Source organism: Condylura cristata, unplaced genomic scaffold (genome assembly GCF_000260355.1).
Source record: "Condylura cristata isolate star-nosed mole 26May11 unplaced genomic scaffold, ConCri1.0 scaffold00011, whole genome shotgun sequence".
NCBI classification, from domain to species: domain Eukaryota; kingdom Metazoa; phylum Chordata; class Mammalia; order Eulipotyphla; family Talpidae; genus Condylura; species Condylura cristata.
Genome location: NW_004567112.1, coordinates 40,273,236 through 40,417,414, shown reverse-complemented (window position 1 = coordinate 40,417,414; position 144,179 = coordinate 40,273,236). Strand labels below are relative to the sequence as shown.

The 144,179-nt window shown below is 38.4% G+C and overlaps 4 protein-coding genes and 1 pseudogene across 9 annotated transcripts in view; 1 reads left to right on the top strand and 4 right to left on the bottom strand.

Moving 5' to 3' along the window:
- The window catches only part of HERC4 (HECT and RLD domain containing E3 ubiquitin protein ligase 4), a 105,923-nt gene extending 99,688 nt beyond the window's left edge, over nt 1-6,235 (bottom strand). For 2 of the 3 annotated variants that reach the window (XM_004680846.2, XM_004680845.2), the window contains exons 1-3: nt 5,901-6,235; nt 4,627-4,739; nt 3,876-4,180 (exon numbers count right to left, since the gene is read on the bottom strand). In XM_004680846.2, the coding sequence (XP_004680903.1) occupies nt 3,876-4,101 (226 nt within the window). In that variant the 5' untranslated portion in view covers nt 4,102-4,180; nt 4,627-4,739; nt 5,901-6,235. Of the gene's footprint in view, nt 1-3,875; nt 4,181-4,626; nt 4,740-5,884 lie in introns of all 3 variants that reach the window. The other variant, XM_012723664.1, reaches the window with a different exon arrangement.
- Nucleotides 6,236-32,282: 26,047 nt separating this feature from the next.
- On the top strand, nt 32,283-107,383 carry MYPN (myopalladin). 3 transcript variants are annotated; one of them, XM_004680843.1, is made up of 21 exons: nt 32,283-32,347; nt 35,338-35,457; nt 45,235-46,134; nt 58,879-59,054; nt 60,696-60,747; nt 64,057-64,171; nt 65,308-65,379; nt 71,398-71,539; nt 73,564-73,587; nt 75,863-75,979; nt 77,864-78,236; nt 81,129-81,728; nt 82,068-82,206; nt 94,015-94,236; nt 95,383-95,532; nt 97,273-97,355; nt 98,593-98,719; nt 100,034-100,241; nt 102,062-102,227; nt 103,423-103,556; nt 106,687-107,383. In XM_004680843.1, the coding sequence occupies exons 3-21, from the start codon at nt 45,236-45,238 to the stop codon at nt 106,854-106,856; spliced, it is 3,969 nt and encodes a 1,322-aa protein (XP_004680900.1). In that variant the 5' UTR covers nt 32,283-32,347; nt 35,338-35,457; nt 45,235; the 3' UTR covers nt 106,857-107,383. The 3 variants fall into 3 exon arrangements, with proteins under 3 accessions (XP_004680900.1, XP_004680899.1, XP_004680901.1); XM_004680842.1 differs by lacking the exon at nt 32,283-32,347 and having other exon boundaries at nt 34,972-35,457; XM_004680844.1 differs by lacking the exons at nt 32,283-32,347; nt 35,338-35,457; nt 45,235-46,134 and adding an exon at nt 53,725-53,744 and having other exon boundaries at nt 106,687-106,856.
- Nucleotides 96,575-96,966, bottom strand: LOC105853493 (annotated as a pseudogene).
- An 11,410-nt stretch (nt 107,384-118,793) lies between the features above and the next one.
- On the bottom strand, nt 118,794-119,274 carry ATOH7 (atonal homolog 7 (Drosophila)). Its single transcript, XM_004680841.1, has one exon. It carries the CDS (start codon nt 119,250-119,252, stop codon nt 118,794-118,796), a length of 459 nt encoding a protein of 152 aa, XP_004680898.1. The 5' UTR covers nt 119,253-119,274.
- Nucleotides 119,275-139,048: 19,774 nt separating this feature from the next.
- The window catches only part of PBLD (phenazine biosynthesis-like protein domain containing), a 26,650-nt gene continuing 21,519 nt past the window's right edge, over nt 139,049-144,179 (bottom strand). For both annotated transcript variants that reach the window (XM_012723629.1, XM_012723628.1), the window contains exons 7-10: nt 142,576-142,664; nt 142,129-142,307; nt 140,301-140,363; nt 139,049-139,274 (exon numbers count right to left, since the gene is read on the bottom strand). In XM_012723629.1, coding sequence (XP_012579083.1) covers nt 139,162-139,274; nt 140,301-140,363; nt 142,129-142,307; nt 142,576-142,664 — 444 coding nt within the window. In that variant the 3' untranslated portion in view covers nt 139,049-139,161. The remainder of the gene's footprint in view (nt 139,275-140,300; nt 140,364-142,128; nt 142,308-142,575; nt 142,665-144,179) is intronic.

Here is a 144,179-nt window from a genome sequence, read left to right as displayed (position 1 = left end):
ATAAACACATGCTTTTTGCAGCAACATGGATGGAGCTGGAAAGGATCATGCTTAGTGAAATAGGCCAGAAAGAAAAAGAAAAATACCAGATGGTTTCACTCATTGAAGGAGTATAAAGGATTAGGGGGAAAATAAATAATAATAATAATGAACAACTATATACCAAAAACATTTTACGGGGGAGCAGTGGGGAATGGGATCAAAAATGGGGTGAGGGGAAGAGTGCACTGGACTATGGTGATGGCACACAGGTGAGTTGGTGATGGGAAGCCCACAGGGATTACAAATGAGATGAAAAAATGATATAAAAATAAGCTATTATGTTATTTTTTCTTAAAAAGGGTGTCTTCATTAAATAGTGTTTCACTATACTATTTTATACTATAAAATAATTTTAAGAGATTTTTTTATAACCCTCAAAATTATATTAAAATACTCCTAGGTGAACAGATATTTTTCTATGTTTTAAATATAGCAGGAGAAAACTTTCATGGGGCAAAGGTAAAATCACAGCATTCCATGTTCTCTTTTAATATAATACTAGCCTAGTAATTGTTGTCTCTTAATGTCTCTTAACTTTTAATTTGTTGATCTGTAAATTGAGACCACAAAACCTGCCCTAGCTATCACACAAGACTGCTTTAAGGATTAAATGAAATAATCTACTTGAAAGACATTTTAAACCACAAAAAGTTATCAAAGCAGTCATTTTTACAGAATCGTATTTATAAACTATGGTCATAAAATAATTTACTATTGATTCTAAAATGAAACAAATGGAAATAGGTGTTCAAAATACATGCGTAGGGCCATGGTCACTAATTTAGGCCTTTGATTGAATATATAGTCAGTAAATGATCTTGTTAAGAAAGGAATACTTCCTATGAATTATCTTAAAACCTTCAAAAGTGAATTTGGAAGGGAATATAAAAATAAAATAACTCATTTATGTGGACTGTCCTAGAATATTTGAAAATATATTTACCTGTTAGCTACGAGGTAAGAAATTAAAAGTCACTAGGTTTAAAAAAAGTGTTAAAAATTGTTATGAAGGAAAAATATACACATGAAACTTTTGAAACAGCTGTTCACCTCTCTGGAAGTAATTCAGAAAGACCACGTAGTGATAGCAAGGAGTATACACATACAAGAGAACAGACATGAAAATGGACATAAGCTGCATTCTAGGTAGTATGAAGAAAATCAGTTAAACCTTCCTAAGTAGCTCACATATTATCCAGATCAGGAATCTCTCCAATAGGTCACAAGTAAAATCTATTAACTACACTGTTATGATTGGTACTCCAGTAGATTGTATTATGACTTTCAAGAATAAGTTATCCTTTAAGAATGAGGTCACCCCTTTCTCTTTCACTCCTTATTATACAATATTTAATATGCTTATAAAACCAATGTCTATTAGAAAATAATTCATATTGCCCTCCTTACTGTTTGTTTTCTTGCTGATACAAGTTTAAAGCTCTGATGAAGTAAATTAGGTTTATTACATGAACCTAAAAAACCAGACTCAATTATCAGAAGACTTTCAAATCAATTAAAGAACTGCTCATCTGCTTATTCAGATCTCAAACTTACAAAGTTAAAAAGGACTAGGAAAGGAATGCATTTAAACCATTAAGGAATTATTCCAAAGAGAAATAATTTTAGTTAAAAACATTAGTAAAATTTCCCAGGCAAGCATTGTATCAAAACTAGGGCTAAAAGACAAAGTCCCTATCAGAACCACACTGCCTCCCTTCAATTTGTCTTAGGCTTTATTTCTGTAAGCTAGGTATCTCTCAATATATCATTGAGCCTGGACCTTGGGTAATAGAAAATTTTTCTCAGGGTCTGGATTCCCTCCTACAAAACTAAACTCTAGATTTATCTTTCTAGCTCCAGATTTATCTTCTGGCTATTATTTGGTCAATGATTTACTTAAAACTTAAAACTTCATTTTCTCCCACAAATCTCTTTAATGCTAGCCCACAATGACATTTTCTTATCATTTAAATTTCCTAGTTTTAAATACATATCACATATCCAGTTATTTCAGTTAGGTATGCCTCCTTAACTCCCAACCCAGGCTCTAAATTTTTCACAGGCAAAATTCACACCTTTCATTTTTCTATTCCGTAGACTGTGATATAAACTGAACAAAAAGGTAAACCTTAAAAGGTATCATAAATTAGGTACACCCACCCTTCTACCAAATAATGCTTCCAGGGTGAGTCAAAATGGTGATATAAATGTCACAATGCAATCATCACAATGTCAGCATGATCGAAAAGAAGATTCATCTGGCTACTTAAGTTTCTTAGATTCTCACCAACAGAATTAAAAGCTGTTTCAGGCAAAATAATCATTTTATATTGGCATATAGTGTCTACCCTTGTCCTGGACACAGAACAGACATTATATTTACAAATTGTAAGCCTTAGTAAATTTAAGTAACTACACTGGCAATATCTATGTGCTTGCTTTGTACATTCTACTTGCCTTGTAGATTTTCAGAAATTACTAAAGCAATACAAAAAAAATTCAGTTATTTCAGTGGGGCATTTTAAGTATAACAGCCTCAATACCATGAAAATCTCAACCTGAGGGAGTGCTCTAAACTAAAAAAGGTAGGAATCCATCTGCATCTGAAGCAGTGATAAGTATCAGTAAATTAACATTCATTTCTCCCAACATGACAATCTAAATGATGAAGATTATGAAAATCTGGTAAGATTCCTTAAAATATTTTTGCTTGGTAGTATACAAGAAAGATGCCATTTACCTTGAGTTCTGCAGTAATTAGAGCTATTGTAAGCAAGCATCACTACCATTCATCCAAAAAAACTAAATACAAATTAAGGCAGAAAAAGGGGATTAAGACCCTAACAACAAAGAAAAGATGCAGAATATTCACAATTAGAAAAAAGAGATTTAGCATGGTAGTGAGAAGGTATGAAAGATGAGCAAAATCTTAGAATTTTAACCCTACACTAACCTCAAAAGTACACTAACAACAAAACCACAGAAATAATGAACTAGTAAAGAAAAGTAAATGTCATAGAAAATAGTTAAGGGACATTAGTGTTAAAGTTAAAACAATAAAACTGTAAATCAGTACAGGTGCCATTTTACTTATCACCTAAGTAATTAACATGTACTTGTAGTAACTGAAAGCAAAATTCATGTAATATAATTTGAAATATGTATATCCAGGAAAACAGAAGATAAAACAATACACAAACTCCTTAAAATTCTCATTACCTTATAAATTGTTTTAAATTTGGCTTATAGGACTATTACATAATAAGGACATCTTATATTTGAAAACTTCTAATAGCTGGTATTACTACTTGAGAGTAAGAAGTTAGGAGATTAAAAGATATTTTCAACCAAGCTAAATAAAATTCTACCTTTAAAATGCTACTACATTAGGGAGGAAAATAGAAGAGTAAGGATTTATTTTACCAAGTAAGTGAAAGTAAAAAACTCGTCTTAATTTTTTTTTCTAAAGCATGGAATCAACACAGTATAAGTTACGTGTTTAAAGGTAAGTGAACAAACCAATTAATAACCTACTCTATGTCAAGAAGATATATACAACACAGGCTAGTTTTCTATGTCGTTTTACATCACCATAATTATGTTGACACTAGAGTTTTATACCACAAGGGTTTATAGAGTTTGCAAGCAAACATAAAACAAAATATTTAGAAGCATGCAAAAGTAAAGGATATATTTAGCTCCTACTTTGGTTTTAAAGCTTGTTTTTTTTTAAAAAAAAAGGGGGGGCTTAAAACTAGAGAAATTATTTAACATTTCAAACTTAAATTATATAATTAAAAATATTAAACAAAAAAAAAAATTCCTCAGCTTACCTGGTTTCTTTCTGGATTTTTCATGACCTAGCTGTCCCAGATCATTACATCCACATGTATACACTGTTCCATCATCCAGAACAAATACAGTATGCCTGAGTCCACATCCTACATCTCGGACCTTTTTATTTATAAAAAAGTCACTTTTTCTGGGCTCTAAAACAATTTCTTCATCAATTCCACCCAAACCTAGCTGTCCAAAAGATGCATTTCCCCAGCACAACATATTTGTAATTCTTTTGGTCTTCCAGTTTCAACAAAAAACTCCCTTCTGAACCACTGGGAAGTTGGAGGTATCCCTATATCTGAAGAGACAGAAAAAAAGTTAAGATGACTTCAAAGGAAACATGATACATAATTGCTCTTCGAGTGCTACACTACAACAGTCATTATATAGCCAACAAGAAACCTATTTTAAAATATGCTACACAAGTATTTAGCTTCAAAAACCAATCAGTAGGGTAAATACAGCATCCAGAAACATTTTTTTTAAATGTATCACTTTCCATGACTGTAAAACATATTAACCACTTTTGACTTTTTGTTATCTTGTGATAATCTAACAAACACTAAGTAACTTAATGAAATGAATCCTTTTCCCTTTAAATAATTTCAATGGGAGCAAGAAATAAGCATTAAGCAAAAATAATAATCAAAAAAAATATATGGTGAAAAATTTAGACACATAAAACAATATAAAACCTTGCAATCTCCCTCAAACAACAGCAAAATTAAACTTTCTAATACCTACCTCCACATTAACAGAAACTGGAGTCCTATATGTAATGGAAATAAAACCAATAATGGAAACTTCAAACTTCCCACAATTTAAATGACTCTTCCAATTATTCATACCAATCGGACCTAGAGAAAATGTCCACATGTCAAAACTTAATATTAAGACGATCACCTCCAAAGCTCTTTTCTTGCAAATCAAAATAGCAACACTCCAACCTACTAATTTTAAAACTAAATCTGTATTCATAACTAACATACAGGGGGGAAACTTTCAGTTTAAATATCAAAGTTCTCCCCCAAATTAAACATTTCCTATTAGAAAAGTGACTGGAAAAAAAAAAGCCCTTTAAGCTCTTTATACCTCCGAGACAATTATTTGAAGATGGAAAACAACTACAGAAAAACCCCAGCACTGCCAGTTTTTCGAGAATAGAGATGGGGGTTGGGACACTGATAGTTTGATCGCGAAATCTGTAGAACTTTCCAGTACACTGATTATTTCTTCACTTGTAAAGATTCAGATAACAAAGAGTCCACTTCATCTAAACCTACACAAATTTTTTTTTTTTACCACATCACGTTACAAAATACCACAATTACAGGAAGTCAACCTTATACCCGCTGTAGTCACCCACATTCTTTATACAGAACCTGGGAAGTTTCAACACCCAACTTTCCTACATTCGGGCTAGCAAGCACCGAAAACTGTCTCACTGCGTGACCTAGCCATTAAATAAGTTTTATTTCATTCTCTTGGGGCATCAGAACTTGATAAGTGCCGAGAGTTCAGCATTGTCTTCACCTCCCCCCCAACTCTTTAAAAAAAAAATTAGAGAGGACTGGAAAAATACCCCAGATTTCAGCGCATGAGGACGGAACGAGTATAGGAAAGACGTCCTCTCGCCAGCAACAGGTAGGGGAACGAGAGCAGTTTGCTCCCATCATTCCCCGAACAAGCTCTCAAATCAGCTCAGGGGGCCGAGGGACAGCAATCTTCTGCACACACCCAACCTCGCGGGCAGACGAGCCAACTACGGCAGCCGCTCGCTCGCAGCAGCTGCAGAAACCCGCGGACGAAGCTCCGCACCTCGGCGGCCTTCCCCAGGGAGGTGCGACATTCCGGGCACCCGGCCGGGGAGCCCCGACACTGCCCTGGGCCCCCACCCCCCACCCCAAGAAAGCGCTGAGAAAGCACCCTGCGCCAGGCGGGCCTGTATCCGCCCAACCCGGCCTGCCTCCTCCCTAACACCGTCACACACCCCCGAACCCACCGGGGCAACGTCTCACCCGGTCCCTCAAAGGCAAGGGAAACCCAGGCGATAGGGGGCGGCGCCTCCCCAGAGAGCGAGGCAACGCCGCAGCTGAGGCAGGTCTCCAGTTCCTGGACCCTTCTCCTTCAGCCAGTGGCGGCGATCACCAGGGGTTCTCCGGCGTCGGTGCTGCTGCTCCGCTGCTCCCCTCCCCGGCTCCTGTGAAACTTTACTAGGTTCCTTAGAGAAAAGCAGCCGCCACCGCTGTCCAGTCCACAGACAGCCGTCAGCGACCCGGATGGAGCGGGAGGGAAGGACGGGAGGAGAGAGCCCCGCGGAGAGCGCAAGGGGTGGGGAGAGTTGTGGGGCGAGACCGGGGAGGAGTAGGGAGAGAGAGGGGGAGGTGGCTACGCGGGGGAGAGGGGGAGGGGCCTACCGGAAGTGAACCGCGGGCACGCACGCGAGCCCGCCCACGTACCCGCTCGGGCGCCTGCGCCGGAATCTTCCCAGGGCACGCCGACCCTGGCGCCTGCGCAGTGTTCTGCTTGCGAAGAGGAAGCCGCCTGGTAATGCAAAAGTTGGAGTTTTGTAAACCTTCTATCAACGTTTTATCGCGCACAAAGGGCTTTTGCTCAAGAAAATTTCTTCGCTCTTTTGGTTTGGTTAACTTTCTGTTCTTACCTCCCAGTCTACTTGATACTTTATTTTTGCAAGGGGAATTTGCAGATGAAACACAAATTGTGGATAATAAAGGCGGGTAAATTGTTTTATCCCCAGTTTCAACCGGAGCGCTCAGTAAAGAGATATATTCACAGCAATGGCAGAAGCTACTGACATTAAATGTCAATATTACCAGTTTGTTCGAGGTGGTTGCCTTAACTTTCAGTACTCTCCCTGGGAGATAAACTTACATTGCAGGGCATCTTTTATTCAGAGAAGATTAAGTAAAGCTAGAGTCTCTGCTTCATGAAAAAGAAGTCTAGAATTCCTTGGCTAGGCTTCTTGACATAATCCCTCAAAAAAAAGAGGACTTGAAGCAAGGCACTTCTGAAATTTTATGTTAGACTTTGCTGGAACCTTCTTCAGAGTGGATGACAAGATCCGGAAAAAATTCCATAATAGGCCATATTATCTCATTGAAAAAAATGTAGAAAGTGCCTATGGTACGGTATGTATACGTATTTATATATATATAAGTTTACTGGGGCTGCCATAACAAAATGTCACAGATTGTATAGTTTAAGACAACAAAAATGTATTGTCTCAGAGAAGGAAGCCATAAGTCTGAAGTAAGGGTGACAGGAGGATTGGTTCCCTCTTGGGGTCTGAGAGGGAATATCTTTTCCATTCTCTGCTAGCTTCTGCTCATTGTTTATTCCCTGGCACTACTTGGTTTGTAGATTCATTCATTCTAATCTCTGCCTCCATCTCTGTGTGTTTTTCATCCCTGTGTTTCTGGGTCCAAATGTTCCTCCCTTAAGGGCTCTAGTTATTGAAAGAAAGACCACCTTAGTCCAGTATGACTCCTTTTAACTGAGTTGCATCTGCAAAGACTATTCCCAAATAAGGTCACGTTCTCAGGTACTGAACATTAGGACTTCCACATCTCACTTAGGAGAACCCATTTCAACCTACAACAATATGTTACAGAAATAAGTTAAAATAATGTGATGTTGAAGCAAAAAAAAAAGCACAATTTTAATATTAGGAATGGTGAAAATATCCACAAAACATTATTAATATTTTGATGGCTTCGTTGTCCTTGGAGGACTTTTAATGACATGTAACTTTAAGGATTTGATGCCTCGTTAGATCATTAAAGAGGAAGTTACAGGGTTTAGAATCTCTAATACAATATACTTAATGCTTAAAAAAATAAAACTTGAGTTACTTTACACACTGAAAATATACTTTTGATCTTTTTTTAATGGAATTTTTTTAATGAAGATTTATTTATGCTTACAAGAACTGGAGTACAGGCCAGAGGTGCAGGAGGTGAGAGAATTCACCAGAGACAGTGGGGAGCAGAACAGGTGGATTTACTGAAATGCACTGCTGAGAGGAGCAGCTGGCAAGACAGGAGAGGTCTGCTGCACAATATGGGTCACCTCCCTGGCCAGGAATCAAGCCCAGGCTCGCAGTGGCTTCAGACAGCTTCATAGTGCATTACTCTAACCTATTGCACCACGAGGGAGGGCCCACTTTTGATCTTTTTAACAGTCCAAATGGGCATTCTGAATGAGTGAGGCTGAGTTCTGGGAACCTGAGGGGATGTGGGCATAGGAGTTTCTAAAACCCTTGTCTGTGAGGTGCCACATATCACTTCTTCATGTAACATTACAAAAACTACACACCTACATGCAAGGAAGTGGGAAACATAATCCCTGCCTGAGTTCCCAAGTACTATATTATACTATAGAATAGAGAGTATAAAAATATAAGTCTTCCTTGTAAAAGTGCAATGGACATTTCTATGTGTTGTCTTTAGCCTATGACTCTGTGACACAAGACATTAGAAAATAGCTTGTGATTATTTCTATGGTAAAACAAGTACAATAAGTTCTCACTTAACATTGTGGATAGAGTCTGCAAAACTGACTAAGCAGGCAAAATTATAATTAGATATAAAGACAGCAGAGTAGGTCCTTGAGTAACATTTTATTCAACAGCCTATTTCTTTTTTCTCATCAATATTAAGGTAAAATGACATAATTTGAGGTTGTTAGAAAATATAAATGTGTTGTATAACAGAAGCATGAGATAGTGAGTTATGGTGGATTCAGAGCCAGAGCCTACAGGCAGACTCCAATCCTATCCTGCCAAACACAGACATTTACAGAAAATTACTTCTTAGCCCTGATTTCTATAGCCAGGAATGTTAATTGTGTATATCTGACCAGGTTATTGTGAGTCAAAACATATACAGTGACTTACATAAGGAAAGGGTTTTATAATAGTTAGCTTTCATTATAACTAGTATCTCTCCCAAGCAAGTGGTAAAAAGATTTAAGAGCATATGCCATTTCACCCAACTCTATAACTTAGAATAAAGTAAAATATTTTAGCTATTATTTTCAATAAAAAATGTAATGTTCAGATTGTTGAGAAATTGCTAAAATATGTGTTCACTCTATTATTCCCTTCCACTTGCACTTCCATCCAGCTGTGCTACTTGTGCTGTGCCTTACCTCACTTCCTTCATTCAAGCTGCTACTCATTGTCACCTCTCTGGACTTCACTGACCATCCTATGCAAAAATTCACCCCCTAACCTTTCTTTAACCTTACCCTTTGTTCTCTTTCATATCCATTATCACTACCTGATATTTTGTCATATAATACATAAATGGATAGTATATATTGTCGTGTATGTATATGTATGTCATGTAGATACCTAAAAATAGTCAATTATAAGTGATCTACAAATATATAATGTAGATGACTATTTGTTCCCTCCACCAAGATGAAGAAGCCATAAGTAGGGGATTTGTCCCTTTTTGCTTAGTGCCCTATTTCCCAATGTTTTGAATAGTTTTTGGCCAGCAGCATTTGCTCAGAAATTGTTTATTAAATTAATCCCTGATTCTGGCAGCACAGTAAACTATTATAACCATTTTATAAATAAATTTGACACTGTATCAAGAATCTGTAAATCATAATAATAGCAATATTTATTACTAAACATTGCTCTAGACTATTTACCTGTATTAAATCACTTCTACTTATCTGTATCAAACTATTTCTTATATTAGGACTATAAAATGTAAGGAACTACATGAAGAAGTCAATATACTTATTGATCACCTACTATGTGTTGTGTGCTACTCTACCATTTCTAGTAGAAGTGAGAGACAAAAAGGCAGGAAACTAAAAGTATGAACAAGGTTTTCATTGTTAAGTTGTTACAGAGATTTTACTGTGATGCAAACCTGCTTTTCTAATAGCAAAAATTTAAAACAACCTAAGTCCCAACAATGAGAAAATGGGATGTGTGACAAGGTTAATCCTTTTATTGTTAACAATGAAAGGACAAACTGACTATCCATAAGTTTGTCATCAATTGCTACCCAATCAAAAAATGACCCACTTTGAGTTGAACAACTGGAAAAACTGCCTTTAATATTCTTGTCCTCCAAGATTTTTTTCCACTCAATCAAAACAATTTCATGACTACATGTTTTTCTGTCTCTCAGTGAGTTCCTCCATCTAGAGCTCTCATCTGCTTTTTTCATCCCCAGTCTTATAGATTCCCTGGTCATCTCTTCTCCTTGGCATTTGACCTGTCATTATGATTCCAGTCTGAAACTTTTTCAAAGCAGTCAGATCCTTTATAAGACTTAACAAGCCTTTACCGAGAACCTACTCTGTGCTGTCCTCCCAATTCTAGTAGTAGATTTTTTTTTAATTAAACAGGCAAATAAAAGCATTTGAAATTGTAATAAATACTATGGAAACAAAGGGTAGAGATAGACAACATTAAAGTTCTTGAAATAAAATGGGTAGGGAAGGCCTTAATGGAGAAGTAGCCTTTAAAACTGAAAACAAAAAGAAGGATTAATCCCTGTGAAGAGAGCATGAGAAGACATTATAGGTGGAGGGAGAAAAGCAAAGCAGGAAAGTATATTTTTTAGGAATTGAAAGAAAATTAGTGCAGATGGAGTAGAGGAGACACTAGATACATTTGCTAATAGGCAGTCAAAATATAGATCAAACAGAGTACACTAAAGAGTTCTAAGTACAGACAATCCCTGATTTGTGATAGTTCAAAAATGATGTTTCTATAGTGGGATGTAAATGATACACATTTAATAGGCACCATATTTAATTATTTTATTAGGGTTTTATTTTTTTTTGCTTTTGATCTTCAATGAGTTACATGTACTATTTAACACTTTATCAAAAAATAGCTTTAAATGATTTGCCCAACTATACTAAAGTAAGTGTTCTGAGCATACCAAAGGTAGTCTAGGCTAGGTAATGACATCAGTAGGTAAAGTATATTAAAGGCATATGTTGAAAGACCCATCATAAATTGAGAGAGATTGGTACTCCTCAAGGGTTATATGCCAACAGAAGAAGCAAGTATTACATATGATAAGAAAGATATTGCTTTTGCTTTTCATTTGGACAGGAATACTGAATTAGAGGATGAAAACTGAGCAAATTAGATTATGTAGGAGGTATTTTTTGCAATAGTCCAAATGGAGAAAATAATGGTGAGTTCTACAGTGGTAGTGATGGAGATAAAGTGAAGTAGCTATATCCAAGACATTTTGGGGATAGGATCAACAGGGTTATGATGAATCAACAGGGTTTGAGGGGACCAGAGAATGTGAGGAATGCTGGGCCACTGGTAGTGTTCTGACTTCAAGACATTTACAAGGAGGAGGCTGACTATTGGGAGAAGTGGGAGGACAAGCTTTGAGTAGGATAATTCAAGAGCTTGGATTTGTTCTTATATTTAAAAAAAGTGTGTTCCTATATTAGTTTGCTAGGACTGACATAAAATACCACAGACTTGATGTCTTAAACAACATAAATTAATGTTTCCATAATTTTGGAACCTAGAAGTCAGACATCAAGGCTGGATTAGTTCCTTCCAGCCTGTCTCCTTGACTTTGTAGCAGATGGCCACCTTCTCCCTGAATATTCACCTGGCCTTTCTCAGTCTCTTTTTGTATGACCTAGTACTTCTTAAAAAGACAACAGTCATATTGGGTTGAGTCCTACCCATTAACCTCTTTTTAACTTAATTGCCTCTTTAAAGTCCTCTTTACAAATACAGGCATACTCTGAGTTGAGGGCTGGCAGGGTAGGACTTTAACATATGAATTTGGGTGGTAATAGGAACACTCCTTATCTTGGCAGTTTTTTTCCTGCCTTTTGAATTTCATTTTTAAATTTTCTTTCTGTCATCCAAGTGGATATGGGCCTAGCCCAGAAAAGATGGGAAAAAGAACTCTCTTCTGTCACAGAAATTAGTAAGCCCAGAAAAAAATTGACATGTCTTCTTAATAGATTCAAGCTACTTAATTTTATTGGTATTATCATGTATGATGGATGTCATTTAATCTACAACACAAAAAACAGAAGTTCTGGATTACATATTATAGAAGATACCTTTCTCAATTTTCATTCTCACAATTATACTAACTTACTTTCCTTCTCCAAATTTATATACAAGCTTAATTTTCTTCTCAATACTGACTCTGAAATCATAATGTCCATATTTTGAAAATATGAAATTTTTTTTAAAGATTTATTTATTTGTACATACAGAACTGGGGTACAGGCCAGAGGCTCAGGGGCGGTGAGAGGCTTCACCAGAGAGAGAGAGTGGGGAGCAGAACAGTCAGATCAACGAAGTACACTGCTGAGGGGAGCAGCGGGCGGCCAGGAGAGGTCTGCCACACCATGTGGTCACCTCCGGGGCAGGTGGGAATCGAACTCATGCGGAAGTGGCTTTAGCTTCTCAGTGCAGTGCTTTAACCCACTGCGCCACCAGGGAGGGCCATATGAAACATTTTTAAATGCTTTTTATTATTTTCCATAATTTCTTCCATCATTACTTGTACTCAATGATTGCAATGTTTTTTAAAAATATTTTATTCAGCTGATAGTCAAGCAGGCATAAGCATGGGAAATCACATGTAATGTGGCCCTTGACCAGTATGTGGGGATGTGTTCATGCTTTTGAAATTATTGTGATTATTCTAGTTACTATACTTTCTGAAAAAAATGCTCAAAATGCCCTGTGATTTCTGTTTGCTTGGTTTTGGCAATAAAGAATATTTTTTGAAAGACTTAACTATCGCATAAACTATACTTTAAAATGTATCCCATAGAACTCATGAGGATTCTGGGAGTTCTCTTTATAATGAGCAACTCCAAGTAATGCAGTTGAAGTGTGCCATCTATACTTAGATGAATCCTTTAACTTAACATGTTTTTCTTTTAAAAGAAACAAATAACAATAAAGAGGAGGAATCTCAGCTATGAGAACTTGTCAAACTAAATATATAACATTGACAATATAATGTCCATCCATAGAAAAATGTGCATCCATACAAAAATATATACACAAAAAATGCATGTACATGTACTTATGTATGTAGACATATACATACACATATGTAATATGTGTGTAGATACACATACATAATAATATTTTTAAGTGATATGCCTCAACTGTCATCATACCTTTCTTAAATTTTAATTGTAAACTAATTATAAATATAGACCTTTCTTAAGTACACAGTATATTCCCCTTTTTTAAAATAGAATTAGCCACAGCGTGATTATCTATATCTACTAAATCCCTTATTAATAACTTTCAAAATACTAATGTAAAAGCAACAGGCTTTCTGATTTATTATATTGTCACTTTTTATAAGCAGAACTAACAACACACTTCAGATCTTAATTACCATTAAAAATCTTATGAAAGCGGCACAGAGTACCATGAAAGTAAGACCTATAAATTTTTATAAATTCCCCTCCCCAGCACAAAACCCCTCATATAGCCTAGAAACAACTATTGGTCACTTCCAACTTCTACACAATGATTGCAATGTTTTTAAAAATATGTACTGCGGGCCCTCCCTGGTGATGCAGCTGGTTAAAGCACAGCACTAAGAAGCTAAAGCCACTTCAGCATGAGCTCGATCCCCGCCCAGTTCGATCCACATGGCGCAGCAGACCTCTCCTGGCCCGCCCGCTGCTCCCCTTACCACTGTACATCGTCCATCTGCCTGTTCTGCTCCCCACTCTGGCTCTGGTGAATCCTCTCACCACCCCTGCACCTCTGGCCTGTACCCAAGCTCAGTATATATAATTAAATAAATCTTTAAAAATATATATGTACTGCTATTCATGCTTCTTTTGGAAAATTTAATATGGAAAAATGATCTAATACCTGGCATCCAGAAATAAATAAAATGTGTTTGTTTATGCCAGTAACACAGGAAGACAACATTTCTTTTGCTTTTTGGGCATAATTATTTTCAACTTTCATCCCTCCTAAGACAACCTCAGGCCCTACTATCATCAGCTGCAGCCAGGACAGCTGCCATACTGTTCCTTGTAGACTGTCTGTGGTCTTGACTCTGGTTATCCACACAGCCAGTGGAATGATCTTTCTGAAATGGAGATTTTGTCATATCTTCTCAAAATCTTAATCATTAAAGCATTCAACATCCAAAATACATTGAGTCTTTATGCTCCTGCACAGCCTTACCCTTGCCACATCCTCCAAATCATAGGCCTGTGTTTTACAAACTATGAAATAGGCTCCTTTATACTTCCTACATTTTCATGTTGCTTCTTCAGTCTACTGAGATTATTGTTTTTCTAAACTAGGCTCAGGCAGTTCTTTATAAAGACTTATCTTCCCTGTGACCACTGGAAGACCACTACCCTCAAACCCCATGACAGGCATACTCTGGTGTCATCTGTTGTAGAATTTACCCCTATTACAACATAATCAATTGACTGTCTCCCCCCTCACAGTATTGCTTGCTGGAGGTCAGGAATGTGGATCTTTCCTGCCCTCAAAACAAATACAATTATTTGATACTAGTCAGAAAGTGTAGTTGGCAGTTTTTTTTTAATAATATAATAGTTTATTTTTACATCATTTTGCGCCTTTTTCATCTCACTTGTAATCCCCGTGGGCTTCCCATCACCAAATCACCCGTGTGCCATCAGCATAGTCCAGTGCACTCCCCTCCCCCCACCATTTAGTCGGCAAAATTTTTTCTTTGCATACTAAATATGAGAAACAAATTGTGAGTGCTATTTATTGTGTAAGATATTTTGAAACAATGTCTCTAGGGGGAAAAGATAATTAGGCCCCTCCCTGGTGGCGAGTTAGGATGCAGCACTGCAAGCTGGCTGCAGCAGATTCAGTAAGAGTTCCATCCCTGTCCCCCTCCCCCAGGTGATTCACATGGCACAGGAGACCTCTGCAGACCTCTACAGACTCACCTGCTGCTCCCCTCAGCAGAGTTCTTCCTTGATCTGCTTGTTCTGCTCCCCCACTCTCTCTGGTGAATCCTCTCACCGCCCCTGCACCTCTGGCTTGTACCCCAGTTCTGTATGAATAAATAAATGAATTAAAACAAATTAAAAAAAAGAAACTTTTAGTAAGGAAGATTGTGAACAGATAAGTAGTAAACTCCATTAAATATTTATCAGTTAGACAATTGTTACTAATTTAAATTGTAATCTTTCTCAGGGAAGGAATTGTATTATACTTTTTAAAATTCCCTTGAATGGTTACCAGACTGTCATGCTCATAAAATAACCTCAAATCCATTTTTACTGATTAATTGAACGAGTTCATTCACCATATCAAAATTAAAGATCAACAGGCATTTATAAGCTCTACTCTTTGAATCCCTCGGTATATAGAAATATCTTGTGAGTTCTTTGAGAACAAAATCTTTACCTTATTTGTTTTTATATTTTCATATTTTAACAGAGCACAGAACACTGTGGAAGTTTGCTAAATCTCTGTTATCAAAATTTCACCAGTGAAATACACACCTGCTTTGTTCATCATCAGATTCCTGTGACCTACCTCAACATCTTACTCATAGTAGAAACCTAGTAAAAATAATTGTTGGATGAACATGATTTGGAAATCTGGCTACTGGAAAGGATGACTAAAGTCAAATATAAAGTTTTCCTTGATTCCTTAGGTTCTGGAATAAATTTAGATTAGAATGAGCATAATTTATTTATTACTGTGAAATAACTAAAGGGAGACTGGAGAGAAGTTGGAAATAAGTGAGGCTCATAGGAGAAAATAGCTCCTCTGAGGGGAGCCACATGTTCTGATACCCATGGCAGCCGCATGAGGAAGCAGCCTAAAATTAGAAGGATGGGCAAGCCCATTCCGAAGGGAAAGCGGCGGCAACTCTCCCTGCCCTTAACAAGTAAGGTGAGGGGCTGAGAGTATCCGTGGGACCCTCATTCTCTGGAGCTCCACTACAGTTTATTCCAGGTAAGATCTGCCCTCTGAACTTAGGTTGGGAGGTAAAACAAGAGATTTCTTAAGGGGATGTCCTGACAATCAATTGAAAATTTAATATTGCCTCCTGAAGAAGTATCTCCAGGAATCTAATGATTTAGAACAATGAAAGTACTCTTATATCCATTCTTACACCCAAAGTATTCATCTGAACCATCTCTTTCCCACTGTTAAATTGAGGGGCTTTGGGTTGTTTTTGTAAAAGTGTTGGTGTAAAGAGAGGAGGCAGTCCTAGAAAACTTGTAAAGCCATATGGAAGAAGAATGAGAAATGGATGCCTACTAGTGATATGAAAAATGGATGAGCCACTTCAGAGGCAAAAAGGAGAGACTAGTGTTAACACAAATAAGATTGTGGGCAAGAGTAAGCTTTTTTCAGGGATAAGGCATAGAGAGGATGAGTTGGTTGAGGACAGACAACCAGAATTCTGGAGGTGACCAAGATTTTTTCTGTGTTAATGTTGCATAAAGAACTCCATCAGTGATTTATTTTATGTTACACAGGAGTTAATCCTAATTGGGGTATTTATTTATCTCTCTATATACTTCTATAATTTCATGTCTTCTGTACTAGAATTAATTTCTATTACCTTTGTTTTTTTTAAGCTAACCTCATTAATGGCAACCTCACTATCGCCTGTTGTTTAAAGAGTATCTCAAAGGGTCAGCCAAAAGGAATTCTGTAATAAGACAACAGAAATTCAGAATGACAGTGTTACTGAGATGTAATTCACATACCATACAATTCACCTATTTAAAGTGTAGTGGTTTTTAATATATTTAGTGAGTTTTGCAGCTACTGTCACAAGTTTAGAACAGCTTATCATTCTTTCCAAAAAATTCATACCCTAAAGCAGTCACTCTTCTTTTTCTCCTTTCACTCAAAGCACTAGACAACTACTAATCTACTTTTGGTTTTGATAGATTTGCCTATTCCAGAAATTTCATATAAAGAAATTCATATAATATGTTCTATTTTCTGAGTTGTTTTTTTCCCAGAGGAATGCTTAAGGGTTTAGCAAGAAAGAAGAGAAAACTCTATTGGTAGTATTAACTGTTGATTCACCCTAAAAAGAACTGTCATTGTTTCCGACCTCCATTTTGACTAAGCATTTATAATCCATTATTCTAAGATTGAATTATTGTGGCACTTCAGAGCTATACATAATTATATTATTAAGAAATTTTTTTTCAGTAGGGATAATTTTAATGAATGATCATCTTGGATATAACCTCATGGAATTAAATGAACAGATTGATAATATCATTAGAGAATTTCTATGATCCATATCTTACAGTCTGAATAAAAAATAATTGACATAATGTAGCCTGGTTAGAACAATGTCTGGCAGGTGTTAGATTTTTAGTAAAAAGCCATTTTTTTTCATGCACTCTACTTTCAGTGTTAAACATTTACTCATATTATAAAATAAACAGCATGTTTGAAGAAAATCTTAATCTAGCAGGATACTTGGAGTATACAACTGCTCAATAATGCTTATAAAACAGAGAAGAGATTTACTATAATGAATATGCATGCTATACAGCTGTGACCTTATTTTTAAAAATTATGTAGAAAACAACTTCATATGCTGGGCTAGGAGGCACCAGTTATAACTTGACGTTTGCGCTAACATCAACTGGCACTTTGGGTAACTGACACTCCTTCTCTTTACTTTGGTTTGGAGAACTCCAGACTAGGAATGATGTGCTAGCTAAAATGCCATCCCCATTGTTCATACTGTGGAAATATCTTGTGGCTAAGTCTCCAACACATACCTACCTTGTATTCATTTCATACTAAAGGTCACACATTGAATTATAGGGTTGTGTTGTAGGGAAGTCCAATTGGTTGACTGTCATAAGATCTCATGGCTTGTAATTACCTTGATGAAATCACCAGTTTCTATCATCTGGTTTTCAGCTCTCCCAGCTCAGAATCCAAATTTGATTTTTTTTTAAATTCTTCCAGAAATTCAGTACTTAGCAGTCCCTGGTAAAGTACTTAATTTTAGCAAACTCCCAAGGGTAATGCAGCAGCCAGAATCCCAAATGTTAGTTAACAATGAGAAAGACAGGTTCAGAGTAGACCAAATGGCATGTTCCCCCAGCAACTGATATTTTCTTTATAAGAAAATCTATTTAGGGCCTCCCTGGTGGTACAGGGGTGAAGTCAGTGCTATCAAGTTGTCGCCAGTCCACTGCAGCATGAGTTCGATCCCCAGCCAGGGAGCTGACCCACATGGCGCAGCAGACCTCTCCTGATTCACCCGCTGCTCCCCTCAGCAGTGTATTTCAGAAGATCTGCCTGTTCTGCTCCTCACTTTGTCCCTGGTGAATCCTCTCACCCTTCCCCAGCCCCCGCCCCCTGCATCTCAGGCTTATACCCCAGTTCTTGTATGCATAAATAATTTTTAAAAATCTATTTAAAATTAATTAAATTGGGGCCTCCCTGGTGGCCTAGATGTAATTCTCAACACTAGCACCATAATGGCCTGAGTTCAATCACTCCCCAGCCAGGCTGCTAAACTACTTATAGCACAGCAGACTTCTCCTGTCTCATGCACTGCTCCCCTTAATGTATTTCAGTAGACCTGCCTAAATTAAAGGTGGAATACTACTACACAAGTGTGACGGGAACAAGGCAGGTACTTGGCCATGGCATCTGGAAGAGCTGCACTGGAGCTCCCAGTTCTACCATCTCTCCACGTACAGCTCTCTTGGATGAACACTTTCGATTCTTTCCTCTTTGATTCCTCTTTCTCACTTCTCATTCAGGATACCTACTCAAATATACACATGATGTAGCAAAGTTGCAGACAGAAATATAGACACATCTTTATATACACATACATACTTGACAGGTAAATGGGTGATTGATAGGTAGGTAGGCAGATATATAGTAACACCAATTAATTTCAGCCAAATTATGCTTTTTTTTCCTTTTGGTTCCCTTGAGACTTTCTATTCTTTTTTGGCTTAGGGGAATACTTGCTACTTTTTTCATTTCATAAATATAGTATATCTTTATTTTACATATATATATACATATGTATGTGTGTATATATATATATATATCAATAATAGCTAAGAGGTTTAAGAATAGCACCCTGATGGTACAACAGGTTAAAGCACAGCACTGGGAAGCTGACCTCAGCGGCTTCTGTGTGAATTCCATTCCCAGCAGGGCAGTAACTCACCTGGCTAGGCAGATCTCTCCCACCCTCCCGCTGCTCCCCTCAGCAGTGTACTTTGTCAGTCTGCCTGTTCTGCTCCCCACTCTGATCCTAGTGAATCCTCTCATCATCCCTATACCTCTGGTCTGTACCCCAGAAGTGCATAATTAATCTTAAAAAAAAGGGGGACCCTCTTTGGTGGTGCTGGGGGTCAAAGCACAGCACTAAGAAGCTAAAGCCACTTCAGCGTGAGTTCAATCCTCACCTATTCTGGAGGTGACCCACATGGCGCAGAAGACCTCTCCACTGCTGCTCCCCTCAGCAGTGTACTTCATCAATCTGCCTATTCTGTTTTCCACTCTGACTGTGGTGAAGCCTCTCGCCACCCCTGCACTCTGGCCTGTACCCCAGTAATGTAGGCATAAATAAATAAATCTTTAAAATTAAGAAAAAGAATAGCTAAGGACTATGAGAGAAAAATATTCTGTAATTCCACTATATAGGTATACCCATTTAACATTTTGGAACATTATAATTCAGAATTAAGAAAAATACAAAGTCAAAGTCATGAATACGTTTTTAAAAATCTATATATTATCTTTTCATGTTAAACATATCAATGTTATTTAAAATTTTTTACTATTGCACAGTTGTTTATGAATATCCTTATATATATATATATAAACTGAAATAATAGATACTCTTTGAGTACCTAAACTTACATTAGTTAATCAATATATATTGATTTTTACTTTAGTTTTAAGAGTGTAGAAGTGCTCTGCTGATGTTTCATGTGTTTCTTATAATAGGAAATTCTCTCATATTTGTACATAGCTTTAAAAAACTTTTATTCATCAATTAATATTTTAATATTTATTCTTATACTCCTGAAGTAAGTAAAACATTCTCGCCACTTTTTAGTAACTGAAAAGATAACAAGCATATAGAATTATTTGTTTTAAGTTATAGAGCTAGTAAGAGAGAAAAAAAGAGTGGTCTTTCACAAAAATAAAAAGCTACAAACTGCTTTTTTCCCCCAAATTGGTCGTTTCTTGTTTATGAGTAAGATTCCTGGATAGTCATGTAAAGAACTCGCAAATCTATGTTGTATTATGCATTATCTAAAAACAGAATAAACATACACTTACTGTTTAAATGATGTTACAATTAATAAATCATAAATTTGTTGGAAATACATAAATTATTAATGCATAATTTTTGTGTATTTGCTAAATCAATAGTGTAAAAAAATCACATTTATCATCACTTGGGAGAGCCACACATTTGTGTAATATTGGGTAGGCATTTTATTTTTTATGGAATTATGAGCCCATGATCTCTATCGTGCCAATGTTCATTCTCTTTGCTCTCAAGTATTATAAACTCTCTTAGAATGCTTGACAAAGCAATGCTATAAAAATGTAGCCAGCAGTAGTTTATCACAAGCAAATTTCCCTTGTAATATGTAAATATACTTCCCTGAAATAATCTTACTAGGTCTTATTCTGTAGCACTTTTGAAGAAAACAAAATTAATTGGTGGTTGTAACTAAAGATGTAAGACATAAAAGGTTGTAAGACATGAAAGGCAGTACATAGCCACTACTCTTTCATGCCATAGTTTGCAGAAGCCTGGGCACTGACAAAGTAAAAGAGCCAATCTCATAAATCACACTGCAAACTGGAAGCTCTTGCCTCCCATCTGAAGTACAAATCATTTCACAATTCAACAAGCACAGAGTAACCTCAAACTAGCTTTATGTGTACCCTCAAGGCAAAACCTTTACAGGATCTTACTTCAGAGGTTTATCAGAAATATATAATTCCTGTGTTTTTTTTATAACATTTTAAAGGTATACTTTATTTTATTTTTTAAGATTTATTTTATTTGTGCATACAGAACTGGGGTACAGGCCAAAGATGCAGGGCAGGTGAGAGGATTCACCAGAAACAGAGTGGGGAGCAGAACAGGCAGACTGACGAAGCACAATTCTGAGGAGAGCAGGGGGCAGATCAAGAGAGATCTGCTGCTCCATGTGGGTCACCTCCGGGACTGGGGATCAAACTCGAACTAAAGCAGCAATGACTAGCTTGTAGGGCTGCGCCCTAACCCGTTGCACCACCAGGGAGGGTCCATAATCCTGGTGAGCTTTTTATAAAAGCACAAAGCACTTTTTTTTTTTTAAAGATTTATTTGTACATACAGAACTGGGGTACAGGCTAGAGGCTCAGGGGCAGTGAGAGGCTTCACCAGAGGCAGAGTGGGGAGCAGAACAGGCAGATCGACGAAGTACACTGCTGAGGGGAGCAGCGGGCGGGTCAGGAGAGGTCTGCCGCGCCATGTAGTCTCCTCCGGGGAAGGCGGGATTCGAACTCATGCAGAAGTGGCTTTAGCTTCTCAGTGCAGTGCACAAAGCACTTTTTTAAGTTCATAAAAGTAAATTCATAGGACTGGAAAGAAAATGGTGGTTGCTAGAAACTGGGGTTAAAGGGGGATGGGGAGTTATTCTTTTAGAGGTACAACATTTCAGTTTTACAAGATGAAAAAGTTCTGGAGCTTGAAGGTGGTGCTGTCTGAACATGATTGTACTTAATGCCACAAAACTGTACACTTAAAAATGGTTAAAATGGTAAATTTTATGTTACAACTATGTTATGTTATAGCCACAATTTAAAATAAATTTTTGAAGAATAAGATAACTGGACAAAAGTTCAAAATTAGCTTTTGATTAGGTCCTTTACTCACAACATCAAACCAGAATATAATTAAGCAAAGTTTTTTTTTATAGTATGAATTCGAATAAGAGGTAGGTAAAAAATATTGAATCATATTATCTTATGTGTGTGGACACTCTTCAGCAAAACTTCAGAGATAAATAAAATAAATACTGATCTTTATAAGTAGTTACTCTTTAATACTTGAGTTTTTTTTTTTTCAATATTGAGTTGCTGTGTAATTCTAACAAGTTAATTATGTTTTCTGTTTGTCAATTTCCTCACATATTAAACATGAGTATTAAAGCTGATCTGTTGACAGGACTCTGATGAGATATAGCTAGTAAAAAACCCAATAAAATGTGTTTCAAATACAGTGTTGGTACTTAAGAGCTTTTAAATATGGGTTTTAAGGCATGACTGTTCTTGTAATTGACATCTGCCCCCAATTCATCTCATTATCATCAGCAGCATTTATTTAATAGATTCAAATCTGCTTGATCTTATTCCATGCAGTGTTTATATCCCATCGACATTAGTCTATTAAACAATTTGAGACCATAAGAATAAGATATCCCTTAATTTCCTAGATTTTTTCATCTCTAAATCACTTAACCTTAACAATAGTTTTGTTAAGTTGAATAGCAGTCTTATGCTGACATCCTTTTATAGATCAGGTGAGAAAATATTTACCAATACACTCCAATTATTATTTTCTTGTTGTAAAATACATAGCATAGTGTGAGTATATTGCTCTGATATTAGTCACCGCTCTACTTATTTGGCTAAAGAAAGCTTGTTTGATACCTGGGTTGTTAGATCAAATTATAATTTAAATCCTTTAGCTATGTTTAGCCCCTTGGCAATGGATGAGTTGGGAATTTAGAATTCAGAAGGAGATGGTTTAGAAGCATGGTAACTAGATATCATGCTTTTAACTCTGTGTCATTGGTTTGAATTTGAACTTGGTCAATCATTATTGGTGTTTTAAACAAGATGTAAATGATCTAATTTGAATTTCTAATGAACAGGGCCCATGTTACAAAAACTCATCCCTCTTGGCACTAATTGGCATTCTTGTTGTCGGCATCAGGATAGAAGCCAGGAGCTGAATCAGTCTGGAAACCTGAACTGCTGCTGCGTCTGAGTCATCAGTCTCGGTGGCCCATTCAGCCTTTGGCCTTTCCTTAGAGTTTACAGCTCAGCACAACTGTGGGTACTTCACTCCTATGGCTTTACAAAGCCAGGTGAAAAGCTGTTTACTTAAAATACATATTGTAACAACAATAATGGTCATAATGGTGACGAACATTTATTTGCCACTTGCTAGAAACCAATTAAGAGTATTGGTCCCATGATGTAGGAACTACTTTTCCCTTACTTTTTAGAGATGAGGAAACTGAGGCATAAAGAGATTAACAAATGACCAAAGACTTCTCAGATAATAAGCAGTACAGTTGGAATGCAGTGCTAAATATAACTACTTTCTGCCAAATTATAGTATTTTTTATCTCATTTTTTACCATCTCATTATACCAAGATATCTTTTTTTAATCCTGCATTTACACCAACAAGACAAATATCAATGTCTAAACCTTAAAATTGCTCATGTATGGGCCTTACCTGGTGGCACAACAGGTTTAAGTGCAGCACTATGAAGCTAGCTGCAGCTATTTCAGCAGAGTTCAATTCCTGGCCAGGGAGGAGACCCACATGGTGTAGCAGACCTCTCACTAACCTCCCCTTAGCATTGTACTTCATCAATCTGCCTGTTCTGCTCCCCACTCTGTCTCTGGTGAATCCTCTCACTGCCCCTGCACCTCTGGCCTGTACCCCCGCTCTGTATGCATGAAAATAATTTTTTTAAGATTTATTTATGCATACAGAATTAGGGTACAGGCCAGAGGTACAGGGGCAGTGAGAGGATTCACCAGAGACAGAGTGGATGCAGAATAGGCAGAAAAATGAAGTACACTGCTCAGGGGAGCAGCGGGTGGGTCCGGAGAGGTCTGCTGCACTGTGTGGATCACTTCTGGGGCAGGGTTGGAATTCATGCTGAAGTGGCCTTAGCTTCTGAGTACTGTGCTTTAACCCACTGCGCCACCATGAAGGGTCTGAAAATAAATCTTCAAAAAGAAAATTGCTCATCTTCCTATACTAACTTTTATTATTATTTATTTCTCAGAAATGAAATGTATCTCTGTTATATATAACACATGGGCACTGTTGTAGATACTTCAAGCCTTAATTTTACAATGACTTTTAGGTTCATCTATTTTTTTGTGTGTGTGCTTGGTTTTATATATTTATTTGTAATGTATTGGTTGAACAGATAGAATTTATCATTGAGGACCAACCTGCTGAGGTTAATATTTTTTTTAATTTTACAACAGTTTATTTTTACATCATTTTGTACATTTTTTTTTCCATCTCAATTGTAATCCCCGCGAGTTTCCCATCACCAAGTCACCCGTGTGCCATCACCATAATCCCGTGCACTTCCCTCCCCAACACCCCGTTTTTGATCCCATTCCCCACTCCAGCCCCGCATAATGTCTCTGGTACATGGTTGTTCATTATTTTTGTTATTTTCTTGCCTGGTCCATTATACTCCTGCTATGAGTGAATAGGTTCATCTATTTTTAATGTTATTGTTGTTTGAACTAAGCAATCTCACTGTGGAAAGTTCTTTGGACTTTTCTTTCTAAATTAAAAAAAAAAGAGGTAATCAAATAAAACTGCCAAGCAGTCCATCCCAGCACAAGCACAGTGAATGATAACCAACAGCAGTCCATCTGTCCCTTTTTATTAACATAGTAATTGGATTCTTTCCACCTACTATTTAGCGAAATTCAAAAGCAGGTAATTTTTTAAAAATCTGGGTATCTATGATAAGTCCCATTAGCTAGTGACAAAGTTTTTAGCATTTTGAGATAGACAGTTTAAGATAAAGTTCGTGTGCAATTTGGTCATTTTAATGAATAAAATAAATTAATCTGGTTCTTATAATCTCCTAAAACAATATTATTTGTAATAACTGCCAGCCAGAAATAGAAAATAGAATGTGGTCACTTTTTAATGTTTCTTTTATATCAAAAGCAGGTAATGAGCCTCATATCTAGTTTTGCAAATAGATAAATTTGGGGTATCCCCCCCAAATAGTTCTTTCTACCTTGAATTGGTATTATGAACTTGGTAGTATGAATATTACCAGTGTCAACCACTGATTGACAGTGACATGTAGGAAGGCCATCATTATAGTGTTTAATTTTCCTATGTATCAAATAGACATAAGACCAACTTCAAGAGCAGTACTGTTACATTGTGGTTGTTATTCAGACCATAATAGTCAATATGTGATTGCAAATAACTTTGAAAAGATGAAATGCTAAGGAAATGTTTACTTAAAATATAGCAACTCAAAACTTTTTAATAAAAAAAAAATATAGCAACTCTTTGGAGAACCTAATTTTGCTGTGTCTAATAATTTGCAGATTTAGATGCATATAGAGTTGCTTATTACTTATTGTTACTTCAGTTCTTTAAGTTGCTTCTCAGTCAGAGATAGTGAATCAGGCAGATTTCCAAGGACTTTGGGGGCCATTAAGTCAGCATAACCCACACAATCACTGGGAATCTCCTTCTTGTTACTCTTCACCTTCTAATTTTTTCCCAAATTCACTACTAGGTGCAATATTAACAAGCATGAATGTCTTTGAAAAGAGGCATGATGCAGTAGAGAAGAGTTTGGGCTTAAAGTCATGGAGAACTGAATGTGAATCACAGCTCTAAGTGGCCTTGTGCATATTTTTTTCCTGATCTTTAGTTTCCTCTTTTATAAAAAGATAATAATATAGTATACCTTGGACAATCTCAAGGCATACTTCCTGAGACTTTTGCAGATCAATTTGCAAAAATGCAGTAGTATATAATTTTCTCAGTTTCACCCTCCATAAAATGGGAATAAAAGCCTTTACTTCCTGGGATTTTGTATTAAATTAAGTTGGGTATTAAATATGAACAACAACACTTGGTTGATGTGAATACTGGGCTGGTTCAGCTAAGGTCACTCAGATAACTAAACAATTTATTCTGGCTTCTCTTCCTTCAGGAAGTCCCAATTTGGAGTTAGTCACAAACAGTTGAAATATTTATTGAAATTAGATCTATCCCTCATGTTTAATTAAGTGTGTTCATTATTTGTAGGGAAACAGGGAATTAACAGTAAATTGAGCTAGAATCTCAAAACCTAGGCTCAGTTATGCTCAGCAAAGTCCTAATATCCAACACTCAAAAGAAGTAAACTATGCATTGTATCAGTGACTGGAGCACAGTAAGCTTTCAATCAATAATTTTTTGCTTCCTTCCTCATTTGAGTTGATTAATAGTATTTCTGTATTAAATTGAGCCCTTCCTGGATGCAGGAATGGGCATCGTGTTAGGACACAGCACTGCAAGCCAGCGGCAGCCGCTTCATTGTAAGTTGGAGCTCCAGCGCCGGAGGTGATCCACATGGTATGGCAGACCACTCCTGACCCGCCCGCTGCTCCCTTCAGCAGTGAATTTCGTCAATCTGCCTATTCTGCTCCCCATTCTGTCTCTGGTGAATCCTCTCACTGCCCCTGCACCTCTGGCCTGTACCCCAGTTCTGTATGCATAAATAAATAAATCTTTTTTTTTAAATAAGTAATAAAATACCCTCTAATGACCATGAGATCAGTTAATGTTGATTAGAATTTAGGTCATTTGCCTTTCCTGGCACACAGTAAGTGTTCATTAAATATTTGTTGAATTGAATGACTAACTTGGTACAACTCAATTGGCCATAGTTTTATGGCACTCCATGGACAAATATTCATTAAGTGGCTAAACTGAGCCATGCACAATTAATTAAGATTAGAACTGTGGGGGTCTCCCTGGTGGTGCAAGGGATTAAAGAGCAGCACTATGAAGCTCTCTATAGCATCCACAGCTCCAGTTGAATCCCCAGCCAGGGGGGTGAACCACATGGCACAGCAGACTTCTGTTGTCTCCTGGCTGCTCCCCTCAGCAGTGTATCAGTGTATTTCAGTAGATCTGCCCATTCTGCATCCTACTCTGTCTCTGATGAATGCTCTCACTATCCTCCTCCTCCCACCCAGGTACTTCTGACCTACACCCCAGAATAAATTAATTAATTAAAAAAAAAAAAAAACAGGCCCACCCTGGTGGTGCAACGGGTTAGAACCCAGCACTGCAAGCTAGCCACAGCCACTTCAGTGGGAGTTCGATCCCCAACCCCAGAGATGATTGATCCACAAGGCACAGCAAACCTCTGCTGTCTCGCTTGCTGCTCCCCTCAGCAGTATACTTCATCAATCTGCCTGTTCCACTCCCCACTCTGTCTCTGGTGAATCCTCTCACCGCCCCTGCTCCTCTGGTTTGTACTCCAGTTCTGTATGAATAAATAAATATTTAAAAAGAAAGAAAAGATCAGAACTGCGTGGCCCATAGATAATTTTTTTTCTATTGCTCTGACTTGTAAACAATTGATCTAATTAAGTAGATAAATGAAAAATTAGCTTAAATTCAGCAATATAAAATGTTAACTATTTGTTTATTAGATTTAAGAAAAACAAGAAAAAAGAAACTGAACCAAAGCAAAGAGGATAAAAAAGGCAAAGAAAGACTGAGGGAGTCAGGGATGTGTGTAGAAAAGCGACAGGTAAGACCAGAAAGGTTGTTTATATTTTACAGGACTGAAATGATCATATTCCTGATTTTTAATGGTTTTTGTATTTTTTTAAATATTTATTTATTTATATGTTCAGATCTGGGGTACAGGCCAGAGGTGCAGGGGCAGTGAAAGGATTCACCAGAGACAGAGTGGGGAGCGAAACAGGCAGATCGATGAAATAAACTGCTGAGGGGAGACGCGGGTGGGTCAGGAGAGGTCTGAAGCACCCTGTGGTCACCTTCCGGGCAGGCGGGGATCGAACTCATGCTGAGGTGGATTTAGCTTCTTAGTGCTGTGCTTTAACCCGCTGCGCCACCAAGGAGGGCCCGGGTTTTGTATTCTTGACTGAAATTTGCAAAATATTTTTAGACCAGTAGTCTATGTACAAATAGATTTATCTCTATCAGTATATATGGTAGTAAATATTTGTGTTTAACTTCTCTGACATTGTCTACTTGCATAACCCTTTTATAAGCCTACATGTTGAATTTAAAAATACTGTCTAGGCTAGAAAATGAAAGAAAAAGAGCTCTAAGAAGTACTAACAAGAGACTGTATTCAAGGAAGATTTAACTAGACCATCCTCAGTTTGGAACAAAGGGCATTTGAGAATGAGCAGAATGAATGAAAAGGCAAAATAAAAAACAATTTTCCAGATCTTCTTGCATTAAGGTGTGCTGTTTTTATTTGATAGATAGTTTGCTAAAGCAAGAAAACAACAAATGGGTAGATTTATATGTAAATAAAAATGTGAATTTGGATAGGGATATAAAATACAAATTCATTTTGAATTTTCCATAGTTTGTATTCTCCTTGCTCTTGCTCACATTCAACATTTACTAATTTCATGAAGGATTTAATGTAAGATGACAACTTCCAAGAAATATGTGTTCGTCCTTCTTATTTCTGGCAAACAATTCTTTTGTGTCTTCTTTGTGAAGAAGCATTTAGTCATATGCTATTTTCTGTTGTCTTTTTAGTTCTATTAAATAAATACCAAGTCCCTAAGTCATGTTATTCTCTTAGTAACCCTTTGCCTACTGATAACAAAAAAATGGTGAATTTCCTCTTTGGGAGAGATTTCAGGCTTTTGGATTTACCCGCATAATTACTCTTCATGTGCCAGCAGGTGGGCATTGAGAAGAGATTTGATTTTTTTAAATATTTATTTTCTAAAAATATTTTTGTTGAGGTACTACATAAGTTTGGGGATTATAGCTTTATAGCTCTATGAGAATTAGTTTTAAATTAAGTGACCTAAATTTGAAACACCCACCTATGCAGTTCACAGATTAGGTAACTTTGGGAAAGTGGAACTTCTTAAAACTTTAGTTTCCTCCTTGTAACATACAGATAAAGATATCTCACTGGAGTGCTGTGAGAATAAATGAGAGTAACTTAGGCCACTGTTATGTGGGGTACAGCTGTTAGGAAAGTGAATTCCCATTTCCTTCCATCACAATCATTGGATTTAGTGTCATTATTTGGGTCATGCATAAGAACACTGAACTTTGTTTTCAGTTTCTGAGAAGTCCATGTTGCCCCAAAATAGAAGTTGTATGGAATCACCCAGAGCCTGACATACTGGTATTACAAGATAGGATCAATGTTATAAAGAAAGAGGATTTCAAGTATTTTCCTACTCCTAACTTGCAAAAAAAAAATATATATATATATTAACTGTTCTTGATGTGCTGAGAAATAACACTGGAGCATTTAAATTAAGTTTACTTTTGATAGAACAAAGGTCGTAAATTGTCTCAGCATAATGACTATCATAAATAGAAACAAACACTAGATCTGTTAAAGCATTCAGATTGCCTTCCAATGCCCTACCTTTTAGCTTTAATCCCTAATGCCTCTGTCTCCATATCAATTCAGCTGAAATACTGCAGATAGAACCTGCTAGTTAACTCTGGGAGCACTTTCTCCCACCTACCTTTCCTCAGCTTCCTTAGACAGGCAATAAGTTGAGTGAAAGGCAAAAGTGCCAGATGAATGTAGCAAGAGTTCCCTCACCAGGCTCCAAGATAGCATCACAATTTTCAATTAACTGTTATTCTTATATTCATTTGCGACTCTGTCTAACTCTCCTTTACACAATGTTCCCAAGAATCTTGTCTATGAGATAAAATCTTCTCAATTTTATCCCTAACTACTGAATATGTTTTTGTTGGAGAAAGATCTTATTACCCTGAAAAGATCTCACTCTATCATTTAAAAAAAAAAAAAAACCTTTTCATTTTAACAAAAGCATTTTTTGAAGACATACTCTATTGGGAGGCAGATGACTTATATTCTAGAGTTGATTCAGCCAGATAAGTGACTTGTGCAAGGCCAAACAATTGATAAATGGTAAATTTAGACTTTGGACCCATGAGTGCCTGGTTCCAATTTTCTGCTCATTGGAAACTAAAGAATTGTGTGGTGGAGTTTCAGAAAGCAAGGACAGATTTTTTTTTTAGATTTATTTATTCATGCATACAAGAACTGAGGTACAGGCCAGAGGGACAGGGATGAGAGGATTCACCAGAGACAGAGCAGGGAGCAGAACATACAGATTGACGAAGTACACTGCAGAGGAGAGCAGTGGGTGGGTCAGGAGAGGTCTGCTGCACCATTTGGGTCACCCTCCTGGCCAGGAATTGAACTTGTGCTGCAGTGGCTACTAATCACTTCAGAGTTGCACAACAAGGGAGGGCCCAAGCAAGGACAGACTTCTCCCCTAAAGCCCTGCAGTTTATAGCTACCTACTTTACAACCTAGTCCTGGAAGTAAAAACCACTTTGGGGTAAAAGACTCTACAACCAGTTCTCAGTAGTTGCATAAGAACTGTTTCAGCCTTCATTATCTCTAGGTAGTTTCCCTGCTTTATGTGCAAAAAAATACATGATTGTAAGAAAATATAAATTCTGTACCATATATGAGAGGAAACCTTTCAAATTACTATTAAATCACTAATAAACTCTTCTTTAGCACTTTATTCTAGGTTAGTAACCTAGAATAGGTTATTTCTAAAAATATTGTAGAGTGTATTTGAAAGCATCTAATGTTTTTTCCCTTTTATATTTTTTTCTTATTTTTATTTGTTTAGTTGTATAAAAGACTTTTAGGCTTGGTTTACATCAGAAAAATTACAAACTTAAAACCCTACCTAGTGTACCTTTAAAACGTTTACCTAAAAAAGGGACCACCCAGGTGGTGCAGGGGGTTAAGTCCCATCATTATGAAGCTATTGCACTACAGCATAAGGCCCTCCCTCCCCAACTCCCAGAGAGATGACCCACTGGCATGCCAGACCTCTCATATACCCCGCTCTGCCTCCCTCAGGAGTGTATTTCAGTCAGTCTGCCTATTCTGCTCTCTACTCTGTCTTTGGTAGTACTACCCCCCACAATTCCCCCACCTCTGGCCTATATCCCAGCTCTTGTATGCATAAATAAATAAAATCTTTAAAAATATATATATTTATTAAAAAGAAAGTATATTTTGGGCCCTCCCTGGTGGCGCAGCGGGTTAAAGCCCAGCACTAAGATGCTAAAGCCACTTCTGCATGAGTTCAATCCTTGCCCTGGAGGTGATCCACATGGCACGGCAGACCTCTCCTGACCTGCCTGCTGCTCCCCTCAGCAGTGTATTTCGTGGGTTTGCTCATTCTGCTCCCCACTCTGTTACTGGTGAATCCTCTCACTGACCCTGCACCTCTGTCCTGTACCCCAGTTCTGTATGCATAAATAAATAAATCTTTTAAAAAAAAGTATATTTTACATTCACTTTTAACCTTAATTTTTTTCATACATACCTAAAACGTGACCATTTCAGTATTTACAACAAAGATATAAACTAACCTCAGATTTAAACCTGGCTCAGTTACTTACTCGTATTACCTTGGACAACTTTTAAACTTCTTTCTAAGCTCCAAATTCTCAGCTATAAAATCAAAATTATGATAGTACCTACTTCATCGATTGTTAAAGTAATATATAAAATAAAAAGCACAGTGTTCTTAAGGAGCTTAGAAGAGTATCTAGCACACAGCTAAGAAATGTTGACTTATTTCTACAGAAATGATATATATGTGCTAATGTAATCATTCTATTAACATAGTGAGAAGTGAAAATCACCATACACATTTAGGAGTTCATGAAGGCTGCTAATTCCTTTGAATTTTTTCAATGACTTAACATTAGACATAGGATGTTCTTTTTAGAAATTCTAGGAACAAATGTTCTTCTTGCAAATTCTACTTTCTAAAAAGTATAAACTTTGCTAAGCCCTACATATGAAAAGCACAAATAAAAGAAGCCTTGTTTATTGTGTTTTCCTGGAAGCCATAAAATCTTATTCTCATTAATCTAAAATTAGAAGAGCTGATATTAAGTATTATAATAACTGATTGTTCCCATATTTAATTTAATAAATATATTGCACATATTGTAAGTTTTGTATCAATAAGAGTATTTACACATCTCATACACATCCACTGTATGGATATTATGTGCATTCCTAATAGTCTGTTCTTTAAAATATCATCATGATAATCCTTTTCAGCTAGTCTCAGCAGAGATTAAAAAGTTTATATCCTTAGTCACTATCCACCCCCACCAGCCCTCCAGGCTAAGGACATCGTGCAGACTGAGTTATTAAAGTTGATCTGAAAGAGCAATCTGTTCTAAATGACTGTCCCTGGATCTGCCTCGGAACCCTGTAAATACCCTTCATTACTCTGGTAGGGTGGTGTCACATTTCTTTCATGATACTTTTGTGGCCGACACAAGTTAGGCAGTGAGATTTGGACTTTAGATAATCCTGGTTGATTGATATAGGAGTGGTGCTTCTTCTGACAGGTAACCACAAATTTACTTTTCAGGATTATAACTATATTTTTAAATATTCATAGTTATTCTATTTACAGGTATTTGTTGTTGTTCTTCCAACTAAACTAGTTTTGAACTTGTAGTTTAAAAAATGTTTTAGTTTTCCCATGCTAGTATTTTCAAAACCACTTCAAGAAAAAGAAAATTCTTTTAAGGATTCAATTGTATTTCTTAATTACATTGTATTATGAGTTTGTATAAGACCTCTGTAATCCACCATATCTATATTGTTTCTGATGGTCAAGAACTTGTCTCAGTGATTGTTTTTCTCATTGAAAAAGTTTGGAAAATGCATGACTTTGTTCTTTAAAAATAAGGTGGAGAGGATTTTTATCTTAATCTCATTCTGGAGGAGGTACCTCAAGATAAATCTATGAACTTAAAGAAAAACTTATTGAAATTTTGTTACATGGGAGCAATTTCTTTTTAGGAATTAAAATCTCTAACTCTAGGGGGGATATAGCAAAAATCAACATTTTATATGAATCCGCTAGCACAGAAACTCTCGCGTGCTTTATCCACCCAAGTGAAGACTTCCTCTGTCATAGATCTTCCAGATTCCTTGGCATTCCTATGGATCATCCCAATGTGAGTAAATTGTTTCTGTGGCTGAGTGACTGAATTAAGATAACAGCTGAAGGCAAACACAGGATCATGTTCAAACCATAATGAATACATGTTGGAACGGCCACTCCACTTTAAGGGGAAAGCTTAAGACATGTAACTTAGTGTTTGCTGTCACTTATTAAATTTGTTTATAAAATTTTTTTTGTTTTAAAAATTATTCTTGATACTAGTAACCTCAAAAAAATTCAAGCTAAATTTTTGGTAAATCATTTATACAGTTTCTATTGATAATAAGCTGGGTAGGGGCTGCATTACTTGGAAGCAAAAATTAATTTAAAAGTAACCTAGAATCTATAAAGTTTTATATATTGTAAGCAAGATAGCTACAGTCGTTGAATATTATTTATTTTAAATATTTGTATACAGATTTTTCCCAAAAAGTGCAAAACATTTTGTACACCATCTGTATTTTGGAAATATTACAGTAAAAATGTTCAATTGTTTTTTTTCTTTTTGCATTTAGATTTATTTTGATTCTTTCTATTAATTTCTAATTCCACTGCTCTATTTTTGTCTCTCAGTATGTGTTTTTTTCACACCTCAATATTCTATACCTAGGTGAAAGATACCAGGCTTATGATGCAGCATTTAAAGGGAGCTAAAATTGTGATCATTTAGAGTATGCACAAGCATTTTCCTTTAGAAAACCAAATGTTAGCCACCTATTTGCTACCAAAAATAGAGGTCTCACTTTCCCATGCCCCACCCCAAGGCCTAGCAGCATTTACATTGATTATAAAAGAAAATCTCTTTAAATAAAACAGAATTGCTGGATCATTTGCACAAATAGAAAATACAGACAGACAGTAGTGTTAAGGTCAATATTGGCACAGGAATAGTTAGGCGAAAGAGCAAATGAACCTCTATACTGATAATTGAATTTTTGCAGTCATGAGAATAGCTATATAATTCAGCTTTCTTTGTACTCTTCCCTCCTCAGGAATAGTTCTTTTGACCCATATTATTTAACATGCTCTTCAATTCTCTTTTTCATTTTAATTGTGTAAACACAATGGCTCATAGCAAATGGTATAGTGAAATCTTTGATGTGCTCATAATAAATATATTTTATATTGATTCAATCTACTACAGGAATTCTGACAATGATGAAAAAGATAAAATTATCTTTCACTAAATTCTATAAGTTCAAGAATTTTGGTATATTTTATACACTACTTTATATTCAGTACCTGGTAAATGGCAGTTATTAGAAAAATGTTCACTGAATATATGGATGAGAAGAAATCCTAATAAATGGACGAATGGTTTAAGAAATGCATAGAAACCATTGTATTTTGCTATCAGAATTGAAGGATGATCTTAAAAAAAAAAGATAAGCAATGGTATTATCTGAATTTTTAAAACCAGGTCTTCTACCAAGATTGATGATGTTATAGAAAATAATGTATACTAAACATTGGGGTTCAGTTTTTCTTTTTGCAATATCAAATTCTTAAAATTAATGAAGTTGATGTCAAAGAACCTATACTTTGACAAAGTTGATATTTGAGCAGGTGTTGGTTTGGTTAAGGTTGTACTCTTTTTAATGATTTGTATTGCTTGAGAAGAAAGATACCTCGCATCAATACTTTTCAAAAAGTTATCCTGGTTACTAATACACAAACAGGATTTGTAGCATGTTAATTTTGACTTTTAAGTAGTATCTGATAAGTTTTTTTCTGAAGCAGTTTGCTGAAGCTAATTTGTTACTGGGTTTATTCTCAGGCTGATGTTTTTTTCCTCTTCATTTGCTCAGTTATTTCTAACTATTAATGCTAATTATCTTCCCACTTTTGCTTAGCCTTTGGACAAACGATTCAAAAAACTCTCTGCTTTAAAATCTTAGACTTCAGCTTCCTATTGGCTTTCCATAGCTAGATTTTCTGAAATGTATCAGTGATTAAATGAGAGTGAATTTCCAATTCATTGAAATTAAAGTTCTTGAAAATTAAAAATTTTTATGTTTTAAAAATAATGCCATTTTCTTTGATAGATAGAATGTAGTATAACAAAGTTAGTATTAATCCCAAATGTAAATAAACAACTTGGGCCTCTAGATATAAAGGAAATTCTATAGTTAGAAAAACTTATTGACACCTACCACCCAGAGGTGCTGTCCTGCTATGGAATCCCTTTACTTAGTTTTCTCCTGTCCAATCAGGTGGAATGTTTCTCAGGCACATGGTTTATAAAGCTCAAAATAACTTGGGACCTGTGAGCTGACAAATGCTCTGGCTCCAGTGGTGACAGGTTGTCCAGCTTCTTACAGCCATCTTCACTGAAACTAAGGTTAACTCCTCACTCTCTATGGACGGCCACTCTCTAGTTCCAAGGGCGTGAAGAATTTCCTTTTTCTCCTGAGCTTTCATCTAAAAAACTCTCCTTGGACAATTATCATCACAGTGGACTGCCGGGGTTGGACATCCTCATCTGGGTCAACTAAAAAAAGAAAGGTAATATCCAGCTTTACATTCTCAAGTGTGTTTTGATAACAGGGCACTGACAATGGGGAAAGAGATATTTCAGAGATCTAATTACTGTTGTTTAGAGAGAAACCTAGGATAAATTTCTAATTATGTGTAATGAAACACAAAATTATGAGAGAGTAAAGTTTTCAACATGTAAATATGTTGGAGGGGATTGATGAGACTTTCCGAGATCACAGCCTACTTGCATCTTAAGGAAAATTCTCAATAGAGAAAGTTGTGAAATGTTGTGTATATTATTGACATTTTTCCATATCTTCATTTACTAAAGTAATGATGTTCCTATAGAGAATTTGTGTACAATTCCTATTTCCTTTTTAAAGGAAATTAAATCTAAAATAATAAGACTCCACAGTCTTTCATTTTAAATTTTTTTATCATGTAAAAGGATATGCTTGCTATATTTAGTGTTGGGAGATCTGCTGCCTGGATTAATGTACACAACAGCTGCAGAAAGTCTTACTCAAAGGACATTGGTTTTTCTTTCTCCTTTCTCTCTCCCTCTCTCTTTTCTCCCTTTCTCCCTTCCTTTTCAACAAAAAGACACTTGTGAGCTAGTGGCAAGTGTTTGGCTGTCACTTTATACTGTTAGCACTTGATGCATATCTTGAACTCTATTTCTAAAACCACGTAAGCAAAGAAAAAGAGAAAGTGGGTTAATCTGAATTTCCATTTCCCAAAAGTGAACATGACAGTAATAGTACTGGGAAATTTTATTATCAATGGAGCTTTACTCATTGCTAAAGACATTAGCATCTATCAGCTTGAAAGAAAAAAAAAAACAGGTATTGCGTTTTCTTTCTCAAAAAATTATGACTTCATTGCTTCCATGTTATTAATGATAAAATTAATTCCATGAGTTCTAAATGAAGATTTTATCACCTTTTAGTCTTTCCTTAATGCTTAATAATAAATTGATATAAATCCATATTTACTTTCTAATAATTAAGAATATCTATATTGATGTCTATAATAAATGATTTTATAACTAACATGCAGTCCAACACATGATTTGATAACAAGCAAAATGTTTGCAATGAAGACCATCTAAGAAATCTAAAATATATGGACACCACTTATTTTGTCAAGAGACATGATAGACATTACAGAACCTGACAATAATGGACATGAAACAAACTGTTGGACAATATCCAAATTCTGGAAACTTGTCTCTATCTCCACTTATAGAATATGGCTAACACTGTTGGAACTCATACTGTGTCAAAACCCCAGCATTCCATGTGTGTATCATTTGAATGTTTCTATTGCAAACTGCTTACAAAGGCACATATTCAGTTGAATGGACTCAGAGCCATCCTTCAGAGACCCAAGAAACTGAATGAATTTTTATAATGGCTAGGTATTGAAATTCAGATAGATGGTTTTTCAAATTTACTTTGAAGAAATGGAACAGCAAATAAATCAGATTTTCCTGTGAAAGTTCTCTAATGAACTAAGGTTAATATAGGCAAACGTGACAGCTAAACTTTTCAACAGTTAATCTCTATACGTAATAAGAGTAATGAACTCATCTCACCAACTTGAAAATATAAGGTGAAAAATATGACTAAGCTTAGAATAATTTCTTTCATCGACATTGCAATTTGCCAAAGGTGTCACTTATAATATGGTATTGCTTATAACAAGACCAAAAAAAAATAAAAGATTTTCTTAACTTTTTCCCTCTACTAAGAGAGACTGAACACTGAAGCACCACAGAGATATTTTCCTAAATGTCTTTGGTGCTTCATAGAAATGTCATTCCTTTATTTAAAGGATGACAAAGCTTTTAAAACTCCTAGGGTGTTGCATGTTTACTCAAGCCAACTACAGACAGAATCGTCTGCTTAGAAATTTAAGAACCTATGTTCAGAAGACACACTTTCAGTGGGCACAAATTAATTTGGTGTGATTAATTACCTGCTGTCACTAAAAAGTTCTTCGAGTTCATATAAAACCAGAGTCACCTTGACAAACTCTGTACAGACTGCTTGTTACAGAGGCCACATGGTGTCATAATGCCCCAGTGTTCTGGGAAGAGCCCAGACAACCTCTCCACTGCTGTTTGATCAAGATCTTGAGATCTCGAGCCTATGTGGGGCAGTTGTTCTTTTTGCAATCTAGCTTATTGTGTTATGTCATTTAACTAGCAAAGTCATCTTTTTTCCAAATTACCTTAAAAAATGACAAATACGTTCCCTCCCTGGTGGTGCAGCGGGGTAAAGCACTGCACTAAGAAGGTGAAGCCACTTCCGCATGAGTTCGATTCCCTCCTGCCCCGGAGGTGACCACATGGCGTGGCAGACCTCTCCTGACCCACTCGCTGTTCCCTTCAGCAGTGTACTTAGTCGATCTCCCTGTTCTGCTCCCCACTCTGTCTCTGGTGAACCCTCTCACCCTCCGCATCTCTGGCCTGTACCCCAGTTCTGTATGCACAAATAAATAAATCTTTAAAAAAAATGACAAATACTTATTAGAGACTAGAAAAAGAAAAAAAATATTAATTTTTTCCTTATTTTTCTTCTTTAAAATGAACCTTTGAGTAAGTGGGGATTGACAGCATCTTCTCATTTGGGATTTCATCTGTAAGATTAAAGTGCATCATGAATGGTGTGGCCTTAAGAGTGCTACAACCTCTCAGACTGATCATTTTTGTGACTACCAGACACTTTTGGTCTTAGACTCCTGAAATATTCTTGTTTGCTTTCATTAGTGTTTCTATGAGTCATAAAACTGCCTTTTACTATTTCTTTGCTGTCTTTAAGACTAAATACTATGTTGGAATCAGTATCTTTTACTAGTGTTGCCAAACTCCTGTTGTCCTCCTCCAGCTAAATCTTTACTTTCTTTCCCACCTTTCTTCCTTTACCAATTTGATTTTAAAAAAAAATAATAAGGGAATGGATTGCTCACCTTTGGCCTTTTATCTAAACACTCTTTTAGAGTGTTTCAACCTACTTCCTTTAGACAATGTCGCTCATTAAAACAATTCTCCTGTTTGTCACCTCTATGCTGTCTATTTCAACATTCAACCTTCTCTTCTAAGGCATTCATTTGCTTTTTTTATTTGCTTCTTTTCCTCTTTCGAAGTGAAAGAAGAATTAAAAGACTAGGGCATGGTATTTTTGTATTGACATTGATATATTTCCATATGTCTCAAGTTCTTATTCTGGTAATGTAATAGATACTTATGAAACTATTAATGTCATTCACACTGAAAATAAAACCAAAATTGGGGGGGTGATCACTTTACTAATGAGATGAATATTGTAACAATGAAGAAGGATTAACCTCAAAATGCCTCCATCTGTAGACAACTCTTTAAAAGGTGACTATACCCAACCCTCCAAAACTACTTCCTATATACTGGATTTGATTCTTGTCCCATAAAGAGTTTCTTCAAAAGAAATGACTTAAAGACTTTTTGTGTGACATCATGGTATATAAAAGGCAAAACAAGCAGGTCAATACTAGCATTAAAGAGAGGGAGCAAAGTCTAATTTTGAAAGTTATGCCCCTAAAGAATATGGTAAGTTTGATGAGTACAAATCAGCAGAAAAGGATTGCCTTAAATTTGTAGAGGATATTTTTAAGTGCTTCACAAACAAATTGTGAATTAAGCAGACAAGTTCTGCTCACTCTCAACTGAGTAACTCTCAGTTACTTAAAGATGTCTTTACTTTCCCATTCCAGGACTCCTCACAAACGATTATTAAGAATTAGGCTCTTTTTAACCTAGAAAGCATATTTGTTTTCTCATTTAAATACCTAGTATTTATGTTTGTGTCCAAGTTACCTCATTTTAGGCATTACCAATTCTCCAATTAATGCCCCAGTTTAAATAGTCATATAATAAACAAAAGATGATTTTCACCACATGATATTTCTGTAGATCTTCTTACAGAGCCTAAAGAAGAAAAGTACTGAGTTAACCTGAACTGAAATATATGTCCTTAGGTATTAGCATTGAGTTTTATTTTTATGAACTAGGCTCATATTTTCAGCAAGTTCTTACTCTTTTCAGGAAAGCCTATAAGGAACAAAATAGATAAACTTCCTATGTGGTCAAATTAGGTTGTATTATTTATTAAAATATCTATCTTGATATTGGTGCAACACTATTTCATTTCCATCTAAGTCTATTCAGTCAATCCCATGATCTGTTTTTAAGGATAATCACTCATGCTTTAATACCTATTTTCAAAGTGACATAAAATCCAAGTTTCAATTTTGTAAGGAGGAGAAGAGAAAAAACAAAGTCCAGTGTCACTCTAAGCACTTCGATGAAATGTCTATGAAAATTTTTAATTTACTTTCCTTAAAACTTGCTACTGCTTCATCCCAATAAACAAGTCTGCCAGTCACCTAGTTACTCAGGCCATAAATGATGTAGTTACCCTGACTGTTCTCTCTCATTTCCCACTTTCAGTCCATCAGTAAACCCCTATTCTACTTTTAAAACATTATTTTGGGCCCTCCCTGCTGATGCAGCAGGCTTAAGCTCAGCACTACGAAGTTAAAGCCACTGCAGCATGAGTTCAATTCCTGACCAGGGAGGTGACCCACATGGCGTGGCAGACCTCTCCTGATCCTCCCACTGCTCCCCTCAGCAGTGTGCTTCATCAGTCAGTCTGTTCTGCTCCCTGTTCTGTCGCTGGTGAACCCTCTCACCACCCCTGCACCTCTGGCCTGTACTCCAGTTTGGTACACATAAGTAAATAAATCTTTAAAAAAAATTATCTCAAGTTGACCTCTTTGCACCATCTCCCCCTGTTACCACTCACTGATCCAAGTCACTATTACCTTTCATAGCATATTACAATTATCTCCTGACTAATCTCACTTCCACCCTGGCTTCCTTCAACTGGATTCTTTGCATAGCAGTCATGATTGAACTCTTTCAAAATTATGCCATCTGCTTCTCAAACTTTAAAATGGTTTCCCACGGCTCTCCCTGGTGGCGCAGTGGGTTAAGGCACAGCACTGAGAATCTAAAGCCACTTCCGCATGAGTTCGATTCCCGCCTGCCCCGGAGGTGACCACATGGTGTGGTAGACCTCTCCTGACCCGCCAGCTGCTCCCCTCAGCAGTGTACTTCATCCATCTGCCTGTTCTGCTTCCCGCTCTGTCTCTAGTGAAGCCTCTCACCACCCCTGAGTCTCTGGCCTGTACCCCATTTCTGTATGCACAAATAAATAAATCTTAAAAAAAAAAAAAGGTTTCCCACAACATATTTAATAAAATTTTAATTCCTTAACATGGTCTGCAAGGCTTTACATGACATGGCCTTGTGCCATGCTGACTTCCTTTCCATGTGCTCATCTTACTCACCTCCTGGCCCACTAAACTTGACTCAAGTATACCAAACATTTACCTTCTCAGGCCCGGATACTTAATTCCTCCTCATCAGGGATATTTTTCAATGAGCCCTAGGTGACGTTCTCTTCTGCATATGAAACTTTGCCTGAACTTCCTCGCTAAAACAGCACACCCCCTTCAACCCTCATCATTCTCTATTCCCTTTGTTTTCTTCTTGGTATTTATATCTCTTTAATAGGATATCAACTCTACCAGCTCAGGGACTTTGCTGTTATTCATTGCTGAATCCACAGTGCTTAGAACATATGAGACATTCTTTTTTACTGGATAAATAAATGAAAACTAGGTAATCCATAATAATATTCTTACTTTTTAAACTTGCAAATTTTATAGCATAGCTTTTAAATTAATGATTGAAGATTTTCCTATTCTGTGTGTATTTATAAGTTTATCAGTTTACATATGTTTTTTCTCTGAGAACCTTCTGAAATAGAATGACTATTCCATCTGATCACTGAAGATAATTGAGATTCAGATGCATTAAGTGATGTGCTCAAAAGAACTAAAAATTCAAACCCAGGTTTTCTGACTTATATCAGCTGTCCTTTGGGACTTCTGTTATGGGGGGTTGAGGGGGGAGCATAGATACAGTTATTTTATCTTCCCTAAATTTTCATTTGAAAGTCAACTTGAAATCATTTCTGTCTTTATCAGTTTATATTTTCTTTGCATCTGTAAGCTTTTGTAAATATGATTATCATTCATCTGTCCTACTTTACCCTAAAATTAAAAGCAAAAGATAAACAACAAAATATTTATCAGGAAATTTTATTGAAAAAAGAATTCAACAGATACTCACCTTCTATGTACTGTGTGTCTGTGTGCTGAGAAGATGGTATGCAAAACAAAGTGGATAGACAGAGAAGCAAATTGGAAAATTTAATAATATATTGTAATAGTGCTTTGTTTAGGGGTAAGGACAGTGAGCTTTGGGAGAAACTTGTAGAAGTACCCAGGGAAAAGAAGAAACCCTAGGGCAATATCTTAGCTAAGAACTTGAAGAACATGTGGGACTTGGTCTGGTAAGGAAGTAAAGGGAGGTGAAACAAGGAATAGCCTAGCAAAGATAATGCACAAAGATCCAAAAGTAGCAGAACCTGTCCATGAGATTACTTGATAGATATGCCAAATTAATTACAAAACTAGAGGACAGTTCCCTTCAAATTTTCCTTGAATCAAATCACTTCATTAGTTCTAGTTCTAGCTATAGTATGTGGTTATAGTTATTATATAGTAACAACAAACATACTAGTAACTATCACTTATTAAATGTTTACTAAACACCAAACACATTTAATCATCCCATCAGTCTCTGACAGCGACTGTTATTAGCCCAGTTTTATTGATGAGTAAACTGAATCTTGTACATTTTTTCAAGTTTATACACAGGTGATGTGTCAGACATTTGAAACAGATCTATCTCAGGTGAACACATTAGGAAATAAATGACACATTAAAACAAAGAAATCCTTTATTTTGAATAACTGAAAATTGTGTTATCATGAAAGTTTCTCATAACCTTACACGTCAGAAAACTTGTGGACTTACGCATCAATTTTTTACTTCTTAAAAAGAAAGCACTGGGCCCTCCCTGGTGGTGCAGCAGGTTAAAGCACAGCACTGAGAAGCTAAAGCCACTTCAGCATGAGTTCAATCCCTACCCCAGAGGTGACCCACATGGTGTGGCAGACCTCTCCTGACCTGCCCACTGCTCCCCTCAGCAGTGTACTTCATCAGTCTGCCTGTTCTGCTCCCCACGCTATCTGGTGAACCCTCTCACCACCTCTGCACCTCTGGTCTGTATCCCAGTTCTGGATACATAAATAAAGAAATCTTTTTTAAAAATAAAGTACTAAGACCTTCCCAGTGGCACAAGGGGTTTAATCTTAGTATAAGAAGCTATTGGCAGCCACTGCAGCATGAGTTCAATACCTGGCCAGGGAGGTGACCCACATGGCTCAGCAGAACTCTCCTGTCTCACCTGCTGCTCTCTTCAGCAGTGTATTTCAGTAGATCCACTTTTTCTGATCCCCACTCTGTCTCTCATGAATCCTCTCATCTCCTGTACTTCTGGCCTACAGCCCACCTCTTATATGCACAAATAAATAAAATAAATCTTTAAAAAAAATAGAAAAGTACTAACAGAGAACAGTGATTATGTAGATGAGTATTTTGTTTTCTATTTGGATCATAAATATAAACTTTTTGAAAATTCTTCGATATGAACATCACCTTTACCTACATTTTGTATTTTACTAGTACTAGTTCAGCGGCCATTTCTATTGGCTGACCCTGTTTTAAGGATTTTACATTTATGATATTATTAAATCCTCACTTTCCTGAGAAATAAATATTAACCATGTTTTACAGATGAGAAACTTAAAACTCAGAGAACTTAAATAATTTTCTCAAAATCACACAACTACTAAAAGGTCAAACCAGAACTTGAAAACAGAACTGTCCTATTCCAAGGCCAGTGCTCTTTCCATGTTGCCTCAAGATAAAACTATCTTATATAAAGAATAAATTTAAAATACAATAAATAACTATGTTCAAGTAAAAAGAGAAGATCACCTTGATTATAAAGCAATCAATTTTCCCCCTCGCAATTTAGACATATTGAAACCAAATAAACTAATGAAATCGTTGGTTTATAAATCAGATTTCAAAAAATTTCTTTGATTGAATTTTAAGTCACATTTTGCACCTTATTTCATATTTATTTAATTGTTCTTTAAAGTATTCTTAGTAGACAAATTAGACAAATTTTTAATTCCACATATTATTTTGTGTACAATTTTTTGTCTCAACAAAATTTAAAATAGCCATATATTCTATGTAATAAAGTTATTAGTACTTCAATTAATGAGGTTTTTCTTGGATACGGCTGTAAAATTTTAATATTTTCTTCTATAGTATCATGAACACCTTTGTGTTCATTGCATACATTCAACATCTTTGCATTTCAGTTACTTTTTTTTTTTTTTTTAAGGAAAAGTAGACTTCAGCCAAGTAAGTGGCCTCAAAAATGGAAAACTCAGACTGTGGCAAAATGTGGGAAAATTATTTGCTGCTGGTGGTCCTTTTAGCTGCTTCTAATTGCTCTCTCAAAGATATTCTCTCTTTTGCCAATTTGAAGGCTACCTTTGGATAACTCTCTAAGATTCTGAATACTAGGGCAATACGTAGGAAGCCTTATTTGTGATATGTGAGGCTAAAGGAAATGAAGGAATGAGTTGAAATAAGTTTGCCATAGAATCTCAAAAGCCAGAAAAGATTTAGGACATTACTTTTCTATCATCCCACACAAGGCCCAGCATGTAGTAACCAAGAATGATAAATAGTGTTCATCTCCATGACCATTTGTTATTGGTTGGTGGTAACTGGAGTGAAGTGTTGAAATCAATGGGAAGGTGCTACAATCAAGTAACTGCATTTTTTTTTTTAAGCAGAGAGGGAAGTAACAGCCAATGAGTTGTAAGCTAGTTATCCTTCCATTACATGTGTGAATAAGATATGTAAAAGTGTTACTAAGATAAAATCAGTTTGCATTACAAAATCTAATTCAGAGGACTTTGAACTAACATTATCTGTACTCCTTTAAAACTTCAAAAATAATTCCTTTTTTTGAATTTGTGATCTATACACATAGTTAAAATTCAAAAGTCAGGAAATTTTATACAATTGGAAATATCCTACCTTTCACTTGTTTCCCTATCTCCCATATTCTCTCTTAATCAATATTAATTTAAGAGAATTTTACATAAGTCTCTAACTCATAATTTTGGTGAGAAATTAGTTGTACCATATTTGAAGAGGCTAAGTCAAGTCTTCAGAGCATATTGAGTCTATAAAAAGCATCGGATTTAGACACAAGTCACCAGTCAAATGACAAAAGCATTATTTATTTTTATGAGCTAGAACAAGTTTATATTTTCAGTAACTAGATGAGACAATATCAATCAGTGTCTTTTAATTTCCATTATTTTGCTATATACAAGGTAAATGGAGATCAAATCTCTGTATGAAATTCCTTTAAAACTAAAATTTCTGTACAGATATTATCAAAATTATGTTTAGAAATGATAAAATCAGTATAGTCATTTAATAACTTTTGCAAATTAAACTTGCACTTAAAGAATATAACTCATGTTTTTATTTTCAACTTCAGGGAAATCTCAGTCAATTCCTCTTTATTTTACAATTTGAGAATAATCTTTAAGTTCAAAGTGTGTGAAAGCATCAAAACACAGCAATATTTTATTTCAAATTTTAAGTTCTTAACAATCCATCATGTTCTAATAAATATAGAATATCATTCACTAAAAATGATCCAAACTTTTTGTTATTGTTATTTTGTGACAGCATGCAAGAAGACAGCCTAGAGGCATCTACTTCCATATCTCAGCTTCTACGAGAGAGCTATTTAGCTGAAACTAGACATCCAGGAAGTAATGAGAGAAGTCGAGCAGAGCCTTCCTCCAACCCTATTCATTTTGGCAGTTCTGGAGCTGCTGAAGGAGGAGGAGGCCAAGATGACCTTCCAGATCTTTCAGCCTTTCTGAGTCAAGAAGAATTAGATGAAAGTGTCAATCTGGCAAGATTGGCAATCAATCATGACCCTTTGGAGAAAACAGATGAAGCTCAAGCTAGAAAGCGTCTTTCTTCTGATCAAATGAAACACTCACCTAAGCCAAGTTTTGACCCCAACTTTTGCAATGATAACTCTCGAAGTCTTGCCAGTTCCAAAGAGAGTCCCCAGGAGACAAAGAGACCACAGTATAGTTCTGAAACCCAATCCAAAAAAGTATTCTTAAATAAAGCTGCTGATTTCATCGAGGAACTATCATCCCTTTTCAAAGCCCATAGCTCCAAAAGGATTAGACCTCGTGCCTGTAAAAACCACAAGAGTAAATTGGAATCTCAAAACAAAGTTATGCAGGAAAATAGCTCCAGTTTCTCCAGTCTATCAGAAAGAAGAGAAAGATCTTCTGTTCCCATCCCTATCCCTGCAGACACCAGGGATAATGAAGTGAATCATGCTCTTGAACAGCAGGAAGCAAAGAGACGGGAAGCTGAGCAGGCTGCCAGTGAGGCTGCTGGTGGAGACACCACCCCAGGGTCTTCACCTTCATCATTGTATTATGAAGAACCCCTGGGGCAACCTCCCAGGTTCACTCAAAAGTTAAGGAGCAGAGAAGTTCCAGAAGGAACCAGAGTACAGTTGGATTGCATAGTGGTAGGAATTCCACCACCTCAAGTAAGGTAAAAATGTCCCATTAGTAATGTTTGGTAATTGTTTTCCTCCTACTATAATTCTCCTGAATTTATCTTTTAGTATGTTTCAATAATTGCATACTCCCTTTGAGAAAATAGAGCCTAAAACAGCACAGTTCAACACAACAGTGAATTGCCTGTCCTATATTATGTTGTCTCCCTAGCCACCTAATTGCTACTAGAATATTTTTTACTATTTACTATTAAAAGGGTTGTTTTTTTTTTGTTTTGTTTTGTTTTGTTTTTTTTTACTATTTAAAGTACTTTTGGGGTATATAAATGGGGCCACCTTTTTTGTATGGAATATTCTTTCTATAGGATAGTAAAAGTACTAGTTTCAATATTTTTAGTTTTATATGTGTGTGTGTGTGTGTGTGTGTGTGTATGGAGAGAGATTCAAGAAATTCTAGTCTAAAGGCATGTTCATATTCAGTTTCGCTTTTCAAAGCCAATATCAAGCAGTATTAAATATTATTTCTACAATGATAAATTTTATTACCAGGTTATCCAAGTGACCATTCACCAGAGGCAGAGTGGGGAAGCATAACAGGCAGATCGATGAAGTACACTGCTGAGGGGAACAGTGGGCGGGTCAGGAGAGGTCTGCCAAGCCAGGTGGATCACCTCCAGGGTGGGGATCGAACTCATGCAGAAGTGGCTTTAGCTTCTTAGTGCTGTGCTTTAACCTGTTACGCCACCAGGGAGGGCTAGATATGTTTTTTAACTTAAAAAAGGGAAACCCAGGCTCTCCCTGGTGGCGCAGTGGGTTAAAGCCCTTGAGCAAGCCACAGGCAGTTTCAGTGCCAGTTCGTCCCAACCGTGGAGGTGATCCACATGCGTGGCGGACTTCTGCCTAGCCCCACTACTCCCCTCAGCCGGATGCTTCCTGTTCTGCCTATTCGGTTCCCCACTCTGTCTCTGGTGAATCCTCTCATTGTCCTTGAGCCTCTGGCCTGTACCCCAGTTCTGTATGAATAATAAAAATCTTTAAAGAAATAAATAATAAGGGGGGAGCCCCATAATCCTTCAGGATCCAGCTTCAAACTCATAAATTTTTCAGGCATCTTTGCAATCACCAAATCAGTCACCAAGTTCAGCTTGATTTTTTTCCTAAATATTATTGCTCACTCACATCTTTTTTCTGCTTTCCACACTCCCCACCCCACTGACCAAATCAGCTGATGGTCTTTTACTATGTGCTCAGCACTATGATCAATGCAATGACAGAAACACTATAAATATGTGTCTTTACAAGCCACAAGAACTATCAGGATTCAGAGAAGGAATGAAACTCTAGAAAGGTCAAAGAAGGCTTTGGAGACAAAGGGGGTTTTAGTTGAAACTTGAAGACTGAAAAGGATTTAAGTAGATATTTACTTATTGTCATTCATCCATTCAACAAATACTTATTTTGTTACTGAAATAACTCACTGAAAATACAAAATGATTGTGTTCTGTTAGAAGCAAGATCTTATTTTGAAACCAAGTCTAAAACTATTCTGAAACTGTAGGTCATAATCTAAAGAGCCATCAGGCAGGCATGTAATTGAAACATTGCAGTACTATACAGTGAGTTCTAACAACAACTTGTATAGGATGAAATGACAAAGGAAGAGGTGGTTATTTTTGCCTAGAGTACAGGAAAAAGGAAAAATTGACATAGGAGAATCCACTTTAGCTTGAGGAAACCAAAGGTGCATGAAAAAAAAAACAAACAAATGGATAAAAACAAAAAATACAAAGCCCCAGAAACAAGTTTTTCAAGCAACTCTAAGTACTTAGCTGTGTGAACATGGGGTAACAGATATGAACCTACAAGTAAAGAGAAAAATTGAAGAAACAGTCAAAAGAATGTTTTGGTTTTTTTTTAGGTCAGGTCAATTCAACATATTTCTTACTCATCCTTCCTATTACCAAGTCAGTCACCAGAGACTGTAACAGTAACAATATTTTTATATGCTGGGGAAGATACTGATGTAACTGGAAAGGAGAGAAGGAACCAGATGGTTTTGAAGAGCTTTGAAGGCAGGTTTCAAAAGCATCAGAAATCATTTAAGATTGTATGTAGGAAAATACCAAGATGAAATGGAACATTTAAGTAGAACTAGACTAGAAGAATGAACTAGACCAAATAGAATAGAGCCCTGAGCCCATATAGGAAACCGTGGAAGTTATCCCAGGCATCAGATAGTCTGGTCAGACTGGGGTGGGGAGTGTAGAAAGCAGAGAAAAGATATGAGAGAGCAATAATATTTAGAAGAAAAGAAATCAACCTGAAATTGGTGACTGATTTGGTGATAGGAAAGATGATTGAACGTTTATAATTTGGAAGCTGGATCCTTAAGGATTATGGGTATCACTTTTTTTTTTAAGTTAAAAAAACTATATAACAGGATAGTACTACTGGGCACCCCCTAGAACAATGGGGTGACAGGCAAGGACTAAGAAGATGGAAGAAGTTACTGATTTATGGAGGAGCCTGATGGTCTAAATCTTATGGACAGGGGAACCATATTTAATAGACAGAAATTCAGGACTGAAGATAAATGAGGATAATGGAATTGGAGACATGCCAGTGAATGACCTGGACACTGGGAAAAGTCTGACACAATCTCTCTGTAATGACTAACTCCCAGTAATGCTAGACTGGGGTAGTGTTTTCTATTCTTCCTTTAACATAACTTTTCTTCCCACACTTCTCCCCATAGCAAATCTGTTCCATGTTACTGCAATACATACTTTACACTCTTTGTCTTTTTAAAATTAAAAAGGCTTGGGGTGGAGAGTACCTGCCACCCCACATGTTTATTCACCACTGAAACACCTATGGTGCTTCCATTGAACCCAAGAGCACAGATTTTGATCCAGAAGTTTCCTTTTTTAAAAAATGCATTAAAATATTAATGAAACATCTGGGCTTTCTATATAGGAAACTCACACTAAAAAAGTATCTTTTTTTGCTATTTTCACTAGAAAAAGTAATTAAGAATCTCTGATAACTGAGGTCTGACCTTATACTTCTGTCCTCCTGTGTATAATCAGTATTTCATGCATGTTCTTGTAATACTAATTTGACAAATTAAAAAATTATTTTTGGAACTATTGCTGACCTGCAAATTAATTAAGTAGAAATGTTGGGTTTTTTTAAGGTGGAATTCTAAAACACTGAAGTTAGTTAGCATTTTTGAAAACCTGTTAATCTTGAGCATAGCTTCCTTGGAGGAGTTGTTCTAGAAAATGAAATATATTCATATGTTAAGCACAGATGAAAGAGTCTGCAGGAATTCACAACAAATGGTCATGATCCCTTCATGTGTCCTGCCTCCAAATTCTTTTCTCAGGAATGTACAGCTGGGTTACACCAAGTATGTTTGCTTATATAAAACCTTCTGAAGCAGCACAATTTACCCTTTATAGATGTTGATGCCTGCCTGACTGTTAACTTTTGCTATTGCTACTTCTGGAAGTGCAAGTAGTATGCTGAGGAAATAAAAAGAAAAAAAATAAACTATAAAGATAAAGAGTACCTCAAAGGAGACAGGGGAGATCTTTAAAAAAATCTTTAAAAAACAAAACAAAACAAAACATCACATTATTAAAGAGTTTTTCTTTGTACCTTTTAGAAAAATCTACATATTCATTCATTCATACCATAAATATTAAGTGTCTATTAAATGCCATTATATTGTTATAGGCACTAAGATTAAAGCAGCAAATGGGAAAAATTCTCTGCCTTCCTGGAACTTAGAGTCTAGTCAAGAACACAGATGACAAGCAAACTAGGTGATTTGGATAATCTATTGTTATCACCTAGATGATAAGCAAAAATGACTCTATGATTATGGTGATGGTAAATATTATGAAGGAGGATACTATAACAAGAACCAAACCTTGAAAGTAGGTTGGCAAAGATTTCCTTGAAAAATGCTGTTTCAGCTGAGACCTAAAAGACTAACAGGTAAAGTGGGGTCTGATGAAAAGTATAGCAGTCAGAAGGAACAGCAAACTTGAAACCCTAAGGCAGCAAGAAAATTGCTTAGTTTTAGCACATGATGTCACCAGAACATGAAGAGTGAGAAGGAAATCGTTTGTGATTATGTACAAAAGGGAGTAAGGGCTAGATGTCCAGATCCTCCTAGAATGGTCTATTCAAAGCAGGTCCCAGAACCAGTAGGAACTCACCTGGGACTAAGGTGGATATTCAGATTCACAGGTAAATCTTGTTCCTACTGAACCAGGATCTTTAGGGATAAGGCTGAGACACTGCGGGGTTTTGTTTTCCTCCAAATTTTGTATATTGCAGTAAAATAGGTTTAGATCTTTGTATCAGCTCTGGGAGTTATAGATTCAAGCCTCTACAAATGTGTGCTTTCACACCCTACCCACCTCCAGTGCTCCAAGAATCCTCTGCCATGTCCCACTAGTCCCCTTCCTAATACCAAACTTTTTTAAAACGATGTGTTTATTTATACATACAAGAACTGGGCTGTAGGCCAGAGGTGAGGAGGTGAGAGGATTCACCAAAGATAGAGTGGGGAGCAGAACAGACAGATGTACTGAAATACACTGCTGAGGGGAGCAGGGGGCAAGACAGGAGAGTTCTGCTGTGTCATGTGGGTCATCTCCCTCGCCAGGGATTGAACTCATGCCGCAGTGGCTGATGATAGCTTGATAGTGCTGTGCCTGCAACCCCTGTGACACCAGGGAGGCCCTAGAAATAAACTTCGAAAACTGAGACAACCAGAGGGGCAAGATGGTGGGGTGTGACATTGTGTTTTAACAAACTGCTACCTGTTTCTGTATTTGTTTCTGTTGTTTTCCTGTTCTGTTTCTTGACAGAGGTGCTGCAATCTCCTCTTAAGCATATGTCCCTCAGTTGTTATTCCAACAATACACTCCTCACAGACTCTTTCTTTTGGAGTCATTTCACCCTAGCAAATGATCCCTTGAGGTGTGATCTGTTTTAAGAGGGAAAACCAAGCTAATTTCTGTGATGTCCATTTGTCCTGTGGGGAACCTATATTTTGCCCTTACAATTATGGAAATGTAATTTGCTTCCATTAAAGTCTTCTCGTTCTTTCCTCTGGGGCAATGCCAAATAGTGTCACCACACTGAATTTTTTTAAAATGTTTTTTAAAGTATTTGGTTTTGAATAGACACTGAAGAATTTTATAAATACATGTATGATGATAAAACAATAGTAGTATAAACATCTGCATACCTATATCACCGTTAGTTTTAAGTCTTCTTTATTCCTGACCTGGCCCTTCCATTCCCCTCTGAGATAACCATTATCTCAAATCTTGTGGTTTCTTCTTAAATATTTATTAACAATTTTTTTCATAGTTTTGCAACATACTAACATGACCATAAATTATATTAGTAAAGAAATATTTATAGGTGAAATGTCATAAAGTCCTTGATTGACATTAAAATAGCCCATGATGGGGGGCAAGGGAGATGGAGAATGTTACAGAAACACACTTGGCCATTTGCTGGTAACTACTGAAGCTATGTAATGTGTGCACAGGGATTCATTATAGTCTGTTGTGTGTATGTTTGATGATTCCATAATAAAAAGGATTTTAAAATATTAGTAAATTTCACATTTTAAATGTTTATGTAAATGGAATATAATATATATGGTCCTCTGCTACGTTTTTCCCTTTAAAGTATATCCGTGATGTTGCAAGTGACTCTAACTCAGTTTCTCAAATTATTCACTGATTTTTTAAAATTATTCTTGTATGGTTACCCTTTACTTATTTCTTTTTCTTTTTTTTTTTAAGATTTATTTATTTATGAATACAGAACTGGGGTACAGGCCAGAGGTACAGGGGTGGTGAGAGGCTTCACCAGAGATAAAGTAGGGAGCAGAACAGGCAGATCAATGACGTACACTGCTGAGGGGAGCTGTGGGCAGGTCAGGGAGGTGCTGAGCCATGTGTATCACCTCAGGGGCCAGGGATCAAACTTGCACTCATGTGACTTCGGCTTGCTTGTAGTGCTGCATCCTAACCTGTTGCACCACCAGGGAGGGCCCTATTCACTGATTTTTAACGAAGTACCTTTTTCTTACATCCTTGTTCATTTTCTGACAATGTAGATTTCTCCCCTTAGGTTTGGACTAATGCACTTATTTTCAACAGTATAAACTTCCATGTTACTTAATAATGTTCAGATCAACAACCATTCATACATATGACTATCATCCCAATAGCATGGGTACATGGTATACTACATAGCCAAGGTTTGCAGGAGGCTATATCCTATAGGTTTGTGTAATTACACTCTATCCCATTCACACAGGACATAGCAACCACAGAATTATGCCATGAAATCCAATAACTTTGAGTCTGTCAGATAGCATCTGCTATTACTGTTACTGTTTGTTACTGTCCAAAAAATTCCAGTTGCACTTTATCTATGAAGAGTCACTCTGACACTTGGAGAGAGCTGAAACCATCAGTAATCACTACACTGCCTTTCAGGTGTTTAGACTTTATACGCTTCACTTAAGAGATGGAGCATTTTTAGTCAAAAGTGGCTGAATACAATTCAAGAAAAGCTTTCGCTAGTCCCCAAGACATTTTGGAAAATGAAACAGCCTTATGGTAACAATATTCCTGTTTGAATTCTGTCACTTAATATGGATACAACAACCATTTTTTGAGCAGTGATAATGCCATAGACTGTACTATGTGCCAGATAAACAAGTGGTAAACAAACTTGATAATCTCTGTCCTATGATATTTATTATCCAGTAAGAGGGAGATACTAAACAAGGGAAACTACAGATGCATAGGTAATTACAAATGATGTATAGGTTCTGTGAAGGAAACATGGTATTTAACAGTGGGACTAACTGGCAGTGGGATAGGAACTTTGGAAGGGCTGGGGCAAGGTGAAAGAGACTGAGTAATCCTTCTTTTAATGAGCATGATTGCTGGTGAGTCAGAACAACATATTCAAATTACTTTTAGAGGTCATTAATATACTAAAACATTGAATCATAATCTTGATATCCAAGCCATATTCTAGATAAAATAGTGATATGTAGCCAAAAAGTCCAAATTTGAAAAATAGTTCTCTTCAGGCTTTGTAGAAAGGCAGATCAGCAGACCTGGCAACTTGGTGTGTTAAAAGTGGGTCCTTCTTCATCATTTGGACCTTCCCTGTTTGCCCAGATCATGGAGTTGTTTCTGCTGGACTATGAAACATATTTGGAACCTATTGCCATTTTGCGTGTTGTGAGGGTTTTGCCTTCTTAAACAATGCAGCTGGGTAGGGCATTTCTATAAAATCATTCTGTAACATGGGTAGGCATTTAAAGAGAGTATATGTCCCTCCTTATACTCAAGTCTTCAAGTAGCTGCTTAAATTGTAATACTTTTTTTCAGACTACAACCTGTCTGGTGCATTATTCCTAAGTGGGCCACAGCATCGAAGCCAGAGGTTACTGGTTGTTCTCTGGGCCTGGCCGAAGCCATCCTGGCCTGAGAGGAAGGACAAAAGCATGTCTGATAAAACTTTGGCTTTGAATCATACCACTTAACACCTTACTCAATTGCTGGTAAATGTTTCCACACTCATTTTGGTAAGGAAGAGAGGCATTATTAAAGAAATAGATAATTTATTATTAAACAAATAGATAATAGTGTTTGCCTAAGGGAAGGTATTTGTTTCTTTTGAAATAGTTATTTATATTTGTTTTATCAAATCAATACACATACAGACCACTTTACTGCCTTAAAAAATTATTGAATCCCATGGCTCTCCCTGGTAGCGAAATGGGTTAAAGCGCAGCACTATGAAGCTGTCTACAGCCACTGCAGGGCAAGTTTAATCCCCCACCAGAGAGGTGACCCACATGGCACAGCAGACCTCTCCTGTCTCACCCACTGCTCCCCTCAGCAGTGTATTTCAGTCAGTCTGCCTCTTCTGTTCCCCACTCTGTCTCTGGTGAATCCTCTCACCCCACCACACCTCTGGCCTGTACTCCACTTCTTGTATGCATAAATAAATCAATCGTTAAAAAAAATTATTGAATCCCAGCTACAATTATCATACTAGAAGTTAATATTGAGAAGTGTTTTAAATAGTTATTTATTTGTTTTAAATGGGAAGAATTAACATGAAATTATTATGTAAAAATAAATATTTTCCAAACACAAATTTAGTGAAAAGAGTGGCATTGTTTTGCTTTATTTGCAAATCTCTTCAATATCTGTCTTTATAGATGATAGTTTGATTCCCATATTTGCATCTTAATTTAGTTTGTTGTTAAATACTCTTTGGGTTGAAAAAAATTTTAAACTTTTGGTTTAACAGATACGTACTTCGAAAGAGGAAGGCTATTTTAACAGCATTTTCAGGGAATGTGGCTATTTTTGTTTAATAACAACATTAAAATTCAACTAGACGTAATTTCTTAAAGTTTAATTGCAAGTGAATCTGAAACCTTATCAGTGAACTTTTATACTCTGTTATACTAAAGCTCATTGGGCTGGCTTGAACTTTGGATAGGTAACATGAAAGTTAACACTGGTCATTTGAAAAATAAGTCATCCTTAATTTCATCAAAAAGTTTTTAAGTACTGGGAAATCCTGAACTCACTGAGAGAAATATAAGCTTTCAAAAGCTCTAATCTTTCCTTGAAGGCTCAAATTTTATCATTGGCCACAAATGCTATTGGCTATTTTTTACTTGAAATGACACACTTTCTTCATTTTTGAGAACATGTTTGCTAAACACCCAAGTCTGAAAAGCCATAATTTTCAGTCATTCTTTCAAGTTAAATAAAATAGTATTTCATGTCACCTAACAATCACACTAATGTTCTTCCATATCCAGCAGAAATACTTTTTGCTACTTCCCATTTCATGCCCAGAACATTAAAACGATAGAAGCTGAGGGCCCTGCCTAGTGGCGCATCAGGTAAAGCAAGTACTAAAAAGCTAAAGCCACTTCAGCATAAGTTCGATTCCCGCCTGCCCCGGAGGTGACCACATGACGACGCAGACCTCTGCTGACCTGCCCGCTGCTCCCCTCAGCAGTGTACTTCATCAGTCTAACTTTTCTGCTCCCCACTCTGTCTCTGGTGAATCCTCTCACTGCCCATGCACATCTGTATCTATATCCATAAATAAATAAATCCATAAATAAATAAATCTCTATATCCATAAATAAATAAATCTTTTGAACAACAACAACAAAAAAGATAGAAGCTGAAAGTAGAGATTTAATAAAAGTAATTCTTTACACACACACACACACACACACACACTTCTTAATTTTAACAGCAAATGTGATGATGAACACAATGACCACCAGTTAGTTTTGTGGCAGGGCCATAATTTGTGCCACTACAGAACCAGCAATATTACCTCCTGTGGCTTTTGCAACATTGATGTAAATGTCAACACAGTGAAAAGGCAAGTACTATTACTATTATATGAAATTATTTAGTTTTCATGGAAATTGAACTACACTTCGAGGACCACTATGATAAACTTACACCTACTATTACCTGGTATGATGATGCCAGCTAATTTCTATTGACTTCCTATTCCAGAAGATGGGGGCTTAGTACCCCTTCATCAAACTAGTACCTCTGTTGTCTCTTCCTGATCACTTCCGTATAATCATATCACATTGTTTAAAAAGACACTTAATGTTACCTTCTTGTTACTATGACATATTATTCCCTGCCAAACCCAGTAGGGTAAAAATGAATTTTTCTTTCTAAAGATTTATTAATTTATGCACACAAGAATTGGGGTATAGGCCAGTAAGAGGGGGGCAGTAAGAGGATCCACCAGAGACAAACTGGGGAGCAGAACAGGAAGATCTACTGAAATACACTAGAGCAGTGGGTGAGACAGGAGAGGTCTGCCATGCCATATGGGTCACCTCGCTGGCTGGGGATCCAGTTCATGCTTCAATGGCTATGGACAGCTTCATAGTGCTACACTTTAACCCATTGCACCACCAAGGAGCGCCTGAATTTTTCTTTCTTATATAAGTTTTATTTTGACAAGGAGTTGATTACTGCCTCTCTTTTTTTTTACATGCTTAGTTCTGTGGGCCTATTAAAAAGAGACTTCCCACAATTCTCTGACACATTTGTAAGACAACTCCTAAATAATCTGTTCCACATAGTTAAGTTCTCAGGCCCATTTGTTATCCCTTAGAGAAATTCTTCCAAATGCCCTTACTTCCAGTGCTCCAATATGAAGCAGCTTTTCACAAAGCCGCCATCAGCCTTCCTCCTGGGACATCTCTTAGCTGAGCAGAAAACAGGGTGAGATCTGCTGTGGAATCTAATACTCATTTTCAAAACTTGAAATCAGTCTCCCTCTGTTCAGCTTCACACTTTTCTCCCCATTCTTAGCATGTTTCTGCAGCCCCAAAACTTTCTGTGTTTCTATTGCACAGACTTGCTCATGAACACTCCCAAAAGGGCATCTCCTTTCCGTATTTTTCAGCTCTCTTGGCTTTTCAATCAACTGCATCAGTTTAGGACACTAGAAATCCAGAATCAGTGTCAGCAGGGCCACCTCCCATCTGAGATTCAGGGTAGGGTATTTCCTTCAGAGGAAGTTTCTGGGGGTGACTATCAATCCTTGGTCTTCCTTGCTTTGCAGCCACATCTCTGCAATCACTGTCTCTGTCATCATGGGTCATTCTTTGTATCAGTCTCTCTTCATGTGGGGCTTTTCTTAAAGAACCCCATATTAGATTAGAGCCCACCTTGGTAACGTCATTGAAACGACTGCATCTACAAAGATCCTATCCCAAAAATATATGCGCAAGTATTGGAGTTTTGTGCTTCAACTTACCTTTTGGGAGGGATAATTCAACCCGTAATATTCCCTTTTTTTTTTTTTTTACACAAAACCTAACAGTGTACATGCACTATTCTGTATATTATTATTAAAAATGTCACCGTATATCTTGGAGTTCTAGCCATATAGTTATCTTCCTCCTTCTCTTTTTAGATCTGGCTGTGTTCCAGTGTGTGGCTGTACCATCATTTATTTCATCCTATAATGGACACTTGCATTGTTTCTAACCTTTTGCTATTTAAATGATAAGCTGTATAATTTATGTATGTAAGTTTATCCACAAAAGGGATTATTGGGTCAAAAGATAAATATATGTGTAATTTTGGCAGATATTGACATATGACTTTCACTGGGGTTATTCCATTTTACACTCCTACCAAGCTGTATTTAGAGTGGACAAACTTTTAGGCATTTGCCTTTACACCTTATGTATTATTACTTTATGTATTTTTATGTATTGTTTGTGCAAACTTCGAAACAAAAGAAAAAAATCTATACCTTAATAAATTTCTAACTTTAAATGTATAGATTTAAAATGAAAGACTGGAGGGGGAAGAGTGCACAGGACTATGGTGATGGTACTGGGTGAATTGGTGGTAGGAAGCTCATGAGGATTACAACTGAGATGAAAAAATGCACAAAATGAAGAATGATGTAAAAATCATTAAGAAAAAAATGCAAAAAAAAAGAATTAAAACGAAAGACTATAAATTATAGAACCATACTAATGATCCCTGACTTATGATAATTGAATTTAGGATTTTTCAGCTTTACCATACTGAGAAAGCTGTATGCATTCAGCAGAAACCAACTTAGAATTTTGAATTTTGATCTTTTCCCTAGGAAAGCAATGTGTTATATAATATTCCCTTGAAATTTGGCAGCAACAGTGAACCAGAGCTCCCAGGCAGCCACACGATTGCAAGAGTAAACAACCCTCCATCAGATATCCTAGAGGCTCTTCAGGAGAGAGAAACTGATGACTCTGTTGCTGCAGGAGTTTCATCATCCAGCAATTAATTTTAGCTTGACGCTCCAGACATTCTTCAGGCCCAGTACACTTGAAGCTGTGTACATTAATGGCTAGAACACACCCACCATTCTGTTTTTCACCCTCAGTACAGTAGTCAGTAAATTACATGAGGAATTCAACACTTTGTTATAAAATTGGCTCTGTGTTAGATTTTGGCCAAGTATAGGTCAATGTAAAACTTCAGAGAACTAAACTATGCTATGCAAGAATGTTAGATAGGTTAGTTTTATTAAAATAATTTTGCTTTATAGTATTTTTTATTTACCCTGGGGTTATAGTCCCATCAGGACTTAATCCCATTGTAAATTGAGGTAAAGCTGTACTTAGGTTACTTATGAGGGTTGAAACATTCCTGGGAGAATGTGACCCATTCTCTTTATTATGATGACTCAGTAACTGAGCAAATTAATTTTCAGTTAGCTACGTCAGATGCAGTTTCATAATAGCAGTGAGCACACTCAACTTCACAAACTTTTAATACTCCTTAGATTATCTCCAGATAAGCAAAAGTAACACTTCAAATGCATCTTACAGGAAGCACTAAGTCCTTTTAGGAAAAGTCATGTTCTGTATCAAGGATGATGCTCTTTATGGTTTGGCTATATTTGGCTTCTCATCTGTCTTCTCTCATTGTATCATTCTTAATAGGAGACACTTTCTAGTTCTTAAGTAAAGCCTCAGTATGATTTGAATACTGCCAGCTTCTGCTTGCTGCAATCAAATCATACCCACTGAACAATGTGTAGTTTAATGTCCTGAGTTCATCACAGTTTTCTTGCCATGAAATATCTGAAGTCATATATGCCATTAATCCTCACTTTTGGCCACATCCAATATTCTCTACTTTCAGGTGGTACTGTGAAGGCAAGGAGCTTGAAAATTCCCCAGACATTCACATCGTTCAGGCAGGAAATCTACACTCACTGACCATTGCTGAAGCCTTTGAAGAAGATACAGGACGCTATTCCTGCTTTGCTTCTAACATCTACGGGACAGATTCAACTTCTGCTGAGATTTATATAGAAGGTAAAGTGAAACACCCTTGAAGCATGGTACTTACCAGTAAGACATATACTTACGATAAACTTATCAAGGACCTACCCTGCTACACACTCTCCTAGGCAGTATGGATGTAACAGTGAACCAAACAGACAAGAAATCCTTATGCTCATGGAAAGATGAACATAATGGGACAGATAGAAAATTAATACAGTAAGTAAAATATATACTGTGATAGGTGTATATTATAAATAAGAACGTAGATAGAAATAGAAAGTGTGTGTGTGTGAGAAAGACAAGTTTAGGCTGTAAAGATACAGTGTCTGAAAAAGACCTCATTAACTAGATGATATTTGAGTGAAAACCTGAAGAAATTGAGGGAATGAACCGCAAGCTATTCAAAGGGAAAACACGGAAATCAAAGAGAGCAAGTGCAGAGTGACCTTCAGGTGGAAGTGGGCCAGTCCTGAGGTCTGAAGACGAACCAGTGTGATCAAAGTGAAGGTGATAAGAAAACTAGCAGATGTTGTTCAAGAAGTTCAAGATGGGGTGAAAGTGAGGAGAGAGAGGTGAGAAGAACATGTATTTTAAGTCATTATGAGCACTGGGCTTTTTTCTCGGGGATTCTGAGTAGAGACATAACATCACCTGACTTAGCTGCTCATAGGGTCACCACTTTGACTCCTAGATGAGAATATGCTGCAGTCTTGGGAGACACAAGGACAAGCATTTGGGAGTCTAGGAAATGTATTTGCATTAAAACCAAAATTACCTGACAAATTTTAGGGAAGGAATAAATGTATGTTCTTTATATATCAATTTATACCTAAACTTATGTTCCTATTTTCTCATCCTCTGAGTTTATTCTGGGGATCATTCCTTTACACTTTTATCATCTATATCACCTTATATAGGTCCTGGTTTTAACACTAAAATATGCTGTTATGATAAATGTCCCTTTACCAACAAGATTGTCATTGGACTACTATCCCATTCTTCTTTATATCTTTATACTTCACATAGTACCAAGTACTTAGTAGATGTTTAATAAACATTTATAGAATAAATACTTGACTAGAAGTGTGTTATGTTTTTATTCTCAAATTTTTACCATATAATAAATACCTCCAGATTTAGCTCTATTATATCTTCCTGTAATTCATGCTGAATAAATCCAGGATCAAAGCTCTACTAACAGTGCTGAGATTGGGTTACTAATTTTTTCCTGTGTGGCACTATAGCTTTAAACACCTCCATTCCTAAATGAAGAGTAACTTGGTAATGTTAGGACTGGACGGAAGCATCCGCCTACACCCACAATTTTTGGAATTCACTCTGACCCCTTCTTTCATATAACCTGTGTAAGCCAAGACAAGAGGATTTATGAGTACACAGCATGTCTATAGAGACTGTTGGTCCAAAGACACCAGGAGGTATTCTACAGACAAGAATACTTGGAATTTGGGCCTTTAATTGTAACTCTGTCATTAATTGGCTGAGTGGCCTTGAACAAGTCCTTCAACTATGGAAAATCCATGTCTTCATCTGTCAGAATTGGCATTAGTATATGGAATCACTGAGGTCTAAAAGTCTATGGGTCTTCTGATGTCTAGGAATCTGTTTAAGAAATTATCATCTTAAAAATTTCATGTCTTCTTATTTTTCCAGGAGTTTCTTCTTCTGATTCAGAAGGGGACCCTAACAAGGAAGAGATGAATCGGTAATTCTAATTTTCTCTAATTTTGTCTTAGTATCCTCAGTGGGTACAGAAAGCTGCTAATGGGTTAGTAGAACTTAAAGAGGTGGGCTCCAGGTATGACCTCAAGAAAAAAAATTGGAGATTGGAGAAAACTCTACTTCTTTTTGTTAAGTCTCACTTAGCAGATTCATTTTAATATTCCCAATATTTTAAAAGGAAATACATCCTCTAAAGTATCATCATACTTATAGCTACAGAGTAAAAACTATAGCCGGGCCCTCCCTGGTGGCACAATGGGTTAAGACACAGCTCCTTGCTCTCTCTCTGGTGAAGCCTCTAGAGTATATGCAATCATTGCACCCCTGCAACTCTGGCTTGTACCCAGTTCTGTTTGCATAAATAAATAAATCTTAAAAAATAAAACCAATATCCTGGTGGCTCAGAAAATTCACATTTTCTGATTGAATAATAGAACAGATAGTGATTCTAAATTATACATAAATCATAATCTTTCTACGAAATAGTTGTACTGCAATAGTAAGAGAAATTAAATGCTTTCCTGCCTTCCCAGTCTCCTAGAGGGGAATAAAGAGCAAATATAACAAGAACTGTATTCCAAGCATATAAATAGTAAGGGTAGTAAGGGCAGGCTTGAAGGACGTGCGTGGCACAAAGGATGATGTATTTGTTGGGAAAGAAGAAAGAGATCATGAAAGCTACCCAAGCTGATGATCTTCGGCTGAATCTTAAAGTGATAGTAGATGGACACCCCCAAATAAGGGAGGAAAGGGCATTTTGATCAGGAGACTGTGGACAAAGTCAGGGGAACCAAAAACATTCAAAACAGCCATTCTTTGCCAGTACCTGACACATGGCAATATTTGAAACTCTGATTGAAACATAGTTAACTGTGCTTGTGTATTATGTTCTGTTCCTTAAGGACAGAGCCAATTGTTTAAATTCTTTGTGTGTGCCTACCTTGAAATGATAATTTTCTTTTAGCTTTTGTGTATATTTGGAAAATTCATAACCAGGGTAAATGGTTTTATAGAGTAATGCCCTTTGTTATCATTCTTATGACATTAGCTCAATTCTTCCTTTTTTTAAAGATTTATTAATTTATGCATAGAAGAACTGTGGTGTAGGTCAGAGGTGCAGAGGGTGAGAGGATTCACCAGAGACAGAATGGGGAGCAGAACAGGAGGAGCAGCTGAAATACACTGTTGAGGGGAGCAATGGGCAGGACAGGAGGGGTCTGCCATGCCATGTGGGTCACCTCCCTGGCCAGGGATAGAACTCATGCTGCAGTGGCATGTGGGTAACTGTGCTTTAACTCAGTGCACCACCAAGGAGGCCTTCAATTCCTTTTTTCCTGCTCTGTATTTCTTCCTTGCATTTCTTCCTCTCTGCTCCAACCTTTTTCTCTCTTGCGCAGTCTCCAATTTACAACCTGGAATCCTCTAAATAATAACTCTGACCATATGATCCCCCCCCCAATTAAAACAGTTTGTTATCTATGGGAAAATAAAAATCAAACAAAAAAATATAATATCTTTTAAAAGTGTTTGCATGGCATTCAAAGCCTTATTCAGTAGCGGAACAACCAGCCTTTGCAGTTTCCTCTTCCTCCAGGTTCCCACCTCAGGCTTTCTGCTCTGCTATTCCCACCCACTTTGTTCAGACTATTCACTTTACTATCTCCTTCTCTGCCGGGCAATTTCCTATTAATGCTTCCAAACCCAGTTGAGTTCCCTAATAAACCCATTGCATCCTCATCCCTCCATCTTCAAGATTCTCATAGCACAACATAATGGTTATGAATTTTCATATACAACTTTAAGCCAAAAAAAAAAATCACAGTTGTTTATTTTCCTTGGGTCTACTCATAATAGTTAGGATTTAACTTCAATTGGACATAATAGAGATCCAAAATATCCATTAATTAAATAAGACAACTAATTTATTTACATAAAATAACGAATTTGGTTGGTAAGATGGTTTCACATGCCACTAGGTTCCAGTCTGCTTCCAATTTTTAGCTGCATCTCATTCCAAGTGTGGACACTTCTTGGAAGGAATGAAGGGCATGCACTGCCCCACTGTTAAGGTCATCTTTCTTAAATGAGGTACACCACTATCACTCATATCCCATTACCAGAAAATAGTCACAGGGCCACACCTGCCTTCAATGCATGTTGGGAAACATAGCCTTAATTTGGAGTGGCCATGTAAAGAAATTAGGGCTTCTATTGAAAATGGAAGCTTTGGAGACACCACTAGTCTCTGCATCAAAAGAAATTAGGGCTTCTATTGAAAATGGAAGCTTTAGAGACACCATTAGTCTCTGCATCACTGGGTAGTTCTTCTGCTGAGAGGCCATCTTGCCTGGCTGGACGAAAGTCAATCTGTCATTATTGGGTAATCCCTTCCCCATCCAAAAATCCCTGGGACATATAAATAACCAGCAGTGCTCTAAGCATCTTACGTGAATGACCTCATTTAACCCTCTTGCCAACCCTATAAGGTAAGAATGTTTATTTCCACATTTTAGAGGGAGAGAGTGTTAACACCTAACAGGAAAGTAAGTCCATTCTGTCCTTGTCATTATCACCTTAGGTTACTGGTGAGAGGCCATGTCCCAGATCTCAAGTTCCTTTCAAGTGCAGAGCTTTCTTGTGTCCTGACATGCTTGGGTACTGATAAGTTAAGCAAGAATGGGAGCCCTTGAACCAGAGGGGTTGCCCTGCCCTCTGGACTTATGTTCTCCTTCTTGTCAAGTTCTCTGGCAAGATCCACAGAGGTGTCTCCTCTCCACAACAAAACTAAAATAATCTCCCTTCCACACACGGCCTTCTCGAGATTACTCCCTGACCCTCTTGCCCTTCAAATCATCTCTGATATAGTATGTGTAAAATCAAAGAACGCATTGACTCAAGTTTTTTCAGCTTTTTGCCCTGCCAAAATCCCCTAAGCAAAGATTTACAAAGGCTGGTCTTTGTAAGGAAAACATAAAGGGCAACAATGAGACAAATTTCAAAAAATTCTCTCCTGCACATGTTTTGTCAGAGCACTTTTCTTAAATCTCAGTTAATTGTGAATGTGTTTGACACCCCAGCCACCACCATGTGGGGATTGAACTTGTGCTGCAGTGGCTGTGGATAGCTTCATAGAGCTGCACTTTAACCCCCTGCACCACCAGGTAGAATATTGTTAATGAAAAATGTTATTATATCAAACTGTAAGCAATAATGGCATTGCCAATATTTGTAGAAAGAATTTTCACAATGATGGTTCTGCTTTATCACTTTATCTGTATTAATCATTTTCCAGAAACCAGAAGACAAAAGAGGTATCATCTCCTTCCGCTACCTCTGCAGCCATTCCTTCAGCAGTTCCCCCAACCCAGCCTGTGATGGTCCAGCACAGTGTGTCAGCCATTCAGCAGGTACAAGAGTCTAAGTGAAACACAAGTACCTCAGACTGTGGACAGGCAGGCACGGTCATCATGACCAACACTATGGCATCATCTGTTACAACCTCATGATGACCTTGGGTAACATGTTTCCTTGGTCATGAAAATCACTTTGTATATCTGATGTATATTATCCTATAATAACGCAGGCTTGTTGTAAAAACAATAAAAAAGTGCAGAAGTGCATTAAGTAAAAATTTAGGGGAGGTTCTACTTTTTTTTTCTTAAGATTTATTTGTTTATGCATACAGAACTGAGGTACAGGCCAGAGGTGCAGGGGATTCACCATAGACAGAGTGGGGAGCAGAGCAGGCAGAGATACTGAAATACACTCCGAGGGAAGCAGTAGAAGAGACAGGAGAGGTCTGCTGTGCCATGTGGGGCCTGGAATCACCTCTGGGGCCTGGAATCCATGTTGCACTGAAGCACCTGTGGAGCTTGCAGTGCTGTGCTTTAACCCCTTGTGCCACAGGGCAGCCAGGAAATTCTACTTGTATGCCCATATTCTTCAGAGATACTTCCTATTAATAGCTGGTAGCAGATAGTTCCAGGCATTTTCTGTGCATATAGCTGGATATATATGTATATGTGCATATCTTAAAAAATGCGAAATCATAGTAATCCGAACATGTTTATAATATGCTATTGTTATAATTGTTTATTGGTGATAAATATATTTAAATACACTCATCAAAAGCCTTTTTAAAATAATTTAAACAAGATTACCTACCTAACCCGTTTACTAATGTGAGGGATCATATTTTTGTTTTAATCCAGTCATTTTCAAACTGATCTAAGAGCTCCAGAGGGTCTATAGAACCTCTTTGGGGACTTAGGGTTAATTACATAAATGCATACAATTTCATAGCTCTATAATTCAAATCTGTTGTCCCTGCATCCATGTCACTTAATCAATAACTTTAGCACATATTTATAAACACTATGACAATAAATTCAGTCTAAAACTTGAATTTTGTGATTTATATGCTGTGAAAACATCAGTCTTTTGATTTTTATATTATATTCCAAATTCTGTAAGTCTGATATGTCTTGTGTGTAAATTAATAATTGTAGTGACAATGAACGTCTTGTTGGTTCCCTTCTAACAGTGTCAGAGCCCCACCAACTATTTGCAAGGTTTGGATGGAAAGCCCATCATTGCAGCTCCTGTGTTTACAAAGGTAATGAAACTATAACTTCCTTCTGTCATGGCTTTAACCATATCACAAAATGCAAACAAAGTAGTAAGATCCAAGATTTACTGGTTTTATGTGAAAATTTGGGTCTCTTTTAAGTACAACACAGAGTTGGGGGGGCTTAGAGTGTTGTAACTGTTTACTTCAAGTCCCTAATTTTCTTTCTTAGTAACAGCTGTGTATTGAGAGAAATGTCTTCCCCACTCGTCACCTACCTCAATGGTCATCCACTGCTAAAACACAGTAGCAGCTCTGAGGGATGGAGTGATAAATTTCTAGACATGCATTACTCCAACGTTTCTCTCAACTTACAGTAAAGTCTAGTTGCAGGTAGATGTCTACAGTGCTTTGGAGTTAATTGTTCTTAAAAGGCTTAACATAAAGCCTTTGTCTAGGACAAAGAGCTTTTATTGTCTGACCATGGTAACTATTGGGTGGTATCAAATTCTCAGTCTCTTAGTCTTTGTATGTAGAACTAGGAAATTACTCAGCTCAGACAATTTCATTTACAAATGAAAAAAAAAAAAAGAGAGAGAGATTAATTTACCCAACAATACAGGACTAGTTAGTGACAGAGTCAGGACTAGAAGTAAATTCTTCCTTTTCTCAATCTACTCTTCTTACCTTTATGTAACTGAGATTTAATGAATATGTGACCCAAAATAATAGATTCCAAGTAGAAATACTGGATCCTTTTGGTCTTATGAAGACCAAGCTGAGGAAATCTCTTCCTAGATTTATAATTTGTTGTTTGTATGAATGCAAAGCCTAGGCCCAAAGAGATTTTGTCCTCTCAGATGTGTGCTTTAATTTAGAGCAATGGTTCTCAATCAGGGTTAACTTTGTCCCTCAACAGACATTAGCCCTATCTAAAGATGTTTTGGTTGTCATACTGGAAGGCTGTGTCCCTGGCATCTGGGGATGCTGTTAACCTCCCTATGGTACATAGGTTGACAGTCTCCCACAATAATTACCTATCTAGCTCAAGAGGTCAAGAACCCTGAAACTGAGAAATCCTGGTTTCAATCAAAATGGCAATGAATTACTAGTCCTAAAGGAAGAAATAAATTCCCAGAAACATTCATGTTCAGGGATGCCACCCAATCATGCTCACCCAAGATAGTTATCTCCAATCAAACAGTCCAGAGTGAGACATGTTTATCCATGTCCATGTCATTTAGGCAAACGTACTCATATAAAACAAGATGCACCTTGATTTTTGAGGTTCATTACATGTAACTTGCTGTTGTAATTTCAGCTTTGGTATTTTTGAAAACATGAAGTAGGAAAGCAACATGTTGTGGCTTGGTGCATATAAGATTTCAATGAGGGATTACAAGAGGGTGTGTGTGTAATCTAGCTAATAGAGCTACCTTTGTTTCTGATTTCACTGCTAAATCACCCAGCTTTAAAACAGGGCTTACGTGCCTTAGTAATCAGAACATTTTAATTTGTCATGCCCAATTGTCCAACTCTAAAAATAGTGCTAACTATTCAAAGGCAACTAAACCATAGAAAAATTCATAAGTAGCCCCAACTGAAGTCTTCTCTTCCCCACCATTTGCCCATGCGGACACCAGAAAGGAGTCCTTACCTCCGATTTCAAATCTGTCTTCCTTCTTCCCTGCATTCATTTCACCTAATACATGCCTTTATTACCACACTTAACACAATAATAAAACTATTTTTTCCTGTCTCTCCCCAGCACTTGCTAAGTTATCTCTAATATCTAGGAGTTCATCAAGAGTAATAATAGGTCCAAAATGTTTTTTATTATTTAAAAATAATCCAAAAGGATTTAACAATTCTTTGAATTCCCATGGGCTGATTAGAACAACAGGTTTAGCTGCGTTGTATGTTGACTCTGATTAACTCCTTCTAATTAGATGCTTTAATGGGCAGATACATTTGTGCCTTTGATAAAAAGAAACCAGTGAATGAATGTTGTTTATTAGATAATATCTACAAAAGGTTTGGGCCTATGGTGCAAAAAAAAATAGTTTTTAATATAGAGACCCAAACTCTGAGGCTCTCATGGGTCTTAGGATGTGAGCTTTTGCCTCCATAAATGGATCAGGGTGCAAAAAAAAATAGTTTTTAATATAGAGACCCAAATTCTGAGGCTCTCATGGTTCTTAGGATGTGAGTTTTTGCCTCCATAAATGGATCAGGGTTGCTCAGACGTAGGGCAGTAGAATAGACTGTGGCTCAGATTCCAGAGAGACTTATCAGCAACATGTGCTTGCGTTAGTTTCCGTCAGTGAGAGCAGGACTGAGGTCATAGTTGCTACTGGTGTCATTAGCAAATTTCTGAGTCAGAGCCATGGTTGATGGTAGTCACGTGGTATGAATCCTGATAACTGATCATTTGCATATGTTTGTTCAGGTTATTCCTACTCTATTTACTTCTTTAGGGACTGCTGGCATTCCAACCCATATGACTCACTTTCTATACTGCCCAACAAATCACTTCTTTGCCAGTAATGGCAAGAAGCCATGTCTTTTTAAAGACAGCAATTTTTTAAACTCCTGTGTCTCCTTTGGTGATAGGAAAGCACTGGTATTATCTTCTTTTTTGAAGAAGTTTAAAATAAAAGGGAGGATGGTCGGGTTTGAGAAAACACTGGGTTTTATATGCTAGTTCTGAGTGACTCAAGTGTTACCTCTAGTTTTAAACACTCTAGACATAGACTATCTTCCATCCTCTACAGAGAATCAAAAACCCTTTTACTCTGTTTGGGAGAGACAAGGGGCAGTACTCACACTTCTTGAGTGGGAAAGGAGGTAGCTGATCAAATTAGAATCTTCCTCTGCTCGCTGCTCCCACTCCAACAGCAGCTGCTCTGGCAGACAGTCAAGGCTGCAGCAACTTTGGCTCCAGCTGCTTCAGCAGTAATTTGAAGAGTGCAAGGGGGCAGGGGAAGTGAGAATTTGAAGAAGAGCATTTTATTATATAATAACAGAGGCAGGAAACCCTGAAATAAGTGGGCCTTAAGCCAGATCCAGATTTCTGAAGATTGCGTGGGACCTTCTCCCCAACCCAATATTTCTAGTCTTTTCTGACTCAGCTACCACACAGGACAGCGGTGCCAATCAAGAGGCAAAGGGGTCTTCCAGCAGTTCTTTATCAGTAAAACTACCAGTTTCATTTCCAGCCTAAAGCACACGCCCTTGCAGCATCTACCAATTACAAAAAACATCAACTGGATTAACAAAGAAATGCAATAACAATATGGACCTTGTAGCTGATATCTTTAACCAATAAGGGAGATAAATGCCTTTTCTCAAGGATGTCAGTAAAGCTTAGTGGTAAGCTGGAACTGTGCCCTTTCAACTTATGTTATAGCCTTTGGCATAGTGCTTGGCACTAAACAGTAATATTTATTCTGTGGTGAATAATTTGCATTTCAGTTAAGAAAGTATCACTTTCACTGTTTTGTGGTTTCAGTAGAACAGAAAAGTTTAATAGCATGGCCTTAAATGTGAAGACACATTTCCCAGGCTCTGTGTTGCCGAGTCACCCTAGAAAGAATGTCGCCTAAATAATCAATAAGGTGATGAAACACAGGAAAGATTCGCACTTTGGATACTGTTTATTTCAGGAGATTACAGACCTTTGAATATAGTGATTTTAGTCCAGACCCATAATTCCTAGTTAAGACTAACTTAACCTTGCTTATTCATCTTTAGTGAAATTAGTTACATGCAAGGCTGTATACATCGTGCCATTAGTCACAGCCCATGATCTACTGCTGTATTAAACACGTCATCTTGGTGTTCAAAATGTGTAACTCTTTAGACTCTGCTGTGAAGAAATGGGAGCCAGTTCCTCTTATGAAGTTTGCACCGTAAAGTACCATTTCCAACAATAACAACTATCATCCTCCTTCAAACTATAGAGCTTGTAAGCCACTACTTTTAACAACTTTTTCTACATAGCTTATAAGATGACCCATGCCACCTCCATTGCTACTGATGATGTGTCGCTCTGGAATAAACTTTAGCTGGCATATTCCATACACTATAGTAGCTCTGCCAATTTGGCTATATTCTTAAAATAGAGTATATGTTTTGACCTTCAATATCAGGTGGTTAATAATAAAACACAACTAATATTGTTTTAAAAAATTGCAAGTAATGTGCTCTTAAGGAGGTCCTTTTTTTAAGTTTTTCACTGGTATACACTATAGATTGAGTCATGTTAGCACATCAATACTGACTTCATTAAGCTTATATTTGTTTTATAAATGTGCCATATATTTCATTTATTCAATCCCTTCTGATAATATATATGTTATATATCAGATATGAGATTATATATATATACATATACACATATATACATGTACATATATATATTTATGTATATATATATGTATAAAATATAGTGTGTACACACACACATATAGCTTGATTGGTTGTTTCATTTCTAATTTATTTGCTTCGAGAGTGAATGAAATTTCATTGTGGATTAATCCTAGGAAGATCTATTAATCCCATTAAAGCTTTCAATAGGTCCCAAAACAACATTCCAGCATAGAATTTGCTCAGATGTCAAAATGGAAGACCTTTATCAGCTGCAAGAGCACCCAATAATAATTGCTGAGATCATTCCATGCTTATCAGTAGATGTTTTGGGGGAAAACAAGGAGTAATCAGATTCCAGTCAAACAACTCATTAGTTTAGAAACTGCTTTTATGCTAATCCCATCCATGAACTACTTTGGCAAACAAATTTGGGAATGCAAAAAACAAAACACTAATATTTAACTATAGTGCCCCCTGGCTGTCACAATTTCAATTTACACTTTTACCCTTTCAGGTTTCTTGTAACTAAAACCATGTGATTTACCCCCACTGCTGTGTTGGTTAGACAAATACCATGATACTATAAGCTCGTATATAAAATATAATATATATATTTTTTTTCAGATAAGAGATGTAAACAATCCCAAATATTTATAAGAACAAATGACAAAAGAAAAAAGTTTTCCCCTTCTTTGAAATAACCAGTTATTCCTTAAATGTTAGGTCCCAAACTGTAATAATAAAAAGGCTTTCAGCATTTGTTACTGATAGAGCTTGTGAAGAAAATTTACTCATAATATTTCCACGTTTGTAATCTTTGAGTCTATATTAAAAACAAGAACATGCCACACATATGCCGAAGAGATATTTCACAAGGTGAATTACCAGCAACAGAAATGAATGTGTGACTTTAAATCCACAAATAATGAGTAGAAGACTCCCTGCAAAGGAAAATATGAGTTTCATTCTCCCACCATCTATGATAGAATTAGCTGATATCTTACTGTTCGAAGTGGTTTTTTGTAAACCTTTCTAACAGAAGTATGGAAGGACATGGAATGGTTCCTTCACATAATCACAATGTATTTTATAAGGACATAAGATTCCACATGTAACTATGACTTTCTAGAAATTTTAGTTGTTTTTATTCTTCAATAGATCATTGAGGTAGTATTATAAAGAACACAAACAAAATGAAGTAGCAAAACAAAAGACTACAAAACATTAAAAGGCAGAGCCAGAAAGACAGTCAGTTACTTGGGCCACATTGCTGATCCACCACAAGGCAGCGATACTCATGCATGGAAAAATACTTTACTCCACTGCTGAAGACACCTCATAGAGACCTGTTGTAGATTTTATTGTTACTCTGGGCATTGAAAAGCTTAGATACATTACCTAACTTTTGTATTTTTGCAAATTCCCAAGATGTTTCACCCAGAATTTAATTAACTTATCTAGTAATGCACAAAGAGGAAAAGGAAGAAGTTAGTAAGAACCTTCACAAAGGTTCAGCTGTTTCAATCCACAAATAGACTCAAAGTACAGCCACAGAACTGAAGCAACTGAAGATGTAGTCGACTTGGAGGAAATCCAAGTAAGGAGGCAATGGTATACTTTTTAAAATATTCAGCATTGGAACCAGATTCCAAAAACATGTACTTTTTGGTTCTAACTATATTCTTCTGATTATAGATGTTACAAAATTTATCAGCCTCTGAGGGTCAGCTGGTTGTCTTTGAATGCAGAGTGAAAGGGGCCCCATCTCCTAAAGTTGAATGGTATAGAGAAGGGACTTTGATAGAAGATTCTCCAGACTTTAGGATTTTACAGAAAAGTAAGTTGATGCTTTTACTTTTTTCCTAATAATTTATTTTTATAAATGTGTTATATACATTTGCTTTTATGACTTTTTAACAATTAAATATATAGTCAAAAATAAAAAACAAAAATCACTTGTAATCATACTTACTGAACTAAACCCTGATAATATTTCTCTAAGAATTTGTCTATGCATTGTTTTCTTAAAAATAAAAATAAATCATACTCTTGAAAACTGACTTTTCTACTCAACTTGTCATGTTAATAAGTATAGATATAACTTTTAAAGATAAAGCAATATAACCAATTTCATATTTATCTCTTATTCAGTCTTCATAAATTTTTATGATTATAAACTATACTTCAGTGCTTGTTAACAGAACAAGTCTAATTGAATATGTATAGCATAAATTTGAATACTAAAATTGCTACTATAAATTCATTTTTTTGACATTTAATTGCCAAAATCCCATCCAATTTAGTTCATCCAAGAGTTTGAACTAAATTTAGGATCATCACATAATTGACCATCCAAACTGGGATACTTTGGGAAATGAAGGTGGGTGCTATTAATAATTGTACAAGGATCCCAGGAATAAACCAGGTCTGTCTCAGTTAAACTAGGACACATGTCACCCCAGCTATATTCTACCAATACAACCCACAAGATATGGAGATGCCTTTTTTCTCACACTGTCACCAACTATGGGTATTAAGCATTTATTAAATCTTCCCTTAATTTTATGGGCCCAAAAGGAGACTACTTTAATCTACACTTCACTAATTAAAGGTGGATAAAAGTCTTTCACTTATCTATGGGGCCTTTGTAGTTCTCTGTTTTTAAGTTACCTGTTCAGATCTTGCTCATTTTTATATTAGGTTTATATTCTTCCTATTATAAGAATTATTTATGTATAAATGATTAAATCATTTTTTCATATCTAGTGCTTTCATCTTGTCATGCAGTGCTTGTACTTTGATTCACTGATTCATTCATTTACAAAATACATTGAAATTTATTTATTTATTGATAATTTGTTTCTGCCTATCATAAAATAGTAGCACTTGGATCATTATGAGATAGGGCTCATACTGTTATCAGATTTAACAGCTACAGCAGCAATAATAATGTGTTTTGAATACGAGTTAAACTAAGAAAAAAGAAAATAGCTTCATGAATGCAAAAGATTGTAACTAAGTTCAACAATGTTGTCCTGAATCTGATAAACATTAATTGAAAGCCTGTATTCAGTACCAAGTGGCAAGATTAGAAATACCAGAGAATTTCAAGACAAAGGACCTGTTCTCAAGGAACCTCTCTTCTGTCTTGATACTTTTAATAACAGAACTCTTGGAGCTGGAGGTATATTCCCTGTGTTATTAGGCTTTGAGATTTCAAAGCTAAGAAAGATCTTTCATTCTTCACAAACATTTTTTCAGGCAAGGTTACATGGATAGCAATAAAGCAAATCACTTTGGAAACCTATTTCACACAGCAATTATTCCTCACCTAAAGTTAATATTGTGGCACAAGGGTTAAAGACTCAGCACTATCAAGCTATCACCAGTCACTGACCACTGTAGCACAAGTTTGATTCCCAGCCAGGGAAGTGACCCACATGGCACAGCAGACCTCTCCTGTCCTGCCCACTGCTCCCGTCAACAGTGTATTTTAGTAAATCTGCCTGTTCTGCTCCCCACTCTGTCTCTGGTGAAACTTTTTACCCCTCCCCCACCCCTATGGCCTACCCCCTAGTTCTTATATGTATAAATGAATAAAAATAAATCTTTAAAAAATAAAGTCACTATCACCCAAGGGGACCATAGGAGTGTGCCATGATACAGTGGCATCATTTACTGAGCTGCTCTTTTGCTACCCTTCTGTGACAATGTCCTTCTCTGTGAAGATCATTGGTGCTGGAGTCATTTTTTTACCCTAGTATTCCAGAGACTGTGGAATGCTCTGGGAGGCTTCTGGTGAAAGTATAGTCTCTCAGTAAAGTAAATACTCAGGATTTTTTTTTCTTCTTCTTCTTTTAGAACCTCGATCCATGGCAGAACCAGGTAAGCACCATTTCAACTTCAATTTTAGTGTGTGATCAGTGACACGGGTGTTCAAAAAAAGTGAAAATAAAGTTTAGAAAAAGATTCAAATCAATTCTAACTATTATTGTAGGAATGAAGAATTTGCATATGTAAATCTGGAATCCCATCTACTTGAAAACTAAACAGAAAAGCATTCCAGACATAGACATATAGGTTCCACTGGGCCCTTGGGGTGCACAATAAAGACCAAAAGTGGTCCCACTCTTGCCATGTTTGTAGTGGAGTAGTAATTTTTTCCCCTTGAAAGTACTTCAGACTTCTGACCCTTTCATCCAGATGCAGCTTTTTGATAGTCTCGTATACAAAGCAATTTCAGTCACCCAAAAGAGTTTCCACCATTGCCCAAAACAAGTTCCCACCATTCCCTGTTCATGATTTAAAATTTCACAGCCAGTTTTCCCTTCCATTTGGTATAATGCAAATACTCTTTGAAGACAGAATCCTTTATTTTATAAGGCAGATATAGTATAATGTAAGTGAACTTATCAGATCATTTTCTGAGAGAAGATTGATGAAATATTTGGTAAAGGGAATAGAGAACCAAAGGCCTACTGCTCAGAAGAAGGGCGGAGGCACTAAACCATGCCTCTCCATCCCTTGGGAGTCTTTGGGTAGCAAGTAAAGAAAACCTCTGAAAATGGCTTGTGCCATAAGAAGACTATAATATTCTCACATGTAACGAGGTGCCTAAAGAAAAAGCAGTCTTGAGACTGTTTAATTTAGCATCTCAGAGATCTTCAGTAACTAGCCTTTTTTTTTCAATTTCCATTTTGCCATCTTCAGAGTATCCTCTTAGGGTGGTTCTACTCAGATACCCAAGAGGGTTGCCACAGCTCTGTATATGGCATCCAATGACAACTTTCAGAGGCAAAAATAGAAGGTTACACCCTATTTCTCCCAAAATCTCCCCCGCAGACTTTCCCTACCATCTCATTGAACAGAACTGTCAGTCAGATGTCACCACTTAGCAGGAATAGAATTAAGTATGCCATCTTGACCAGCCACTGCTCACCACCTGAGCTGGGAGAGGCCAGTTTGCCTCAGAGCACATGATCACTCCGAGCACGGGCAAAGCCAGATTCATCCACAGGAAAGAGGATGATGAAGAGCTACTAAGTGTGCTTCCGACACTGTCTGCCATGGCCTACTGGCCAGCCTTCCTAAAAGATGTCCACCCAATTCAGTCAAACTAACATGAAACGCTGAGATACCACCTTTCTCCTCATACAACTATGTATTATTAATTCATTTCAGTGAAGTGTGTCAATTCATTTAAGTATAGTGCACCAAGTCATAACTGAAGGTTGAAGCTATTGTCTGAATGCCTCTCCTCATCGGCAATAACTATAATAATTTTAGGCTATAATCCCTGAAATTTTTCCCTTTATTTGCCAAGCTATATATATTTAAGCATTACAGATGTCAGTAGTTTACTTACATCATTCCAAGAACGTTAGTATAAAATTCCAGTGACTTCTTAGGATCCTTAATTCTCAGCATGGTCTGTTGCAAAAGAAAATCGTAAGGACAAACAGTATGTATCAAGCACCTTTAACTTTAAAAGAAAAATTTTTTAGGCTATAATCAAATGTTTTCTCTTGCAATCACTTCTGTATTTATTCAAAGGAGGATCAAACTGTGTATAGAAGTCATCCATAGAACTACTGTAGTATTTTTATACAGGAAAAAAAATACATTTCAGACTTTTTAAAATCAATATTTAGAGTAAGTAGCTCTAAAGCTACTTACTGTTCATTAAGCAAAATAATTATTGTCCACTGTTAAGTTCATTTAAAATCAACTCACTGTGTAAGTCTCCTCTGAAAATGGTGAGAGGCTTAAATTTAGAAAAAGATTTTATAGTTCTTTTATTTCACACAAGCCTCCTTTTGCTTTGACTCCTAATTGCTTTTGTGATTTTATACTTTAATGTTCTCAGTTCTCTGTTTTGTCAACTGGATTGAAGATACTCTGAGACTTCAGAGTATACAATATGATTTATTACCACTAATTCCCTTGATAGTAGTCTGTATAGTTATTGGTTCTATGTCCTTTTACTCTTTTAGCCTGTTAATCATTCAACTCAATATACCATAATTGGACTAATTGTTTTAAAAATTAATACAATCAGCCTCATCTGTAACTTGTATAGAATTATGATCTGGTATCAGTAAGTCCTAAAATGTCATTTCAATAATTAAATCAGCAATGATACTGTTTTACTGGCTTTTAGAGGAGATTTGTACTTTGGTCATTGCTGAGGTATTTGCAGAAGATTCTGGGTGCTTCACATGTACTGCAAGCAACAAATACGGCACAGTGTCGAGTATTGCACAGCTTGATGTAAGAGGTAAGAGCCCTGTAAGTGTTGAACAGTTGAGACTATGGGTTGGGGTTGTTTTGTTTCTCTTAATTTATTTAATTTCTATTTTTTACTGAGGTAGCATTGATTTGCAACACTGTATGTGATTTAGGAAGACAGGGCCACAGATCCTCAGAGATAGGTCAGCAAACCATCCCCACCCCAAAGCACCCATGTCTCTACCTTAAGCCATTAGGCCCCTTCCAATTTGACTCCCACTCCTCCCCTCCTGCCCCCTCTAACAGTCTTAATTCTGCAGTCATATTTCCGGGGTTTGTTTTAGTTTTGTCTATTCCTTTCTTTCATTTTGTATATTCCACATGAGTGAAATCCAGTATTTGTCTTTCTGATTTACTTCACTTGCATAATCCCCTCCAGGTCCATCCATGTTATTGAAAATGGCAAGGGTCCATCTGTTTTTACAACTGAGTATATTCCACCATATATGTATCTATACCACATCTACTTAATCCACTCCTCTGCCACTGGGAGATTAAGTTGTTTCCATAGTTAGATTATTGTAAATAGTGCTGCAATGAACATAGATGTCTTTATGTCCTTCAAATATGTGTCTTGCATTCCTCCAGTACAGATCCTGTAGTTGGAGTGGTGGTCATGTGGTACACCCTTTTTCTTTTTAATTTAGAACCATTGTTTTTCGAAATAATGGTTTATTTTTACATCATTTTGTGCCTTTTTCCATCTCAGTTGTAATCCCCGTGGGCTTCCCATAACCAAATCCCCCATGTGCCGTCACCATAGTCCAGTGCACTTTCCCCCCCAACCCCATTTTTTATCCCATTTCCCACTCCACCCCCGTAAAATGTCTACGGTATATAGTTGTTGCTATTATTATTTTTCCCCCTGGCCCTTTATGGTATACCTACTTTCAATATTTTGTGGAGCCTACCTGCTGTTTTCCATAGACTGGACCAGTCTACATTGCCACCAACTCAACACCCTCACCAGCATTTGTTGTTTCTGGCTTTTTATATTTAATATGGGCCATTCTCACAGGAATGAGGTGATATCGCATTGTGAGTATGAGTAGGAAGAGTTTGTATTTCCCTCCCTTACTACTTTTTAAATAAAGTTAGCTTGACTTTTCTCTTTAAAAAAATTAGCTATTGAAGAAAGTGTTCTTGAACAATGTTATAATATTCACTTTTCAATTTCTTGTTGTAGTTATGATCACCACTCCCACCTCCATTCTGACTGCCCGGTGTTACTTCTATTCTCTAAAAAAAATATCTCCTTGGAACAGCTTCTTACTGGAAGCCAAAGCTCATTTTCATTGTTTTTTTCTTAAGATACCTAGGAAATAATAAACCTTAAACTGTTAAATATATATATATATATATATCCTTGTTATAATTTATTAACTTCAAATATTCTTTTCAAAATAGTACTTAGAGATTTAGTTTAATTTCTTCTCTGTATCCTCACCATTCTTTAATATACCAGACTATGTTCTCTGTTTTTGATAAGCATTTTCCCATTTTTTAAAAGTTATTTATGCATACAGAACTGGGGTATAGGCTGGAGGTATAGGAGCAATACCAGAGACAGAGTGGGGAGCAGAACAGGCAGATTGATAAAGTATACTGATGAGGGGAGCAGTCTGAGTGGGCCAGACAGGAGAGGTCTGGTGAGCCATGGGGTCACCTCCTTGGATCAAACTCATGCTAAAGCGGCTGGAGCTAGCTTCATGGCGCCACCAGGGAGGGCCTGCAATTTCCCTTTTTGATAAACATTATCACATCACCAGGTCTTAATGTTTTCCAAATTGCATACCCTCCAACTCAGGACTTCAGTCCCATCTCAGTCTCATTGGGGCTAGCTAACATTTCAGGTCCTGTTATTGCCTTTCAGGAAGTGAGGACCTCAGCAATAATGGGTCTCTTCACTCAGCCAATTCCACCACCAACCTGGCTATTATTGAGCAACAACCACCCCCACCCAACTTACTGCCTCCTTCTGTGGAACATCCCCCTAAACCCAAACTTGAAGGTGTGCTAGTAAACCACAATGAGCCCCGGTCCAGCTCAAGGATTGGGCTCCGTGTGCATTTCAACCTGCCTGAAGATGACAAAGGAAGTGAAGCATCCTTCGAGGGTGGAGCAGTGACCGCCAACCAGACCCGACCTGATTCTTTCCAGGAGCGATTCAATGGCCAGGCAGCAAAAATCCCTGAACCTTCTTCACCCATTAAAGAACCCCCTCCAGTTCTGGCCAAACCCAAACTGTAAGTGAACATTAGAATAGATAATCAAGAGTACCTGTGAGCTTCTCTGAGTTTGCCTTTCTTAAAAATGATAGAGTGGGAAAGGGGGATTATGAAATAAGAAAATACATGTTAAATGATTGGAAAATTATACATTTTTCACATTAATGTAAGATTTCTATTACTATCATTCTTACTGGTAAAAGTCTACCTCTGCAAAAGTTACACCTAACTAGTTTAGAAAGATGTTAGCCTAATATTGGAGGGCTCCAGACAGAGTACTTGTCTACTCATAAAATGCTTTCTTGTGTTTAATAATCATTATAGTCCATAATCTCATCCTTAAATTTCCCATCACTGGTTCAAATTAAGATTATTATGAAAAGATATCTAGTATTTTGCCATGGCTAGATATACTGTGGTAAACACAGTAGACTTCATAGAAGTAGAATGTGATAAAAGAAAGAGAAGTCATGATTTTCAAACTCACCCCAGGAGTCTGAGGTGATTTTCACGGTCACTCTCCAGAGTCAGAGTCATGTTACGATGCTTAATAGTCACCCACAGCAAACACAGAGCGTGAACTACTGTTATGATCTGTTTGGTCCAGTCATCAAAATGATCAAAATTATATTTACAATGACATAAAACTTGAAATTGCTACATAAAATCCACCTTAACAGCACTCCCCTCATATGTTTCTCAGCACTGAAAAAAGATCTTTGTGAAAAGCAGTTTTTGTTAGTTAGTTTTATATTCTTGTCACTGTCACATCTGGTAAAATGCTCAGTATAAAACTAAACAACGTAAAACATACCTATCACAGGTCACATCCAGGAATGTGTTGTTCTTTCAAAGTTCTACTGGTCATAGGAGACAGGAATTGACTTAAAACAAAGAGAGGGGAGGAGGTTATTTTAGCGATACAGACAGGAATGGGAATCTAAAGGCAGCCAGGTCCTGCATGGAGAAGAGAGCTAAGGGGTTAGGATCACGTGGCTGGTCCACAGCCTGTCTCATGCTGCCTGTCTTAAGAGCCCCCTTGTTTCTTAGCATATCTGCTCCATTTTCTCTGTCTCTTTTGAAGTCTCATCAGTTCATACCTTGCCCATCATGGTCCGTCTCCTTCTACATCCTTAAAACATTAGCCAGCATGTCACTGATGAGGATAACTAATTCTCATTAGTTAAACATACTTATACAGTCAGCGGAGAACTGTGGTTTTACCAAGATGGCTGTCCATTAGAATCACCTTGAGAGTATTGAAGGCAAACCTCATGGATGCAAGCATCATTGCCCAGAGAGTCAATTGACCTGGGAAAATATCCAGGCAGAGTTATTATCTTTTTAAATATAGGTCAGTGATTTTTAAACTTTATCGAGCTCCAGAAACCTCTGGAGGGCTTGTTAAAACACACATTTCTGCTTTGTTCCCTAACTGCTGACTCAGTAAGTCTGGAATGAGACTTGAGTCTGCATGTCTATCAAGCCCCTGGGATGCCCATATAGTGAGTAACAAGGATCTGGAAGACTCTGGGATACATCCAGGATCGAGCATCACTGTCTAAAGAAGCAATGCCTAAGTGCAGGCTTTCCTTGTGTGTACTGATTTTTGTCTATTGCACTCACTTGAAGTGTTAATTATTGTTTTCTTCTGGGTGAGGAGAGTTGTGTTTATGGAACATGGTGGATGAGATAAAAGGTTTCTAACTCTAGACCAGTGGTTTCTAATCTGAGTCTCCCTTTAAAGAACCCTCTCAAAGTCTTTAATACCTTAAATCATCTGCTTATTTCTTAATAGCAGAATGCAGTCATATGGTGCACTAGCTTCAAAGGAGGCCAGGAAGTATAGTCTGTAGCTGCACATTAGTAAAACAGATTTCTTTGATACAGGAGAGAAGTAAGTAGTTAGCCAAGCTGTACCTGCCTTGTGGGACATTGAATTAACATAAAAATTCTCCCTACTAAGTTATGTAGTGACACTTTCTAAAAAATCCAGTCCCTAGCACTATATAATTGTTTAATATGTTTTGTCTTCTGTAACTTTTCTCTTAGTTGTATGTGTGTAGATTTGTGTTAGTATGGCTATGAATATACACACATACATGCTCACAGGCTAGCACATGTGACTACATACATCCTTCATGAATTTACACACATAATTTTTTCTTACTGATTTAACCTCATTGGTCTTAACTCTCTTAGATTTTACACTAAAATACATTCACTTTCAGTCTTCTCGAGGATACAATTTTCAGCTCGTTCTTTTTCCTTTTTTTTTTTTGCTATATACAAGGAAAGTAGATATAATAACTACAGAACTTAAAACTGCCACAGGAAGGGAAGGTTTCATTTTAAAAATGTATCAACAAAGCCTTGATCATCATCAGACTTGGAAATTTTCAATTTGAATATCAAGCTGTCCAAATGATTCGTCATCCCACTTATACTCTAGAATAAAACATGGAGCTTTTAAAACTATTTATGCCTTCTATCCCGATTGACTTAAAATCTCTCTGGAGACTCTTTTAATGTGTCTTCTGGTCTCAGAACTTGAGCACTCTCAAGAAGAGGCCCATTGTTTCTATTTTTTTTCTGATTCCTAAACATTATAAAATTGGGTGGCTAGGTTACACAAGTCCTGGGTCATGAAATAAAGGGCACAGGGTGAATGATGCCTTCTAAGTTTATACATCCTGGGTGCATTTTCCCTTCTTACTGACAGGAAAAAGGACTTAGAAAGGAGAAACTAGCAGATAACACACCAGGGATTGACTAGCTGATTTCTGCCTACTCTGAGTGTGTGTCCTTAATCAGCATGAAGGCATAAACCTCCTATCTGTGTGTTTCCTGAAGGGCAAGGCAAATGGTGATGGATTTCCTTTCTCTGTCCCCACGCTTGTTTGTGTGCAGTGATTCCAGTCAGTTACAACAGCTTCACAACCAAGTCTTACTGGAACAGCAGCAGTTGCAAAACCCATCTCCTTCATTTCCTAAGGAGATTCCTTTCAGCATGAGTGTCTTGAACTCCACGGTTCCCTCGGTGGTGACTGTGTCCAGCAAGCAGGTGAAGTCCTCTCCATCACAGACTTTCAGCTTGACCCGGCCAAAGCATGTCTTCCCCTCCATGAATTCCACTCCTACCACTTCGGCAACAGCGTCCCCTTCCAGCTCACCCCCAGCGGTCACACTGAGCAGCACTCCTCAAGCCATTCAGAGGACAGTGAGCAAAGAAAATCTCTTCATTTCTCATCCTTCAGTGCCAACCAAACCCCCAGGAGTTTCTGTCCAAAATGAGCCACCCCCTCCAAGTCCGTTAGAGCCCACACAACTGCCGCTCACATTCTCCATCTCCAGCGGAAACCACTTTCAGCCTCACTGTGTGTCCCCAACTCCTGTCTCTCCCACCAGCCGCATTCAGAACCCAGTGGCTTTCCTCAGCTCTGTTCTGCCTTCTCTGCCTGCCATCCCGCCCACCAATGCCATGGGGCTGCCTAGAAGTGCACCGTCTGTGTAAGTGTCATGAAGGTTTCCAAGTGTAAAAGATGTTGGTGATAAGGGACATATGCCTAGACTAGCCTGGCCTGGGACAGGGTGCTCCTTAAGTAGATTCCTAGATAATCCTATTTCTTAGACACATAAGGAATAGTTAATACCTTAGAACAAAGGGGATTATTACTTGATGAAAAAAATATTGAAAATGCTCTCCAAACACACACCTCTGTATAGTAATCACCTTCTGCATGCAAAATGATGGTGGTAGCCAGTTGTCATTTCAATCACTCTGATTTCTAGACCTTGCCCCTGGCCAGGGGTTTTCATGGGTGTGTCAGCTGTGAATTTATTTTACAGGCCATCCCAGGGGTTAATGAAGAAAAATACAAAATCTCCCCAGCCTGTGAATGATGACTATATTCGTGAAACCAAGAATGCTGTGATTCTAGAGTTGGGGAAAAAAGTGAATTTCAATGATGTCAGATCAAACCAACAGGTAAGATGATTGGATTCAGATGGTTACTGGAATTTCACTGTAAAGAATATAATTTTACCCAGTTCTGTCCTTTGATGCTCAGTGATCTCAAGGAGATTGATTATGCAGTTTTAGAAACTAGAGCACAGGTGAACCAAATAATTTATCTGCCTGGGTCTACAGTTCTTGATTACCCCAGTAGCTAATTCAGTTCACTTGCTGATATAAAATAAAGGACACTGGTAATCCTCAACTCAGTATTGGCAAACACCATCACATCTTTGAAATATTTCAACATCTAAGCCCTAAAATGATCTAGACTTTAAGGAATGCTGGGTTTCCAAGCTGCCCCGGACCGACTCCATCAATCTTATGTGACTGAAGTTTCTTCTCAACCTCTACATTAGGAAGACTCGTGTAAAATAGCCATTAGGGACTATCCTGTGACCCAACCGGTACAGTTTCTTGCTTTCTACTACTTATACTAAAAGGGAAGGGCCAAACACAAGAAAGACTGAGTTTTTTCTTATATAAGCCATTTGCCTTTCTTACTGTGGTTGTTTTTACATTCTAGATTTATATTTAAATGGCCTAATTCTTAGTTTATTTTCCAATAAGGGAATTGATAAAATCTATGTTGAAATGTGATGTAAATTTTCAGTCAAAATTACATGCCAGATATTGTAGAATTTGCAACATAAGTGACTCTGGAAAGCAAGCCTCCAGATTTTTCTAACTATTAGCTATTTTCCTTAGTGTTTCTCTCTCTCTTGCTTCCAGGGAAGCCACAGGTACATATTATCTTACAATTGTCTTATATGTTGGGTAATTTTAACTGAAATTAGCTAAAAAATGTACTACATAAAAGCTTTTTAAATTTGTCATTAACTGATTGGCTTGAAGCAGAATATTTAGGCTTATTACATAATTGAGTACATTTCTCATATATTATTTCACCAAATTACATATATTTCTGGGAGGCAAATGCCAAAACAAGTATTCTTCTCTTGCATCTTCTAGATAAACTGTCATGGGTGGAACTAGAACGAGGGCTTCAGAACAATTTCACATTTTTCCTGAAACTGCAGCCTTTTTCAGTTTTATGACAACAGTTGCCTTCAAATCCCACAAATATTTCAGCAACACATCTTTTTTCTTTTAATACTGTCATCACATCTGTGGTTGCTAATCCTTCAAGTGGTGTTAACAAATTTCTGTTCAGCCTCTGTCTTCTACACAACTCAGAGAGGGAATCTAAAAAAATGATACCAGGTTAGCACACAAGCAAGTTGACTACACTTTCATCGTTATTCTGGTAGCTTTGGGTAGAGCCAAGCTAATCCATTGCCCAATTTAGGGGGCAGCAAGGCTTTTTTCCTAGTTACTTGAGATGTGAGTACATTATGTGAGTACATTTTATACCTCCATTATGAATTCATTTCAGTGCTAATAGCTTGACTAGGAACAGACTCAAAAAACAGCTCAATCTTTTCCATCTAAATACCTTGCGTCAGCATTCTTCTGAGAATTATTACAGTGGGTTAGCTACAGAATTGGTCTTAGATCACATTCTATGCCAAGGATAATGAAAACCTTGTTACATAAATGCAATTCAGGAAACTAGGAGCTGTCTAAGATGGAAAGCTCACATCAGGTTGGTAGATCTTGATTCTAGGAAAGCTTTTGGGGAAAAAATAATGAAACAGCTATAAAACTATTTTAGCCATTGCTACCTTGAGAAATGATAATGAAAATGGCACTAAGAACTGTCTAAACATCTAAAATGTATTGTAGCCTATTGGTGAAGTTAGCAGAAACTTTGCTGAGAAAAGTGGAGAACAACCATAAAGAAACATTTGTGTATGGAGGGCCTTCTATACCTACTGTCTGGGGCACAAATCAAAATGTCAATAATCTGTTTTCTCACGCCCATATTAGCTTACTCATGTGAGTGGGAAGCAAATTACGCCTTCTGAAAATTATGCATTTTTACTTTGTTTTGAAAACTTTTCAGTCCAGAAAGCTGAATATTCTCACCCTATTTTGGTCCTAAGTCACTAAAGAATAGAACATTGATGTGCCCTCCACTACCACATTATACTGAGCAGGAGAATAAGTCAGATGTCCTTGAACAATGAATATTACTAACCACAATTTCCTCTCCAGAATTCAGATGTCCAGATTATATTTTAGAAAATGGGTGAGATAGCTACCATTTTGTATTATTCTATTGTAATGTTTTGGGGTTCATTCACTAACTTATAATATTCCTAGCTAAAAGTTAATATTTGTTTAATGATTCTTAGAATTTTGGAAAATACAAAGGCATCAGCCTTGTAGATTTTCATATTGATAAAAAATTTTTAGCTTTCTAAATTAATGACAGTTTCTTTGGGTTGGGATAAGCCAAAAGAGCTGTGTCCAATTTCTAGATTTTAGGCTGTATCATTTCCTGTGCTGAAGGGTATTATTCAGCACCCATGGATCACTGTACTACAATAAAGCTTAAGAGGTTTAGGTTAGAAAGGTAGATCTAAGAAGTCAAAGGAGGGCTTTCCCTGGTGGCGCAACAGGTTAAAGCACATCATTATGAAGCTCTGCCAAGCCACTGCAGCACGAGTTCAATCCCCTGCCAGGGAGCTGACCCACATGGTGTGGAAGACCTCTTCTGACCCACCCGCTGCTCCCCTCAGCAGTGTACTCTGTCTCTGGTGAATCCTGTCACCCACCACACCTCTGGCTTAGAGAACCCCAGTTCTCTAAGCATAAATAAATCTTAAAAAAAAAATCAAAGTAACCAGTATCACCAAATTTAATGGCACATTCATGACTAATGAGTCTACTTTGCACATGAAGGAGCAACACTTTCTGCACCCAGTAAATAATGTTGACAATAATTTCTAAATCTGCACACATTCATGCCCATTTAATGTTTATTCCAACATTCCTCTTCAAGCTCATCTCACTAGAAATCTTCCCCCATCTCTTTATACTGCAGCTTCCTCCCTTTCATTTTTTTTTAATTAATGCTTCTATAAAATTATCTGAAGTTTCCAGATACTGCCATGGGTGACAGAGGAAAAGAAAATAAGTACCTAATTCTTGTTCTGCCTTTTGTTCATCTAACCATCTTGTGTAAGCTGCTTAGTCATTTCCGCTGTTTAAATCTCACCCCTTTCATCTCTTACCTTGATTACTTTATGAAAATCCTCTGTTGTGAGCAAGTAGTCTTGCCATCCATTTCTAATAAGAATTCCACAAAACGGCCCTCCCTGGTGGCACAGCAGCTTAAAGCACAGTATTATGAAGCTATCAAAGCCACTGCAGCTCAAGTTTGATCCCCTGCCAGGGAGGTGACCCACCTGCTGCTCACCCTGTCTCTCCAGCTGCTCCCCTCAGCAGTGTATTTCAGTACAGCTGCTTGTTCTGCTTCCCACTCTGTCTCTGGTGCATCCTCTCACCCCCATACCTCAGTTCTTGTATGCATAAATAAGTAAATCTTCAAAAAAAATCCATAAAACTGAGTCATATGTTGCCCATCTAGGGCATCATAGGCCCTGGTGCTAGTGAGGTGTCTTCTGTTGTCTGTCATGGATCCACCCATGATGCACGCATTCACAAGCTCCCCAGGAACCAGAATTGGGAGGTTTCTTGTTCATTGCTTCATTCCTTTTGTGCCTGGCACAGAGTAAGTGCTCAGTGAATATTTACTGAATTAACACACAATTATAGGATGTATTGTATAACCTCCTTGAAGCTACAACTGTTTTTTCTAGACTGTTGTATCCCTGGTACTTCATTTAGTACATAGTAAGAATTTGGTGGCAGTGATAGGGCAGGTAGGCTATGAAACCTGCCTACTTCTACTGAAGGTAGCATGTAATTATTAGACAAAAGATAAAATATCCTCTGTATATGTTACCCTCCAAGTTTATTTAGGAATCTTTTTTTTTTTTAGATTTTTTTTTATGCATACAGAACTGGGGTACAAGCCAGAGGTGTAGGGGTGATGAGAGGCTTCACCAGAGACAGAGTGGGGAGCAGAACAGGCAGATCTATGAAGTACACTGCTGAAGGGAGCAGCGGGTGGGTCAGGAGAAGGCTGCCGGGCCATATATGGATCACCTCCTGGGCCAGAGATCCAACTTGCACTGAAGCAGCAGCCAGCTTGCAGTGCTGCGTCCTTACCCATTGCACCACCAGGGACAGCCCAATAGGTGACTCCCTAGAACAAAAATAATTTCCATGCTGCCAACCTGAAGAATATTCCTGCAGATTGTCCCAGAAATCAAGTATCTCAAGTTGTCAAACTGTCGAAGTGTCTCAAGTTGTCAAACTGTCAAAGAGGATTATCTTTAAGGGAAAAAAACTTATATTTTCAAAAGGCATATTCTTCTGGGGAAAAGTTTGCCTTTTTGTTTTCTTTCACAGAGCAATTGAAATTCCATGCAGTTCATTTTCACTTAAGGTCTTTAAAACAAGCCCAGAAAGTATGGATCCTATATCATTGGTTTTCTTGCCTCCTGGCCAACTTCACACAGAAAAATATTCTCTCCTTTGAACATAGGTATCACCTATGAGCTACAGATACAGAAACTGCTGCTTTTATTCACAAAGGGAACATAAGGACAAATGGAAGATTCAAAGTGCACCCACTGACAGTCAGTTGGTAGTAAAACCTTGTGTAGAACAGTGCAAGAAGCATCTTAAATTTAACTTGCTGTTTGCAAGTTTCCTTACAAAATCTGAGTACCATTAGCCATAACTTGGGATGACAGTCTTGATTTATGTGTGTTGAAGGATAATTACCCTTGGAATAACTAATTCTCAGTTGCAAAGGACTACAGAGGAATCATTTCCTGTTTGGGGGATGGTGCACATTTTGTTAACCACTCTGATGAAAAGATTCTGAGGTTTAGCAACAGATCACCATATCCCTGCCACAGGGTTATGTGGCTTCCCTGTTCAGCTTCCCAAATAGCTTATGAAAATTTTCATGGAACCTCCTTGACACAAAGTATTATCTAGTTTACTCATCTGAAAGTATACACTGTATCACAGAACCTGTACATTAAACATAAAAACACAACTTTTATTTTTTCTCCCATTATCCCTTTACAATTAACCAGTCAGACCCCATTCTTCTCCTGCTCCTAACAATTTCAAATGTGAAGCAATCTCAAACTATTTTTAATTCAGATAAGGTTCGATGGTGACTTCTATGACATATTATGACATTTAAGTTTCTAATGTTGCAAAATGCAGTCTTGATTGAGTAACACAACACTTTGAGTCCTTGTAGTAACCAGTATTCTAATCCTTATTCAAACATTAGATTCCACACACGAATGTCCCCATTCCTGCCTCTCATCCTAGGGACTAAATGAATGGTGAACTAAAGCCCAAAAAGGGTCTTTCTGCTCTCTCCTCTGTTTCCCTCACCTCTATTCTTGAGTCTTTCCTTTCCCAACTGTGGAGGTCCAAAAGCTGATCCCACACTGACTTGACCTCAGACAGCCCACTTCTGCTTGATGAAAATTGTATACTGACATAATTCAGGACAGCAGGCCACTCAAAGGTGCTAGCAGGCCATCAAGAAGTTACTTTGCTCCTTTTTTTGTTTGTTTGTTATTTTAGGATTTATTTATTTATGCTTACAGAACTGGGGTACAGGCCAGAGGTGTGGTAGGTAAGCGGATTCACCAAAGATAGAGTGAGGAGCAGGACAGGCAGATTGGCAAAGTACACACTGCTGAGGATAGCAGTGGGTGAGTCAGGAGAGGTCTGCCATGCCATGTGGATCACCTCCGGGGCCGGGAATCAAACTCATGTTGCAGTGTCTTCGGAGAGCTTCATAATGCGTTGCTTTAACCCATTTCACCACCAGGGAGAGCCCTCCTCACTTAACTTTCTAAGGCAAAAGTCAAATGCCAAATGATGTAAGAAAATGGCAAGCTTTCCCGAGGGCCCATTTAGTCTCCTTCCCTAGACTTGAGGGAACAGGCAGAGGTTGCAGATATAAGTGGCAGACTTGGAAACATGAAAAGCTCTGCAGAGTTTTCCCGCTGGGTCTTCTCCCTCCTGACTCCTATCTCTAATGAGATCATCAAATCTGTACTTTAGCACCCGCTTTGACATTTCTGGAGGATAGTTTGTCTCCACACTCACTTGCCTATCTTGGTGCCTCATTAGAAATGTCCAGTTAAGATCTGGTTACAATAGTATCTTTAGTACCTAGTTATGAACAGCTTTTTTTTTTTTTCTTCATCTGTTTTGAGTTTTTCTTGCAGCTGTGAGTACATTGCAGAACAAAGAAGTCTGAGGCTGAGAAATTTGCCATCAGAAGCAAGCAAAGCGGCATTTTTGTGCTCCAAGAATAAGCATCTTGTGTAATGGACAATTTTCAAAATCAGTCATTATGTCTAAAAATGTCCTTTACAAGCTGGTGTCTGCTCTCTGACGTTTAACTATACATTCTGTTTTTTCCTCCCCTTGAGTGCTTTGTTACTGATTCATAATGTTCTTGTTCATGCTTCTGGTTTTTTATTCCTATTGTCATTTTGCTCAGGGTTTTGTGATTCATTTTTTCTTTTCTTGTAGAACTCCTTTCAACATTTTTAGAGGGCAGATCTGGTGGTGAAAAATGATTAACTTCTGTTTGAGAAAACCTTTATTTCACCTTCATATTTGAAGGTGTTAATTTTGCAGGATAGAGTATTGCTGACTGACAGTTCCTGTCTTTTAGGGCTATGAACATTTCATTCCACTCTCTTCCTGCCTGGAGAGTGACTGAGGCAAAATGTGAGGAAAGCATAATTTGGATGCCTTTGTAAATTACCTTGTTTTTCCTTCCTGTAATTGTTTACCTTTGACTTTTGATCATTTAACAATGATGTGTCTTAGCATAAGTTATTTTGCACTAGAAATGGGGGTATTCTCTCCCTTTTGTGCCCTTCTGAGCTTAGTTCACCCATTAGGCTTGGGAAATTCTCAGCAAGTATTTCTTTGAAAAGGGTCTCTGCTTTCTTCTCTCCCTCTCAACTCTCCCTCCCCCCCTCCTAGAATACTCACTATTCTTATGTCTCCTCCTCTTATTTTGTCTGACAGTATTCCTAAAAATGAGTTTCCTCATTTTTCCTTGTTGCTCTTTTTCTACTGGATGATTGGTAAATTTGAGTCTTCTTTTTCTGAAATTCTTCCTTTTACCAGTTTAATTCTATTTAAAGTATTTTATTTCATCCAGAGTCTCTTTTTGTGTTCTTCTAGCATGCATTCCCTTTAGTAAAGACTTCTCTTTGTTCTAGGATTTCCTTTCTGAGACCTACTTTCTTCCAGTACCTCACTTAGCATTAATATTTTCATTTTAAAATCTTTATCTGAAGTCTAGATCCTCTTATTTCTATACCCTTTATATAGAACCCAGAACTCCTGTTGTTCTCTTTTTGCTTTCCCAGCTTGTGTGCAGTGATTCCTTGCTTCCCAGGCGTGTTGCCTTACTTGATTTTGTGTGGCTGGGATGTGGCAATTTAACTTTGTTTCTTTTCTTAGTTTCCTTTGATGTGAGGTAGAGGCAGAAGAACCTGAGGCTTCAACACTCAGTCTCAACTTAGTTGAGAAGTGAGGTTTGTCATCTCTGCCTCCTCTCCTCTCCAGCCATAGCAAGCTACAATGGGTGTTTCAATTCTCCTAACTTCCCACTCCACCGTAGAACTTGACCATAATCTATGAAACATGAGTCTCCTGGTGAGGCGGCTGTGTCTGCCTCAAGGGCTATTACTCTGGGACTCACTAGGACTGCCAGGCAGGGGGTGCCCACCAGGGTGCCTGCTGCCTGCCCTGTCACCTGGCTATGACCACAGGCAATGGCCACCACCGTCGCCACCACTGTTGCCTCATAAAGGGACCAGCCACTAGCTCTGTCCTCTTGACTCTTTCCAAGGGGGTGTTGTTCCTTCTCCCACCAGGGCCCCCTCTGCTATTGGAGCCTGGCCTGGCTTTGCCTGGAGACTCTTTGACATTTACTTCTTCTTCTTCTCTCTTTTTTAATTCTCTCTTTTACATCATTGTTCATTTTATAGCCATGTTAACTCCCCCCTCCTCCATCCACCATCACCATGGCCCCCACATTCCTCCGTTCTTCTTCGGATCCCTCTTTGCCTCTTTCCTCTGTCAGATCACTCTGGTTTATAATGGTTTGTTTTTGTATTGTTTTGCAGTATAATAACAATACTTTTTTTTTTTTTTTTTTTTAGGAATTTAAGAGAACCAAATAAGACAGGGGACATTTACTTCTGGTAGCAGGGTGGGAAGAGAGTTTTCTTTGACAAACTAGTGAACTGGTCATGGAAGGGGCAGTGTTGCCAGCCAGACTTGCAGCCAAACCCATGTGACTGCACTCCCTTTTTGAAAGTCCTCTAGGGAATTTCACCAAGCCCATCACAGAGCAGCCTACACAGGGGTAGGCCTGTGGATGGCAGACTGTCCAGTCGTTTCTCTGGCTGGGGGACCTACTTTCTGGCCACACTCCCCTTGCCTCCTTCCGCTCCTACCCTGCAGTGAGACAACAACTTTAGTGCAAGTCCTCTGAGGGGAAGACCTGAGACTTTGTCAGGGAACTTCTGAATCGTCTTTTGAACAAATATGGATTTTTAATTGTTTTCAGAGAAGAAAGTGATTCCCAACCTTTCTACTCAGCTATGATGTGGGTGAAGTCAATCCGATTTTTTTTCATTTATTTTTATTTTTAAGGTTTTATTTTATTTATTTTTGCTTAGAAGATCTGGGGTGTAGACCAGAGGTGTGGGCTGGTGAGAGGATTCACCAGATACATAGTGGGGAGCAGAACAGACAGATCTACTGAAATACACTGCTGAGGGGAAGCAGCAGGTGACAAGAGAGGTCTGCTGTGCCATATGAGTCACCTCCCTGGTCGGGGTTGAACTCAGGCCCTAGCAATAATAGGTGAGACTTTACTCCTGAGCCACCAGGAAGGACTTATGAATAGTTTATTTCAAATAACACATTGAAGGTCTGTTTTCATCACCTCTCATTTGTAGTACTAGTGAAATAATATATAATCGATAAATAAGTATTTATAGTAGTACAAAATATTCATATTTTCATTATTTTGCTTCTGTAGTTCTTTTGAATGAATCCGTTCAAATATTTATAAAATCAGGTCCCTGTTGGACAATATCAAGTCCCTAAAATTAATTGTTTGGAGGCCCTCCCTGGTGGCACAGCGGGTTAAAGCACAGCACTGAGAATCTGAAGCCACTTCCGCATGAGTTCAATTCCCGCCTGCCCCGGAGGAGACCACATGGCGAGCCAGACCTCTCCTGACCCGCCCGCTGCTTCCCTCAGCAGTGTACTTCGTCCATCTGCCTGTTCTGCTCCCCACTCTGTCTCTGGTGAAGCCTCTCACCGCCCCTGAGCCTCTGGCCTGTACCCCAGTTCTGTATGCACAAATAAATAAATAAATCTTAAAAAAAAAAATTAATTGTTTGGAAAACATGAAGACAAAGTGGCATTCATATTCTCAGGCAGGCGTTCAAAGGTTATGTATGTCACCCATTGTATTCCTGAAGGGTAATATATTCATTATTTACCACCATGCATGATAACAATTCTTGGAAAAATAAGTTCATATTTTCAAAATAGAATTTCAGAAATTCATTTCCTCCTAGAACTACTCTGACAATATAATTAGCTAGGAAATTACCAGCCTTTACAAGCCATGCAGAAGAAGGAACTCTGGAGGTCTCTTAGCTTAAAGCAGGAGTCCCCTAAAATAGTGGCTAGCACTGAAATAGAATGGCCTGGGGATTTGGGGCTGAGAAACTTGAGAGCTATATGAGTTATTCTTCGTGAATATAATTTAAAATCTAATAAAATTCTATTTGGCACCTATCTCACAAGGTGAAGAAATAAAATGACTCATATGCTTTCAAATTCCGTTTCAGGAGGATTCTAATACTATCTCTACCCATCTAAGTTAAAAATTGTGGTTAATCTGAGTCACAAGTTTAACTAAAGACCTCACTCTCACCCCAAGCATATTATTCCAGTTTCCTCAAAGATTCAATAGTGTTGGAACAAGTGATTTTTCCATGTCATTCATTTATTCACTCATTATTCAGATACTCATTGAACACCTGCCCAGGAACTCACTATTCAGGTGCTGTTGACAGAGAAGCAAGACAGACAAGACCTCTGCTTCTGTGGAGTTGATGTTCCAGTGCTTAGAAATATGTGACCTCTCAATTAATAAACCAGCCGGAAAAATACTAGAGAGCAACAAGTGTTATGTAGAGAAATAGAATGGAGAGTTACCTTGGGTGAAGTGGTCTGAAAAGTCTGCTTTAAGGAGGTGACATTTAAACTTGGTAGGGCATCACTAAGTGAGGGAGAAAGATGAATCCAGAGTAAGTTCTAGACTAAAAGTTTGACCTGGCAGACACAGTGTGGTCTGAGGATCTGTGGCAGTTGGCAAGATTTTTACACCTTGAGATAAGTACAGAAATTAAGAATAACTATTTAGAAAATTTTATGGAAATTTAACAAAATTTACCTCTATTAAATAACACTTTTACATGCCTTTTTATATTTACAGTTTTACATTTATACATATATAAATAGGGTATGTTTACATTTTGTTTTCTTGCATTTTCATTGTATATATTCATATATAATAATTCATTTTAATTTTATTTTAGCAAAATATAGCTTGAAATTTTTCAGAGCTTAGTTTTCACTATACACAGTATGAAAAACACTGGGTTAGCCAGTATGGATGAAAAGTGGCCTATTTCCTGAGATGGGGAAGAACATCTCTGGGAAACAGAAAGCCAGTGTGTGTTATTTGGACTAGACTAAATTTGATGTTCCATTAGGTACCCAACAAGTGATGCAGAGTAGTTTGCTGGGTGTTTGACCCACATGTGAGTAGATCACTGGGTATATGAGTTCAGGGTAAGGACCAAGCTTGGAGATATAAATTTGGGAGGTGTCAACATACAGGAAGTTTCTGGAGCTATAAGATTACCAACCAAGGAATGGGAGCTAACAATGGAGATTGATTTAAAAAAAAAAATGCAGCTGGAGAAAGAGAAAGAAAACCATTCCTGGTGTCATGGAAACCAACAGAAGAAAATGTTTCAAAACGGAAAAGGTAGCATTCTGTCTAATGATGCTGAGAGGTCAGAAATGTTAGGAACAGATAAATGACTATTTAATTTGGCAAATTTGGAGAACCTGACAATAGTAATCTAATAGTGGAGCAATGACAATAAGCCTAACTGGAAATTGTTAGCAAAAGGATGGGTGATAAGGAAATGATCCCGTAATAAAAGAAAGTCATCTGAAATAGTTTTGTTGTGAGAAGACAGAGCAATACAATGAAGGCAATTGACTTGTTCAAGACAGGTTTTTCTCCCAGCAGATGAGAAAGTCTGGTAGAGACTGGAAGTTAGTCATACAGCTTTATCAAAACTAAATAGGCCGTTCTGCATATTAAATTGGATGATAATAGCAGTTATGGAAATTACATTCCATCTTCATTCCATTCCCTACAGGATTCTCCTGGGGCTCCAGGCTCAAGGTGAGGATTCAGGATTCACTAAGGCAGTTTGGGATTATAGTAGAGACACTGAAATCTCCTTTAGTGCTCCATGGTGAGGACCTGGGAATGGAACATGTCTCTTTTATTGGGGTTCCATGCTAAAACTCTAACATCTGAACCTTGAAAAGTTGTATCCTCAAACTATATTGATAGACACCTTCTTCCTCAGTCATAGAAAGTGAAACTGAAATGTGTTGCCATTTTGACAGGAGTACAAAATTTCAAACTTTGAGCAGAGGTTGATGAATGAAATAGAATTTCGCTTGGAACGGACCCCTGTGGATGAATCTGATGATGAAATCCAACATGATGAGATCCCTACGGGCAAGTGTATTACTCCCATATTTGACAAAAGACTCAAGCACTTCCGGGTCACAGAAGGCTCTCCAGTCACATTCACCTGCAAAATTGTTGGGATACCTGTTCCAAAGGTAGGGGAAGATGATCTTCCTGTTGACCAGAGAACAGCACAGGATTATAGATGGTGCCTTCCAGAAAGTCTCATCTGACTCTAGTGACACATCTACCAAGGGAATGAAAACCAATATCAGAAAATGAACAGTACAGATAATTTGACTAAAAAAAGGGACAATCAGTAATAGAGTTGTTAAATAGGCAAAAAGTAAATCGGTCTTCTGAATAAGTTAGAATTTTAATAAAAGTTTAAAATAGATTTCTTAGTCATGATCCTCTATTTTGGGTGATTGATTCCCTTAACCAAATTGTTATTTCTCTCTCTATTTTGTGTCTATTGACTATCCACATAGTGCCTGTCATTTTATAAAGTGAACTATATTTATACAATTACTATTAGGCTGGCAAATGCTGAAAATGTCATGCCGTTATCGTTGGCTGCTGAAAAACCTTATGAGTCACCAGATTTTTTGGCAGTCAGCTGAAAGAAGAATTTACACCGGCTATGGCTGGAATCTTTCCACTCTACTTTCACAGACATGATGTTGTCATGTGTGGCTAGGTTACTAGGAAATGTAGAGGAGAGCAGCTACAGCCAGTACTTCATCCCCATCTATTTTGTCTTTGAGAGATGTCCTTGAGCTATCAGGAACTTCCACAAAGTATACATTCAAATTTCAGTCAGTTGAGAAATTTAGCAGATGAATCCTGGCCTCATTCCATTTGCTATATAATAAAACATACTATCTTTTCAAGCAAGATGTGCTAGTCTAGCCCTTAGATCTGTGACTCCAGAGCACTTGAACTTGTAAATAGGGTAATGGAAAAGATTCATCCTCCTGGTTTTCATTATTTTGTCTCTAAATATACACCTCGTTCGTAGGGTGACTTTAAAAAATTATGAAGATTGATAAAAACAGCCAAAAGCTTTATTTCAATCCTAACTTGCATAGCATTTGAACTTAAATATTCTGTATCACAGATGAAGGAGCATACTATACTGTCATGTGTCATAGAAGTTTTATAGTTTTTCTCTAAATGCTCTGTAAGGGATGAGTCACTTGTAGAGATGGGGTTTAGCCCTTACCTCATCCTACTCCCTTCTTCATTACCCTCCACAGATGTATAAAACAGTGTATTTACTTTGATTTTTTTCATTTCAGGTTTACTGGTTTAAAGATGGGAAGCAGATTTCCAAGAGAAATGGGCACTGCAAAATGAGCCGAGAAGGAGACGGGACCTGCTTGTTGCACATCGAATCCACCACCAGTGATGATGATGGCAACTATACCATCATGGCTGCCAACCCCCAGGTGGGAACGCAGGGTTCTGCTCCATGCTATGAGGAAGGAGCAGTTGATGTCATTGTGAATGGGAAATGCGAGTTACTAACAACTGCTGAGGGAAATGAATGATTGTGATTGTGTGCTAACTGTAGCACAGTATCACAACAGCAAAGATCAGTTAGCCACAATGGGTCAGATACTCAACCCTCTTTTTCAAAGGAAATCAGTAGTATGTACTCACTGTGTTTATATCCCAGACCTACTGGGCTAAACCTTCTGCTTATTAGTTCATTGATTCTCTACACATCAATAGACCATTCTATCAAAGAATGATTTATTGTTTTTATTTTTTAACAAAGAAGCAAATCACTTCATATAAAGGCTTGTGAATATCCATCACATGCATAATGTCTTTTTTTTTTTAAGTAAAATGGAAAAGTTATAACTTTCATCTTCCTTTTCTGAATGAGATTAAGACTTAAAATTCGGGGGCCAACCTGGTGGCACAGGGGGTTAAGTTCCAGCACTATGAAGCTACTGGCAGTCACTGCAGCATGAGCTCAACCCCTGGCCAGGGAGGTGACATGGATGGTCCAGCAGACCTCTCCTGTCTCAAGTGCTGCCCCCTCTGCAGTATATTTCAGTAGATCTACCTGTTCTGTTCCCCACTCTGTCTCTGATGAATCCGCTCACTCCTTGTACCTCTAGCCTATACCCCAATTCTTGTATGCATAAATAAATAAGTCTTAAAAAAAAAAAAAAGGCTTATCATTCCCCTAAAAGACATAGTGGCAGAATAAATATCTTTACCTACTAATAGACTAGGGAATTCAGAACTATAATTTCTACTCCCACCCACACTTCTTATTAAAATGGTAGTTTTTACAATTATCTCTATTGAGGAAAGCATAAAAATAGTTGACCATGCTCCCTGCATATGGCTATAGAGAATGCTAAAAGCACAAAAATTCAAAAAAGATTTTCAAACACATACATAAAAGTTTGTATTAATCCTCTCATGACAATCTGCATAATCACCACAGATGCAGATAAAGTCACTGCAAAATCTTTAATCCTTCTTGCCAGCATCAATATCAGCCTTTGCAGTCCCCCAGATTTTCTTCACTCTGCTCTTGTGTTCCTTTTGCTGTTTTCTTGAGATCTTTTTCTTCTCATATAGGCCATGTCTTGCAAGTCTATGTTTGGGTTCATTTTTCTTTGCATCATCCAAAGAATCGTAAATCATGCCAAAGCCAGTTGTCTCACCACCTCCGAAATGGGTTCTGAATCCAAATACAGAGATGACATCAGCGGTGGGCTTGCACATTTTAGCTAGTTTCCTCCGAATTTGTCTTAGGTACTGTTGCCTTTCCAGAGTGAAGGATGTCCATGCCATTTGTTTCTGCTGAAGCAGTCAGTTGGTCATGAATATCCAATCTAGACAGTTGCTGTGTCATTCATAATGACAGTGGATCTTCAAGCAGCCAGGGAGGAAGAGACCTACTCTGAGAATTCAATTTTTTTTTACATTTGTGCTTGGTTCATTTTTTCTTAAAAAGAGAAGTCATCTCAATATCCTTAAAAATCCCTCCCACTGAAACATTAACAGTCACTTGAGTCATAGTTTTCATCCCCCTCAAGAAAACTGCTAATAGTTAAGGAAAATATTCATAATGTTCTAATCTAGAAAAATTAAATTCTATAAATTTATAAATTTGGAAAAATGTGGAATTCTTATTTTAATCTCATTTATCTTCTGTTTCTCAGGGGAGAATCAGCTGTTCTGGCCACTTGATGGTACAAAGCTTGCCCATTCGAAGTAGAGTAACATCTGATAGTCAGTCTCACAGGTAAAGACTACAAGAATCTCTCTTCTCTAGCCCCTCCCAAGAAGCTACTCTCCCACCACAATAAGTACGAAGTTCCAAGTATGAGCGTGTTCTCTTGAAAGGGTGAACATCTTCTTACAGTCCTTTCCCCCTTAATTTGTTCATCAATCTCTTTCTTGTTAGAATGGTAAACATGGGTAGAACTGTTTAAAATTTTTATGCCAAATTCCAAAGAAATGAGGTTATCTTTAATGAAACTGTTAGAGTATAGTTCTCTTGGGAACTCCACCTGGGGACATATTGCAATATAGAATTCCAAAACCTATTGAATCAGAATCCACATTTTAATAAGATGCCCAGGTGATTCATAAACACAATAAGTTTGTCTACAGCACCTTTTAATGGTTCAAAATCTGTAGCAGTATTTGTGCACAAAATATATAAATTGACTTTTAAATTATCACATTTGCTTTAATAAAACAAACCATTTCTATGTACATAGATTGAGAGTTTTTGTTGCCATTATTGTTTCTAATATATAAGTTGGCTTTCTTTTCTGATTTTACAAACCACTGAGAAGAAAGTGTCTGGCTTTCCCTTGAGTCTTATGGTGCCACAAAGTCTTAGCAAAGCATTCCTTAGTTGCTGACACGGATGAATTAAATTTGACTTAGCAAAGAACAAAAATAGTGACCCATGTTTCGATACAGTATTTCACCACCATTGCAACTACACCTCCTTTTTTTTTCCTTTAGCAACAGCTGTTCCTGTTGGTCAGTCTTAACTAGTTGAAGTTCATGGTCACCTTTAATGCTCTAATTTATAGCTAGGCTAAATTTTATTACTCAGAGACATAGGATTGCCGCTGACTTGCTCTGAGTAATAAACAGGACTTTTTTTTTGGCTCTGAGCCTCATTTGAGGTGCAGATTGAATACTGATTTATTTGGAAACTTGAACAACTGGTCAAACCCAAGGCAAAGGGGGTTGCGTCACTTACCCCAGAATGACTCAGAAATAAAGAAGCTAAAGCCTGTATATTTGATTACAGATCTCACAAAATAATCCTACCGTGTACAACATGCATGCTCCACCCCATTATTTATTATTTGTTTATGATCCAGCAACCTCTTTTCCCGTCCCACCATCCTCCCACCCCAAATATCTGTTCTCCTGGCTCTCTTCCCTTGCCTATATGCCAGTTGCCATAAATTTGTAAATTGGTTTCTATGTTTAATGCTGGAACATACTTGTTGTAGGGGAAGGTCCCGAGTACAAGAAAGAGACAAAGAGCCCATTCAGGAACGCTTTTTCCGACCACATTTTCTACAGGCTCCCGGGGATATGGTAGCTCACGAGGGGCGCCTCTGTCGACTGGACTGTAAGGTAGACTATGGCACCCATCCTTGGTTCAAAATCTGTTCATTTTTGTCTTGTTTACTTGTACTTATTATTTGTGTGTGTCATTCTTGGAGAGGAAGGGAGATTAGGGATGAGAGAGATCACTTTTAGAATATTTAATGACAGACAACAGCAGTTCATAAAATGTTTAAGCCTTTTTATCTTAATAAAAAAAATTACATATGTACAGTATTGAATGTACTGCATTTGTAAAAGATAGCCAAAGAAGGGATATACTTGCTGATGGTACCTACAAATTCTTTATTACTAGTAAGCCAGAAGTGATTTTTTTGCATCCTTGGAGTGAGTCATTATAAAATATGGCCTTTCAGAAATGTATAGTTATGAAAATATGACTGGGAACAGAAGCTGACTTCTCATACTAATCAGTCTCTATGACCTTTAGTTATTCTATATTCTAATTTTTCAACCAAAAATAAAGTTCAACAGAATAGTGTAGATATCTCTCATTATAAAGAGAAACCCTTCTAGAAGCTCCAGTCAAAGATATAAAATACAATGGAAAATTAGCTGAAATTAATAAAGGCTTTGGCCTCTGTGGTGGCACAGAGATTAAAGATTACAGCACTATTAATCTATCACCAACCACTGCAATATGAGTTTGATCCCCAGCCAGGGAGCTGACCCACATAGCACAGCAGACCTCTCCTGTCTTGCCCTCTGCTCCCCTCAGCAGTATATTTCAGTAAATCCACCTGTTCTGTGCCCCACTCTGTCCTCTGGGGAATTCTTTCACCTCCCACACCTCTGGCCTATACCCCAGTTCTTATATGCATAAATAAATCTTTTTTAAAAATTAGTAAAGTCTTGAAGTTAAGAAATTGTGGAGTTCACTTTTCTAAGTGACTCTTGTTCTCCCAATGGCTTTCAAAATCATGTTTAGGAGTGTTTGTTACTTCTTCCACTTTTAACCATAAGATTCTCCCCAATGATTATAATACATTGTGAAAACTCTAACAGCTGCCCTTTCTCTTGGCTACCTATTTCTTCTTAGGCATAAAACATATCATTTGTGAGACCTATGCTGCAGGTCTCTTATCTATTTAGCTCCTTATTTATTGTAATCATGACCTGACTGGGGGTCAAAATATTACATAATTTCAATTCATAAGAAGTTCATCCAGACCCCTGTTGGTCTGATGCCCTGCAAAGAGAGCTTCCCACCCATGTTTTCTATTACTATCGATTTGGCACTAGTGAGGATGAAGAATTCAGCCACCAAATAAATCTGCCTGTTGTCAACCTGTCATTTGCATCAGCTGCCCTATCATTTACTAGGTGAGTGGCTTACCACCCCCGGAGCTGACCTGGCTGCTCAATGGCCAACCTGTGCTACCAGACGCCTCCCACAAGATGCTCATCAGGGAGACTGGAGTCCACTCTCTGCTCATTGACCCACTCACTCAACGCGATGCTGGGACCTACACATGTGTAGCCACCAACAAAACTGGGCAGAATTCCTTTAGTCTGGAGCTCACTGTAGTAGGTAAGGTTTGCAGCTGGGGCCCCCTAAAGTTATTGCCCAAATATGCAGTATTTCTGACAGAATTCCTTAGTCCATTGCCCTACCATATCCAATCTCCATTTCTCCTTCACTGTGGTAAGGACTCTTATTTCTTACGCTGTCTTCAAAGACACATCAGCAACTTAACACTATAGCATGGGCCTTGTGCATAAGTGCATGTAATAAATGTGAATCACTATAATAATCAATCAGGTAATCAACAGCTAATTAACAATCACTAAATTCAGATCACTTTCTTTATAGCTCATCAAACAGACTCTTCCCCAATCCCCCAGCCAAGCTTCTGTGCCTTTGCTTCAAGGGCCTTCTTTGTCTAGCAAACTACTACTCTGTCTTCAACTTCATTCAGATGTCAGTGCCCATGCGCAATGAATCCCCAGGTACATCCTCTTTTGCTGTGGTCACTTAGACCTGATGAAGGAAGAAAGGAGGAGACTTTTAAAGCACTTGCAACCTTCTGAGAAATTATTTAATCCTTTGCATCCAAGAAGAGACAGTGAGTTTCTAAGGTCAGAGATTCTAACTTGTTCTGTGTATCTCCAGTGTCTGGCTCAGTCTCTGAATCATGGAAGGTACTCAAAAAGGTTGAATTGATAAGGCAAGGGAAACTTTACTTTATAAGATGAAATGAACAAAAAACACTGTAATCCTGAAAATAATCCTGAAGATAAGAACAAATTATTATCACCCCAAGGTGCCAGCCCTTGGGGATAATGGTCCAGCCAAAGTTAGAAGGTTTGTGTTTGAGCACTGGGCTTTTTCTCCTGTGGCCTCCCAATTGCGCTCCTTGAAGGAAATCAGGGTGGTGTCAGAGTGATAACCCTCTTTGTGGCCATTCCAGCATATTTATTTTTTCTTTTTCTCACCTTTCCCCCTGACCCCCAACATAGTAGGGAAAATTCCTTCTTCAGAATACATGGATTATAAGCTTTTACTTTTTCCCCACTGTCTTGCTAAAATATTGACTCTGGAACCCTGAGTCAGAACACTTTACCTCCTTTGGTTCTGAGAGGGAAAAGCCTCCTTTGGCTTTTCCTTTGGTATCATTTGTGCTTTTTTTTAATAGAGTTCTTTCAACTTGTCAGTAGCAATATTTCAAAACAAACAGTTGAAGCATAGTTAATATAGCTTCTCACAATAAAATTCTATAAAAAAAAGATACATTTGGGGTTCTCCCTGTTGGTACAACGGGTTAAAGCACTGCATTGTGAAGCTCTCCGAAGCTACGACAGCACAAGTTCGATCCCCCACCAGGGAGCTGACCCACATGGCGTGGCAGACCTCTTCTGACCCACCCACTGCTCCCCTCAGCAGTGTACTTTGTCAATCTGCCTGTTCTGCTCCCCACTCTGTCTCTAGTGAATCCTCTCACCCACCACACCTCTGGCCTGTACCCCAGTTCTGTAAACATAAATAAATCTTAAAATATATATATATTTAGTGCATAAAGTACACTTTCTCAAAATGTACTAAGTACACTTAAGCATTAAAGACACCTTTTAATGCGATACCTATACACCTACTATTTACACCCCATGTCAGCATCCAGGTCTTTGAGCGTTGTCTCCTAAGGGATATGTGGATATGATTCCCTCATTTCTTTTAAAATACTTTCTGGAGCTTCTATGAAGGCAGTCTTCTTTACTAACTCATGACAAGTGTTCTGAAAAGGAGGTACAATGGTAGAGTCCACTCTGCTGAATTCCAGGACTGTCGTGAGTGTGAGGTACGAACCCCAAGGAACCAGCTAGTTAAACAAAAATTGCCCTTCTCTCCTTTAGCCAAAGAAGTGAAGAAAGCACCAGTGATCCTGGAAAAACTGCAGAACTGTGGTGTTCCTGAAGGTCACCCCGTGAGGCTGGAGTGTCGAGTGATAGGCATGCCTCCACCTGTGTTCTTCTGGAAGAAAGACAATGAGACCATCTCTTTTACCAGAGGGAGGATCAGGTACAACCCCCACTCATGTTCACAGGGACTTCCAAGTTCAATAGGGCTTCTTGGGCCACCCACATAAGTCTGTAGCCTTTGAACCTGGCTTCTCCCACTTAGTACAATTCATTTGATCGTCCTTCATGTATCAAAAAATGTACATGAATATTCCTCTTTGCTGCTGACGGGTAGTTCATTACATGGATGTCCCACAGCTTTGAACCTTAAGTTTTAAATTGAAAATATATGAGCAATTTGTGGTTGAGGCTGCCTTGTTTTTTGTCATATATCATGCATCAAATTACCTAGAAAAACCTCTTTGACAGTAAAAATAAGCTTAAATAAAATACAGTGAAACAAACCTGGAAGGGGGATGCAACACTCCTACCCAACCCATCACGACTTGATTGGAATTTTAAGTAATGTTAAGGATCCAGTTCCTTCAAGAGAAGAAATCTTCTCCATTGATCTCCCTAGACCATCCTTGATTCTTTGTCATTTTGGTTTGATGCCACAAGAGAGCAAACAAACAAAGGCAATTTGTGTACAAAAATTTCTCCAGAAAATGAATTCACAGTACACTGAATTTATCCCAGAGGATGTTGTATCTGTTGGCTTTTACAGATTTTTGGCATTTAAGGAGTCTGTATGTATATATAGGTCAGGATTTTTCTCTGGCAAAACAGGCGAGAACAGAGTCCTCTATTCTAAAGTTAACACCAGCCTGAAACTCTGATGTAATTATCTATGACTGCAATTACAGCCAAGGTTGAAATTTTTTTTAGAGAAAACTGAGGGAAATGCATTCTGATTTGCTGCTGAAGTTCACTAAACTAAATAGCATGGATACCCAGCTGGTCACATTAGGAAATACCATCTTCACACCTATCAGTTCATCTACCTCTCACCATGGTCTACTGTTGCATGGCTTCCTAACAAAATCCTTGTTGAAATTTCCAATCTAGCTTAGAAAAGAGATTTTTCTCGACTTTGGTTGTGACAAGGGGGTGACAATGACCCCACAAGAATTGGTTCCATGCCAAAGGCAAGAACAGGTCATAGACCCACTGCATTACTTTTTGCTTTTTTTTTTTTTTTTTTTGCCTCTAGTGCTTGCTTTCTTCCCCTGGGGGGTCACAGAAGGATGGGCAAGCCTGGCACTGAAACATTTTCCCAAACCTTAAGTCTTTCCTGCCTTCTCTCTTGTCTCCAGTATGCATCAGGATGCGACAGGTTACGTCTGCCTCCTCATTCAGCCCGCCAAGAAGTCAGATGCTGGATGGTACACACTGTCAGCCAAGAACGAAGTTGGCATCGTGTCGTGCACTGCAAGGCTGGATATATACGGTAGTGTAATGGCAGTGGTTGAACAGTGGTGTGCGACAGGCAGCTTAAAATCCTTTTTTTCTAAAGGATAGAATAGTACATTTCCATAAATGAACTGGTAACATTATATCTTAATGCTTAAGAGATGGACTTTATTTTTTTTGCAGTTTATTTTTTAAATATATTCTTTTTACCATCCTTCATTTTTGTACAATGTATGGTTTCCCCATGAAATTCCCACCACCCATTCACCTGTGCACCATTACCATAGTCCCCTTGTGCTCTTCCCACCCTTGTCCTGGTCCTTCCCCTTCTTCCTCCCCTACGAAATGTTTCTGATCTATAGTTGCCTGATGATTTTGATTTTTACTCACGATAGTTATTCCTTATTTAGTTCCTCTACATTCCTCCTGTAAGTGAGGCCATTCGGTAGTTTTCTTTTTCCTTCTGGCTTATTTTGATGAGCATAATCCCTTCCAGCTCCATTCATGTTGCTGAGAAGGGCATAAATTTATCCTTTTTGATTACCGGGTAATATTCCATTGTGGATATGTACCCCATCTTCTTTATCCAGTCATCTATTTTTGGACACCTGGGTTGCTTCCATCACCTATCTTTTAAAGTCATTTCAAGCTTGTTGCCTAGGATTTTGTACTTTTTTTTTAAGATTTATTTATTTGTGCTTACAGAACTGGGGTACAAGCCAGAGACTCAGGGGTAGTGAAAGACTTCACCAGAAAGTGGGGAGCAGAACAGGAAGATCAATGAAGTACACTGCTGAGGGGAGCAGCGGGCGGGTCAGGAGAGGTCTGCCACACCATGTGGTCACCTCCGGGGCAGGCGGGAATTGAACTCATGCAGAAGTGGTTTCAGCTTCTTAGTGCAGTGCTTTAACCCCCTGTGCCACCAGGGAGGGCCGGCTTTTGTACTTTTATATACTACTATGTACTTGAACTTCTTCCAAAAGAGAATTTACAATATTTGGAATTGCAACTCCTCTGCTTGGACTTTGATCATCCAGCATCTTCATGCCGTCTCTGTGGGCTCCTTACTCCATGCACCATCCTCTGGACTGCGCTTCCTGTCATGTCCCCGGCTGTATCTCCACAAGCAGAACTTGCCAGTGTCATTCATTTATTAATTTATTCCACAAATATTTATTAACTGAGCCCCACAGTCAGACTAATAATAGAGAGCAGTCTTAAAAAAATTAAGTGGCATTTGTATAGTGACCTGTAATTTATAAAATTGTACCCTTAGATCCTCCCAAAGCCATGAGATTATTGTTGTTGTTACCTTCATTTAAATGCTGAGGAAACTAAGATGCAGAGAGGTTAGTACCCAAAGCTCAGATGAAAATCCAGTTTTTTTCATTGTTTCTCTGTGTCATGTTCCTAATTTTCAAAAAGATTTAGCAAGTTAATCCTTATTGATGTATTTGTACACTCTATGCCTCTTCTCTATAATTTTAGTTGTTTGTTTAGTTGAGTTGTTTTGTTTTGTGGGGTTTTTTGGTTTTTGTTTTATTTTTTTGAGACACATTCCTTAATTCAAAGAGTGAGCCCTTTTAAAAAAGTTAGTTGATTTAAGCAATGTGTTATGCTTTAGTAGTTTAATAAGATTAACGAAGATTAACAAATAAGAGTAACTGTGTAGAACCAGAGGATCCTGCTATCTGTAAGTCCACCCCAGGTACATGCCTCTCCTAGTACCAAGGAGGAGTCTTACTCGCCATTTTCCCCTAGGTCTAACATTTGGAGGAAATGGTTACTTTCCCTTATTCTCAGGCTCAAATAGAAATTCAACAATGAGGAAAACTGACTCTAATATACTTTTCCCTGGGAGAATTACGGGAAGAGAGGCCAGTGATGTTTTTTAGAAGGCTAAGTCCCTTAACCATTTCACACACCACCATGTCAGAAAGAAGTAGGTCACCAACTAAGAAACTGTACCAGTAAGTCCTGAAACTGAGGACTCTGGTCCAAATCCTGCCCTCTGGAGGCCGAGTTCTCAGTACAGTTGTCCTGGCTCACCTCTCAACACTTGTCCTAATTGCACAGCGCCAACAATAGGAGGCATTGTCTCCTCAATTGGAATTCAAGAGAGGGGCAGGGAAATGCAGGACTTGGTTAAATTCCCTACAGGCTCCCCAACATGACTTCCTGCCTGTCTGAGTTAGGAGCAGAATAAGCTCCCGTCTCCTGGAAAGCAACGTGGCCTGCCCTGCGAGCCCGGACATACTTAGTGTAATCAAATCAATTGAACACTTTTGTGTGATTGGCAGCCTAAAAATGTATTTATTTTTTAAGACTAGACCTATTATGTTCCAAAAATGAAGTGTCTGGATGCTACTTGAATGCTTAAAATGTAGATCTCCACCTGTTACTTGCCCTTCTTCATACCCAGGACCCCAAAAAACCTAAACAGGAGACTGCTTGGTAATTTCTGAGTCCGTTTCTGCACCATCGAGATGGATATTTCATTCAGGCCATGTGCAAGCCTAAGGGTAGTGTCTGCTAAATCAGGAGCTCCTGTAGACAGTGCTGGGTGAAGATGGCAATTCTAAGACATCCTCTTTTGTCCCTGGACTATCATCACTGATTTCACATACGCCACTTTGCAAGTCTTCTTAGAACTCATTACAAACTAATTAGGATGGTGGGCAGGCAGTGGGTGGCTAGGATGTGCTAGATATTTCATTCATTTGCTTTCCATTTTCACAGGCTTCTCGTCTCCAGCTTGAGAGTGCATAATCCTTATCTACGCTGGCCCACACTCGGTCAATGAGAGGGATCATTTTAAGAAATCACATTATTGCCCCATTCTTCCTCCTCGTATCCCCAGATCTTCCTGGATTAGAATGAATTAGATTTGAAATTAAAGGTTGGAGCAATTACCAGCCCAGTTTTCCTGTTCCTGGCAGGGAATTTTATTACTCTCTTACAAACATGGCTTTTCAGACTCTCAAGGGAGCACCTCAGAGAGTGCAGACCAGAAACCTCTGGAAGTGGAAGCCAAACAGAGTACCTAGCACCTCCTAATGCTAGACCTATGTCCCACTGGGAGTGTTGGGGTGAACACAGAATGCACCCTCAAGGTGCTGCTAGATTGTAGTCGCTGACTGTAACATGTCATTTGGTCCATTTTCCAGCTCAGTGGCACCAGCAGATCCCACCACCTGTGTCCATCCGGCCCACTGGCAGTCGCTACGGATCTCTCACCACGAAAGGACTTGACATTTTCTCCGCGTTTTCCTCCATAGAGAGCACAATGGTGTTTTCATGCTCTTCTCGGAGTGTAGTAGAGAGTGATGAACTTTAAGAATATCTGGGTGTCTGCTGTGTAAGGGGACAGATTGTGAAGGGGGAAGGAGAACACGCCCATCATGGTGGTTTCCAAGCAACTGGATTTGAGTAAGTTCCCACACTGCTGGACAGTAGCAAAGAGTACTTTAAGTAAGTCAGTCGGGGACTCTTCCCGGCTCAACTGGGGGAGAAATGTAAGGTTGTACCTTTTTAAAGATTCCAGCAAAAATATGAGAAGACAAATGAACCAAAGATGCCATGCAATTGCCATCCACTGCTTTGGGTAAAATGTTGGCATGCTCCCCTGCCTCTTGCTGTGTTTGGAACCTTTAGGCTCTGCTAGGAACAATTAGGAGCCCTAGGCTTGGGCTCAGAGGAGTTAGGCAGTAGTGACCTTTGGTACCACAAACAAACAATGCAAAGGAAACAGATGAAGAGGTTTCACTTACCTTTCACTGATTATATCCATAGTATTAATTTTGGTGACTCATTAAATCAGCTTCTACTTAGCACTAGGAGATAATGCCATACAACTCACAAATGTACACAATAAAGTATCAAAATGTGCAAGAGATACAAAAAGTTCACTGACACCTTCACTGTTGCTCAATGCACTTATTCTGTAGCTGAAAAGCCCCAATCTGTCTCCACCATTTTCTTTCAGATACAATGGTGAGTGGTTTTTTTTTTTCTCTCTGACTTTATGGGTCTCTAGTCTCTGGTACTAAGGAGTTGCTAACCAATCAACCAGAAAGAAAGCTTCTGTGGGGTCGTTTTAAAAATAACTGGCTTCAATTATCACTTGCAAAATATGGAAGAGTCATCGTCCTCTCCCCATAAAATACTGACCCTGTCACTCCTCCCTGCTCCCCAAAGTATCTAGGCAATGAGGAAGACAGAGGTGTAAAGAGGGAGAATGAAGGGAGATTGTTGTTTTCCCACTTGCTCCAGCAGATTCGTGACTGTAGATGACAAGCTGCTGTGGACTACTTTGCCATCTTTCATCAAATCTTATTTTCTATGTAGAAAATACTACACTATCTGGAGAACTGGGAGGAACGAGATCTCTGCGTCTTGATGCTAGTCCATCAGTCCAAAACCTGCCCCCCAACTTAAAGAATTTAAAAACTTAGGTTCACACTGACATCTGCCGTGCCTAGAAATGTGTTTAGCATAAAGTAGACATGCAATAAATATTGGATGAATGAATGTACAACTCACACGCCAGTCCACAACTGCCCTGACAGTGATGATCACAGCATAGTTTGCTCTAGACTCACTGGTTAAATGGATTGCAGGTATCTGATGCCAGCTCTGTATACCTAAGTCTCCGGTGTTCAGAGTCAGGCACCCTCAGCTGGCATCTTACTCAAGTGAACAAACAATAATTGCCCAGGAAGACTTGAAATATTTGTTACTTCAAAGCAAGGATTTCCTGTGTAAAAATAAATTCATTCATTCAAAAAGCCACTTGTGTGTAAGGTGTTATGCCAAAGGCTGTGGGAGATACAACGATATGAGAAAGGCATAGTCCCTGCCTTCAGGGAGCTTACAGTCGAGTAGGAAGGTAAGATATAAGGCACATAGAAAGCTGCTTCTAGAAGAAAGCTATTCTTTATTAAATACAAGTTGTTAGTGTTATTCATGTTACATTACTCATGACTCTAAAGGCATCTTATTTTCACTCTATTTCCTAATGAAATAAGATGGCTACATTCTTAAGAAATAAAAATTTCAGTCAGTTATTCAGAAGAACTATTTGATTTCTTTTTTTCATGTCTACAGGCACAACACTATAAATATAGATAACTGTAATGAAATAGGAAATATTTCATACAAAATGCTTCTTGTAAAATGTTCTATTTCAGTGTTGTCTTTTATTTTGAAGTCTCTTTTAAGAAAAGAGCACCCTCAAGCTCCAGGAGTACCCCCCAGATTGTACACCCCATCCTATCTATTTCTGTAAATCCTTCATGAAGAGACACCCTTCTCTTTCTGAGTATTTTTCTAATTTGTTGTCCTTTCATGATCAACACAGAACTAGGATAAATATTTCATTTGACCACTAGATGGAGCTACTTAACCTAAATATCACTAACAAAAATCCTGACATTTAAACAACAATGCTAAAACAGTTTCTCAACCTGAGCATTATTGACGTCTGGGCTGAATTGCACATCCCTGACCTCTACTCACTACATACCAGCTTCTGTCTCCCCCTTCAAAATGTCTTCAGAAATTGACAAATGTTGCCTGTAAGACAAGTCTCCCTTTATTGGAACCACTGTATTTAATTTAAGCAGGGTCCCGCTTTAAAAATGCAGTTGGAATCCAATTACAGTAAGGATACTATTTTAGTTTTGCTGGATATATGTGGACTCAACACATCCAAAATCAAATTCATCGGTTCCTTTTTTTTTTAATATTTATTTATTTATGTATATAAGAGGTGGGATGCAGGCCTGAAGAGTGAGAAGATTCTCCACAGACAGAGTGGGGAGCAGAACAGTCACATCTACTGAAATACACTGCTGAGGAGAGCAGCGGGTGAGACATGGGAGGTGTGCTGTGCCATATGGGTCAGCTCCCTGGCTGGAGCTCCAACTCATGTTTCAGTAGCTGCGATAGCCTCATAGTGCTGAGACTTAACCCCTTGAGCCACCAGGGAGGCCACATCAGTTCCTTTCATAAACCATTATTCCACTTAGTTTAATGATTTCTATTAATGGCCCTATCACATCCCTACTAATTCAAATAAAACGTGTCAAAGTCATGATTTTCTCAAGCCAATTGCTTGAATAATCCTGTTATTCTAACTGATTTGTTTTATATTTCCATCCCCTGCAGTTCCTCAGCTCAAACATTCACTACCGTCTTTATTTCCCTCAGTACTCTGACTTCAACCATAAGAGACTTCTACTAGTCCTATTGTTTCTCCTCACTTAAGTCTAGCCCAGATCTCAGCATCAGATTTTCTCTTTTAAGTGCTGCACCAATCACATTATTCCCCAATTGTCAAATCTTCGGTGTCTTCTTGGAATCAGCCATATGCCATTTGTTCTGCCCTGTGGAATTCAAGATTTGCTCTAGTATGATCTCGAAACTTGTCATCCACTGCTAAGCAAACACACCCAGTGTGTGAGCAAACTTAACACAGGTTCATGCTTCCCAACTTCATGTTTCTCCTTTCCTGAAAGGAAAATCTTGCCAGTTCCTTAAAGTCTACTTCAAATGCCACTGCCTCTGTGAAATATTTCTGCTCTACCAGTCTGAACAAATATAATTCTAATTCCTTTGAAATCTTACAGTAAATTACTTGAGTTTGGAGATGAGGCTGCTTTACACAGGATTTTATATAAATTACCCTCTATCCCCCTGCCTGTCTCCCCTCTTGCATCAGTTCAGTCTGCCAGCACTCGATTTCAGCTACTTGCTGGATTGTGTGTTCCTCACACAGACGAAGTACTCAACAAGTATTTGTTGACCTAAATTGAATTTTAAAGTCCTGCTCAAGTCAGTAGGTTTCTATATAAAGTCAACTGAGTCTACAGAACAGCTACTATTTAAAAATCCTCATGCCCAGGCCATAAGTTCTGGGGTAGTGGAATAGGCATCAGTGTTTTTTAAAAACTTCCCAGAAGATTCCAGTCAGACAAAGGAATCATCCCAGTACTATGGGGAAAGGCCCAAAGGGATGCAGAAGGAATAATCTTATTTTATTGGTGCTGGTAAAGAACACACTCCCCACTGGTTACATGCAGTACATGCCTGGAAGGTAGAAATAAACATCCAGTTTGTCCTTATTTTGTGCCACATTCGTGAGAAAGGTAGTGTTCATGAAGCCCTCAGAGAAAATTCAAAAACCTACAAATATAGACCAAGGAAGAAGAAAAGTTGATGTAATTCACCTGGTCCTCTGTTTCAAAAAGTTGTATGGATCCCATAAACACTTTTCTCCAAACTGAAGGACTTTCCTTAACTTGACTAACCACAAAAATGAGAATCATCAATAGGGAAGTGAAGAAAGAAAACACATCATTAAAATCAAACTGCATTTTTGAAACAGCACCCTTCATCTTAAAAGTTAAGTTTTAATTAGAATTGCCAAATAGTGGGACTGGTTTCAAGGTATGGTTCTCACCTCACATAACTTCCTTTTTTCTTTTTTTAAGATTTATTTATTTATACATTCAGACTGAGGGTACAGACCAGGGGTGTGGGGGTGGGGAGGGGCAGGTGAGAAGACTCACCAAAGACAAGAGTGGGGAGCGGAACAGGCAGATGGACTGAAATACACTGCTGAGGGGAGCAGCAGGTGGGTCAGGAGAGGTCTGCTGGGCCATGTGGGTCAGCTCCCTGACTGGGGCGAACTCAGGTTGCAATGGCTGCGGTAGCTTCATAGTGCTGTGCTCTATAAAGCAGTTGCACCACCAGGGAGGGCCCTATTCCTCACATAACTTTCATAGGCATCCAATAAAAAATTAAATGGTCAAGAGACTAGCAGTGGATATAACTAAAGCTCTGAATGACCGTGCCAAGTAGAACAGTCCCCCAAGGAGTCAAAAACTGACATTTGTATGGAAAGGTTAATTTGGATAACCCTCAAATGATAATAGAGTTGCCTTCCAAATGTTTGCTTCTAATTAGCTGCTTAAAACTCAGTTTATATTTCCACACACGTGGAATGCCAAATTTCTACGGGGAACCAAGAAAAGCCCGTTTAACTCATGCCTGAGTTATAATATGTATAACTATGGCTTTACACACGATGGTCCTAAGGACAGGCCGTCAGTAAGAAAGACCACTGCCTCCTTGTTTTGTGTATGTATGATGTGTGAAAGCTGAAGTCTGTGATTCTTTATGTACTTACCCCATTTTGTGCTTTCCCCATGTTCTGAAACACGACTGCTGGGATCCATCCCATCACATGCGTTCCCCATGGCCTGCCAACACATTTCATGCTTGAAAATGACTGTGCTCTAGTTGCGTGCGTCTTGCTTGGCTTGATGTTCAGAAGCAAGCAGTCCAATTGAACAAATTATGAACACCTGAGAGTCCTTTAACTTTCCAGAAGTGCTGCATTTTAAACGCAGTTGCTTTCTTCTCTCACCAACTTGTAATTGATTTAAGTTTGTTTTGTTTTGTTTTGTTTTGTTTTGTTTTGTTTTGTTTTGTTTTTAACTAGACTAGATTAGACTGAGAGACAAAGTATTGAAAACTAGCTGACTCGGACATGAAATTTTTTCTTGCTGGTTACAGCTCAGCTTCTTCCATTGCTGCTCCTTCCCACACACCCAAGCTATCTTCCAAGCTGAGATCCTGACCTGGGTCTTTTTGTATAGGGCTTTGATTGTAAATTTCATAGGTAAATTTTCTCATAATGACCTTTATTTAAAAGGTCTGGGCTCCTTGGGTAACCTGGACTCAAAGTATTTCCACAGATGGTTGAGTTGAAAACCTGTATTTTCCTAGTTAAGATGAGCAGTTATTTAGACTGCAATAGAACTTACTGAAGTCCATTTCACCATTGCCTTTTCTTGTTTTAAATGGATCAACATTTCAGATGGTTAATTAGTGAAGCGATGCTTAAAGAATGCCAGGCATCGTCTAAACGTTGACAATGCACTGGTCATCAGTATGCTAAAAAAGTTGCTAATACCATGTTTTTAAAAATCTGTGCAGTGCAAAAAAAATGCATATTTGTTAAAAATTATGTTCACCTCTTATTTCTGTCTAATTACATTGTTACTATAAAACATAAACAGACTATCTTTTGTTAATATGTAAATAATGGTCACTTTAAACTCCAAAGTACAATATCCTTGAAGTTGCAAGAAACAGAAAAATACACTTTGCTATCCTCTGAGAATTGTGTATAAATCCTGAAAGTAAGCATAAAAAAATATGGCTGGACTATATAGGCATATAAACACTTAATTTGCTAGATGATTTTAAGATATATCAGAGAATGGTTCTCTAATAATAAAATATTTCAACATTATTTGGCAGCAAATATTTTGAGGATGAATAGATGTATGTTTTTTTTGTTTTGTTTTTTTGAGATGTATGTTTTTTGCTATGAAATTCAGAAGAGTTTTAGTTTTGAGGCTTAAAGATTGTTTTTTGGTAATGATTGAACCAATTTTTTATGTACAAATATATTTGGTTCTTAAAAGCAATTTAATTTTTTTTCTGATTCAAATCCAAATTGTAAAAATTACTACCTGAATTATATTATGGTTAAATGTCACTAGAAAAAGAGAAAGATAACTGGGTTTTGAGCTTCCATAAAACTCTAGTATACTTTTCATAGAATGATCTTTAACACCCTAGGATAAGACTTGCTCTACTCTTAACTGAAAACAGATATGCATAAAAAATGGGAAAGATGGAGACGTGGGAGGAAGTGAGCAAGGCTTCACCAGTTTAGATTAGAAGTTAGTGGAAATTTAAATTTAATTTTGGAACAATAAGATGATTTAATATGAATTATTTTCATGAAATATAGCAAAAGTGAATTGCTCAATGCTCCAAAGTCCCAAAGAATTTGAATCTATACAGACTCAGAGGGTTATCTGTAAACTACAGTCAGATAAACTAATTTCCCACAATTAGTGATAATTACTGAAAAGTTACCAATGTTGACACTTATAGAGCACAAATGGTTTTACTGAGCATTTCAGGGAGAGTTAAATCCCCAAAATAATTCCTACAAGAGCATTGAAATTCAACTGCATTTTTTAACATAACATTGGTAAATTAAAGATTTTTTCAGTATTTTGATTTTTTAATAACTTATCCTGTTTTCTGATTAATTTTCCAACCTTTAACATTAACTCTCTTGACCTATTCATCACCTTTCTTTATCTCCCCAAACCTCCCAATTGCAATAAAAATCTGTAAAATATGTAATGACCTTAGGAGAGCTCTATTTCTAGAAATCCCTGGGCAAATATCTAATTCATCTAATAATTCAGATGACTTTCAGGCATATGCTCTAATTTTCTTAACTCTGGGGTGTCTGTTTCTTTATTTGCAAAGTAAGCAAGATACTTGAGTCCCAGGATGGAGCATAACTTAAATAAAATATGAAGTGTTTACTTTAAAAATAAAAAATATTTTTTTAAAAAGATGGTAGCAGGGCTGTTCCCCCCCCCAAAAAAAAGTTAGAAATATTTTTTTCTGTAATAAGTGTATTTGTTTTAAAGTTCACATTTCCTAGATGGTTAGTAGATGATAATGGAATTTCTTCTTCCAAGATGGCAAACCACTTTTAAAAGTCTGGAGAAAAATCAAGTTAATCCAAGAAATATTCCATCTATTTTATGTAGGCAGATTTCAGGGAAATTTATTTTAGCATTGGCAGACTAGCCTAAGGGAGCTCTGATTCTTAAGGTTCTGATTGAAGCTAGTGGGGGAAATGACAGTGTACAGACATCCTGTCTGGCTTAAGCAATTCAGGATGACCCCATTGTGCTGCTTCAGACCCAAGTGAAGAAATACTCCAAGCTAACGTGTCAGTGACCTTATATGGAAGTGTATCAGCTTTAGGATAACAGACAGCTCTAAACCCTCAAATATGAGCATATCCTTTGGTCTGTTTTGCATTCTCAGCTACATTCAGTTTGAATTTTCAGTGCTGAGGACCAACAAAGTACATGCATGTGCCCACATGCGTGTCCTTCAAATAAGGAGAAATGGAGCCCTTGTAGCCAGTGTATTCCTGCTAGAATCAAGTGCCACCTTAAACAATTGCCTCCTCTTCCTGCTTGTGTTCTTCCCACTAGAAAACACACGAGGCCCCAGAAACATGGTATGCTTCCATCTTGGGAAGTCTGAGCCAATTTAGTTTTTATAGTACTTTTATGGCTATTGAAATACTGATGGAAAAAAATCATTCTAGCAGCCATTTGGAAATGTGTGAATCACATAAACTGTGTATTTTGCCTTTGCTACTAGAAAACAATGGATATTACCTTTTATTCTTGTTCCTCTGTACTTTGAGTGTTAGATAGTCTGTGGTACTAAAAACCAATGATTGCTAAGCCAATATGTTTGTGAGCATTAGCTGTCTTTCTTCAAAAAGTATATGGTCCTGTACTCTGGTAGACCACATTATCTCCATGAAACCTCACTGTTTGGAGTCATATTTCCTTAAAGATTTCTTGGGTGTTGTGTTTTGTTTGGAAAATGTGCAACTAGAAAAAGAAAAATAAGAATAAAAAATTAGTATTTAATTCAACCTGGATGTTTAAAAAAAGCAATATAGAGGATGTGATGGACTGTTTCTTTACTCATTAAATAAAATTTTATTTATTCTCTATTATTAGATTTTTTTTTTTTTGGTCCCAGACTTAGTATGTGAGGTAGGTAAGTTCTTACTCTCCACAAGTTTTCTTGCATCTCAGATATTTTAGCATACACTATCAGTTTGAAATAGCAACCCAAAGTCCTGTGGTTATTCAACAAGATACTAGTTACAGGTTGTATCCATAGTCATGATTTGAGAGGGGAATGGGTCCACATAAGAGAATGCCATACATATATTAGTGGTCTCTGTACTTTAAAATTTTTTTCAGGCCAGGCAGCAAAGATATCTTTAGTGACACCTAAACAGAGTAGAATTGAGTCAAATTCAGTTCAAAATAACCCCTCACTTCTACTGAAGTTGGCAACATTTAAGTGAATGATCCTTAGCCATTGAATCCTGTAATATTAATTGCAACTCATATATATTCCATTTGCCTCATATTTAGCGGAAATTTTAGACTTTTCCTAAAGGTCTAAAAAAATTGCCTGTACTGTAGGTGAAAAAAGATAGCCTAATCCTTCTTAAAAATCTACAAATACAAGCAACAGAAGGCCAAAATAATCTGGTTTGGGTAATGAGGTTAATAGTATCATGGTATAAACATTGTTTAACTAAGTGGTTCTCAGCTCAGTCAGCTCATAAAAATCACCTGGGGAACACTTTTTTAAATGTCTCTGCTGAGGATCTTCCTAAAGTGAATAAGTCAGTTCTTGGGCTCGGGATGTTTTTCAAGATACTTGGGTGAGATGGTAATGAGCTGTCAGGGTTGAGAATCACTGATAGTGGTGAACTTTCCCATGTCGACTGCCCTGTCCATTTGTATGTGGCTCTTCAAGGCTCTGACCCTGAGGTCCGGGACCTCAACCCCCAGCTGACACCTAGCAAGAGCCCACATCTGACAACAAATGGAACTGAAACTCTGCCCATGCAGAGTCTTTTTTTCTTAGTCATTTGCCCCTCTTCAGACTCTTACGGCACTTATTATTGGAATCTAGCTATCCAAGGATCCAGCTCTCTCTATTCATATATTATATAAACATACAATAATATATTAATTGGTACATGTTTGTTGTTTTTAACTGTCTACCCAAAGACAAGAATGATGTTGAGTAAGCCCGGATATGAGCAGGGACTTGCTGATTTAAAGAAAAGGAAACCCAAGAAAAAGAATATTTTTTTAATTTCAATACATAATGTTGTTAATAAAAAGAACATGGATTTTCAAAGGAGAACAATATTGAATATTGTAGCAACTCAACTTGATAATCTTCCACATATTACGTATAATAGTATAGGAAAAGGAACTCAAAAAGATTGTTGTTGCTTTATTCAAGCTCCTAATCCATAAACCATGGTTGATTTAGGAACATAAAGTTTAAGGAGTTTTATCAAAAAATTAGATTAACTGCTGAGACCCATTTATTTTTCCTTCAGGTGTCTTCTGAAAAAATAGTACATTGAGTGGGATGAAAAGTTTGGTAAGAGGAAAGTTGCTTCCTCTTAGTGATTTCCAACACAGAGAAACAGACAGCTAAAGGCATAATATTTAACAGATTCCCACTCTTTGGGGGAGCGGGGGGGGGGAAAGAGAAGCATACTGAAATATCATTTTAATTGTTTGATTCATCAAGAAAAAAAAGAAAACAAAGAAATATTTATCAAGAGTTTATTCTGTCAAAGCTGCTGTAGAACTGTACAGTTTAAACAAATAGGACAGCTTTTCTCCCCCTCAGTACTTATAGTCCAGAGAAGAGAATATAACCCTACCCAGAAAAGACTAGCAATCCTAGAACATCTGGGGACCTTCTCTGATTAACACAATACTTTCTTGTAGCACTGATTTTATTCATTCACAAGCTTCACAAATTTGCTGCGATTATTAGTGAAGCTTTTAGAAGTCTAAATAAGTAGAATACTGTGCCTCAGTCGGGAGAAAGGCAGAAATGTGAATCTTGCCGTGAGACAGAGGCATATGCAGAGTGAATGGTGACAGAATAAAGCCTTGGCATCATCATTTCCAGAGCCACGTGTCTGCCTAACTCCAGTGTCTGCTAAGAGCTGTTGAAGTCAGAGGATAAATGTTTTACTCTCTAAACTGCAATAAGAAACTGCAAAAGTCCTGAGCCCTCAGTTTTTTATTAACAGAGAGCAGAGTGAAGGGGAATTCAGCATGTATGTCAATGGTTTCAAGATATACCATTGTGACTTTGTAAGTAAAGGCTATGCACTGAAAAAGATATTTTCACTCATTGCCAACCAAATAGATTTGATAATTAGATTTGATAATCGCTCTGTAGATAAATTGCAAACTGGTAGATGTGTCTAATGTTAGCCATTGGCATCCATGGTAAGAGAGTTCAGCAAATAACTGTTTTTTATTGACTTCTGAAAATTCCAAATGCACAGATAATTTAGAGACTGCCTTTTCTAATTATTAGCAAGGCATCCCCCCAAATGTATGCAGAGCTGCTGACTAACAAATTACTGTTTACATTAAGGTCTTTATTAGGTTATTCATCCAATAATTAAGCAAACTGATAGAAGTAATTCAAATGAATGTCATGTGTATTATTTTACTCCTGTCTTTTCTAGCGTTGATGATACTGAAATCTTTATTGCTCAACTTACACTCATTAAAAGAAAATCACTTCCAAAACCAACATCTTTTATTTCCCTCAGTGATAGATATATATATATGTATCTACACATACATATTAATGTAGACATACATATATATGATGTAGGTGCTAATATGGAATTAGTAGCTAGTAATGGACCTAATGAGGAAAATAAAATGCTGAGGAATTATCTAGTTACTTAAAAGCTACATACTAGTTTGATTAATATTTAAAAATATGAAAAATACGTATTTCAAAGTTGAAGAGAAAGCTTTCAGATTATCTGTATCTCATCAGTTTGCCTTTTCTTAAGGAAGTATTACAAAACAGCACTTTTGACAATCGGTGGAGTTAGATTTAAACATTCCACCTCTTTACTCAGGGAGGCACTCAGTAAGCATCCACCTTTCAGACCTTCGGTGCCATCAGGAAACTAGCACAGCACTTGGCACGACAAACAAACTCCCGTCCTTATTTATAGCTTATAAAATCTATATTTTAATAAGGTTGACACTTTGAAACTACAGAGCATTCACGCCCGTGTGCTCTATCAAAAGAAAAAAAAAAAGGAAAGGAAGTCTAACTACTTCATGCAGGCATACACGAGGCACTAGGCATAATGCATTTACACAACAGGACCGAAGCGGTTGTTTTATGCACATACAGACAATGGATACTGCAACTTCACCCGAACAGGATAAACTTACAGAGTTGAAAATAGTGATTTCTCTGAGGACTAAAACTACCGTGCAGCCTAATCCATTTTCCCCCTTATGATTGTTTTCCTTCAAAGTAGCTCTGAAAGAAAAGGAGACGTTATTTTCCCAGCAGTCAAAACCATCTACAAGGTCCACTAATAAAATCTACAAAATACCGAGGAGGGAAAAGGAAAGCAATAAAATCATCGCGCCCGTGGACTACGTTGCTGATTTTTCTAAAGTATGCATCGTAGGCCACAACCAGAGCGAGGGTTGCGACTCCCGACCGCGATTACTGAGTCTCTCGCCCCGGCGCGGCCCGAGCCCTAACTGGCCATCTGGAAGGGCTCCGGCTGGAAGCCAAAGAGCCTCTGGCCATAGTGCTCGCTGTCGCCCGGCAACTTGGCGCCCGCGAACTGGATGTAATGGTCGCGGCCGAAGTGTTCACAGTGGAGATTGACCCAGTCCCGCTCCGAGCCGAATCGCTCGGCTTCGGCCAGGATGCGCGTCAGAGCCATGATGTAGCTCAACGCCATCTGCAGGGTCTCGTATTTGGACAGCTTTTTATCCTGGCCCCACTGGGGTACCACCCTGCGAAGGCGGTCGAAGGCGGTGTTGAGTCCTTGCATCCGGCGGCGCTCGCGCGCATTGGCTGCCAAGCGCCGGCGCGCTGCGCTCTCCAGACGCCCGGATCCCGCGCACGTGCCCGCACACTCTGCACCCCCGGCGCACTGGAGGGCGGCGCGCGCTGCAGCCGCCGGGGTTTGGGACTTGCAGGACTTCATCGCGGGCTTAGAAGAAAGGAGGCGCAGAGTCCAGCCAGCCGCTCAAAACCTGCGCTAGGGACGGTCTAGCCTGCGGCTCCCCAAAGTGGCTCGTCTTAGCAAATGAGTCATGCACAAAGCACTTCTCGTGGAACCAAAGTTTAGAGGGGAGAGTGCAGGACACTTCCTTCTGTGCTTCTGGATAACCAGATTAATGTCTCTTCACTTGCCTAAATAAAGGGGAAATTGAGATGCTGAAGAAAAAGTCATTTTTTCCCAACGTGAAATTAAAAGGGAGCAGGTACCCTCTTGCTGCAGATTTTGGAGTGGTTCGTTCTGGGAAGGCCTTTCAAGTCCTTTGGGAAAGTGAGAGAGAAAAATCTTTCCTGAAGCTCAGATAGAGAAAGAGCGCTTTTTCCGTGGAGGCTGCTGGCGAGTGCTGGATGGATCTTTGAGGGAGGATAATTTATAGCAGAGGGCTGAAGGAGGGAACAGGTGGTGGCAGGTGGGCGGGCGTCCCTGGGCTTCCATCTCAGCACCTTCCTACCCTGGGAACGACAAGGAGGGGGCCGAGGAGAGGGAGGGCTCACAGCAAAATCCTGACATCAGAGCCTTCGTCTGTTGAAGTCTCTCCAAAGCTGGGTCCAAACTAACACCATCTGGAGTGGCCTGGCTGTCCCCAAAAGAATAACAAGGTGGGGGGTGGTGGGAGCGCTCAGTCCATCTTTCCCCATATCACTGGGTAGCTTACATATCAAAAAGATTAACCGAGGTTTTTAATTAATAGAAATTCTGTGCGTGAACATGTTAGTCTTGGGATTATGAGATATATCATAAATTTAGCAGATTTAGCTTTGTCAAGATGTGTGACAATTTTGGACAATGCTGATCTAATATACTGACATTTTAATTTTAGATATTAAATAACTTGGGCCAAATTAGCAGATCCTAATATTGCAGACTTGGAATTTTACTGTGCGAAAAATTTGTTGTTTTCTGCAGAATAATTTACTGTAACATAGCAAAAGACATCAATGCTACATAAAACATATTATTCTGACTTCATGATTGGATTGCTCGAGTCCAGATACTTCAAATTAATTCAGAACTTATATCCGATTTCCTCTGACACAGGTTCATAAATATTTTGAGGATGTTCATTTAGATATTCACTTAGTTACTTAATTTGACATTTAAGTCTAATACTAATCATTGTGCAAAAATGGACACATGTAAGTAGTTTGTGAGGTTTTAAAATAATTCCTAATGGAAGACTTTTTTCTCCCACCTCATCAAATTGTTAATATTTCCTACTACTTGGATGTTTTAGTCATGTCAACTGTCCTCAAAAACAATAATGAAGGGCGATTTCCACAACTGGCAGTGATGAGCTGATTTATACCGAGAATCCTGTATTTTGAGTCTCTCATCTCAGTTTCTTTATAACTGTCAAGGAAGAATAAAGTGGCAAAGAAAACAAATGCAAATAGGTGCAAACCGCAATCATTTCTGGATTCTTCAGGAAGTTCAAGTATGCTCCTTTTCCTTTTGAAATGTGCATTATGTCAGCTTTATTCTCAGATATTCTTAAATTACATTATCAATAAGCTCCCACAGATCAGGAACCTTTTAACAGTAATTTGCTTTCTCCACTGTGTCTGAAACCCCTTATGTCTGCTCTGACTCCAAACCCTGTCTTCCCCTAAGTAGCTGATTAATCCTCAGCTGAAGCAATGACAATGAAATGAAGAAACATGAAGACGATAGAGTGCAGTTGAACATTAATAAACTCTAGCATGGTGGATAATGAACAGACTTTTGAACGAATCCACTCAACTCTGTTAACACAGTTCTAACGGTCTTCTTGGTCAGGAGGAGCCGTCCTGTAACAGAAAAGCCTAGGTGATTTAGTGAACAAATTGTTAAATACTTTTTTACGTTTTCAAGGAATCTACCCTATTAGTGCTAATTTCTTATGTTTATTTGCCTCATACCTTTCCCCCAAAGAATCCCCTGTGCTATTTTTTAAGCTGTTTCTCTGCAAAACAAACTATCCAAAGTGCTAATAGGATGTATGCTTTTGCAGGCCATGAATTCATAGTTTGAGAGATCATGACTCGTGCACCACTGCTCTGGAAACATACATTAAAGAGAAAAAGGAAACAGCTGTGTATACACACAGCACAACTATTTTAGAACATAAACTAGCAGCCATCTATGACATAAAATTGATCCAAGGATAGAGAATATTGACTACAAGGTATTAGAAGGTATATATTAATTCACTTCCCGAAGCACATTGTTCACCTACAAAGTTGCTCCTGGAAAAAAAGGGCTCTACTGTCAAAATTACTTGGGTAACACATTTACTATCTCCTGCTTGGAGAATCATAAAGCAAATTGGTAACATTTCTGAAAAGTCAGTAGATGACTGATACCGTTAGAAGCTCAGGAGATTTTACTATGCTCTGGAGGAAGGAGTCTGGCTGCCTGCACCCTCTCTCTGACATCATCTTTGCCGGCTGCTCCTCCTCCACAGGCCAGGCTTAGCCCCCCTGGGGATTCTCCTTCAAGCGTCGCTCCTTCAGCTTCGAATTCAGTTTCCCTTCCATTATGTCATTCAGCTCCTATTTTGATACTTAATGTCCTTAGTTGGAAACTCCAGGAATTCAGAGGGCTTCTTCTGTAGCTTTAGCTGTAACTCCAGCATCTAGAATTCTGTCTAACATATAATAGACGCTCAAGAAATGCTAGTTAGAGGAGAGGGAGAAAGGGTAGAAAGTCTCCCCTTGCAACACATCTTTGTCCTCCTACTAATGGACTCTTTGGGGGGAAACCATGCCCTCCAAAAGCAGTGGCAATGGACCTACTGCTTGTTTCTGCTCTGAAATTGTGGTATCCGCTGTTTTGCAGAGAGCAGGTGGCTTACTTCCCCAAAGGATAACTCATTACCATCCAGCTTTCAGGCAGTACCTGAGTCAGCTCAGATAAAAGCCCAAAGGCTTAGAAGGCCCCTGCCAGCGCTGATGTCCACTCCGTGCCCCTGGGGAAAGCCGCTTTCTGTTTATTTCAGTTGTTGCTGCTTTTTTGTTTCCTTGTGCAATTTCAGCAGCTTGGCTGAATAAGTTCTAACTGTCCAAACACGCAGGTGTTCTAGTGCCCAGATTTTGTGCCATCCTTCCTTGAAATCCTTCCTTTTGAGCCTTACTGCTATGGAGTTAGAGACTACAACCATAAAGCCATATACAACATATGGATCTTGCTTGGATCCTGACTGAAATAAGCCAATTCTAAAAATATTTACTTGGCAATGAGGGAAAGTTGGATATTGGTTAAATATCTAATTATAAGGAATTCCTGTCAAATTATTTGAAGTGCAGTGAAGTACTATATTATGGTTATGTTGTTTAAATCTTTACCTTGTATAAATGCATACTGAAATTGTTATAATAAAATTGTGTGAAGGATTTGCTTCATAATTACCTAGGGCAGAGGGAAATCAATGATGGTCTAGGTAAAATAAGGATGCCTTTGAGTCAACTGGTGTTGGAACCGGGTGGCGAGCATTTTGTGGCTCGTTATACTACTCTTTCTACTTAAATATCCGTAACGCAAAAAAAAAGTGAGAGCTGAGGAATGAGTTGATCATACCATACAAGGTCCTGAAATTAGAAGAAATCAGTCAGTGTAAATTTCCAGTTCAGGGTTGGATTTGGTGATTCTTCCCAAATGGGGACATAATCCAGAAGAGGATAGTATGTGTCTTCAGGAGCTGGTAGTCAGCATCAGTGCCTTGAGGTCAGTCAACCCACTGAGTCTGCTTCTGCTTCCCAGGGGTTAACCTAGTCCTTTTCTGAGAGAAGCAGGCTGCAGCTAGAAATACCTTCAAAAGGAAAAAACCGACTGGCAGTTCTGAAGGTAGCACAGTTCTCCTCACTGTAACAGGGTAATGCCCAGAAAGGGGAGCTTCCAGGTTCCCTGTCCCCACCCTAAGAAAGGTGGGGCTGGGTAGGGAGATGAAACTAGAAGACTGCAATGAATACCTGGCCTAGGAGAAGTGGAACGAGTGGAAGGTGGAGAAGGAGATCTGAAGGAGGCATACAGAGCAGAGACATGTGAAAAAGTCACACTTGCTTCTCAGCCTTGGACTTGTAGGATGAGGGAGAAGACCCTTGAAACGGATGTGGGTGAAAGACCCGTGGAGAAGTTGACAATGGCAGCCTTTCTCTTGATTTTAGTTTTGCTCTCTTCCTTTCAGACTTGCCCAGCCACTTTGCCCCTCTCCTGTGTGTACTATTCATCTGAGAGAACTGGCACTTCCTCTTGAGAAGACCTATACACCAACTGGTATTGAACTGGGAGTAGGCCTCCTCCAGGTCTTCTCGATTTCCATCTCGGCCTGTTTTAATACTTTTATATTGTTTATATTTGACTAGAATTAGGGGCTTCCCGGATAGCACAAGGGGTTAAGTCTCAGCACTATGTAGCTGTCCGCAGCCACTGCAGCACAAGTTCGATCCCTGGCCAGGGAGGTGGCCCACATGGTGCAGCAGACCTCTCCTGTCTCTCCCACTACTCCCCTCAGCAGTGTATTTCAGTCAGTCCACCTATTTGTTCTCTACTCTGTCTCTGGTGAATGCTCTTACCCTGTGCACCTCTAGCCTGTACCCCTATTCTTGTATTCATAAAGAAATCTTTGAGAGATAGATAGATAGATAGACAGACAGATAGATAGATATAGACAGATATATATGACTGGAGCTATCAGTATTACCTTTATTGTCATTTTTAATACTCAAGATTTATTAAAAGCGCATTAATGTACCAGCCACTATACTAAACCCTTTCAACATATCTTATTTCATTCTCTCAGCAGCCAGTAAGGTAGATACACTATTATCTCCATTTTGTAGATGAGTAAAGTGAGGCCCAGAAACGTTAAGAGACTAGGTTCTTTTGCTTGTGAGTGGTAGAACCTGAATTTGTCTGACTGCGGTACATCACCTCTGAACATATCTACCCAAAAAATGTTGGCCTGCTTAACATGGGTGGAACTTTGAATATGGTTTCAAGGTTGCCACATGCAGAGGAACACACAAGCTAGAGATAGTGTAATAATGCTCTGGCAACTTACATGTATTGCATTTGAGGGCACATCATGGCTAATCCCACCATTAATTTGGCTGAGCCTGATAGCTGCAGGTTCTAGCTTCTAGTAAACAAAGACTCTTTAACTCAACTTACTGATGGTCTGTGAAAACATCAGACTTTGTTGGAACAACCTTGGGAGAATGCTCTGAGCCTTACTTGCCCTGCCCATTAAGGGTAAATCTGTGCAAACAACCATAAAATTAAACTCACCCAGGGAGGGACATTGATTTCCAGTTGGTATAGTTCGCCAGATGCTGTTTGGTCTAAGAACTGCTTGACCTCTACTAGTGACAGCCACCTGCCCTTGGCGTTGCAGGTGGCTAGTGCTTGCTGCTGGAACATGGATGGAAGGACAGTGGGCTCCCCATATGTTACGGGGGAGAGGCCAGCCACACCCAGGGTTGGATTCACCCTTATCAACTCTGGGGATAAAGCTGCCCCCAGGAGATGACAGATGCTCCCATCCCCAACTAATTAAATAGGTGACCGGCTGCTACTGAAAGAAATGAGAGCAGAAAATAGAGGATGTCTGATTTAACTAGGACCTGGGTAAGCAGCTCACTGGCCGGACAGAAATCAACGACGCATGCTAAACAGTCTCTAAACAGGTGGTTCTATGGCTGAGACCTAGAGTTCTGTTAATTCCCAACCCAGTTTGTGATTTCAATCTCATAATCCCAAATGTTTGTTTTACAATCATTATTACACATCAACCCTGTGTTTAAACATTGGAATAAAGATACCATTTTTTTTTTCTCACAAGACAGGCTGAAGTTGTTTCTGCTATTTGATTTATGCACATACACATGGAAAGAGCAGAATTCTAGATTCAAAGCTCAGTGTCTACCTAAATGAACAGTGCTACATCTAAATGTCCACACAGTTGTAAATTCTGATAGAAACTAAAGAATTAAAGAAGAAACCTTTTAGCTTTTCAGGTGTTCAGCCTACCAAGCAAGTTCTTAGATCTGTTTTTGCTGTAATTTGCTTAGAAGGAACAAGGATGTGAGATGAAAAGAGGGAGACAGTTGTAACAAAAGAAAAATGGACTAAATTAAAAATGACACTAAGTCACAGCACAACTTGGCCTCTTCCCCACCAACTTTTGATGTTCTAATTAGGTAAAATGGTTATGCAAATCTAGTCAGTCACTCCTAGCTCCTTAGCCAAAACGCCTGTGATTGTTTGAGGGGGAAGTGTTGATGACATAATTAAAGCTCTCCTAAAAATTAATTAGAAATTGGAAGACAACCTCCAAAGATGCCCTCATTTGTGGGCAGCCTGACACAGCTGTCCTTTTGTCCTGCCTGACACCAGGACGCCTCAAGTCTCCCCATCAAATATAATAGAAAATGACACTAGATGTTCTTAAGCCTCAGTCCATAGGATGAATTAGAAGACGAGGGCAGACAGGAGTCTGCTGCCCCCAGAGCGACCTCCTCTGGGCCTGCTCAGCTGAAGAAATGAGGATGCAGGGTGAATCCAAAAGTGAGCATAGAACTCTTGGATTTGGAGGCATTTATGAAACAAAATGGTCACAAATTAAAAATTGTTGATGCTGCATGATGTCTATCTGGGGAGGGAAGAGAAGTAGGAAAGGATAGCTATAGTATGGGTTTTTGCTTTGTGCATGTTTTAAATTTGCCATATGAAATATTTTCATGCATACGTTACTGTTAAATTAGTTAAACAAAGAGGCCATTACACTGAGGTATTTCTAATACCACCTATACAAGCAAACCAAACCTCAGCCTTGAGGTTAAGGAATCCATGCCTAAGGATGACCTATCACAAGTAACCAGCTTGTTACAAGTAACCAGATTATTCCCAAATAATGCTACTACTTAAGTTATAGACGCCAAATAATTTCCTTGCTTTGCTTTCATATCTTCTTGATAAAAGGCTCACCCCTGGCTCCGGTAATTGTAGTCCTGGTTTGCCACTGCTACACTGGAACCAATTTTTGTTCAAAAAAACCAAAAAATTTGAATGTTCCTCAGTTTATCTTTTAATCTACAAAAAAATAGAATCTATCATGAGGAGAAAGTGCTCAGTAGCAAAAGTCTACTTTTAACTTCTTAATGGGGAAGAGGCACAGCATGCCAAATCTTAAAAATGAGTTTTCAATTTTGATACTCTTATCACATCAGCAACACATTCCCAGATCTTGCCCTAGCTCTTCCAAGTTTTGCCTTAGTTTGGAATGAGGAGTAAAGTCCAAGGAGTGGCTAGAAAAGAAATGGGGTCATCCAAGAGACAGAACAGGAAAAACCTGCCAGATGGGGGAGAAGTCAATCACCCAGATAATCCACCCAGAAGATAACTGAGTTGACAGTGAGTTAATTCTGCCATTAAAAAAAAAAATTGTTTCACACATGTCTTTTGCAGCAACTTGGATGGAACTGGAAAAGATCATGCTTAGTGAGATAAGCCAGAAAGAGAAAGAAAAATACCGGATGGTTTCACTCATAGCAGGAGTATAATGGACCAGGTGGAAAATAACAAAAATAATGAACAACCATATACCAGAGACATTTTGTGGGGGTGGAGTGGGGAATGGGATCAAAAATGGGGTGGGGGGAGGGAAATGCACGGGATTATGGTGATGGCACATGGGTAACTTGGTGATGGGAAACCCGCGGGGATTACAATTGAGATGGAAAAAAAATGTACAAAATGATGTAAAAATAAACTTTTGTAATAAAAAAAAGAAAAAAGAAAACAATACAGTATAAGATGCAAAAAAAAATTGTTTCAAAAAGAAAAATAACTTAGCTTCCTAAATTTAAAAAATAAGAAGAGTCTGATAGTCAAAAGTAAATTCTCTTTTGATGATCAAGTTACCCTTGGCAGCCACGAGTAGAGAAGCAGCTGGCACTTCCAGGAGATAGTGGAAGTTTCCTAAAGGTGAGGGAGGGGTCCTTTGGCTATAGGATTCACAAGGTGCAGTGGCTGCAGGAGATCACTGACCTTGCTGGTATAGAATGATGCCTTTTTCCTTTATCTTTAAGGCTTATTCATGTCTGGAGTGACAGTGATTAATGAGTTGGTAAAAATCTGTCCTGCCAGGCTATACCCAGTGTTTCCCAGCTTTGTTAGGAAAACTTAAAGATCCAGAGTGCGCTAATTAATTGGTCTTCAAGTAGTAACTAAATGTCTTGGGTACCAGTGTCCTCCTTCCTGAGAATCAATCAGCTCAAGATTGATGAAGGGCTGTTAAGGTCAGACTTAGAAACACAAAACCATCTGCCAACTCTCTAGGGCTGGTACCTGCAGTAGAGCAATTTTAGAAGAACAGGTGTGCAATTTTAACTTACCTCTTCTTTTCTTTTATGCTGAAATCATGTTTTTAACTAGAAAGAGCCTCCAGTTGGTTGGAGAAATTCACAAAATGTTTATTGTAACTTAAAATAACCTGACCCAAAGGTACTGTGATAACCTCAACCAGCCTTGCACAAAGTCATAGGCCATCTTCCCTGCAGAAGCATTTGGCAGCAGCAGGAAACAGTAATTACAAAGCACAGCCAGAGAAGAGGTGCTACAGAGTGGCTGTTTCTATCCCCCTGAAAATTCACAGGTTGAAACCTAATCCCCAAAGTGACAGTAGTTTGAAGTGGGGCTTTGGGGTGGTTAAGCCATACGGGTGAAACCCTCCTAAGTGGGATTAGTGCCCTTCTGAAAGAGAAACCAGGTGAGGACCCAACATGAGGATGTCCATGTGTGGGAACCAGGAAGCAGGCTCTCACCAGGACCAAATCTGCCAGCAACTTGACCTTGGGCTGCCATCCTCCAGGACTGCGAAAAGTAAATGTTCATTGTTTATAAGCTATCTGGCTCATGACATTTTGCTAATTTCTGTCAATAAAAGTCATTAAGAAAGTGGTTATGCAGCTGTACACCTGGAGAAGATAATCATAGTACATACATCTCACAAAGGGTTCATATAAAAAATAAAGTACTCCCACAAATCAATAAATGGACAGTTACAAAATGAACAAAGTCTCAGGCACTTTCCAAATATCTGATTAGCCTATATTTATCCAACACCAGTACACTCTGAGTTACTTAAATTTAAAACCACAATGAACACCTCCCCCCCAGAATGAATAAAACTAAAAAGACTGACACCATCAAGGACTAGGAGGATATGAAGCAAGTGAACTATTACTGGTGGGAGCACAAATTCATTCAACTGTATTAGCAACCATTTGGCAGTGTCTATTTTATGGCACAATATTAATTTACTAATAGATTTCATATGGACATCTGAGACAATACTTTTTTACCTCAAGTTAAAGTTATATACTCTATTTGAATATTTTAAAATGTACATCTGGAAAAAAATATATACTCTTAATTCAGATATTCACCCTGGCCCCGAATGGCCCTTCCCTTACTGGTAAGTAAATGCTCTAAAAAGAAATAGTTAATTAAATTAATCAGCATTGCTTTTTAAGCTGAACAAAAGAAATTATTTTGTGCCTTTGTGTTTCAATTTTCTTCTTCCTTTGCTTTCTCTCTCTCTTATATATATGTTTGTATGTGTGTGTGTGTGTATACACACATATACAGGCTTTTTTCTTTTCTTTCTCTGGAATGATATTATCAACAGAACTTACTTTGTATGGATTTCATGGTCTTTCTTCATCATTAATGTCCACTTTTGTCAGTTGCTGCAGGGTATATACTCTGTTCCCTGTAACCTCTCCAAAGATTAAGTTCATCTGCTCCACGCAGTGTGAAGAAAAACCTACTGCCTTATCACAAGGACTAGCATTTGACATGGCAACCATCCCTCTCCTGTTTAAAAACAACCATGAGTGGAAGTCACCCTTAAATGGGATTCCATAAATATACTCTTAGCAATCCCTGTGCCTCTAGAGTCTCCCCACGGGGCTGTAAAGACAGCTACAACTCCATTGAATGTGGTGGTGTCATAATATGCTTCCAAACAAAGTAGAATAAAGGTTCTACAAGCTTTAGGAACTTCTTTTTTACTACAACTCTGTGTCAGTCTTTTCAGGTACAGTTTTCAATAAAACCTTTCCATTCTTCTGAGGCTCCTGAAAGTAGATACTGCCATGCTGGTCAGCACACAGGATGCTGCTCCTACCGGGGAATGAGAATGCATGGCCAAGCACTAAGGCTGCTCCCCTACCAGTATCCACTTCCATATGTAGCTGCAGGAAGCTCCAGTCTCTCAATATCTTGCAAGACAGTGCCACCAAACACTGCTTTTCCCAAAGCTGGCCCCTCACAAATGTCCCATGTTGCTCTGGTAGCAGTTATCTATTTTAAACATATTTGAAACCTACTACTACTCAGTAATTATGCCCCTAGGTATATTATAAACGGTAAATGAGGGTCTATGTCTGCCAAAAACACATGTACAAGGATGTTCGTATGTACCAGTTCTCAGCCTTTGGCCAAGATCAAGTGAAGAATGCTCATAGGAGTTTTACTCACAATAGCTAAAAATTGGAAACAATCCCAGATGATCATTAACAGTTATATTTAAGGCATAAACAAACTGCAGTATAATTACCTGGTGGAATACTACACAGCAATAAAAAGGAATGGACTCAATATCATGTATAAATATCACAAACATCTTGAAAGAATGAAGCAAACACAAAACAGCATGTGCTATATGATTTCATTTATAAAAGGCAACTTTTATATGGTGATAGTGGTCACAGAATAGTGATTCTCCCAGGGAGAGAGGGCTGAAGGCATTTGTTCTGTTTTGTTTTGTTACTATTGAGCATGAAGGAAGTTGTAGAGTGATGAAAATATTCTATAACTTCATGTGGGTGGTGGGTATATATTGTATCTACTTCTTAAATAGATGTAATAGATTGTATCCATTTCTTAAATAGATGTAATAGATGCTTAGTTCACAAGTCACACAGTGGACAATTCCCTCTCCCTACTCTGAGAAAACCATTTTTATTTTTCCTTTTGAAAATATAAAACAGTCTCTGGACTCAGGCACAGATAAGGAAGGAAAACCAAATTTGCGGGGACTAAGTAAACCTATGCATGCTAAATACTGGGTCACCCCACTCCAGTTTCTTTTTCCACACTTGGTTCCTGGAACTAAAAACTTCCCTTCATGTCTCTTTGACTGGCCTTCTACCACATGATCAATCCTAAGTTCAATAAACAGGTCAGCTTCCAGGCAGCCACTGCAAGGACCAGGATCTCCAGACCCCTCCAGCTGTGGTCCTGCTTCCCTTGCCCAGGATCCAAGTTCCCACAAGACTGTTTCTGACTTGACTGAGCCTGCTCACTGTTTCTAACTTGAGGATCTTGCTCACTCCATGATCTACAAGAAAACGTGGCATCTGGCCACTGTGGCCTCTTTGGTCAAAGCTGGGCACTACCTTCTTTACTTCACAATAAGAATAGTGTTCAGATGCTGCATAACTCCATAAACAATGTTCATAACAACAAAAAGTCATGAAATGCTTCTAATACAACTTGAGATAAAAATAAAAAAGTTTCCTGTCTTTTAGCTATTCTTCATTTATTTTGCCTGATGCCTCTCCAACTGGATGGCCTCATTTCTCTCTGCTCCATCAGCACAAGAGTGTGGATCCTCTCATTGTGATTTAATAAACGGGTGTTCTGGTGTCTAGGAATTCAGTCTCTCACTCATCTGATGCTGACTGGCAAGAGAATGACTGCTATGCAGTTTTGATTGTGTGCTAAGTCTCATCCCAAAGATCCATGGTCTCTGTTTAGCAGCAACTCTGTATAGTAGTTCACATGTGTGTAAAACAAAAAACAGGATTGAACAAACATCCCCTCCCGCAGTAGCTCACTAAAGTGCCATACAATTTATAATCTAGGGATCAATTCCTGCTGGCAAAGATCACAACTTTAATTTGTAGTGAAAGATTAACAACTCCCTAATACTGCATAAAATAAAGTTTGCTTTGGCTCTCTTAAAAATTGGTGTTTCTTATTCTTGCATGTCTCAGCAGCCTAACTTGTTCTGCATATGGTTGCATGTTTAATTAGTGATCCGTCTGTAAGTGTCTGCAATTAGTACCATGATGATTAATAAAACAACTCCTTTAAAGCTCCATTTAGCTAGCAGAACTGCACGATCAGGTATAATTAATTCATCATTAATAAATCATGGCTGATTAACTAATCTGTTTATTACCAACACATTACTGAACAGCTCCCACCTGAGCACAGCTAATTTTTCTATGCTGAATAGAACTGAAAGCTTTAAAAAAATAATAAACAATTCCTCCAAAACTGCACTAAACAGCAAGTATACTGGTATGGTCAGGGAGATTTTGAGGCAATGCACATTTGAAAGTTATTGAGCTGCATAGGCAATTGTCACTTGGAAGGAAAGAAAGCAGTGACCAAATCTGGAAGCCTGAACCCAGTGATCCTTACTCCTAGCATATCCAGGAACACCTGGAGGGATTGTTAAGACCCAGATTTCTGGTCCCCATCTCTAGAGATTCTGATTTTGCATTTGGATTGATATTCTACATTTCTAACAAGCTCCTAGGTAACGTCAATGCTGCTGGTCAAAGAACTCTAGTTCTACCCTTTCTCAGACACTGAAGGGGACACACCATTCCTATGACGATTCCCAAGTACTTTTTAAAGATCTCAATAGCTGGCCCTCCCTGGTGGGGCAGCGAGGTAAAGCACAGCATTGAGAAGTTAAAGCCACTTCAGCATGAGTTCCATCCCTGCCCCAGAGGTGACTCACATTGCCAAGCAGACCTCTCCTGACCCTTCCACTGCTCCCCTCAGCAGTGTACTTCATTGTTCTGCCTGTTCTGCTCGCCACTCTGTCTCTGGTGAATCCTTTCACTGCACCTGTGCCTCTGGTCTGAAACCCAGTTCTGTATGCATAAATAAATAAATCTTTAAAAAATTAAAGATCTCAATCACTTTTAACATCAATAATAAACATAACTTTCAACATTATTTGTTATTGCACTTACTTGCTGTCTCAACTGAATTAAGATTTATTTTACTTCTCTCTGTACTCACTGACAACTTTCTAGCCACAACTTTCTACATGTAAAAACTCTATAGACAAGACTCAACTATGTCTTGCGCATTCAATGCTGCATCTTTGTTTACACCTGCCTTTCTGAACCAGTTCTTCAATACACCCCCGTTTCTGCCAGGCACCGATCTGTGCCATTTGTAGGCCCTAATTACACACATCACAAGTGCTCATTATCTTTTCATGAAAGTATGAGCCTGGTCTCCCCAGTTAATGTGAGTCCCTCGAGTGCTCTGTACGCTCCCTCTCTACTCAGATTTGCAGGTTTCCTCCTAGTTCTCCACCCTGCCAGCTTCTAGCACGGTGTCCTATATAAGAGACAGCAAACTGCTGTCTCCTCACTTCAGATTGTTAACAGCAAATCTGACACACAAGCTGTGAATTTAGATCCCAACTGGACACCAAACTTGCACAATACATGGGAACAGAAAGAGGGAGGGACTCCCTCTAAAAAGCACTTAGAAGGAAGAGAACAATCTACCCTCTGAGAATGCACAAAATAAAGCAAACCAGAGGAGAGAAAAATAAGGTGAACTTAAAGTAGTAATTCTCAACCAGCGGGATGTATTTTATTCATTAGCTACTCAAGGATATTTGGCAATTCCTATATTAAGGAATGGGATAGCTTGGCTATTATCTAATCAAGGCAGACCGTCAGGGCTGGTGAGCAATAGAGGGCCTGGGGGAGGTTGGTTAGAGACACAAGTGTTGGCAGGGTCCTGCCAGGTCAGATCTGGGAAAGAGGCTAAGCAGTGGAATGGAGAGCTCAGGCTGGGTCACAAAGCAGGCTAACACAGCGGATTCACATCTCATACAAGTGCAGGCTAAAGTAGCCTGTCTTACAAATAGTGTAAAATGTATAAAGCCAACTCAGAAGTGGAAAAACTAACTGGGTATTCAATAAAACTAAGTAATTGTTTCTGTGTTTTTTAGGTCTTGTAATTAGTTTTCTATGCTGTATAGTGATTACCACAAATGTAGCTGCTTGAAACAACACACAATGGTTATTTTACAGTTTCTGTGGAGTCAGGAGTCCAGATACAGTTGGGTCCTCCTCCAAACTATAATCAAGGTATTTCTTGGGCTGCGCCCTCCATTTTACTTGAAAAGTCAACTGGGTAGGGAGAAGGGGGAGATTTGCTTCCACGCTCACTTCGGTTGTTGGCAGAAGTCCCTGTCATTGCAGGACCAAGGGCCTCATTTTCTTGCTTATGGTTGATTAGAGATTGTCCTCAACTTCTAGATACTATCTGAAATTCCTTTTAGACTTCCCCAGGATGGTACCATTTTAATGACGACATCTCCAGCTGATTGACTGTTGCTAAAACCTTATGTAACTCTACCATGTACTTATGTTCACATAATCACATATAGCCCATCGTTTTTGTTGTACTTTAAGGGCTAGAAGCAAGTAAAACTCAAGACAGTTACACTAGGTTTTGAACCTGGAAAGGTAAGAATCACTAAGCCTCCCTAAGAGTCTGTCTACCACAGATGTGATACTGGCATTTAGTCCTTACATTTTAGAGCTATGTATTTAAATATTTGCCAATGACATGAAATGGAATTAAAAATTGGCCATGAGTGCCCTCCCTGGTGGGTTAAAGCACAGCACTAAGAAACTTAAGCCACTTCTGCATGAGTTCGATTCCCGCCTGCCCCAGAGGTGACCACATGGCGAGGCAGACCTCTCCTGACCCGCTCGCTGCTCCCCTCAGCAGTGTACTTCATTGATCTGCCTGTTCTGCTCCCCACTCTGTCTCTGGTGGATCCTCTCACCTTCCGCATCTCTGCCCTGTACCCCAGTTCTGTAGGCATAAATAAATAAATCTTAAAAAAAAAAAATTGGCCATGAGTTAAAAATTGTTTTACCTGAATGATAGGTTCCTCAGGATTCATTATACTATTCTCCCTACTTTTGTGTGCTTGAGATCTTCATAATAAAATAAAAAATAAAAGGCAAATAACTAATTAATTCCACAAGTTATATTACTTAGTGACTTAATACAACAAACATCTATCATCTCAGTTGCTGTGCTCATAGTTTAGCTGGGCACCTCTGGGTCAGTCTCACTAAACTCACCTCTGGGTCAGTCAAAATACCACCAAGTGGGGCCTCCCTGGTGGTATTGTGAAGCTGTCCTAAGCCACTACAGCATGAGTTTGATTCCCAGCCAGGGAGGTGACCACATGGCACAGCAGCCCTCTCCTGTCTTACCTGCTGCGCCCCTCGGCAGTGTATTCTGTTCGATCTACATGTTCTGCTCCCCATTCTATCTCTGATGGATTATCTCACCCCCACACACTCTGGTCTGTAACCCCAGCTCTGTGTGCATAAATAGATTAATCTTAAAAAAAAAAACACAAACAACAGCAGAAGCATAGGTATCTGAGGATAGGATCTACTTCCAAGTTCACTCATATGGATATTGGCTATGAGGGACCCAAAATCCTGCTACATGAATAACAAGCTTCCCAAAGAGACAGAGATGAGAAAGAAATATCAGAATAGAAGCGGCCATCTCTTCTAACCTAATCTCAAAAGAGATTTATCTTCTGAATATTCTCTTGCTTATACACTCTGAAGCAACTACATAAGGATCTGAATAGAAGAAGGTAGGGATCATTGAGTCAGTTTGGAGAGAGTCACCATGGTGCGCAGGGCAAAAATTGAGTGTTGTCAATATTATCCTTCAAATCCTGAAGCTAAACTGTTAGCATAACTATAAGCACAGTAAACAGATATACCAGTACACATGCCCAAACCTGCCAGCTTTTTCTGCAATGCTGGAATATACCTCTGTTTTACTGAATCCTAGATGTAGTTGGCAACTTGAATCAAGAACTGTGTTGTTTCAAAAATAAATTTGTCTGAGTAATAAATTCACCTTTGACCTTGTCCAGTGTCTAAAATTATGTCCAAGTAAATTAAAAGCAGTTATGAGGAGATTCTAATGTTGAAGTAGAAAAGCAGCATGGTTGAAGTGGGGAAACTTGTCACCTTAATGACATCTGCCACTTAGGTTCATGTTGCTGACCTAACTCAGTCCCACAGTCACCAAGCAGCTCTCTGATTATAATTTGACCTCTAAATGAGTATGTAAATAAGAAGATACTCAGACCTAATCTACTCCATGATTATATTTCCCATTGTAAAATAAAAAGTTTGTATTCTGGAAGTCTCTATATGCCAGGTTAATGTAAGTCTGGCCCCAAGGGACAGATTTACTCTTGGTACATTTACAAAATAGGTTTCTGAGCCCCTGGACTGTGGTGAATTCACCCTCACCCTGGTAATGCCATCTTATGGCAAACCATCTAAATGTCAAAAAAAATCTAACTTTGACAGTTGTACTTACTGCACACAGAATATATCCAATGAACACCCCATATTTCTGTTCCCTTGCTATACAATGGGGGATATATGACAGTTCTGGCCAACAAATGAGCAGAACTGACAATTCTCACTTCAAGATATGAAGATGTGATACAGCCCCATGGGAGCCACATGTTGAGGTGGAAAAATATAAAATCAACCTCAATCCCTGACCATGAATAGAACCTCTCCTGACCTGTAGCAGGTAAGCAATATGCATGCACAAAAATATCTGACATATATTGCCACTGTGCTTTAGTGGCTATTTCATACAACAGCATAATCTAGTCTATCTTTATACTGCAGTGGATGCCAACTTTGCTGGGGCACTTTATATCAAGGACATTGCATGTTAGTGCTGGGATATATCTCTAACAATCTCCTTCCACATTCTCCAACTGCCCACTCAGTCAGATCAGGTAGGCAGAGGTAGGCAGAAACAGAAGAGGAAGGAGAAAAATCTAGTACAGCCTACTCTAGCCTGTCCTACTCAGTCGAAAACTCACACCTGCCCATATGCTAATCATACGACTCTGCTCCAGCTACACAAACCATCCATTTCATCCCCTCTTGTTTATTTACTCAGAGGTGCTTGTCTGGCTGCCACCCCTGCTCATTTCCAGAGCACTGGGGACACCACAGCTCTCAGCCAACCACTTGCAGGCTGACCTAGTAAACACAGGAAATAAAATCAGTTGCTCTGACTACTCAGACTCAACTATTCCTAGTTAAATAGGCAATTTCAAAAACTCACATAAGTGAATGTAGGGTTTGAAAATACAGGATTAAAAGTCAACTCAGATGCTTCAAATTGTAACTTTCATACAAAAAACTCAGTCACCTCAGAGACTTGTTTCCAAAAAATATCTAAGAGCTTAACATAGGGCCTTCCCTGGTGGCGCAATGGGTTAAAGCACAGCACTAAGAAGCTAAAGCCACTTCAGCATGAGTTCGATCCTCACCTGCCCTGGAGGTGACCATGTGACACGGCAGACCTCTCCTGACTCGCCCACTGCTCCCTTCAGGAGTGTACTTTGTCAATCCTCCTGTTCTGCTCCCTACGTGAATCCTCTCACTGCCCCGGCACCTCTGTCCTGTACCCCAGTTCTGTATGCATAAATAAACAAATCTTTAAAAAAAATTTTAAAGAAGAATTTAACATGTATTTAAGATATAAATTTCAGAACCTTTCAACAACACATAAAATAAAAAGATTCATCCAGTTCAGTCTCAGATTTGGAAAACATTGCACTTTGTGGAAACCCCCCAGTAATTCTGGCCTTTGGTGCCAAGACCCACCAATGCACTGTGATATACTGTGAGGAGTGTAGCAAGTCATTGGTTACTCATTAAGTTAAATCACTGAAACCAATGAGGTATCTACTTTATTGTAAATTAAGGAAAGCAGAAAACTACTGCTACAATAAATTTACTTTCACATGCCTTAGAAAAACAGACACAATAGCATTAAGGTAAAAAAATATTGGGGTGATACAAGAATTTCTACCTGATCAGTATGCAGTTTTTGACATGGCTGAGCGCTGCCATCAGTGAGATCACCTTTCACTTAATGACTTGAAAGTGCCCCCCCAGGTTAATTAGACATTGAATATTATAAATTTAAGTAAATTTAAAGTTATGTTAAAACTCATTTTAAGCCCTCTCTGATGGCACAAGAGGTTAAAGAGCAGCACTATGAAGTTGCCCATAGCCAAGAGTTTGACCCTGGCCAGGGTGATGACCCACGTGGTGCTTCAGACCTCTCCTGTATTTCAGTAGATCTGCCTGTTCTGTTCCCCACTCTGTCTCTGGTGAGCCCTCTCACTCCCTGCACCTCTGGCCTGTACCCCAGTTCTTGTATGCATAAATAATTTTTTAAACTCACTTTATTAAAGTAGGAGAACCCTACTAAAATTTTCTTTGTAAAATTAGTTATCAAGATTAACATTTCTTGCCATGTTTAGTATCATTTAATTTACTTTTTGAAGAAAGAATTTTACTTTTGGGGTTTTTTCAGTGTTTCATTTTATTAACACACTAATGCACAGTTTTTAAAAATTTCTATATATTTTATTTTGTTATATGTCCTAATTTTTATTAGGCTTGAGCATGCTCTATAAAAATTCCGTGTTTAGATACATTAAAACTACTCTCAATCTTACCCCCAAATCATGAACTGCTTTTCTTTTGTATCTTCATGACCCATCCTTTTCCCTATAAATTCATTTTCCCAATAGACAGCAGAACAGGTCTACTATTTTAGAGTCTACTGTCATTTTCTTTCTGGTATTGTAACAAAATGCTTTTCTATTTTATGTTATTGGGTCTTTTAACTTTATTTTATTGTTATATTTTTAATTTTGCAAAGAACTGATGTGCAGGCCAGAGGTGTTGGGGGTGAGAGGATTCACTGTAGACAGAATGGGGAGCAGAAACTGTAACAGGTACAGGTTTCATGGACTCCGCCCCCAATCCAGACAGTGGAACTACAAATCCCATCAATACCAAGGAGAAGCACACTGGGACGTGAGGGCGGAGCTGAGCAGCCAGGTTAGGATAAAACCGGACATGTGGGCTCTGGGGGTCTCTTGGCTTGGTGGTTCATGGCTGGTCATTTGGCTCTCAATCAGTTTTCAGCGTGCTGGTGGAGTCCAAGTCAGCAGAACTGGTAGGACATCCTATTACCTTGTATTTTTCTTCCTCTTTCCCTGGGTTGTTTCCTTTACCTTTCTCTTTGTAAATAAATCCATTATTGAACCTTTTTTGTCCACAGTACAATTGAGTCTTAAGTGTGCGGGTGAGGACCCACAGACAGGCAGCCCAATTCACACTGGGGTGCCCTGTAACAAAACGGCAGATACACTGAAATACACTGCAGAGGGAAGCAGCAAGCAGACAAGAAGAGGTTTGCTCCTTTGAGTAGCTCCCTGGCCAGAAATCAAAGTCAGGCTGTAGCAGTGGTAGCCCTGAGAGTTAACCCTGAGGCTGCCAGGGAGGCTCTACTGGGTCTTTTTAATGGCTACCAAATATTCCATCAGACTCGCATCTAAGTTTAAATGTTTCAAACTTACTCCTTAAGAATGTACTCTCCTTCTGTGACTTGTTAGCCAAAGGTGATGCTGCTCTTTGCTAACAGTTTCTTACATTTGAGGTATAGTCACAGGTCTAGCCAAAACCTCATTAGTAAAATAATGTGGAATCATTATTAAATCTCCATTTATATGCTTCATTTTCTAATTCTAACTTGAGGATTAAGTTTCCTATTCAAGTTTGCTAAAGGCAGTCCCTTGTATTTCTTTATAGGCAGAAAATACTTAGTCATTCAAGAGAGCAGCTTCACAGCACAATTCTCTCTAAGCGGTCAGAGTGCCCTCTAACACAATAGCAGCACCTCCCCGAATGTCAACTCGTCCATCAGATCGCAATGAAATCTCCAGTTCTCCTCCTCGGGGGGAACATTGAAAGGCTAAAGAAAAACAAAATGAGTCACAAGTTAAGAAAGACCTCACAAGTTAGCAGGAGACCTTTAATTACAAGCACTAGAATTCTCCCAGTCAGTGTAAAGAATAAATTCCTCCATCTGTCTATGTTACTGCCCATGCCCACCCCCTTCCCCCTGTGGACTGAGGCAAGCTGATCCACAAAACACATAACTAACTCTGAGTCTTCCCTTTACTGAGCCTTTTCCTGGGCAACTTTCTCAATCACTTCCGTAACGCCCAGACACACACCCCTGTGCTCGCAGGCATGAAGCATGGACATGTAAAAAACAGAGGTGCACAGAAGATCTAAGGAGATAAAAGGTATGGCCTTGACCCTCCTGAGAAGGCTCCCCCTTCCCAGCTCTGAATAGGAAAAGGGGAGCCCCAGTTACTGTGGTCATCAAGTAGCCACACACCAGAAAAACAAGAAAGATTTGACCTGAGCCTTCCTGCTTACTTAGGGTATGACTAGACTCACCAAAGACAGAACAGCCAGTCTGTTATTCCCAAGTGGGGACAGAGATTGCACCCTCTGCTAAGCCTTTCATCCCTTGGAGGTGGTGGGGGTGGGGGGACTCCTACTTTGTAAGGGCTGTGTAGCCCACATTGGCTGCACTTGTCTGTTTTCTCTGCCTCTGAGCAATATAATCACTAGGGGAATAGGTTCAAAAGCAACTCTTTTATTCAACCCTGTGACTAGCAAGGGCAGTCAGGAGCCGTGGTGAACATCCAATCTCAACCTGCTGCATTCTAAATGACTTCTGTTATACAGCTAGCTAATTTTATTCAGGAAAAATTTGTTGGGCACTTATTGTGCCTGTGTGTGTGGAGGAACAGATGTCTGGATGTTTTGTAGGATGTTTTGAATAGAGGGCTTAGGGTCAAAGAATTTTAAAAACATTTTCACATGGGCACTACATGACATTTACAGTCAAATGGATAGTACATAAGAAGAAATACCAACTTAAAGTTAGGCAATGAAAAAGACCTTGATAAAAGAGTTGTCCTACCATACATCTCTTTCTTCCCCAGTTCCTGGGACCAGTAGCTGCTGAGAACAGTATGTGCAGACCCTAAAAGAAGTGAAAAGTTATGACATAATCCCTAAGAAAACAGAGTTGATTTTGTTGTAAATTCACAAGCAATTACAATAGTTTGACAAAATCTTAGATGACAGAATCATACTGTGACCATGGCCACAGTGGAGTGTGGAATTAGGAGTGGAAAGAGAAAGAGAACTGAGGGATAAGTTCCTCTGAGGGATCCACTGTGTCTTATATTTTCTGAAGTTTCATCTGTCAATTCATTGTTACCCCATGATAAGGAAATCATACCTTTACTTTCACGTAAACCTTTCTACATCTTTCAAGGTAAAAGTCTCCTTCTGTCTAAGATACACATGTAATGAAAGGTGGGAAGCCTGACAGAAGGCCCGAGTTTCCACCACGTCAGCATTCCACTCAGTCAATATTGGAGTTTGATGCCAAAAGAATTTTTTTTTAAGGGGGATTTTCCCCTCCCACTTGATTGTGACCTACATATAGATCAGAAGATAGATATTAAAATTAATAAAATGGAAACGAATAAATGATACAAAAGTCTTTGAGTGAGAAAAGCAAAAGGAAGGAAAGTTCCTCCTTCCGGAAAACATATTAAATGTTATCAGGCCCCACAGGGTGACCAGTCCCAGTCTGCTCAACTGTCCTCATTTTAGCGCTGAAGGTCCTATGTGCCAAGAAACCCCTCGGTCCTAAGCAAACTGAGATGGTTGGTCCCAAAGCCCAAAGCCCTTCCCACTGTGGAAAAGCATTGGGGGGAAGGGGGGGGAATGTCCTTTGTGCAGTTAAAATCTTTGTGAAGTAACTGTGCATGCAACAACCCAGTCAGAACTCTCTTCCAGAAGAGGTTGGTTGAATTGTACTATTTGGATGTCGTTAAGCATTTTCCTGAGTCATTTAAAAGTGCTTGCTGGCTAAGCTTTGAACTTAATGTGTTTTTCTCCTCCGAGAGTAACTAAAGAAAGGTTACGAAGCTACCCTAATGTCTGCAATCTGTCCAGCCTCCTTCCACCTTGGTCACCACCCCATATGCAAGTCTTCTCCATCAAGCTTTGCTACCCTTTTGCTGCTCAGCCTACGATTCTCAAAGCTGAAAGTAGGGGGCTTTATATTCTTGCTTACTTTTTACTCATCCCTCTGCTTCTGCCTGGTAGAAAATCTCCAATACGCATATTCCCACTTGAGAGCAGGACTGGGAAAAGAGGGAAGGAAACACTATCCCTGTTCCTATTTCCCACCTACATGCCAGAAGTTTTTTTCTTAAAAAATCAAGGCTTATCTAGATGTCAAAGATCATGCATGCTGGTTACTAAAGAGAGTAACAGCCTTTGGGCATTGGACTTTGTCCACCTCAGTCCCTAAATTTTGCAAATGTCAAATCTGGAAGTGTCAACTCAGGGGAACAGTTTCATAGTTATTATTAAAAATGAGATAATGGTGACTAGGCACATACCAAGTGGCAGGCTCTGAGCTGAGCACTCAACAAGCATTGTGCTAGTGACCCTGTGGGATATGTAGAAGGAAACTTGACTCCAGAAGTTATTTGCTCAAGGTCAACAGCTAGGAAGCTAAGGTGCAAATCCAGCCTTAAAACAAGATTTAAACTTACTCTACCACTTCCTTTATTCTGGGTTTTTCATTTGAGACTTCAGTGAAGGGGTGGGGGTGGGGGCAGATCTAGAAACAAAGGCAGCTCAACTCACACAGCCAGGGCCCTTAACTACTTGTTATCCTCCTTCTCTGCTGTTTAACCTTCCCCTGGCCCCATATCAGAAATTACCTGTTACAGGATCTTCAGCCACACCAACCCATGGTGCAAAGTATCTGGAGTAAAAGTCAAACCCTTTCTTCTGCCCACCAGGCTGTCCTTTAAGGGTGAGAATGAGTCCTTTCACCTTCCCTGAGTTTTCGATTTGCGGCAGATTCTGTGTGCTCACTTTCAGGTTCTCCAGAAATGACCTTGTTCATACATAGGATACATTAGGACAAACCCATTTCACAGACCACCCACTGCACACAGAGTAAAACAGGCCCATGCAGTGTGCTCAAACAGCTGAGCAGAATGGGAAGAAGAACGCACTGTAACTTCTTACTAGGGAACAAAACTCTCTGGCTATATGAATCACACCACACTCTGACTGCACATAGCACAGCCAGGCCAAACCAGAGTTATAATCTGGGGACTTAACCCTCCCTGTGGTGCTGACAAATAAAAACCCTTATTTACCTGTCATAATTATCACTGAGCCGGACAAGGAGCTTCCGGGTATCTGGAGAATAGCAGATGTCCTGGACCACGGTGTCACCTATGGCAGTCTGTGGGGACAGACCAGAAACTCAAGAGGTACCCTGGGGTCACGTCTTGGGTCCCCTCTATGGGAAATGACCTCTCGTGAGCATCTGCTGTATGTCAAGAGAACCATCATCTTCAATGCTGGAGGCTGCATCAGTTTGGGAACTCAAGATGTTGCCCAAGGAAGATCAGTTTCCTGGTAACCACAGAGGATTAAAAGAGATCTTTCTCCCCACAGACAAGAAGAAAGACTTAGAGAGGCCTAGGGTCTCTCTCTCTCTCTCTCTCTCTCTCTATCTCTCTCTCTCTCTCTCACACGCACCTACACACACAAACTCACAACCTGTCCCAGGTTTTTTTGTGAGACAAAACTCTAAATCACTACTGTGAGGTGGGGAGAGCTTCATACTTACCTCTTAGAGTTAAGAATATTAGATGAAGATTAACTAAAACATTCTACATGTCAAGAACTCAGGACCAGCAATTTGGTTAGAAGTGGAGACTAGATTAACACTACTCTCCTAGGCAAGGACACTATTTTCACTTAGATTGTTTACTGCAGATCAATAACAAAACAACATTTTATAAAAATACCTTGATTTGGCCCTCCCTAGCGGGTTAAAGCACAGCACTGAGAAGCTAAAGCCACTTCCACATGAGTTCGATTCCCACCTGCCCCGGAGGTGACACATGGCGTGGCAGACCTCTCCTGACCCGCCCGCTGCTCCCCTCAGCAGTGTACTTTGTCGATCTGCCTGTTCTGTTCCCCACTCTGTCTCTGGTGAAGCCTCTCGCCACCCCTGCACCTCTGGTCTGTACCCTAGTTCTGTATATACAAATAAATAAATAAATCTTTAAAAAAAAAAAAACCTTGATTCAGTCTTTAGTCAAGACTACAAAGAATTCTTCTCAGATCCAAGAAAATTTGTTTGCTTCTTTGTTTGACAGTTTTAGGTACTGAGAGAACTTATGGGGGATAAAAACCTTTCCAAGTCATCTTTTGGCACTAGTGCCAGTGCCAGCAGAGTAAGTGACAATTATATGGCAGTTGTCTGACTATGACAGACTTCAGGTTCTCTCTCTTTTGGGACTGAGATGCTCTGGTACCAAGGTCAAGGCTCCCTCTAACTGGAATGGTACCTGTTATCTGCCTCTGTGACCAATGCTAATGAATATCATCTCATTCAAGAAATAGAAACTGCTGAGCCAGATCCCAAATGGTCTGCAGGACCTTTCAATCTCTCTGAAGTGTCCTCTAGTCCTTCTCTGCATGGATTCTTTTTTTTTTTTTTTTTAAGAAATATGTCAATTTTATTTTTTTTTTAAAGATTTAGTTATTTATGCATATAAGAGCTGGAATATAGGCCAGAGGTTTGTGTGTGGAGGGGGTAGGAGGGTGAGTAGGTAAGAGGATTCACCAGAGACAGAGTAGGGAGCAGAAAAGAAAGAAATACACTGCTGAGGGGTGGAGGGCAGCAAGTGAGACAAAAGAGGTCTGCTGTGCCATGTGGTCAGCTCCCTGGCCGGGGATCGAACTC

What these genes read in the sequence shown, in the direction of transcription:
- MYPN (XM_004680843.1), top strand. Translation starts at nt 45,236, where the DNA reads ATGCAAGAAGACAGCCTAGAGGCATCTACTTCCATATCTCAGCTTCTA. An exon ending in AACAAGGAAGAGATGAATCG is followed by an intron (nt 60,748 to 64,056) that starts GTAATTCTAATT and finishes ATCATTTTCCAG; the next exon opens with AAACCAGAAGACAAAAGAGG. An exon ending in CTTTAGGATTTTACAGAAAA is followed by an intron (nt 71,540 to 73,563) that starts GTAAGTTGATGC and finishes TTCTTCTTTTAG; the next exon opens with AACCTCGATCCATGGCAGAA.
- ATOH7 (XM_004680841.1), bottom strand. Translation starts at nt 119,252, where the DNA reads ATGAAGTCCTGCAAGTCCCAAACCCCGGCGGCTGCAGCGCGCGCCGCC.